This window comes from Melanerpes formicivorus, unplaced genomic scaffold (genome assembly GCF_026170545.1).
Source record: "Melanerpes formicivorus ecotype bairdi unplaced genomic scaffold, bMelFor1.0.p_v2 SCAF_57, whole genome shotgun sequence".
Classification (NCBI taxonomy): Eukaryota; Metazoa; Chordata; class Aves; order Piciformes; family Picidae; genus Melanerpes; species Melanerpes formicivorus.
The window spans coordinates 1,511,093-1,655,271 of NW_027142409.1; the positions used below are offsets into that span (position 1 = coordinate 1,511,093).

Genomic DNA, 144,179 nt, shown 5'->3' on the forward strand with positions numbered 1-144,179 from the left:
CAGATCGCTGCAGCTACTGAACCCACCTTACCTTCGTCATTTCCCCCGACAAAGATGTCATCTATGTACTGGTAGACACTTACATCTCTTGGGACTTCAATGGTGTCTAACAGTGCTGCTAAGGAGTTGTGTGCAATGGTTCCTGAGTGCTTGTACCCCTGGGGAAGACGATTGAAGGTGTATTGGGAACCTTGCCATGTGAAAGCAAACTGTGGTTTATCCTCCTCACGTAGAGGGATCATAAAGTACATGTCCTTAATGTCCAGTGAAGCCATCCAAGTATGTGACACAGCTTGGATTGCTGTCACGATGGATGTCAGGCTTGGGACTGCAGCGGTGAGAGGGGGCGTGTTGCTATTGAGCCTCCTGTAGTCAATGGTGAGTCTCCATCGTCCATCAGGTTTACGCACTGGCCACACTGGTGAGTTATAGGGTGAGTGTGTCCTGGTAATGATTTGTCTCTTTTCCAGGTCTGCAATCACCTCAGTGATGCCTTGTCTGGCTGCTGCTGGTAGGGAATACTGTGCAACACATGTGATACTTGATTTGGGTAAGGGTGGAGCAATTTGGAGAGTGCCTACCCGAGCGGTTTCAGTCCCTTTTGCTCCTACTCCATAGGAGCCAAAGCACCACAGGGTACCGTTAGGGAGATGCCACCGTTTGCCAGCTAAAACATCAAATCCAAGGATGTTCTCGGGGTACGGACTCAGGGCAACTTCTACCAGGGTACTCCGTTTGTCACCAGGAAGCCACAACCTTGTTTTGGCTAAATGGCACGTATGAGGCATTCCTGTAACACCCTGTATCTTAATCCTTTTCCGGGATGGCAGGATCTTCAAGCGTTTAGCTTGTTGCACATTCAAAACACTGATTTGCGCCCCAGTGTCAATAAGGAATTTTACAGCAGTTCGAGTAGGTCCAGTGGGAATCAAAATGAAAGGCTCTGGATCCTCAGACCATTGACAAGTATTAACAAAGCGATGAGTGAGGCCTGGAACAGTCACCGCTGTGCCTAGTTTTTTGGCTTTTTATCTGGGCTCTGGCGGCGAGGTATGAAGGGGTTAGCATCCTTGCTGGGTGAAACAGTTTTAGGACTGCTGCTTCCAGCTTCATTCTTCCCCTTGCCGCGGCGGTCACTTCAGTAGTCGTCCTCTTCCCAGCTACCGGATTTATTTTGTATTCTCAGCACTACTTCTTTTAACATTCCCGTTGATAATGGCGCTATTACAAATTCAGGTACATTCAAAGACAGTGCTAGTCGATACCATTTCTCTCTGGGTGAAAATGATCTATTAGAAGTACGCCGTTTATCTCTCCAGTGGTCGGAATTTCTCCCTCTGGGACTTCCCGAGTGACGGCGATCTGACTCTGGGCTGCTGCTTGAACCCGCAGAAGTCGCAGTAGGGGATGTCTTAGTGTGGCGCACTTCCTGCTTTTTTCCCCGCGGTGTCGCCGCGTGGTTGCCTTTGAAACCAGTATGGGGTCTGTCGCTGGGAGTCTTGGCCATGAGCGTATGATCAGAGTAGCCCAAGTCTCGGCCCTTGTGGGATAATGCCATCAGAAGCTCTTCCCAAGTTAATTGGTGTTCCCGGGAATTAGTAGAGGCCATATTCCTTTCGACTACTCGTTCAATTTCCTCCTTTGTGGCATCACATACATTTTTCAGACCCGGCAGCAGACCACGGATTAGGATTTTGAGTCGCACTGTGTTAATTGGGGCATCTAGTGGGGAAGGATATGCCCCGCGATCGTACATTGCTTGAACGCACGGCAACTTTTTAATCGCGGCAGTGAGTTCGGCCGAACTGGTAACCCTCACTTCTGTGGGTTCATCTCTATCTATAGGATCTAAACTTCCAGCCCAGTGAGCGACACGGGAAGTTAACGAGTGGTATCCCTCTGGACCCATGCCCAAAAATATTTCATGACCCCATGAACAGCCTTTTGCTTCATTACGGTCCAAAATAATTGTATCCCCACCCAATTCCATAACGCGATACAAAAAGTCTGTTACCAACTCGTCCGGTTCTCGTGCAAACGTCTCCTGCAGGTCCCGAAGCTTTGCTCCGCTGTACGGGCGAACAGAGGTAGTTGTTGTCCCTCGGCCACGGCGGCTGTCCGTGTATTGCTCTTTAAGAACGGGACGTAAATGCACGGCTTTCCTCCGTATGGGTTCATCTTCCGAACTGTAATCCATATCGTCCCGGTCAGATGGGTTTCTCTCTGTTCGGTAGCTATGGGATTTTTTCCGGGCTTCGCTTCTCGGAGCACTATTGTCAGGCGAATTTAATTCACGCGCTGCTGCTGACGTGCTGGGCTGAGCGAGTGAATCGGGACTCCTTCACTACAATACTGTCCATCCAATCCAAGATGATATTTACAGTTCGTAAGTAAAGTTCATAGTCCATTCTGGCTATACTCACACGTAGATGATTCAAAAGTCCAAGAAAATCAGGAAATGAGAAAAATGGAAAACAGTTTATTTCTTCGCTGACAAAGCAAGGAAAAGGAAATGGGGATTCTCAGGGTCTCTTAGTTGACTCAGGGCTCTCAGGGATCTCAGGGTTCGTGCACCATAGATTCCTTGCAGATTTTTCCTTTGGACATGATCTAGCTGTACAACAGTCTGAAATCAAACTCTTTCAGCTAAAGTTAAATTTCTTTGTGGAATACACTGAATTTCACCATTCTCTTGCATTACCCAATAAGTGTGACCAGGACCTTCAGCTGAAACCACCCAAACAGTCTGACCTAACAGATTCTTTTCTCTAACAACAGGAACTCTATCACCTTCTACTTTATGTAGCAAATCTGAATGTGCAGATCCAGCTCGATTCGCCGAACCTCTACTATTTACCAGCCAGGTTGCTTGTGCGAAATGTTTTTCCCAGTTTTTCAAAGATCCACCCCCCATGGCTTTAAGAGTGGTCTTCAACAAACCACTGTAGCGTTCAATCTTCCCTGAAGCTGGTGCATAGTAAGGAATATGAAAAATCCACTCAATGCCTTGCTCTTTTGCCCAGTTCTTTACAAGGTTGTTCTTGAAATGAGTTCCGTTGTCTGACTCAGTCCTCTCTGGAGTTTCGTGTCTCCACAGGATCTGTCTCTCCAGACCGAGAATGGTGTTGCGTGCAGTTGCATGTGCAACGGGATACGTTTCCAACCATCCAGTGTTTGCCTCTACCATAGTAAGCACATATTGCTTACCAGAACGAGAACGTGGTAGAGTGATGTAGTCAATCTGCCAAGCTTCACCATACTTGGACTTGGACCATCTGTCACCATACCACAAGGGCTTAAGTCGTTTTGCCTGCTTAATAGCAGCACAAATGTCACAATCAGGGATCACTTGCGTGGTAGCATCCATGGAAATGTCTATGGATCAGTCACGAGCCCATTGGTATGTTGCATCTCTGCCTTGATGTCCTGACGAATCATGAGCCCACCGAGCTAAGAATATCTCACCTCGGTGTTTCCAGTCGAGATCAAGATTAGAGTCCATGTCTACTTGAGAAACCCTTGCAGCTAGGTCTGCCTGATGGTTGTGTTGCTGGTCTTCAGTAGCTTTGCTCTTAGGAATGTGAGCATCAATGTGTCTCACTTTCACTGGAATTCTCTCGACTCGATCAGCAATGTCCTGCCACAGGTCGGCTGCCCAAATGGGTTTCCCTTTCCTCTGCCAACCATTCTTCTTCCAGTTCTTTAGCCAACCCCATAGAGCATTGGCTACCATCCACGAGTCGGTGTAGAAATAAAGCTTTGGCCATCTCTCATGTTCAGCTAAGTCGAGAGCTAGCTGGACAGCTTTTACCTCTGCAAACTGACTGGATTCTCCTTCTCCATCTTTCGCCTCTGCAACTCGACGTGATGGACTCCACACCGCAGACTTCTGCCTTCGCTTGTTTACAACAAGATGACAGGAATTGTCTGTGAATAAAGCACACTTCTTTTCATCATCAGAAAGGTCATTGTAAGGAGGAGCTTCCTCAGCACGAGTTACTTTCTCCTCTGGAGGTTTAGCACAGTTGATACCTTCAGGCGAACTTGAGATCACCTCCACTAGACCAGGCCTTTCAAGATTTCCCATTCGAGCTCTCTGTGTTATCAGAGCCATCCACTTAGACCATGTTCAGTCTGTGGCATGATGTGGTGTGGAGCCTTTGCCTTTGAACATCCAATTCAAGACGGGTAATCTGGGAGCTAAGAGAAGTTGTGATTCAGTTCCAGTTACTTCTGAAGCTGGTTTTACTGCTTCAGAGGCAGCTAAAATCTCTTTTTCTGTTGGAGTATAATTAGCCTCTGAACCTCTGTAACCTCGACTCCAGAAACCAAGAGGTCGTCCACGTGTCTCACCTGGAGCTTTTTGCCACAGGCACCAGATTGGACCATTGTCACTTGCAGCCATGTACAAAATATTCTTAATGCCTGGACCATCCCGGACAGGTCCCAGACCCATTGCTTGAACTACCCCTTGCTTTATCTGATCAAAGGCTGCTTGTTGTTCAGGTCCCCAGTGGAAATGGTTTCTCTTTCGAGTCACATCATACAGAGGTTTCACAATCTGACTGTATCCAGGAATGTGCAGACTCCAAATCCCACTATTCCCAAGAAACATAGGGTCTCTTGCTTGTTTGTGGGATTTGCCATGGTAGAGACGCTGTTTACCACATCCACTGGAATGTGTTGGTGTCCATCCTGCCACCGCACTCCCAGAAACTGAATCTCTGTGGTAGGTCCTTTCACCTTGTCTCGTTTGATGGCAAAACCTGCATTCAGAAGAATGTCAATGATTTTGTTACCTTTCTCGAAGAATTCCTCATCAGTTTTACCCCAGACAATGATAACATTGATTAACTGGATGTGTTCTGGAGCACTGCCTTTCTCCAGAGCATTGTGGATTACTGCATGACAGATGCTTGAGCTGTGGATCCAGCCCATTGGCAGTCTGTTGAAAGTGTACTAGGTTCTTCTCCAGGTGAAAGCAAACTGAGGCCTGCATTCCTCTGCTATGGGAATAGAGAAAAATGCATTAGCAATGTCTATGGTAGCATACCATTTGGCCTCTTTGGATTCCAGCTCATACTGCAGCTCCATCATGTCTGGCACTGCTGCACTCATAGGTGGTGTCTTGTCATTCAGGGCTTGGTAGTCTACCATCAGATGCCAGTCTCCATTCTGCTTCCGCACAGGCCACACTGGACTGTTGAAAGGTGAATGAGTTTTGCTGACGACTTTCTGACTCTCCAACTGACGGATCATATTCTGAATGGGCAACAAAGAGTCACGGTTGGTTCTGTATTGTCTGTGATGCACAGTCTGAGAAGCAACCGGCAATTTAATGTCCTGTATCTTATGTTGTCCCACAACCGCAGATTCATCAGAAAGCTCAGGTCTAACAGATAGCTTCAGTTTTTGTCCATCAATTTCTACTGAAGCTGCTCCAAAAGCCCATTTGTAACCTCTAGGGTCTTTGAAACGCCCTTCTCTCAGAAATTCAATTTCCAAAATACAAGGTGCGTCAGGTCCGGTCACAACTGTATGCTTCCTCCATTGTTTACCAGTTAAACTTATATTAACCTCCACCTTACTTAACTCTTGAGATCCACCAGTGACTCCCAGAATAGTTATAGACTCTGATCCCTGATAATTTGATGGCATTATGGTGCACTGAGCTGCTGTGTCAACCAAGGCCCTGTACTTCCGAAATTGTGAAGTGCCGGGCTACTGGATATACACATCCCAATAGATTCTGTTATCTCTGTTATCCCTCTCCTCCCCCTGGCGGGAGGCAGGGCACCCCTAGTTATGGGGAATACGCCCACATGTGCATTGCGCACAGTGTGTAGTTTTAGAACTGGAGCCACTGTTGGAGCTACTAGAATTGTTCTGGGGAACTGTGGAAGTAACAGCTACCCTTCTGGTATTGCTACCTCGGGTTCTGCCACTTTGCAGTTCCCTCAGTCTCCTGAAAAGATTAGAAGTTGGTTGGCCATCCCATCTGTTCATGTTCTCACCAAACTGATCATGCAGAGTTATCCAAATAATCCTACGTGACTGCCTTGGTGGTCTGTTTTGGATTGATCTGTTTTGGAATGACCTCCTTGGAGGACGTCTATTCCTCACAGATGAAACCTGTATCCACCTGGAGGAAGAATTGGAATTATCCTTTTGTGCCAATTTGATATATGGAATCTTTCAGCTCTTTCATGCAATTCCCAATTTTTCGAGACAGAGTTTCAATGGCTGAAATCAAAGAAACACGTGTCATGCTATCCTCCAATGGCTTCATTTGATCAGTAAATTGGCCAACCGTAGGAGGAGCTCCACCATAATTTCTTGACACAATTCTGCTTGCCAGAATGTTTGCATAATTAGAAGGAGCAAGTTTGATGATCTTTTTAGCAAGACCAATACCCACAGGAATGTCATCAGGATTCAGAGTTTCATGTTCACCATAGAGTAGCTCTCTAACAGCAAATTCTCTCAGGCGCTTAATTCCCTCATCTATAGTCGTCCAGGGCTTAGGATTCCATGGAAGATCATCTCGGGAAGGGTATCTCAGGGCAACTGCAAATAAAAGGCATACCCACAGATTAACCTTGCCGAGAATCTTGGCTAGATGTCTATCTATTCCATTATCCTTTGAGAGAGTTCCTAACTGAGCTGCTGACTTGTCTCCAACTATTAGAGCTGGAGCACCTGTATCATAACATCTACTAAGCCAAGTTAGAATTGGCTCCTTTTGTGCTCTGGTGTAATCTTTACGGACATTTCTCAGCTCTTCGTGTGGCAAAGGACATCCGGAAAGGTCATCTTCTTCTCCATGTCCATCTATCACATCTTCCTGAACATGTTGTCCCCATAATCCTGCTGTCACTCTCTTAAGGATCTCTCTAAGCTGAGAAGCACCCTTAACTGCTGTCCTAACTGCATCTCTTTCTGGTTTTGATCTCAATAATTCAGCTAGATCTTTAAAACAAATCTTCTCTTCCTCCTCAGCAGGATCTTTTCTAGTAGAGGGTCCCTCACCAGGATCAGTCTCCTGCTCTTCTCCTCCATTAGCTCCTGGATCAGCTTTGGCCTTTCCACTTCTAGTCTTTAAAACTGCTACTTGCTTAATTGGAGCTGTGTTTGAATTTGCAGCCACCTTGACAGAAGCTGATTGGTTTTGAGACAGATCAGCTGCTGTGGGAGTGGCTTCCGGTCCTGCCGTGCAAGGAGGCAGAAATGACCTTGCCTCGTTAATGGCCGAAGAAGAAGAAGGAAGGGGAGCCGCCATGTTGGCAGCTGCCACTGCCCCTGGCAGCTTGCCAGAATCAGCAACAGAGCCATTCAAAGCAGCTTTTCCAATAGACTTTTAAACTTTATGTTTAACTAACACGGATCTAGTTTTAATAACAAAACAAGCTCTGGACACCTTTTTCTCCCGACGCCAGGAATACAGAGAATACACATTAGTTATCACCAGCAGCAGAATTATACACACCAAATAAATCACCTTTGGATCCCAGGCATCACCTAAAGTTACTCTCTCCTCAGGCGGAATCTTAAAACCCTTTATCTCAATTGGGAGAGTGGTGGAGGTAACATTCCTGTATCTCACTGGCCATAGGAAATTAATACATTTTCCATACCATAATTTAACTCTATACATAACCCACATATAAATTGTCCACACCAAATATTTACCCAGGTAATCCAAAATCAAACCCAAACAATATCTGTAAACCAGAGCCCCAAAAATTGAAAAGAACAATCGCTCCACAAACCACAATACCTTCATGTTTGCTAATTCAGCTAGAAAACACTAAATCAATCAAATAATAAATTAAACTAATTATCTGCCGCACGTTGGGTACGCCAATAAAAAAAATGTGGTGGGTGGAAGGGCAAGGCCAAGAAACCTCCTCCCCTCCCCCTTGTAAAGTAAAAGGGAAAAAAAATTGAAGGGAAGGGAAAAAAAACTCGCAAGCTGAATTAGCAAAGCAGTGGAGCTATATTTACAAAGCAATGTAGGGAATGCAGGGGGAATATTTACAAATTTACAATATCTACAATATATACAAAGATATACAACAGAGTAACACAGAAATGAGAGTAAACCCCTCGGCAGAGGGGTCCCCCACCTCCGCTCTCCCCTCTCTCCCCCCCTTTCCCCAGAATGGGATAGAAAGAGAAAGAAAAGAAAGGAAAAAAAGTTAGAAGCAGTTTGTGTTAATTGGAAAGGAGTTAATACCGGCTGTTATCTGGTCTTCAAGGCCGAGGCCTTGGCAGAAAGCCCAGCACAGGCAGAGCTGCTGCACAAAGAAAAGGCGGAAGCAAGACTGATAGAAAAGTCGTGCAAATGTCCACTTCACTCCCAGTTCAGAGGGTGCTTCCTCCCACTTTACCAATGAAATAGTTTAGACTATTCCTTCCTTTTACCAACTTCCGTCCACCATATTCCCTTTCTTAAGGGGGCAACGTCAACCGGCCACACCTGGAGAGGAATCCAGTACACTTTCAACAGGCTGCCAATGGGCTGGATCCACAGCTCAAGCATCTGTCATGCAGTAATCCACGATGCTCTGGAGAAAGGCAGTGCTCCAGAACACATCCAGTTCATCGATGATATCATCGTCTGGGGTAAAACTGCTGAGGAAGTCTTCGAGAAAGGTAACAAAATCATTGACATTCTTCTGAATGCAGGTTTTGCCATCAAACGAGACAAAGTGAAAGGACCTACCACAGAGATTCAGTTTCTGGGAGTGCGATGGCAGGATGGACGCCGACACATTCCAGTGGATGTGGTAAATAGAGTCTCTACCATGGCAAGTCCCACACCACTGCATCAGTAGTGACAGATAATAATTCCAACCCGACCGAGGAAATGCCCACAGACAAGATGGAGGTCGTTGCGCGCCAAAAAATGCAGAAAGAAGACGCCACGTCCACCATCTTGGTGCACGCATTGCGTTCAGCAGACGCCACACCTGCCGTCCATCCAAAGCAGCAAAAAAGCAACAAAAAGGCAGTAAAGTCTGTGGCTCGGCGTGCTTGATCCTCATCATCGTCATCTTCCTCCAATGCTGCCAGCAACAGCTCGGATTCAGAAGACGAATGCACCGATAGCAGGAAGCTGAAAAGCGTCAGCGCCATTCTGCAGCTTCTCCTGGACAGGATGGATCGCTTGGAGGCTTGTGGTTGCGGCACTTCTGCGACCGCGCCCGTCCCGTCCCTGGCCTCGGCCCCCGCCGTAGTCCCGGCCTCGGCTTTGGCCCCGGCCCCAGCACCCGCCGCAGTCCCGGCCCCAGCGGTCCCGCCAGTCTCGGCTGCCCCCGCGACCCCAGCGGTCCCACCAGTCTCGGCTGCCCTCGCGGTCCCAGCGGTCCCGACCAACGCGACCTGGACTGACGCACCACCGATACCATCACCGACTGTGGCGGCGGCGGCGGTGGCGATTTCCGCCCCAGCAGCCCTGACGGCCATCCCCGCCCCGGTAGCAGTCACCGCATCAGCAACTTTGGCAGCCCCAGCAGCCCTGGCGGCGCTCCTTCCTGGAACGGCTCCTCCAGCAGCGGCCCCCCAGCGCCTTTGGCCGTTGTACCCTTCTCGCCTCGTTCATCTCAGTCGTTATCGGGGGATGACACCATCACGACCGAAAACCAGCTCGTATTACGACGGGCCGATAATGTATGGGATGGGGAGGTGGGAGGATTGGGAATCGACCCAATATTGGGTCAGTGGAGAGCTATTGTGCAAAATGCAGCTACAGAGGGATTGATTGTAGATTTTCCTGTATGTGCATATCCAGTAGCACTGCAAGGTCAAGACAGAGTATGGCAATCTCTGGATTGGAAATTACTAAAAGAAGCTAGGCAGGCTATAACTACTTATGGTCTGAAGTCAGGCTATACCTCTGCCATAATCGATCAGTTGTTCTCAACACATTTGCTAACGCCCTTCGATACACGTATGTTGGCAAATACCTTATTAACACCACATCAGCGCTTACAATTTCTCGATAAGTGGCAAACTGCCTGCACTGCCGCGGAAGCCACACCCCGGCAGCCAACAGACTCCTTACACGGTGTCACTCTTAATCAACTCATTGGGACAGGAGACTTCATTAGAACAGATCGGCAAATACGACTCCCTGATCAGGTCCTGCAGTTAAGCCAGGATCTAGCGATCAGAGCTTGGTGGAAAATCCAGGACGATAAGTCCGGCTCTACATTTTTCTCCATTCGGCAGGGCCCCACAGAGTCGTTCGGTTCCTTCATAGATAAGTTGCACACAGCAGTAAACTCTAATCCAGACTTGAGTGCCGACATGAAGGCTAAAATGATGGACATTCTGGCATTTGATAATGCTAACGACAAAACTAAGCAGGCTCTAAGCACTGTACCGAGAGGTGCTTCTACCGCACAGTTGCTGGATGCAGCAGAACGAATGATGCACCAGCACACGGCTACCTATTTGGCCACAGCCGTACAGGCAGTCGCAAAATCAGCACCAAAACCACTCAAAAAAGGCAAATACCACGTTGGTAAATGACATAATCCTGGGAAATTTTGGCAGCCTAAATCTAGTTACTCGACTGCTGTGCAGCCTCGAAGGTTCTGTGCTCATTGCCAAAGTCCTACTCGTTCTACCCAAGATTGTCACAGGCAGGGAAACTTCTCTCGCAGTGCGAATGCACCCCGCGCGACGACACCAAATCAGGGTGCTTGGACCACCACCCTGCGGCCACCTCCGGCAGCGGCGGAGTGGACCTGGCAACAGCAGTAGACGTTACCCTTGAGTCCACAGATGTTGCTGTCGTCGAGTCAGATCAACATGGTCCTTTGGGTCATGGACTTTGTGCTCTGTTAATTGGTAGATTGTCTACCTCTAGACAGGGTATCTTTATAGTTCCTGGCCTAATAGATTCTGACTATGAGGGTGTTATAAAAATCATGCTTTACACTATTGCCCCTCCTGTTAGTATTCCTGCTGGAACAAAAATTGCTCAACTAATTCCATTTGAATCTCGAGTGCCTGTAGCTTCAGACAGGGTTCGAGGACAAGGAGGCTTTGGTTCCACTGGCATGCCTAATATCTTATGGGCTTTAGATATCCAAAAGGGTAAACCTGAAGAGGTTGTAACCATCAGACACCCTTATGGGCAAACTGTACAGCTTTCCATGCTTGTGGATACTGGAGCTGATGTTACCATCATACCTCGTCATAGGTGGAATACTCAGTGGCCATTACTCATGGCAAATTCTGAAGTTATGGGTGTAGGAGGTGTGCAAACAACTTGGGTCAGCAAAGAGCCTCTGCAACTTACTTTTCAGGATGGCAAGTCAATCACTTTAAGACCATATGTGCTAACCCTACCAGTCGCTTTATTGGGCAGAGATGCCTTAAGTCAGCTGGGAGCATGACTTGTTACTGATCCTTTTTTGTAGCGGCCACTGGTCAGCAGCCAACCCTCAAATTAAAATGGAAAACAGATGAACCAGTATGGGTGGAGCAGTGGCCGCTCAGACAAGATAGGCTGCAAATTGTCAAGACCCTAGTGCAGGAACAATTGCAATTAGGGCACATAATTCCATCCACTAGTCCATGGAACACCCCAATTTTTACCATTCCAAAAAAATCTGGTAAATGGCATTTACTACATGATCTGAGAGCAATCAATTCGATCATGGAGGAGATGGGTGCCCTACAACCTGGCCTCCCTACTCCTACCATGATCCCCCAAAATTGGGATTTGATCATCATTGATCTAAAGGATTGCTTCTTCACAATTTATTTACATCCGGAGGATTCAGAAAGGTTTGCATTCACTGTTCCATCAGTTAATAAGGCAGAGCCCGCCCAACAATATCAATGGGTAACCTTGCCTCAAGGCATGAAGAATTCTCCCACCCTGTGCCAAATGTATGTGGCCTGGGCCTTGTCCCCATTTAGACAGATCCATCATGACCTTCTCGTTTACCACTACATGGATGACATCCCAATTGCAGGAAAAGAGTTAGATCCTAAGACAATATTGTCTGAGCTTCAACCCATGTTGGAAGCTAGAGGCTTGAAGATAGCACCTGAAAAAATTCAGCAATCAGCCACCTGGAAATATCTGGGGTGGATAATTAATCAAGCCACCATTCGGCCGCAAAAAGTTACACTAACTACTAAAATCTCTAGTCTAGCAGATGTTTAGAAACTGCTAGGCGACATTCAGTGGCTGCAACCTGTCTGTGGTATAACCAATGATGACATAGCACCTTTAATGCCTCTTTTAGGATCTTCAGTGCATGCAAATGACAGCAGACACCTTGATGAGTGTCAGCAAAATGCACTGCAAAAAATACTTGATAAAGTGCTTCATGCTTCTACTTGTCGTATCCTAGAAGACGAGGCATTATCCCTCTTAATAATTAACCGTAGCAATGGACAAAAACATATGGCAGGAGTTATTTGTCAACCCTGCAAGGAATCATTGAACATCATCGAACATCATCGAATGGATATTTTTGTCATATACACCAGACAAAACCGTACTTTCTCAAGATGAAATTTTTGCTCGGTTGGTTATTAAGGGCAGGCGTCGTATTATTGACATCAGTGGAAATGATCCTGATTCAATCTTCCTGCCAGTAGCTCAAGAATACCTTTGTTGGTTGTTGGAAACATCCACTCCCTTTCAAATGGCAATTTCTGATTATTTGGGTCGCATTAGTGTACACCCACCCGCTAGTAAGTTATTACCCTTTTTGCAGAACCAAGAAATTTCTTGCAAACTGCTAATATCTGCAAGACCTGTAGATGGTGATACAGTATTCACAGACGCGGGCCGGAAGTCTCATCGTGCCGCAATCACCAGGAATACATCAGGTCAATGGCATTCACGGCTTATACAAGGCCAGCCAGGAGATTCTCTCCAAACCTTAGAGTTAGCAGCTGTTGTTCAGGTATTTCATGACTGGAAATCACAACCAGTCAACATTGTTTCTGATTCTCTTTATGTGGTAGGGATTGTTACTAGGCTAGAAGGTGGTATGGTGAAATCCTTAAAAAACGAACGCCTGTATCACCTGTTAATACAACTCCTATCACTGTTGAATCATCGTGCGCACTCATATTTCATCATGCATATCCGTAGTCACCAGCAATGTGGTGGCTTAGCCATTGGGAATAATAGAGCGGATATGCTGGTGGCTCCGGCCTGGGCTGGTCCACCCATGAACATTTTTCAACAGGCAGCGTTATCTCATGGATTTTTTCATCAGTCCGCTAAGATGCTAGTGCGTCAATTTGGCATTCCTCATTCTGATGTGCAAGGCATTGTTCAATCTTGTTCGTCTTGCCAACAGGCCACCTGTGTTATGGGCCTTGGAGTGAATCCAAGAGGACTACAAGCCCTCGAATTATGGCAAATGGATGTCACTCATCTTTCAGAATTTGGTCGTCTACGCTTTGTGCATGTGGCTATAGATACCTTTTCTCATGCCATGTGGGCCACAGCACAGTCTGGGGAATCTGCTAAACATGTTATTAAGCATATGCATGCAGCTATTGCAGCCTTGGGGGTACCACAAACCCTTAAGACTGACAATGGTCCTGGCTACACCTCTCACCGCTTCAATCGTTTTTGTGCGAATTGGGGCATCCAGAGAATCGCAGGCATCCCACACTCCCCTACTGGACAGGCCATTGTTGAGCATGTTCATGGAGTGTTGAAATCGCTGTTGCAGAAACAGAAAGGTGGAGAGGAACTTGACAGCCCTCATGAACGCTTAGCAAAAGCAGTATATGTTATGAATTTCTTACGGCTCACACAAAACTGACAAGAGCCCCCCATAGTGATTCATAACAATTCCCTTCATTCAGGCCGTAAACCTTTATCATCAAAGGTTCTGGTTCGATACCGCAATCCAGCGACAGGAACCTGGGTAGGTCCAGTGGAACTCTTAACAATGGGCCGTGGTTATGCTTGTGTTCTGACAGATGCTGGTAGCCAGTGGATCCCCAGCAGGTGGATTCGACCATGGAAGGAGGAATTGCCAGAAGCAGCTCATACCTCTGCCACTTGAGTGCAATTATAGTATTAGCTGGTTCAAATTCATTTTTCCTTTTTATGTTTGTGTGGATTGATGTTTGGCTAATTTAGGCTGATTCATTAGACATTAGGATAATGACCTTAGGTCTTCCAAAGATTTTCCTTTGGTTTATGGTTTTCTTTTCCCTTATAGTCCTTTTCTGCGCGCCATGGCATTTTGGGAGATCTCCATAGAATATAGGACATAGATGAATATTGTGTTAAATGATTTTTTCATGTTAAGGATTTTGTTTTTAGTTAGCCTACCATTCCTTTTATTGTCCTTTTAGGTATTGAAGTTTTAAGGATTTTTGGTAGTAGCATAAGTTAAGAGGTTAATATAGGGATATCATAGAATATAAGTGTTCCTTTGTGTTCATAGTAATTAAAAAATAAGGATTACTAAGTATTATTTAAAAAACAACAAAGAAAAAGAGTTATTAATAGACATGTAAGGATTAGTAATATAAGAAATGTAGTTAACCATAAGGATTATTAGCAAACATAGATAAGATTGTTAAGATAATAAGATTGTTAAGATACGTATGATTAAGTAAAATATAACATAGATAAGGATTGTTAGAATAAGTATGACTAAGTAGAATACAAAAACAAACAAAAAAATTGAAAAAATAAAAGACAAATTAACAAAAATAAAGAAAAAAATAACAAAAAAAATAGATAAAGATAAGTTAACAAAACATGTATATAGTAGAGTTGACAGTAAAATGTATAGTGAAGTTTAGAAATGAACAAATATATGATAAAAAATACAAACAAAACAACAATGACAAAATGAATAATGAGTAACAAATAATATAGAAAATCTAATGAAGAAACATGATACAAATAAGCAGTTACAAAAATTGAAATAACAAGCAATTAAATAATACCAACGGATATAACTAAGTAACAACAAGATTATAATGAAACAAAAATACATGCAGCAAAACAACAAATATGCAACAGACAAACACAAAACCTTAACAGAGCCAATAACAAAATCAACTGCAAACTAAGTCCGAACATGAGAAATTATTAAAAAATAAAAAAAAAAAAAAAAAGGGAAAGGAGAGAATATCCCATAGCAAAAAAAAGATTTTGATGGTAACCCTAGAAATGTTCTAACCCTAGAAATGCTGTAACCCTAGAAACATCAATTCTCTCACCACAAGATAGCACAACCATCATGAAAATGACAAGCAATGACAAGCAGCAAACCTACCTAGCACTGACCTCAACAACTCCTACAATAATCCAAGATGTCAGCAGGAAGCATCTAGCTTAGAATTGAGTGTAACACCTAAGAGATTCATATCATCAGGATGAGTAGAAAGGCATCATTGTGGTTAGTTTAGCTTAAAATAATGAGTACTCAGAATGTCATCTACGACCCACTGATGGAGCCTTTTTCACTCTCACTGCTTGCCTGCAAAGCAGTTTTTCCCCTATCTGTGAAGAAGAAGTCTGGCCAACTTCATCTTCGTGGATTGAGGAGAGTCTTGCTAACCCTAAACAGCTTGTGACTCTCAAGCATCTTGGAAAAGTAAAGATGTGACTTGCCCATAAAGTAGATTGCAGAGGATCGTGCTGAGGATTAACATGCTGTATTTGTGAACCGCTTATGCCTTGATCTTTGTACACAATGTGCTCAGACCTGACTGGGTCTTTACTGCTGATGTTTCTTTTGTTTTCATTGCTTTTGTGCCTTATAGCTGACAATGCTGTTAATGCTGTTTCCTTTAATGTATGAAATGATTGACTTATGCTGTATGGGATGGGAATAGTTCCCGTGACCAGATTGCTCACAAAAACAAAAAGGGGGATTTGTGGTAATGGTTGTGACAGGCAGTGTGAGCAATCCGGCAGTGTAGGCCTAGAGCCTGACATGGTGGTAGGCCGTGCCCAGCATGAGTGCGGAAGTGGCTAGCAGTATAGCAGAACAGTGCTGTGCCCGCACTGTGTAACCAAAGCAGGGCACTGGTAGCCATAAACATAGAGAGTTATCTTTCAATGACAGGACACACACGTATATCAACAATCCCGCGTGTTAACCAATAATCCACAGTAGTACAGTGTGTGGTCACTCGTGAGGGGCCAATGAAGCCATGCCAGCAATGCCCCCCGAGCTTATATAAATTGTAAAGTTTTTCTTAATGCGCACTTCTTCTGCGCACTTCTTACTAGCCTGTCAGCTCTACTGTCTGCTTTGCACTATGCTTGCTTTATAACGGAACAACGATAAAGCAATAAAGGAACAATACTAGATCATATTGATCAGCCGTATTGACTCCAATCTCCGTCGTCCCCAGAACGCAAGACTGAACATTGCCACTCATCTCTCCCTCTAAGACAAAAGGCTGAATGTCATTAGGGGGTTGGGAACATGCAAGCGTAGGACACAACCTAGAAACAACTGCTGGCTTCTGTGCCAACCTACCTCCTCCTACAGCCAACCTGACTCTGTGTGACTTTGACAAGTCCAGGTCTGGATGCCTGACTGCTCCTTCCCTGCCAATCTGTTGCTCAAAGCCATAGACCACTTAATCTGCAGCCAGAAAAGGCCCAAAGTCCTTTAATAATCTCCTTACCAACTAAACCCAGCAGCAGCAAACCTCTGGCACCAGAGATCGTTGAGCTTGACCCCAGCAACAACTACATACAAAGCTTTGAAAAACTTGTGGCAGCAGGCCACCAAAAGGTCATCTCTCATCAGCTCCATCCCTTCCTAAGTATTGTCAGAACACAGCTCTATCTGTGTTTAAACACAATAGATACAAAGTTTCCACCTACCCACGTGTCTTTATTCCTCTAGCAAGACACAAATTGAATGAGGAGAAGCTACAAAGGGAAATCCTTTGAAACAATAAATAGCAAAGGTAGAGAATGGAGACAGGACCCACCAGGAGACAGAAGAGCTCCTGCCTGGGGAATACCCACCTCTAGGCTCTGTGCAGTTTGCCAGGAAAAACTTAGAGCTGAGGGAAGATATGCTGTCACTGAAAGATTTAGGGAGGCAAAGGAAAAACGACAGAAGGGAGGGAACTGCACGTGGAGGAGAGGCTTCTGTGAGGGCTGCAGAGAGCTGATGAGGACAGGAAAGGAAAGCACAGGAAAAGGTGGGTTCTCCCAAACTAGTGAATAAGTATTACCTCAGAAGTTAATTGTGGTTGAAGAACTGTATGAACTGAAAGAGCTGCTTTAACTCACAAAGTAGTCAAGCTGCTTTTGCAAACTTGTTGCAGAGGAGCAGGTTCTGGATCATTTTAATCAGCTGCAGTCTTGGGTTTATTAAACTGAATACAAGTACTGAATTAATTGAACTACAAAGTGAGAGGAGGGAGAGAGAGATGCTAAAGCTCTTGGCTTCAATGTGTGTGGTAGTTTTAGCCTGTGCCTTGAAAATTTTCCACAGACCTTGAACAGAAAGTAGTAGAATGTAAATAAATCATTATTGGATGAAAAAAGGAAAATAATGATAAAGTCTAAATAATCCCATTGGACAGATATCTGACATAAAAGCTACTTTTGTACACTTCTCTCTTTTCAACTCCTTCACTCTAGCAGATACTAGCTTCTGGCTTCTGCTGGCTTTGCTGACCTTGCCTGAATTGCTTTGTTGTGCCTAAGTATTAACAAACAGATCTCTCTGCTTTTCTCCTTTCTTCTCACGTCCCATGTACAAGGGGAGGGAAGGGAGCGGGAAGGAGGAAGCTGTATATTTTGTACATATGCATTGCATTTCATTTCTACATTGTAGTTTTGCTTGTAAATACAGCTTCATTTGCTTTCTAATTGAGCTGGTCTGGCAGTTTTATGTTGGGGGGAATTTTCAACCCACCACAATGTGCAAACAATAAAACTGCATAGTTCATCTACAGAGGGAGAAGACAAAGCCCAATTCTGTTACTGTGATGTGTTTTTAAAATTGTTTTGATTCAGAGCTATAAATGCCTAACTGCACCCTGTTAAGATCAAGTAAAAAAATATCAAACTGGTTGTTTTCTAGGGAATCCTTAGGGCAGACTCAGAGCAAACACAGCAGCAGGCAGGAAAACTAACACCTGTGGGCAGAAGAGCTCAGGGCCATAGTATTTTTTATTTTTTTGTAATTCTTTCATACCCTGGGCCTGAGCATGGGAGCTCAGTTCAATAATTCTGCTATTAGGACAGTCTGTGGTACTCTTCTGCCATGGGACGACCTGCATTCTCCTAAATCATCTTAATCACAGCTCAGGAGGCAGCACAAGCCATTTCCAGTGGGCATTCTGGATGTGACAAACCCAAATTGCAGGAAAGGAGAATATAATGGTATAGACCTGGCTACAAGCTGCCCAGTCAGCCTCAGTCAGCACGCCCTGACACAGCTGACCTGACTACTGCTTCACACAGCCATCTTCACTCCATCCAAATCTCTCAAATCACTGGAAAATGACACCTTCTTCTATTGCAGAATTTTCAGCAAGAATAACTCAGCTGCAACTGAATATCTTCTCCATCTTACTGCTGTATTCCATGCTTTTCCTTTCAGAGGATTAACCTCCAGGATCTCGTGTTCTTGCTTCTGTCATTTCTGAAGGCATTGCAGTTGGAGAAACCTCTCCAATTATGACTAGCCACAGGGTACTCTTTTACAATTTATGAGGAAAATCCTTAAAAAGGCAGACCTGTTAAAAGATACTGCACCTCTAAAACTCCAGATACACTGTCAAAGAACCATGGTATCCTACTAAGCACTTAGAAAAATTGTACCTGTAAATGTTGAGATTGATGGATTTAGAGTAGAGTGGTAAAGAGCAGTACCACACTCACTTTAATGAGAGCAAGAGACAAAGATTAAGTCAATATACCTAATATTGCCTCTACGATGTGGAATGAAATACATAACTGATTTCTCATTTATGAAAGAATGAAAACATTTCAACAAAGGGATATCTAATGCTCATGGCTTATCAGAAAACAACAACAAAACCAACCAATCAAAAAAATGCTATCTTCAAAAAATTAGTTACGCTATTGTGGTGGGATGGAAGGTAAGGCCGAGAAGCCTCCTCCCTTCCCCCTTTGTAAAGTAAAAGGGAAAAAAAAATTGAAGGGAAAGGAAAAAAAAACTCGCAAGCTGAATTAGCAAAGCAGTGGAGCTATATTTACAAAGCGATGTAGGGTTTGCAGGGGATTATTTACAAATTTACAATATCTACAATATATACAAAGATATACAACAGAGTAACACAGAAATGAGAGTGCCCCCCTCGGCAGAGAGGGGTCCCCCACCTCCGCTCTCCCCTCTCTTCCCCCCCTTTCCCCAGAACGGGATAGAAAGAGAAAGAGAGGAAAAAAAAAGTTAGAAAGAGTTTGTGTTAATTGGAAGGGAGTTAGTATACAGGCCTGTTATCTGGTTTTCAAGGCCGAGGCCTTGGCAGAAAGCCCAGCACAGAAAGCTGCTGCACGGAGAAGAGGCGGAAGCAAGACTGACTGAGAAGTGCTGGAAATGTCCAGTATAGTCCCAGCTCAGAAGTGCTTCCTCCCACTCATCCAATGAAATTAGTTTAGACTATTCCTTCCGTTTACCAACTTCCGTCCACCATATTCCCTTTCTTAAGGGGGCAACGTCAACCGGCCACAGCTATGACAGCCTTGTGACTTACAAGTCACTGTATACTTACAATGCCAAGAAAAAAGAAATAGAACTAGAAATGTGCCACTGCTACAAAAGTGGGTACACTATATTAATTCCTTGCTGCACAGTTAATGCCAAAGGATCATCTAACTCCACATTATGAGGAGACTGGAGCACAAGCCCTATGAGGAGAGGCTGAGGGAGCTGGGGTTGCTTAACTTGAAGAGGAAGCTCAGGGGAGACATTATTGCTCTTTACAACTACCTGAAGGGAGGTTGTAGCTGGGTGGGGGTTGGTCTTTTCTCCCAGGCAACCAGCACCAGAACAAGAGGACACAGTCTCAAGCTGTGCCAGGGGAGGTTTAGACTGGATGTTAGGAAGAAATTCTTCATAGAAAGAGTGATTTGCCATTGGAATGGGCTGCCCAGGGAGGTGGTGGAATCGCCGTCACTGGAGGTGTTTAGGAAGAGACTGGATGGGGTGCTAGGTGCCATGGTTTAGTTGATTAGATGGTGTTGGATGATAGGTTGGACTTGATGATCTCAAAGGTCTCTTCCGTTTCAGCGGTAAGCTCCATTGGGAACACACCGAGACCAGGAGCCTCGGAAAAGCACTAACTGCTCCCTTTTCAACCTGCGGGACCCGCGCGGAATCTCGACACTCGGCTAGGATTGGCTCTTGCCATTTCTCCACGTGCTCGGGATCACTTGGGCTTCCTGAGTGCCTCAGCACTTTAAAAAGCCGGTGGCAGCTCGCGGGCGGTTCTGTTTCAGCGGTAAGCTCCATTGGGAACACACCGAGACCAGGAGCCTCGGAAAAGCACTAACTGCTCCCTTTTCAACCTGCGGGACCTGCGCGGAATCTTGACACTCGGATAGGATTGGCTCTTGCCGCTTCTCCACGTGCTCGGGATCGCTTGGGCTCCCTTGCATGCTGCGTCAGTTTAAAAAGCCTGCAGCAGCTCGCAGCAGCTTCCGTCTCAGCGTCACCACACTTTTTCTAAAACTTTCTTCAGTAGGTCCCGTGGGCAGGGCTAGCCATGGTGGTAACTCACCTCAATAACTCCTTTAAAAAGTCAGTCTCAACTCAGACTGAGGGGGAATATAAGCAGGTAGGTAGGTGTCATAAGCAAGAGGTAGGTGCCCAGGCATCTGGCTGCAGACAGTGCTGGAGCCTGGCACTTGAGATGCAGGGTAGTGGAGACAACTCTTGCATAACATGTGAGCAGATAGACTATCTGCTTAGCCTGGTGGCCGGACTGAAGGACGAGGTTGCTAGACTTAGAGATGTAAAGGATTGAAGAAGGGTGACAAACCTGAGTAACCAGGCTCTGCAGGCCCCCCCAGCAGAGGCTGGTTATCCAAAAAGAAGAGGGGAATGGACACAGGTTCCTCTCACAAGATGCAAGGTTAAACCTCCTTGCCTCCCCTCACCTTCCCTACTGCCCTTGGAAAACAAGTACGGGGCATTGGAGGTCGAGGGTGAGGTGATTCTGATGCCGGAGGACACAGCATCTGGGGTTTTCCCTGTGGCAAAACAGCTTAAGGCAAAACAACCTACGGCAAAACAGCCTAAGGTTAAACAGCCTAAGGTTAAACAGCCTTCCCCCGGCATCAGGACTTGCTCCCTTAAAAAAAAAGAGCAGGGTAATTGTTATTGGCGATTCCCTCTTGAGGGGAACAGAGGGCCCTATATGTCGGCCAGACCCTACTCACAGGGAGGTTTGTTGCCTCCTGGGAGCTAGGGTTGGAGATATTACCAGAAGGCTGCCTGGTTTGGTACAGCCCTCTCAATACTATCCCTTAATAGTTATGCAGTTAGGGAATGATGATGTTGCAACCAGAACTCCCAGGGCTATCAAGAATGACTTTAGGGCCTTGGGGGATCTCGTTGAGGGGTCAGGTGCACAAATAATTTTTTCGTCTATACCCTTAGTTGCAGAAAGGAATACCATAAGGAACAGGTCAGCAGCTGTAGTCAACAAGTGGCTTAGAGGCTGGTGCAGTCAAAAGAATTTTGGGTTTTTCGATCTTGAAAAACTTTCTGCTGCACCAGGTCAGCTGGCAAAAGATGGAGTACATCTGTCCCAGAGGAGGGGTAAGATCAGAGTGTACAAGAATGGCCTATCCCTCAAAGGGAAAAAGATTCTAGGAAGGGAATTGGCTTTAAACTAGTTTTGAAGGGGGAAGGGGTTGAAACCAGTCCCCCCAGGCAGGAGTCTGGGGCTGATAAGCTAGAGTCAGAGATGAAACCAGCAGCCCGGCTGAAGTGCATGTACACTAATGCACGAAGCATGGGCAACAAACAAGAGGAGCTGGAAGCCTTGATGCAGCAGGAAAGTTATGATGCAGTTGCCATCACAGAGACATGGTGGGACGACTCACATGACTGGAGCGCTGCAATTGATGGCTACAGGCTCTTCAGGAGAGGCAGGCAAGGAAGAAGGGGTGGAGGGGTGGCCCTGTACATCAGGAAGGCACTAGATGCTATTGAGCCGGAGATCAGGGACCATCAGGTTGAGTGCCTGTGGGTGAGAATTAGAGGGAAGGCCAACAGGGCTGGCATCCTGGTTGGAGTCTGTTATAGATCACCCAACCAGGAGGAAGATGTTGATGAGTCATTCTAAAGGCAGCTTAAGGCTGTCTCAAGATCGCCTGACCTTGTTCTCATGGGCGACTATAACCAGCCTGATATCTGCAGGGATCTTAACATAGCAGAGAGGAGGCAATCTAGGAGGTTCTTAGAATGCATGGAGGACAGCGTCTTATCCCAGGTGCTGCGAGAGCCTACCAGGGGCAAGGCTATGCTTGACCTCCTCTTCACCAACAGGGAAGGGCTGGTGGGTGATGTGGTGGTTGGAGGGTGCTTAGGGGCCAGTGACCACGAGATAATTGAATTTTCAGTATTTGGTCAAGCTAAGAGGGGTAGCAAGAAGACCTGGACTTCCGGAGGGCGGACTTCAGGCTACTCAAGGAACTAATTCAGAGGGTTCCTTGGGATAAAGCCCTTAAAAACAAAGGGGTCCAGGAGAGCTGGGCCTACTTCAAGGAAGAACTGTTGAAGGCTCAGGGACAGGCTGTGCCAATGTGCCGGAAGATGAGCCGCCTGGGCACACAGCCAGCCTGGATAGGTAATGAACTTTTAATGGAACTAAGGGAAAAAAAGAGGGTGTATCACCTTTGAAAGAAGGTGAGGCAACCCATGAAAAGTTTAAGGATGTTGCTAGGTCTTGTAGGAAGAAAATTAGGGTGGCAAAAGCACATTTGGAGCTTAGACTGGCCTCTGCTGTGAAGGACAACAAAAAGTCCTTCTATAAATACATTAATAGCAAGAGGAAGGGCAAGAACAGCCTCCACTCCTTGGTGGACAAGGAGGGGAACGTTGTAACAAAGGATGAGGAAAAGGCAGAGGTACCTAACACCTTCTTTGCCTCAATTTTTACTAGCAGGACAGAATGTCTTCCAGACAGCTGGCCTGCAGAGCTGGCAGAAGGAGCCAGGGAGCAGCATAGTTTTCCACTGTTCCAGAATGGGGTAGTTGGTGATCTGCTCAGCCACTTGGATCCCCACAAGTCCATGGGACCAGATGGGATCCATCCTAGGGTGCTGAGAGAGCTGGCAGATGAGCTGGCCAAGCCGCTATCCATCATTTTCCAGCAGTCCTGGCTCACTGGAGATGTCCCAGAAGACTGGAAGCTGGCCAACGTTGTGCCCATCCACAAGAAGGGCCGGTTGGATGAGCGAGGGAATTATAGGCCCGTCAGCCTGACCTCAGTGCCAGGCAAGATTATGGAACAGGTCATCTTGAGTGCAATCACATAGCACTTACAGGATGGCCAAGGGATCAGGCCCAGCCAGCATGGATTTAGGAAGGGCAGGTCCTGCCTGACCAACCTGATCTCCTTCTATGATCAGGTGACCTGCCTGGTGGATGTGGGGAGGCCTGTGGATGTAGTCTACCTGGACTTCAGCAAGGCCTTTGACACTGTCCCCCACAGCAGACTCCTGGCCAAGCTGTCAGCCCATGGCTTGGACGGGAGCACACTGCACTGGGTTAGGAATTGGCTGGATGGCCGAGCCCAGAGAGTGGTGGTGAATGGTGCCACATCCAGCTGGCGGCCAGTCAGTAGTGGAGTCCCCCGGGGATCAGTGCTGGGCCCTGTGCTCTTTAACATCTTTATTGATGATCTGGATGAGGGAGGGGCATTGAGTCCATCATCAGTAAATTTGTTGAGACACCAAGCTGGGGGCAGGAGTTGATCTGCTGGAGGGTAGAGAGGCTCTGCAGAGTGACCTCGACAGGCTGGACAGATGGGCAGAGTCCAACGGCATGAGATTTAACACATCCAAGTGCCGGGTTCTGCACATTGGCCACGACAACCCCATGCAGTGCTACAGGCTGGGGTCAGAGTGGCTGGAGAGCGGCCAGGCATAGAGGGACCTGGGGGTGCTGGTTGATGGTAGGCTGAAAATGAGCCTGCAGTGTGCCCAGGCAGCCAGGAGGGCCAATGGCATCCTGGCCTGCATCAAGAACAGTGTGGCCAACAGGAGCAGGGAGGTCACTCTGCCCCTGTACTCTGCACTGGTTAGGCCACACCTCGAGTACTGTGTCCAGTTCTGGGCCCCTCAGTTTAGGAAGGATGTTGACTTGCTGGAGCGTGTCCAGAGAAGGGCAACAAAGTTGGTGAGGGGTTTGGAACACAAGCCCTATGAGGAGAGGCTGAGGGAGCTGGGATTGCTTAGCCTGGAGAAGAGGACACTCAGGGGTGACCTTATTGCTGTCTACAACTACTTGAAGGGAGGTTGTTGACAGGCAGAGGTTGGTCTCTTCTCCCAGGCAGCCAGCACCAGAACAAGAGGACACAGTCTCCGGCTGCACCAGGGGAGGTTTAGGCTGGATGTTAGGAAGAAGTTCTATACAGAAAGAGTGATTACCCATTGGAATGGGCTGCCCGGGGAGGTGGTGGAGCTGCCATCACTGGAGGTGTTCAGGAGGAGACTTGGCAGGGTGCTCGGTTGCATAGTTTAGTTGGTTGGGTGGTGTTGGATGATAGGTTGGACACGATGATCTTGAAGGTCTCTTCCAACCTGGTTTATTCTATTCTATTCTATTCCAACCTGTTTTATTCTATTCTATTCTATTAGAAGTGCTTTTCTTACAGGACATACATATTCTGTACAAAGCTGAAACGTTTTCTACAAATGTCAAGGAAAATTTGCAGAGTAACTGGTCATAATACACTGGAATAACAGTACTACTAACTATCAAGAAAGAGAGTAGAAATACAGCATTCTACAACATGTTTCAAAATTAATTCCAACACTGCATCTCAGAAATGAAGCCTAATTTTAAATACCTTTAATTCTAGGAAGAACCAGGCATGATAGTGTTAAAGGATGGAAACTTCATCAGAAATACATATTATGTTTCTTGAAATGTCCCTTATTTGGACAAGAAAAATACAACCATCTTTCTGCTGTTAAGAATCAGAGACAAGGTCCAAGATCACCCTGCCAACAAAGCAAGCAAGTTTTTGGGGATGAGAATCATATAGCAAAGAAACACAAAGTTTGTAGACCATCATTTATATCCACAGAAACTGAAAAGCAGAACTGGCAAGTTGAGTTGCCCACCAGACATGAAAGAACAACTCAGACATAGCCTTGAATGTGAGGAAAAGAATCAGCACAACTGAGATACTTCCTCCAGGGAAAAGGAAAAAGACCATTAGAAGCTTCCACCTGGATGATCACCAGCAGTACCGAACCATAAATATAGATATAGTTTACCAATTTAGCCCTAAAGCAAATATATTTAACTGGATATCTGGTTGTTCAGTAGCACAGCAGCAGTGCTGGGCCAAATCCAAGTCACAGCCTTTTGGCCCAGGAGGAAAAGTTACCAAATGAAGTGTGCTGACAACATATGGAGGCCTGTGCTACTGGAGCAGTTTCATCCCCATCGAGAAGGAAAAAAACATGCCAAACACACGATTTAATGTAGATCAGAGCTCTGCTGCTCAAAGCACCCTGGACACTGATACCTTTTGGAATAGACTGGCTTGTTTTGGTGCTGACTTTACATCTTTTCAAAGTTTTTTTCACAGGGGAAAGGATTGTGGCTTATAGTTTTTTAACCTGTAAGTCATTTGGGAGTCATTTACTACTTAACTCTTTTATCCATTCTGCATTACCTCCTTTGTTATTTATTTCCATTCCAAAGTAACTTCAAACACCTATGAAGGTAAAAAGCAGCAGGGCCTGCAAGAATGCTCTTTAAAGCACGTAACACCCAACATTTTGATGGGCATAGCAGACATCCTAAAATGGTCACCCAAGATATACTCATCTGCTGAGAACAAAGCTCCTGCCTTTGGCCTCTTACCTAGACACCTGTTACTAGCAAGCATAAAGCTGGGATAGAAAGCTTATGTCCAATTTGAGCTTCATTAATGTGAATTGAAAATATCTTCCATAGAAGAAGGGTGAGTTACAGGAGTACAGAGAAAATGTAACATTACCTTCAGGATTCTCATTTCCACTTTTCAATTTCTGCCTCAACACTGTACATGTGAGATTTACAAAAATAATACGTATATAGTCAACAAGACCAAGTACAGGGTCCTGCATCTGGGTCGAGGCAATCCCAGGCACAAATACAGGCTGGGCAGTGACTGGCTGGAAAGCAGCCCTGAGGAGAGAGACTTGGGGGTGCTGGTGGACAAAAAGCTCAACATGAGCTCTCAATGTGCACTTGCAGCCCGCAAAGCCAATCAGATCCTGGGCTGCATCAGGAGAAGTGTGGCCAGCAGGTCAAGGGAGGTGATCCTCCCCCTCTACTCAGCTCTGGTGAGACCCCCTCCACTCTGGAGCCCCTATTACAAGAGGGATATGGATGTGCTGGAACGTGTCCAGAGAAGGGCCACGAGGATGATAAGAGGGCTGGAGCACCTCTCCTATGAGGACAGACTGAAGGAGTTGGGGCTGTTCAGTCTGCAGAAGAGAAGGCTCCGAGGTGACCTACTTGTGGGTTTCCGGTATCTGTGGCCTTCCAGTATCTGAAGGGGGCCTACAGGAAGGCTGGCGAAGGACTTCTCAGTATCTCAGGTAGTGATAGGACTAGGGGGAATGGAATGAAGCTGGAGGTGGGGAGATTCAGGCTGGAGGTGAGGAGGAAGTTCTTTACGGTGAGAGTGGTGAAGCCCTGGAATGGGTTGTCCAGGGAGGTGGTTGAGGCCCCGTCCCTGGAGGTGTTTAAGACCAGGCTGGATGAGTGCTGATCTAGTGTGGGGTGTCCCTTCCCATGGCACGGGGGTTGGAACTATATGATCCTTGTGGTCCCTTCCAACCCTGACTGATACTATGATATATAAGATCTTTTTTTTTCTTAATATAGATAAACAGCCAATGATTTGTGAACATCATGATTGAAATGGTTCTTTTGGTCTTTATGCTACTGTAACTTTACCTCTTTGCAGACACAAGCGTGTTCAAAAGCAGTTCTATACTGTAGGCTCCAGACCAGCACATCCAATGGATTGTGGTGGCTTTATGTCATGTGGTACAGTGTTCAGTAAAGAGCCTGCTGTAGCGGAGACTGTTGTCAAGGCATTCACTATGTCCCTCTGTCACTTGGATTTTCTGAGGAATGCACTAAGGAGGTACTACAAAGTGTGTTCCCTCTATTGAGGCACATCCTTGGTGAACTGCAGTGGCCTCTGCACTGTGAAATGCAGTAGAGGTAGTCAAAAGTTGTAAAATGTTGAGATGAGGGCATAGTGACATAGAACAGCCCTATTTGTTCAGAAACTAGGCTAACAACTAAGTAACAAAGGCACTACCAGCCATACCTGATTATACCAAGTCGGTCTAAATCTTCTTCCTCCTCTTCCTCTTCTTTTTTTTCCCCTTTTCTGGCATTTTTGACTGATGAAAGTTGTGAGATTAAGTCAGATGACTTCTCCTCTTTGAAAAAATCAATTGCCTCATTTTCTTCATCGTTCTCCCTGTCATCAGGAATGTTTTTACCCTTGAAGTCAGTGGCACTAGCAGATTTTGTTCCTGCAAAATACAATAAACCAGAATAACCAGAATAAACCAAACCAGGTTGGAAGAGACCTTCAAGATCATTGCATCCAACCCATCAACCAATCCAACCCACCTAAACAACCAACCCATGGCACCAAGCATCCCTGCTCCTGCTGGCCACACTGTTCCTGATGCAGGCCAGGATGCCATTGGCCCTCCTGGCTGCCTGGGCACACTGCAGGCTCATGTTCAGCCTACCATCAACTAGCACCCCCAGGTCCCTCTCTACCTGGCCGCTCTCCAGCCACTCTGACCCCAGCCTGTAGCACTGCATGGGGTTGTTGTGGCCAATGTGCAGAACCCGGCACTTGGATGCGTTAAATCTCATGCCGTTGGACTCCGCCCATCTGTCCAGCCTGTCGAGGTCACTCTGCAGAGCCTCTCTACCCTCCAGCAGATCAACTCTTGCCCCCAGCTTGGTGTCGTCAACAAATTTACTGATGACGGACTCAATGCCCTCATCCAGATCATCAATAAAGATGTTAAAGAGCACAGGGCCCAGCACTGATCCTTGGGGCACACCACTAGTGACTGGTCACTGGCTGGATGTGGCACCATTCACCGCCACTCTCTGGGCTCGGCCCTCCAGACAGTTCCTAACCCAGTGCAGTGTGCTCCCGTCCAAGCCATGGGCTGACAGCTTGGCCAGGAGTATGCTATGGGGGTGTCACCGGCTGAGGCTGTCCCCTTAAGAAAGGGAATATGGTGGACGGAGGTTGGTAAATGAAAAGAACGATCTAAACTAATTTCATTGGTAGAGTGGGAGGAAGCACCTTCTGAACTGGGAGTGCAGGAGGGTATCCTGGGCATTCCGGCACTTTATCTTCAGTCTTGCTTCTGCTCCTCCGCAGGGCAGCAGCTCTCTGTGCTGGGCTTTCGGCCAAGGCTTTGGCCTTGAAAGCTGATAAGGCCTGTATTAACTGCTTTCCAATTAACACAACTGCTTATAACTTTTTTTCTCTTTCTCTCTCTTTCTAACCCGCTCTGGGGAAAAAGGGGAGAGCGGAGGTGGGGAACCCCCTCAGCAGAGGGGGGACTCTCCTTTCTGTGCTACTCTGTTGTATATCTTTGTATATATTGTAACTATTGTAAATTTGTATATATTCCCCTGCATATCCTACATTGCTTTGTAAATATACAGCTCCACTGCTTTGCTAATTCAGCTGTGAGGTTTTTTTTCCCCTTTCCTTTCAATTTTCCTTCCCTTTACTCTACTGGGGGGAGGGAGAAGGCTTTTTGGCCTTACCCTTCCAACCCTACCACAGGGGGATGGTGTCAAAGGCATTGCTGAGGTCCAGGTAGACCACATCCACAGGCTTCCCCACATCCACCAGGCGGGTCACGTGATCATAGAAGGAGATCAGGTTCGTCAGGCAGGACCTACCGTTCCTAAATCCATGCTGGCTAGGCCTGATCCCTTGGCCATCCTGAAAGTGCTGTGTGGTTGCACTCAAGATGACCTGTTCCATAATCTTGCCTGGCACTGAGGTCAAGCTGACAGGCCTATAATTCACTGGCTCATCCAACTGGCCCTTATTGTGGATGGGCACAACGTTGGCCAGCTTCCAGTCCTCTGGGACATCTCCAGTGAGCCAGGACTGCTGGAAAATCATGGAGAGTGACTTGGCCAGCTCATCTGCCAGCTCTCTCAGCACCCTAGGATGGATCCCATCTGGTCCCATGGACTTGTGGGGATCCAAGCTGCTGAGGAGAGTTCCAACCACCTCCTCATGGAACACAGGGAAACTGTGCAGCTCCCTGGCTCCTTCTGCCAGCTCTGCAGGCCAGCTGTCAGGAAGACGTTCTGTCCTGCTAGTAAAAATTGAGGCAAAGAAGGTGTTAAGTATCTCTGCCTTTTCCTCATCCTTTGATACAACATTTCCCTCCATGTCAACCATGGAGAGGAGGTTGTCCTTGCCCTTCCTCTTGCTATTAATATATTTATAGAAGGACTTTTTGTTGTCCTTCACAGTAGAGGCCAGACTAAGCTCCAAATGTGCTTTTGCCACCCTAATTTTCTTCCTACAAGACCTAGCAACATCCTTAAACTTTTCATGGGTTGCCTCACCTTTCTTCCAAAGGTAATACACCCTCTTTTTTCCCCTTAGTTCTATTAAAGCTCATTAACCTTCCAGGCTGGCCGTCTGCCCCGGTGGCTCATCTTCAGGCACATTGGCACAGCCTGTCCCTGCGCCTTCAACAATTCTTCCTTGAAACAGATCCAGCCCACCTGGACCCCTTTATTTTTAAGGGCTTTATCCCAAGGAACCCTCTGAATTAGTTCCTTGAGTAACCTGAAGTCTGCCCTCCGGAAGTCCAGAGTCGAGGTCTTCTTGCTACCCCTCTTAGCTTGACCAAATAATGAGAATTCAATTATCTCGTGGTCACTGGCCCCTAAACACCCTCCGACCACCACACCACCCACCAGCCCTTCCCTATTGGTGAAGAGGAGGTCAAGCATAGCCTTGCCCCTGGTAGGCTCTCGCAGCACCTGGGATAAGAAGCTGTCCTCCATGCATTCTAAGAACCTCCTAGACTGTCTCCTCTCTGCTGTGTTGAGATCCCAGCAGATGTCAGGCAGGTTGAAGTCGCCCATGAGAACAAGGTCCGGAGATCTTGAGACAGCCCTAAGCTGCCTATAGAATGCTTCGTCAACATCTTCCTCCTGATTGGGTGGTCTATACCAGACTCCAACCAGGGTGTCTGCCCTGCCGGTTTTCCCTCTAATTCTTACCCACAAGCACTCAACCCGATCGTCCCTAATCTCCTTCTCAATGGCATCTAGTGCCTTCCTGATGTACAGGGCCACCCCTCCACCCCTTCTTCCTTGCCTGTCTCTCCTGAAGAGCTTGTAGCCGTCAATTGCAGCGCTCTAGTCGTGTGAGTCGTCCCACCACGTCTCTGTGATGGCAACTACGTCATAACTTTCCTGCTGCATCAAGGCTTCCAGCTCCTCTTGTTTGTTACCCATGCTTCGTGCATTAGTGTACATGCACTTCAGCTGGGCTGCTGGTTTCACCTCCGACTCTAGCTTGTCGCCCCCAGACTCTTGTCTGAGGGGACTAATTTCAGCCCCTTCCCCCTTTGAAACTAGTTTAAAGCCCTGTCGATGAGACCTGCCAATTCCCTTCCCAGGATCTTTTTACCTTTGGGGGACAGGCCGTTCTCATATACAGTGATCTTTCCCCTTCTCTGGGACAGATGTACTCCGTCTGTTGCCAGCTGGCCTGGTGCAGTAGAAAGTTTCCCAATATCAAAAAATCCAAAACTCTTTTGACTACACCAGCCTCTAAGCCACTTGTTAACTATAGCTGCTGACCTGTTCCTTATGGTATTCCCTCCTGCAGTTAAGGGTATTGATGAAAAAATTATTTGTGCCCCTGACCCCTCAACCAGGTCTCCCAGGGCCCTGAAGTCATCTTTGATAGCCCTGGGAGTTCTGGTTGCAACATCATCATTCCCTAACTGCATAACTAGTAAAGGGTAGTAGTCAGAGGGCTGCACCAGTCTAGGCAGCCTACTGGTAACATCATTAACTTGGGCTCCTGGCAGACAACAGAGTTCCCTATGAGATGGGTCAGGCCGACATATAGGGCCCTCCATTCCCCTCAGAAGGGAATCACCAATAACAATTACCCTCCTCTTTTTTTTGAGGGAACAGGCCCTGATGCCAGGGGAAATCTGTTTAACCTTAGGCTGATTTGCCTTAGGCTGTTTAACCTTAGGCTGCTTAGCCTTAGGGAGAACCCCAGATGGTGTGTCCTCCGGCATCAGGACCACCTCACCCTCAATCTCCAGTGCTCCATATCTGTTTTCCAAGAGCAGCGGGGAAGGTGAGGGGAGGCAATGAGGTTTAACTTTGTGTCTTTTGAAAGGAACCTGCGTCCATTCCCCTCTGCTTTTTGAATAACCAGCCTCTGCTGGGGGAGCCTGCAGAGCCTGCTTACTCTGATTCAACTCTTTCCTCCTCTGGTTCATCTCTTTCCTCCTTTGGTCCATCTCTTTCCTCCTTTGGTCCATCTCCTTCCTCCTCTGGTTCATCTCTTTCCTACATTCCCTTACATTTCTAAGGCTAGCAACCTTATCCTTCCGTCTGGCCACCATATTAAGCAGATAGTCAACCTGCTCACACCTTATACAAGAGTTGCCCCCACAACCCTGCTTCTCAAGAGCCAGGCTCCAGCATTCTCTACAGCCAGATACCTGGACAGCTACGTGCTTCTGTTCTACCTCAGTCTGGGTCGACACTGATTTTTTTAGGGAGATTTTGCTGCGAGTTACAACCATGGCTGTCCCTGGCCACAGCACCTACTGCCAATTAAAAAAAAAAAAAAGTGGGGCGGCATGTGAGAGTACAAGAGAATACGGGCTGCCCGACGAAGAGAGCCCGCGTGAGCCGCAGCAGAGCCTTTTAAATTCAGCCGCTCCCGCCGCTAGGATCACGAGTCTGACCACGTGAAAGGACGGCTGCTTCTTCCTCGCGGCAAAACTTGGCAGTGATGGCGATTCCCGCAGCCAGAAAAGGAGAGCAGCGGCTGGTCCCCGGCGGTTGCTGGTCTTGGTGCTGTCCCGAGCAAGCTGCCCGATGAAGAGAGCCTGCGCGAGCCGCAGCTGAGCCTTTTAAACATCTTCCTCCTGGTTGGGTGGTCTATAACAGACTCCAATAACACATGCAAAACTGAGTACACAGGATAAAAACTGTTTTACTTAATACCTTGCACCTGTTCTTATTGGGTTTGCTTGGGGAATGAAGGACAGGATCAGCTTTTGTGAAACTATTTCAACATTCTCGACTGTCCCCAATATCATTACGTGTCATTATGGGCCTGATCTGTTTACCGATTTAAGGTAGTTAGGTAAGGAAATACAGAGGAAATTAACACCTCAGCACATGGCTGATCTACCTATTTATGCTCCTTCTATAATGAATAGAAACAACAGAATCTCCAGTAGTGATTCATCCCATCCAAATAAGCTTGTTTGAGGCAGAGTTTCCCTCTGAAGTGCCTATTTCTCTCCACTAACTTGAGGGTGTAAATGCACTGCTTAGATATAGACAGCTAACTTTCACACAGCTAGTGGAGAGAAGTCCACTTTCATAGAATCATAGAATTGCTAGGGTTGGAAGGGACCTCAAAGATCATCTAGTTGCAACCCCCCTGCCATGGGCAGGGACACCTCGCGCTACATCAGGTTGCTCACAGCCACATCCAGCCTGGCCTTAAAAACCTCCAGGGACAGGGCTTCTACCACCTCCCTGGGCAACCTGTTCCAGTGTCTCACCACACTCATGATGAAGAATTTCTTCCTAACATTCAATCAGAATCTACCCATGTCTATTTTTGTTCCATTCCCCCGAGTCCTGACACCCTAAAAAGTCTCTCACCAGCTTTCTTGTAGGCCCCCTTCAGATACTGTAATACCACAATTAGGTCTCCATGGAGCCTTCTCTTCTCCGGACTGAATTGTCCCAACTCTTTCAGTCTGTCCTCATAGGAGAGGTGCTGCAGCCCTCTGATCATCCTCGTGGCCTAGTTTTCTTTTTACCATTAATATACCTATAAAAAATTTTACTGTTCCCATTGATCTCCATGACTAGATTTAATTCCAACTGAGCTTTAGCTTTTCTAATCAGGTCTCTTTCTGCTCAGACAGCTTCCTTATATGCCCCCCATTCCAGCTGTCCTTTCTTCCACTCCTTGTACAGTTTCTTTTTGTGTGACAGCATGTCCTGGAGCTCCTTGCTCATCCAGGCAGGTCTCCTGGCATAGGTAAGCAGGTTTCAAAGCACTTTCCATTACTAATTTAATTCATTAAGGCTAAAATTAGAGCATTGGATGAAGAAATTTTCTCAACAGGTCTTCAATTTACACTCAGAAATGAAGCCTGAAGTTTTGACTCTCTGCAGTATGCAAGGCCCATCCAACTAAGCAGCAAACTGAAACATCTGCTTTGACCATCATCTCACCATACTTGTTACATGCAAAGCCCTTGAGAATGAAGAGAGAACTATTCCTTGCTGTGGAGTCTCTGGACATTCTGGAAAGCAATTTAAAGTGTTTTTAACTAGCTAAAAAACAGGCTAGTGAAAACCATGATGGATAAAACTCATGGTTTCATCCTTCTGGCTGTTAAAATTACATGTCATAGGAGACTAATCTCATCCAGCTTTTCACACTTGCATCTGCCACCTCATTCAGGGCAGACTTCATTGACTAAATGCAGGTGTCTACACTGAGCAAGTGGTCTTATGCTTCCCTTTTAGGGATGTAATGGGTTGGGGCAAACCCCCTCCCCACCACGCGCAGAAATAACGACTCAAACAAACAGATTGCAAAAGTGATGGAAAGCTTAAATAGAGAACAGTGAGTGCGTGCAGAAAGCTAGAAACACAGTGACAAGAGAGACCCCCAAAACAGACCCAGAAAGATCCCATCCCCACCTGAGGGTGCACCCAAACCCCCCCCTTGCTAGGCTAGTCTCAGCTGGCCAGATCTGAGACTGCCCATCCCCCCCGTGGCCCATGGCCAGGGGATCTCTCCCCCAGTTACCGGGTGTTGGAGAGGAAAGGAAAGAGGAAGTGCCAGACCTCGCCGTAAAATTTATAGTGGTGCAAGGGATTATGGTAGAAATACATAATTTCCTATGTCCACCCACTGGGCTGGACTTCTGGACACAGGAAACACCCCCGTAGCAGAGGGCACCCAGCCCAAACTATGACAAGGGAAAAGAGTGTTGGTCAGGGTAGCCAGTGAATGTTAGGATGGTGATTATCTTATTTCCACAGTAATTTGTGGTTTACCTTGTTGATTCTCCCTAAACACCACTGAGTATGTCTCCAGTATCTACATGAAAAGTGTACACTACTAGCTTGAGGATCTGCAGTGCATGTGCTGACATCCATCAGTTCACCAGGGTGAGACTTCTATTATTCTCAGGCAGATTTCAATGAACAGGTCACATCATTTGAACCCAATTTGTCTACAGTCCAGATGAGCACCATGGATAGGCTAATCAGCATGCAGAGGTTAATCAACATGAACTCTGAATTCCCTGTGAAAGGGGTCTGCTTTCAAGACAACACTGCTAAACAAACACCAACCAACCAACCAAACACAACACCAAAACACCATACATAAAAACCCTCCCAAACAACCCACTACAAAACCTTATTAGCAAAAAGATTTTGTCAAATATCACACAACTTTGCCCCCTTTGACTTTAGGAAGCTGCCTCACAGCTCACAGAACTTATAATGTGGCCACACTTGACACTTTTGTAAAATTGTCTGTTCACCCATGGTGACTTACTTGCACCATGCAGTTTCATATTCTTACAACTAACAATACACTGGGAACGCTGCACAGCACCTCGCTGGAGTATTCCCTGCTCATCAGCTCTTAGCTGAATTAAAAGCAGAGAGCCCATCTGTTCCATTCATGCAGTGACTCCCTGTTATGCCCAAGGAAGATAAGAAAGGAACTACATGAATCACTGTAAGAGGCAGCAAGAGCTGGACATGAGGCAAAGGAAAATTTAAAAAAATAAACCAAACCAAAAAAAACCAAAACCCAAAACAAAAAAACAACCAAAACCAAACCACCACCACCAAACCAAACACAACCAAACCAAAAATTAAAAAAATAAAGGGGCCAGAGAGTGAGTTTAATCAAGAATCTAGTCTTTTATCTAAATCTCTCTCAGGCTCAATAATTTACTTTAGGATACTCTTCAGCAAGGCCTAACAATTTTATTATAGTCAAAACATGGAACAGTTGATCACTGAGACCCTACACCGTCCCTTTAGGGTCCTCCTCTCTACTGACAAGATATAGAATCATAGAATCAGTCAGGGTTGGAAGGGACCACAAGGATCGTCTAGTTCCAACCCCCCTGCCATGGGCAGGGACACCCCACACTAGATCAGGCTGGCCAGAGTCTCATCCAGCCTGGTCTTAAACACCTCCAGGGACGGCGCCCCAACCACGTCCCTGGACAACCCGTCCCAGGGCTTCACCACTCTCATGGTGAAGAACTTCCTCCTCACCTCCAGCCTGAATCTCCCCACCTCCAGCTTCATTCCATTCCCCCTAGTCCTATCACTACCTGATATCCTGAGAAGTCCCTCCCCAGCCTTCTTGTAGGCCCCCTTCAGATACCGGAAACCCACAATTAGGTCACTCACCAGAGCTGAGTAGAGGGGGAGAATCACCTCCCTTGACCTGCTGGCCACATTGCTCTTGATGCAGCCCAGGATCTGACTGGCTTTCTGGGCTGCAAGTGCACATTGAGAGCTCATGTTGAACTTCTCTTCCACCATCACCCCCAAGTCTCTCTCCTCAGGGCTGCTTTCCAGCCAGTCACTGCCCAGCCTGTATTTGTGCCTGGGATTGCCTCAACCCAGATGCAGGACCCTGCACTTGGAATTTTGAACCTCTTATTTAGCCTTCTAAACATTAATGTTCTGAATCACATCTTAGGTATATGCTTAAGGGAAACAAGAGATGGTGAGACAGATACTTTCAGAGCACACATTGTGGTATCACTGCTTCCAAATGTGCTCACTGGGAGAAGCAGACACTAGCAAACACGACTATGCACTGTTAGATGCACAAGAGGGTATTTTCAGTGACAGCCTTCATTCTCATCTTCTCCAGTTTCTGACTACCTGAGTCAAGACCTTGATAACACTTGTATTAAGCACATTCATGGGAGAGGGGACACTCACATCTTTTAGTTACCTAAAAATTCCAGTAACTCAGGACTTCTTACTATATCCTCATCTTTTGAGATGAATTTCATGATATTGTTGGACATAGCTCTTTGTTCACAGATGTCAGATTCCCCCACAAAGAGAACTTTTTTAGGCAAGAGTGGAAGAGAAGCCTGTGGATATCGTGCTGCCAGTCTGTGGTAGAGCTCCTCTAGCTCACTGTACTTCTTGGAAACCTGCAATGACACATGCTCCAAGGTAAGTTTCATTACAGGAGAGATAGGAACAACAAAATAGCCGTTTAAGAGTTGTGAAACATTAACCCTGGAAACTGAAGTGGAAAACCATGAATTACCAAGGAGCTTTACATATAGTCAAATAAAATCCTGTTATCTACATAGTGAAGCCCCAAGCATTGTTGATGGTCTTCTAATAGTTCTGTAATTAAAATCTGCTCCCTAATGGAACTGAAGTTCATTGCCAGATACCTAGCATACAGTTATCTGACTCATCAGCTAAGGAAATACTGGATAGGTCACTGCTCCAGATGCTTTTCTCTGAGAGCAAATATTCTTGTCCACTGAAAATGACCTATAAAATGTGCAGCCCTGAGAAGCAAGAGAAGTCTGGACAGCTAGGTATCTAATGGAGAAAGCAGCCTGCACCTTTTCACCATTGTGACCGTTTGAGCCTGTGCCTTTAAGAAAGGGACAGTGCTGGGACACTCTGGCTGAATATTTTGTAAACAAAGACAGGTCTAAACTAATTTCATTGGTAGGTTGGTAGAACGCAGCTTTAAGTTATAGTGCAGCTAGAATATTTCTCAGTTCGTTCCTTTCCCTCTCCCTTCCAGGTTGCCTGCTTTGGAGCACCTAGCCAGAGCGACCTTCGACAAGATAAGCACTAATCCTGCATGAGGCCTACTAAAATAATTTTTCCTTAATAACTGCCTTTCTCTCTCTCTAACCCTTTTTGGGAAAAAAGGGAGGTAGGGGGAGAGAGTGGGGTACAGGGGGGGGGAACCCTCCTCTGTCCGGAGGAGGGAATTTCGTTCCTGTATTCTTACTTTCCTTGCTGTATATTTCTGTATATATATTGTAAATACTGTATATATTGTATATATATACAACCTGCATTTTTCACATTGCTTGTAAATATAGCATTCCTTTGCTTCTCTGACTGAGTTAGCTGTGGTTTTGTTTTCCTCTTTGTGGGGGAGGGAAAGCTAGGCCTTCCCTCTCAACCCACTACATTTTTAATTGGTGCTCAACGTGGGGCAAAATTAGCTTGATTTATTGCTTGCTTGAGTCGGACTAGCAAACATGAAGGTGTTTTGGATTTTAGAGCGTCTCTTCTTTTCAGTTTTTGAGGTTCTGATTTACAAATATTGTTTGGGCTTACTTATCGATCACATAGGTAAATATTTAATGCAGAAATTATATTTATGGTTCAAGTATAAGATTCAGCTTCTGTATGACCGCTGTCTGGGTTTCCTTTGGCTTACGAGATACAGAAATGTGACCTCTAGAACTCTCCAAATTGAGATAATGGAGTTTAAGATTCCAGTAGGTGAAAGAGTAATTTTAAGTGATGGCTGGGATCCAAAGGTGATTTATTTGATGTATGTGAATCTGCTGCTGATGATAGTGATTGCGTATTTGTTATGTTCTTTGTGCTGGGAGAGAAAAGTATCTAAGGCCTGCTTCATTATCAAGCATAGATCAAAGAAAAGGAGGCACACTTCTGGCTCAGCCCCAGAGACTTCTAGTGATGAGGAGAGTGGAGAATCTGTATCACTTAAAGATAAAGCTAAAAAGTCTATTGGAAAGGCTGCTTTGAACGGTACTGTTGCTGATTCTGGCAGGATGTCAGGGGCGGCGGCAGCTTCCAATATGGCGGCTCCCCTGTCTTCAGCAGCCATTACTGAGGCAAAGTCATTTCCGCCCTCCTTCTCAGCAGGACCGGAAGCATCCTCCAAAGCAGCTGATCTGTCTCAGAACCTGTCAGCTTCTGTTAAGGCGGCTGTAAATTCAAACACAGCTCCAATGAAGCAAGTAGCAGTTTTAAGAGCAAGAAGAGGAAAAGCCAAAGGTGATCCAGGAGCTGATGGGGGAGAGGAGCAAGATGCTGATGCGGGGGAGGGACCTTCTACTAGAAAAGACCCTGCTGAGAAGGAAGAGAAGGTTTGTTTTAAAGACCTAGCGGAGTTATTGAGATCAACACAGGATGGAGATGCAGCTAGGACAGCAGCTAGCAGGGGTGGTTCTCAGCTTAAAGAGATCCTTAGGAGAGTGACAGCAGGATTATGGGGACAGCATGTTCAGGAAGAGGGGGCAAAGGAGGAAGAATATGATAATTCTGAATGTTCTTCACCTCACGAAGAACTTAGAAATGTCCGCAAAGATTACACCAGAGCAGATAAGGAGACAGTTCTAGCTTGGCTTAGAAGATGTTATGAAATGGGTGCTCCAGCCCTAATGGTCAGAGACAAATCAGCAGCTCAGCTAGGAACTCTCTCGAAGGATAATGGAATAGATAGACATCTAGGAAGGGCTCTCGGTAAGGTTAATCTGTGGATATGCCTTTTAATGGCGGTTGCCCTGAGATATCCTTCCCAAGATGATCTTCCATGGAATCCTAAACCCTGGACTACCATAGATGAGGGAATTAAGCGCCTGAGAGAATTTGCTGTTAGAGAGATACTACATGGTGAACATGAAACTCTGAATCCTGATGACATTCCTGTAGGGACTGGTCTTGCTAAAAAGCTCATCAAGCTTGCTCCTTCTAATTATGCAAACACTCTGGCAAGCAGAATTGTGTCAAGAAATTATGGTGGAGCTCCTCCTACGGTTGGCCAATTCTCTGATCAAATGAGACAATTGGAGGATAGCATGACATGTGAGCCTGCAGTGTGCCCAGGCAGCCAAGAGGGCCAATGGCATCCTGGCCTGCATCAAGAACAGTGTGGCCAGCAGGAGCAGGGAGGTCATTCTGCCCCTGTATACTGCACTGGTTAGGCCGCACCTCGAGTACTGTGCCTAGTTCTGGGGCCCTCAGTTTAGGAAGGATGTTGACTTGCTGGAACGAGTCCAGAGAAGAGCAACAAAGTTGGTGAGGGGTTTGGAACACAAGCCCTATGAGGAGAGGCTGAGGGAGCTGGGGTTGCTCAGCCTGGAGAAGAGGAGACTCAGGGGTGACCTTATCACTCTCTACAACTACCTGAAGGGAGGTTGTAGACAGGCGGATGATGGTCTCTTCTCCCAGGCAGCCAGTACCAGAACAAGAGGACACAGTCTCAGGCTGCGCCAGGGGAGGTTCAGGTTGGATGTTAGGAAGAAGTTCTATACAGAAAGAGTGATTGCGCTATGGAATGGGCTGCCCAGGGAGGTGGTGGAGTCGCCGTCACTGGAGGTGTTCAGAAGGAGACTTGATGGGATGCTTGGTGCCATGGGTTAGCTGTTTGGGTGGGTTGGATTGGTTGATGGGTTGGACACGATGATCTTGAAGGTCTCTTCCAACCTGGTTTGGTTTATTCTAATAAAGGTTTATTCTAATAAAGGTTTCTTTGGTTTCAGCCATTGAAACTCTGTCTGGAAAAATTGAGAATTGCATGAAAGAGCTGAAAGGTTCCATATACCAATTGGCACAGAGAGATGATTCTAATTCTTCCTCCAGGTGGATACGAGTTTCATCTGTGAGGAATTAACGTCCTCCAAGGAGGTCATTCCAAAACAGATCAAATCAAAACAGACCACCAAGGCAATCACGTAGGACTATTTGGATAACTCTGCGTGATCAGTTTGGTAGAGAACATGAACAGATGGGATGGCCAACCAACTTCTAATCTTTTCTGGCAATTGAGAGAACTGCAAAGTGGCAGAACCCAAGGTAGCAATACCAGAAGGGTAGCTGTTACTTCCACAGTTCCCCAGAACAACTCTAGTAGCTTCAACAGTGGCTCCAGTTCTAACACTGCACACTGCGTTCAATGCACATGTGGGCATGTTCCCCATAACTAGGGGTGCCCTGACTCCTGCCAGGGGGAGGAGAGGGATTACAGAGATAATAGAATCTATTGCGATGTATACATCCAGTGGCCTGACACTTCATAATTTCAGAAGTACAGGGCCTTGGTTGACACAGGAGCTCAGTGCACCATAATACCATCAAATTATCAGGGATCAGAGTCTATAACTATTCTGGGAGTCACTGGTGGATCTCAAGCGTTAAGTAAGATGGAGGTTAATATAAGTTTAACTGGAAAACAATGGAGGAAGCATACAGTTGTGACCGGACCTGACGCACCATGTATTTCGGGAATTGATTTTCTGAGAGAAGGGTGTTTCAAAGACCCTAGAGGTTACAAAGGGGATTTTGGAGTAGCTTCTATAGAAATTGATGGACAAAAACTGAAGCTGTCTGCTAGACCTGAGCTTTCTGATGAATCTGCAGTTATGGGACAACACAAGATACAAGATATAAAATTGCCAGTTGCTTCTCAGACTGTGCATCACAGACAATACAGAACCAACCGTGACTCTTCGTTGCCCATTCAGAATCTGATTCTTCAGTTGGAGAGTCAGAAAGTCGTCAGCAAAACTCATTCACCTTTCAACAGTCCAGTGTGGCCTGTGTGAAAGCAGAATCGAGACTGGCGTCTGACAGTCGACTACCAAGCCCTGAATGAAGTAACACCACCTATGAGCGCAGCAGTACCAGACATGATGGAACTACAGTATGAGCTGGAATGCAAAGAGGCCAAATGGTATGCTACCATAGACATTGCTAATGCATTTTTCTCTATTCCCATAGCAGAGGAATGCAGGCCTCAGTTTGCTTTCACCTGGAGAGGAATCCAGTACACTTTCAACAGATTGCCAATGGGCTGGATCCACAGCTCAAGCATCTGTCATGCAGTGATCCATGATGCTCTGGGGAAAGCTGGCGCTCCACAACACATCCAGTTCATCGATGATATCATCGTCTGGGGTAAAATGGCTGAGGAAGTCTTCGAGAAAGGTAACAAAATCATTGACATTCCTCTGAATGCAGGTTTTGCCATCAAGCGAGACAAGGTGAAAGGACCTAGCACAGAGATTCAGTTTCTGGGAGTGCGGTGGCAGGATGGACGCCGACACGTTCCAGTGGATGTGGTAAACAGAGTCTCTACCATGGCAAATCCCACCAACAAGCAAGAAACTCTACGTTTCTTGGGGATTGTGGGATTTTGGAGACTGCACATTCCTGGATACAATCAGATTGTGAAACCTCTGTAGGATGTGACTCAAAAGAGAAACAGTTTCCACTGGGGACCTGAACAACAAGCAGCCTTTGACCAGATAAAGCAAGAGGTGATTCAAGCAATGGGTCTGGGACCTGTCCGAGATGGTCCAGACATTAAGAACATTTTGTACACGGCTGCAAGTGACAATGGTCCAAACTGGTGCTTGTGGCATAAAGCTCCAGGTGAGACACTGTGGTGGGTTAACACCTTTTTCTGAAAACAAAAGAAGAAAGCAGGGTGGAGGGCTTGCGGGTACTTTACACTCCCTGAAGGGCGTCTCCCCCTAGGAAAGCTGAGTCTGTTCCACTTCCCCCTCCCTGCCCAGCAAGGGTATAAAAAAGCAGGACCTCATAGCTGTTGGATCTCCTTTTTGGCTCCTGCCTCTGCTGGATGAGAGCTACTGCAGCTGCTCTCCTGATCCTCAGCCACGTGGCCGGACCTGATCCTTCTCCCTGCTGCCTCTGCGCCTTCTCAGAGACAGACTGGTTTTGTATTATTCTTTTTCTATCCCCCTCCCATCAATTTTTGTTCCTTGCCCTTGTGAACCTTTTTTCCCTGTTATTGCTATATATATATATATTTTGAAGGAAAAAAAAAATTACTTGCCTCTCTACTTCCAAGCTGACTCCAGATTGTTGCTTAGTGGGTTTGCTCCTTACCTTTTTTTTTCCCTCCTCTCCCTGTTTGGAGGGAGGAGGTGGGGGGGAAGTGGGGAAGAGATTCTCAGCCTTTTCCCCATTTGAGCTTTTAACTTTCAGTTAAGGCTCAAACCACTACAGACACGTGGACGACCTCTTGGTTTCTGGAGTTGAGGTTACAGAGGTTCAGAGGCTAATTATACACCAACAGAGAAAGAAATTTTAGCTGCCTATGAAGGAGTAAAAGCAGCTTCTGAAGGAATTGGAACTGAATCCCAACTTCTCTTAGCTCCCAGATTACCAGTTTTGAATTGGATGTTCAAAGGCAAAGGTTCCACACCACATCATGCCACAGATTCCACCTGGTCCAAGTGGATGGCTCTGATAACACAGAGAGCTCGAATGGGAAATCTTGAAAGACCTGGTCTAGTGGAGGTGATCTCAAGTTGGCCTGAAGGTACCAACTGTGCTAAACCTCCAGAGGAGAGAGTAACTCGTGCTGAGGAAGCTCCTTCTTACAATGACCTTTCTGATGATGAAAAGAAATATGCTTTGTTCACAGACGGTTCCTGTCATCTTGTTGGAAACAAGCAAAGGTGGAAGTCTGCAGTGTGGAGTCCAACAGGCCACTTGCAGAGGCAAAGGATGGAGAAGGAGAATCCAGTCAGTTCGCAGAGGTAAACGTTATCCAGTTAGCTCTCGACGTAGCTGAACGTGAGAGATGGCCAAAGATTTATCTCTACACCGACTCATGGATGGTAGCCAATGCTCTATGGGGTTGGCTAAAGAATTGGAAGAAGAGTGGTTGGCAGAGGAAAGGAAAACCCATTTGGGCAGCCGACTGAAGACGAGGTGACTGAAGACGAGGAGAAGGCTGATGTCCTGAACACCTTCTTTGCCTCAATTTTTAACAGCAAGGCAGGAGTTCAGGACGAGTGGCCTCCGGAGCTGGGCGATGGGGTCGGGGAGCAGTGTAATGCCCCGGAAATCCATGAGGAATTATTTCGGGACCTGCTGAGCCACTTGGATATTCACAAGTCCATGGGACTGGATGGGATCCATCCTAGGGTGCTGAGAGATCTGGCAGATGTGCTAGCTAGGCCACTCTCCATCATTTTCCTCCAGTCCTGGCTCACAGGTGAGGTCCCAGATGACTGGAAACTGGCCAACGTGGTCCCCATCCACAAGAAGGGTCGGATGGAGGAACCTGGAAACTACAGGCCGGTCAGCCTGACCTCAGTGCCAGGGAAAGTGATGGAGCAGATTATCCTGGCGGCAATAACTGCGCACCTGAAGGATGGCCAAGGGCTCAGGTCCAGCCAATATGGATTTAGGAAGGGCAGATCCTGCCTCTCCAACCTGATCTTTTTCTATGATCAGGTGACCCGTCTGGTGGATGTGGGGAGGCCTGTGGATGTGGTCTACCTGGACTTCAGCAAGGCCTTTGACACCGTCCCCCACAGAAAACTGCTGGCTAAGCTATCAGCTCGTGGCTTGGACCACTACACTCTGTGCTGGGTTAGGACCTGGCTGAATGGCCGGGCCCAGAGAGTGGTAGTGAACGGTGCCACATCCAGCTGGCGGCCAGTCACCAGTGGTGTCCCCCAGGGATCAGTGCTGGGCCCTGTCCTCTTCAACATATTCATTGATGATCTGGATGAAGGGGTAGAGTCAATCATCAGCAAGTTTGCAGATGACACAAAGTTAGGGGCAGATGTTAGTCAGTTAGAGGGTAGAAAGGCTCTGCAGAGGGACCTCGACTGACTGGACAGATGGGCAGAGTCCAATGGGATGGCATTCAACAAGTCCAAGTGCCGAGTGCTGCACTTTGGCTATGGCAATCCCATGCAGAGCTATAGGCTGGGGTCGGAGTGGCTGGAGAGCTCCCAAACAGAGAGGGACCTGGGGGTGCTGATCGACAGCCACCTGAATATGAGCCGGAAGCATCCTCCAAAGCAGCTGATCTGTCTCAGAACCTGTCAGCTTCTGTTAAGGCGGCTGTAAATTCAAACACATTGCTTGTAAATATATCATTCCTTTGCTTCTCTGACTGAGTTAGCTGTGGGGTTTTCTCCTCTTTGTGGGGGTGGGAAATCTAGGCCTTCTCTCTCAACCCACTACAACCATTGAGCCAGAAGACTCATTTATCAGCCCTGGTGGGCTTCAGTGCCCTCCTGGTTCTTAAGACCTAAAAAAAAGGCACATTGGCTGCCCTGCAGAGCACTTAATAAAGAAACTAAAGGGTAAAAACCTCATCTGACCCCTGACTATTTAGTTTATCCATGAGGAAATAGAACTCAACAGCTTGGCCATGTCCTACAGGGACAGGGAGAAGATGCCAACAGTAAACGAAGTCATTCCTTCTGCAAAGACAGGAAGCCTGAGGAGAATAAGACTCAAGACATTAAAAGGAAAGCAGTAACCATGGGAATGCTGGCTAGAAACAGTGAGGCTTCTATGTCACAATAAGTTTTCCATTCAGTACCTTAAAAAACAATACACAAAGTCCACACACAAACAAAACACTGACAATACAGGCACAATGGAGTGACTGTCATGCTCTGGAACTGTAGCATCTATACATCATGGCCCTCCATGGCCCCATAATCTATGAATGTGGTTCAATGAATACAGAGTTAGATTAAGAAAAAAAAAATAATCAAAAAACTAGTGACAGTGGAGTACATATGGCACAGATCCTCTACTATAGAGTCCAACGCTTACTCTCCTGTAACACACTGGTGAACTCTAGTGGAGTGAATTCTAATTAATATCGCAACATGAAAGACGGAAAGACTCAAGCACCACCTCTTGGGATGGAAGAAGGGAGAGTTCTTCCACCAACACAATGATAAAAGAAAGTCAACAAAAAACTCAGAATAAAAGGGAAATGACTTAGAGATTACCCCAGAATCCATAACTCACATCTCTACTGGCAAACTAAGCAGTATCAGATGTATTCCCAGGATCTGGAACCTCAAAGTGTCTGTCTGTTAGGAACTTTACAGCATCTACTGGAACCTGACACTGTCCATGACAGTTTTGTTTGGGCAGCTATCACTTCCTAGATTATTTTTCATCCCAAGATTTAGCCTGTAGCAGAGACCACACAGTAGCCAGTTTGGGTACTGACGCACACTGCAGACGGTAAGAAATTTTTGTGCAGCCAGCCTGTGCTAGCTGCCCTCCAGGCCAGAGAACAGGCCCTGATATTAACAGACACATCTTGACTAGTTTACTAAATTACATGCAGGCATAAAGAGCAATAACTACCTTATGCTTCATGTTTCCCTGCCTTTTGCAGTAATTACGAACAAGTTAAGTGATTTGAAAAATAGCTGCATTTCAGCTGTACAATGTTCACTAGGTGTTCAGCATCCAGTCACAAAAGGCAAGCAGCTCTGTAAAAAGTATCTGAAGCAAAAACCCAAGCCTGAGTAGACAGGGAAATAAAACCCAAGAATTTTAGATTTGTCTCCTGTAAATAATGCAGGTAAGTGTGAGCAACACTGTCCTCCACATGTTGGATCCAGCATGTAATTCAGCAGCCAAGCACTAAAGCGATGGTAATAAAAAGATGCACCCAGAATAAGACCATCCTCCCTTAGAAAGATACCCCAAAAACAGAGGAAAGCAATTCTGGAATTCCTGAATTGTTATATATTACTAGTTTGCTAGGTCCCAGTACTCTGAACTGGGTAAAATACTAGAGCCCCTCCCAAAAATATTGTGTAAGAGCAAACATAAAGGCAGTGAAAAATTCACTGGCACTTTTGCAAAAGAATAAACAATATTATCTTTCATTCAGAAAAAAAGAATCAAGTCTGATTTGTGAAAAATGTTCAACATCTCATTAATGCCAATAATAAATAACAAATTAATGTTTCAAAATATTACCAGACAGCAGTTAATCAACAAGACTATGTCAAAAACGGCTTTAAAATATTCAAAAACTGAGGCTGAAATAAGAATACATAAACTTACTACTTTCCCTACTTAATTTAAATTCCTCCTCTATCAAACTCTGTAAATTATTCATAAATCTCCATTTATGTCTAATTACACCACTGAACCCAAAGCAAATGCACACCCTCACAGCCTATGGCTAATTGAGCCTTTGTGAATCTGCATGAGTGTGGCGGGTTTGAGAGAAGGGCTCAGCCTTCCCCCCCCCCACAAAGAGGAAGGAAAAAAAAACACAGCTAGCCAGCCGGAGAAGCAAAAGGGAAAATGCTATATTTACAAGCAATTTTGGGGAATGCAGGATATATATACACAATTTACAGTATTTACAATATATACACAGAAATATACAGCAAAGTAAAAAGAAAAACAATAATACAGGAGCGAAATTCCCTCCTCTGGAGGAGGGTTCCCCCCTGTACCCCCTTCTCTCCCCTTTTTCCCCAAAGAGGGTTAGAAAGAGAGAAAAAGAGCAGTTATTAATTAAAGCAAAGTATATTAGTAGGCCTTAGTTGCTTATCTGTCCAAGGTCAGTCTGGCAGGGAGCCCAGAAGCAGACGAGCTGGGAAGGGAAAAGAAAAGGAGCGAACTGAGGAAAGTCCCAGCTGCACCTAAGCTTAAAACTGCATTTTTACTAATCCAGCAATGAAATTACTTTAGAATATCTGATTGTTTTCATTAATATTCCAAAACATTCAGCCATAGTGTCCCAGCACTGTCCCTTTCTTAAAGGGACAGCCTCAAACGGTCACAGTCCACACCTTCTAAATAATTTCATTGGCTGTTCAAATTATCCATCCAATCCAAAACAATATTTACAGTTCGTAAGTAAAGTTCATAGTCCATTCCGGCTATACACAGGTGTACATGATTCAGAAGTCCAAGAAAATCAGGAAATGAGAAAAATGGAAAACAGTTTATCTCTTCGCAGACGAAGGGAAGAAAAGAATAACAGGGATTCTCAGGGTCTCTTAGTTGACTCACGGATCTCAGGGTTCTCAGGGTTTGTGCACCGCAGATTCCTCGTAGATTATTCCTTTGGATGCGATATAGTTGCACAACAGTTTGAAATTAAACTCTTTCAGCTAAAGTTAAATTTCTTTGTGGAATACACTGAATTTCACCATTCTCTTGCATTACCCAATAAGCGTGACCCGGACCTTCAGCTGAAACCACCCCTCGGACAGGTTTAGCCTCTCCTGAGGGAGAAAATACCCAAACAGTTTTACCTAACAGATTCTTTTCTCTTACCACAGGAACTCTATCACCCTCTACTTTCTGTAGCAGATCTGAATGTGCAGGTCCAGCTCGGTTCACTGAACCTCTACTATTTACCATCCAGGTTGCTTGTGCTAAATGTTTCTCCCAGTTTTTCAAAGATCCACCTCCGATGGCTTTAACAGTGGTCTTCAACAAACCGTTGTAGCATTCAATCTTCCTGTCGAGGGTTGGAAGGGTAAGGCAAAACAGCCTCCTCCCTCCCCCCTGTAAAGTAAAGGGAAAGAAAGTTGGAAAGGAAAAAAAAACTCACAGCCGAATTAGCAAAGGAGGGTTGCTATATATTTACAAAGCAGTTTAGGGAATGCAGGTTTATGTACAGAATTTACAATATTTACAATATATACAAAGATATACAACAAAGTAGCACAGAAATGAGAGTTCCCCCCCTCTGCTGAGGGGGTTCCCTACCTCTGCTCCCCCTCCTCTCTCCCCCTTTCCCCAGAGAGGGATAGAAAGAGAGAAAAGAGAAAAAAGTTAGAAGCAGATATGTGTTAATTGGAAAGCAGTTAATACAGGCCTTGCAGCTTATCAGTTTCAAGGTCAAGCCTTGGCCGAAAGCCCAGAAAAAGCGAGCTGCTACCACCGAAGGAGGGGAAAGACAGACTGACCAGAAAAGTGCAGGAATGCCCAGGATACCCTCCTGCACTCCCAGTTCAGAAGGTGCTTCCTCGCAATCTACCAATGAAATTAGTTTAGACCTGTCTTTTCGTTTACAAACATCCGACTACAATATTCCCTTTCTTAAGGGGACAGCCTCAAACGGTCACAGTCCACCCCTTCTAAACAATTTCAATGGCTGTTCACACTGTCTATCCAATCCAAAACGATATTTACATTTTGTGAGTAAAGTTCATAGTCCATTTGGGCTATGCTCAGATGTAGATGACTCAAAAGTCCAAGAAAAACAGAATATGGGAAAAATGGAAAACAGTTCATATCTTCGCCGACGAAGCAAAGAAAAGGGAAACAGGGATTCTCAGGGTCTCTTAGTTTAAAATAAACCCCTTTCAGCTAAAGTTAAATTTCGTTGTGGTATACACTGAATTTCACCATTCTCTTGCATTACCCAATAAGTGTGACCAGGACCTTCAGCTGATACCACCCCTAGGACAGGTTTAGCCTCTCCTGAGGGAGAAAATACCCAAACAGTTTTACCTAACAGATTCTTTTCTCTAACAACAGGAACTCTATCACCTTCCACTTTCTGTAGCAGATCTGAATGTGCAGGTCCAGCTTGGTTCACTGAACCTCTACTATTTACCAGCCAGGTTGCTTGTGCTAAATGTTTTTCCCAGTTTTTCAAAGATCCACCTCCCATGGCTTTGAGAGTGGTCTTCAACAAACCATTATAGCGTTCAATCTTCCCTGAGGCTGGTGCATAGTAGGGAATGTGAAATATCCACTCAATACCGTGCTCTTTTGCCCAGTTCTTTACAAGGTTGTTCTTGAAATGAGTTCCGTTGTCTGACTCAATCCTCTCTGGAGTTCCGTGTCTCCACAGGATTTGTCTCTCCAGACCGAGAATGGTGTTGCGTGCAGTTGCATGTGGAACTGGATAAGTTTCCAACCATCCAGTGTTTGCCTCTACCATAGTAAGCACATATTGCTTACCAGAACGAGAACGTGGTAGAGTGATGTAGTCAATCTGCCAAGCTTCACCATACTTGTACTTGGACCATCTGTCACCATACCACAAGGGCTTAAGTCGTTTTGCCTGCTTAATAGCAGCACAAATGTCACAGTCATGGATGACTTGCGTGATAGCATCCATGGAAATGTCTATGGATCTGTCACGAGCCCATTGGTATGTTGCATCTCTGCCTTGATGTCCTGACGAATCGTGAGCCCACCGAGCTAAGAACATCTCACCTCGGTGTTTCCAGTCGAGATCAAGATTAGAGTCCATGTCTACTTGAGAAACTCTTGCAGCTAGATCTGCCTGATGGTTGTGTTGCTGTTCCTCAGTAGCTTTGCTCTTAGGAATGTGAGCATCGATGTGTCTCACTTTCACTGGAATTCTCTCGATTCGATCAGCAATGTCCTGCCATAGGTTGGCTGCCCAAATGGGTTTTCCTTTTCTCTGCCAACCACTCTTCTTCCAGTTCTTTAGCCAACCCCATAGAGCATTGGCTACCATCCATGAGTCGGTGTAGAGATAAAGCTTTGCCCATCTCTCACGTTCAGCCACGTCGAGAGCTAGCTGGACAGCTTTTACCTCTGCGAACTGACTGGATTCTCCTTCTCCATCTTTCGCCTCTGCAACTCGGCGTGTTGGACTCCACACTGCAGACTTCCACCTTCGCTTGTTTCCAACAAGACGACAGGAACCGTCTGTGAATAAAGCATATTTCTTTTCATCATCAGAAAGGTCACTGTAAGGAGGAGCTTGCTCAGCACGAGTTACTTTCTCCTCTGGAGGTTTGGCACAGTTGGTACCTTCAGGCCAACTTGAGATCACCTCCACTAGACCAGGTCTTTCAAGATTTCCCATTCGAGCTCTCTGTGTTATCAGAGCCATCCACTTAGACCACGTTGAGTCTGTGGCATGATGTGGTGTGGATCCCTTGCCTTTGAACATCCAATTCAAAACTGGTAATCTGGGAGCTAGAAGAAGTTGAGATTCAGTTCCAATCACTTCAGAAGATGCTTTCACTCCTTCATAGGCAGCTAAAATTTCTTTCTCTGTTGGAGTATAATTAGCCTCTGAACCTCTGTAACCTCGACTCCAGAAACCAAGAGGTCGTCCACGTGTCTCACCTGGAGCTTTTTGCCACAAGCACCAGGTTGGACCATTGTCACTTGCATCTGTGTACAAAATGTTCTTAATGTCTGGACCATCTCGGACAGGTCCCAGACCCATTGCTTGAATCACCTCTTGTTTTATCTGGTCAAAGGCTGCTTGTTGTTCAGGTCCCCAGTGGAAATGGTTTCTCTTTCGAGTCACATCATACAGAGGTTTCACAATCTGACTGTATCCAGGAATGTGCAGTCTCCAAAATCCCACTATCCCTAAGAAACGTAGGGTCTCTTGCTTGTTTGTGGGACTTGCCATGGTAGAGACTCTATTTACCACATCCACTGGAATGTGTCGGCGTCCATCCTGCCACCGCACTCCCAGAAACTGAATTTCTGTGGTAGGTCCTCTCACCTTGTCTCGTTTGATGGCAAAACCTGCATTCAGAAGAATGTCAATGATTTTGTTACCTTTCTCGAAGACTTCCTCAGCAGTTTTACCCCAGACGATGATGTCATCGATGAACTGGATGTGTTCTGGAGCACCGCCTTTCTCCAGAGCATCGTGGATCACTGCATGACAGATGCTTGAGCTGTGGATCCAGCCCATTGGCAGCCTGTTGAAAGTGTACTGGATTCCGCTCCAGGTGAAAGCAAACTGAGGCCTGCATTCCTCTGCTATGGGAATAGAGAAAAATGCATTAGCAATGTCTATGGTAGCATACCATTTGGCCTCTTTGGATTCCAGCTCATACTGTAGCTCCATCATGTCTGGCACTGCTGCACTCATAGGTGGTGTCACTTCATTTAGGGCTCGGTAGTCTACTGTCAGACGCCAGTCTCCATTCTGCTTCTGTACAGGCTACACTGGACTGTTGAAAGGTGAATGAGTTTTGCTGACGACTTTCTGACTCTCCAACTGACGAATCAGATTCTGAATGGGCAACAAAGAGTCACGGTTGGTTCTGTATTGTCTGTGATGCACAGTCTGAGAAGCAACCGGCAATTGAATGTCCTGTATCTTATGTTGTCCCACAACTGCAGATTCATCAGAAAGCTCAGGTCTAGCAGACAGCTTCAATTTTTGTCCATCAATTTCTATAGAAGCTACTCCAAAAGCCCATTTGTAACCTCTAGGGTCTTTGAAACGCCCTTCTCTCAGAAAATCAATTCCCAAAATACAAGGTGCGTCAGGTCCGGTCACAACTGTATGCTTCCTCCATTGTTTACCAGTTAGACTTATATTAACCTCTACCTTACTTAACTCTTGAGATTCACCAGTGACTCCCAGAATAGTTATAGACTCTGATCCCTGATAATTTGATGGTATTATGGTGCACTGAGCTCCTGTGTCAACCAAGGCCCTGTACTTCCGAAACTGTGAAGTGCCAGGCCACTGGATGTACACATCCCAATAGATTCTATTATCTCTGTTATCCCTCTCCTCCCTCTGGCGGGAGGCAGGGCACCCCTAGTTATGGGGAACATGCGCACATGTGCATTGCACATAGTTTGCAGGGTTATAACTTTGCATGTTATAACTGGAGCCACTGTTGGAGCCATAAGAGTCATACTGGGGAACTGTGGAAGTAACAGCTACCCTTCTGGTACTGCTACCTCGGGTTCTGCCACTTTGCAATTCCCTCAGTCTCCTGAAAAGATTAGAAGTTGGTTGGCCATCCCAGCGGTTCATGTTCTCACCAAACTGATCACACAGAGTTATCCAAATAGTTCTACGTGATTGCCTTGGTGATCTGTTTTGGAATGACCTGTTTTGGAATGACCTCCTTTGGAATGACCTCCTTGGAGGACGTGTATTCCTCACAGATGAGACTTGTACCCACCTGGAGGAAGAATTGAAATTATCCCTTTGTGCCAATTGGGATATGGAATTTCTAAATTCATCTTTTAACTTTATCATGCAATTCTCAATTTTTCCAGACAGAGTTTCAATGGCTGAAACCAAAGAACCACGTGTCATGCTATCCTCCAATTGTCTCATTTGATCACTGAATTGGCCAACCGTAGGAGAAGCTCCACCATAACTTCTTGACACAATTCTGCTTGCCAGAATGTTTGCATAATTAGAAGGAGCAAGTTTGATGATCTTTTTAGCAAGACCAATACCCACAGGAATGTCATCAGGATTCAGAGTTTCATGTTCACCATAGAGTAGCTCTCTAACAGCAAATTCTCGCAAGCGCTTAATTCCCTCATCTATGGTAGTCCAGGGTTTAGGATTCCATGGAAGATCATCTCGGGAAGGGTATCTCAGGGCAACCGCCATTAAAAGGCGTATCCACAGATTAACCTTACCGAGAGCTTCACCTAGATGTCTATCTATTCCATTGTCCCTTGAGAGAGTTCCTAACTGAGCTGCTGACTTGTCTCCAACTGTTAGAGCTGAAGCACCTGTATCATAACACCTACTAAGCCAAGCTAGAACTGGCTCCTTATCTGCCCTGGTGAAATCTTTACGGACATTTCGCAATTCCTCGCGGGGCAAAGAACATTCTGAAATATCATCTTCATCTTCATCTCCCTGAATTCTTTGCCCATAAAATCCTGCTGTCACTCTCCTAAGGATCTCTTTAAGCTGAGAACCACCTTTGCCAGCTGCCTTCCTAACCTCATCTCTATCCTGCTTTGATCTCACTAGGTTAGCTAGATCTTTAAAACAAACCTTCTCTTCCTCCTGAGCAGGATCTTTTAGAGTAGAGGGCCCCTCACCAGGATCAGTCTCCAACTCCTCTTCTTCTCCATCTTTGCCCTTTGCACCTCTAGTCTTTAAAGGAGCCACCTTAACAGGAGCTGTGTTTGAATTTACAGCCACCTTAATGGAAGCTGACAGGTCCTGAGATAAATCAGCTGCTGGGGCAGTGGCTTCCAGTCCCACTGAGGGAGTGGGTGGAAGTGACATTGCTCCATTACTGCCCGACGGAGAGGAAGAAGAAGAAGAAGGAGAAGGAGTAGGCGCCATGTTGATACCAGCCGATGCCCTTGGCTGCTTGCTAGAATCAGCAAAGTCATTTAGAGCTGCCTTACCAATTAACTTTTTAGCCTTCTTTTTAACTGACACGGGTTCTCCACAGTCCTCGTCACTAGATGACTCTGGGACTGATCGAGAGCCACGGCGTTTTCTTTTTGATCTAGTTTTAATAACAAAACAAGCTCTGGACACCTTTCTCTCTCGCCGCAAAGAAATCAGGAGATACACCTTAATTATCACCATCAGCAGAATTATAGACACCAAATAAATCACCTTTGGATCCCAGGTATCACCTAAAGTTACTGTCTCCTCAGGCGGAATCTTAAAACCTTTTATCTCAATTGGGAGAGTGGTGGAGGTAACATTCCTGTATCTCACTGGCCATAATAAATTAATACATTTTCCATACCATAATTTAACTCTATACATAACCCACATATAAATTGACCGCACCAAATATTTACCCAGGTAATCCAAAATCAAACCCAAACAATATCTGTAAACCAGAGCCCCAAAAATTGAAAAGAATAATCGCTCCACAAACCACAATACCTTCATGTTTGCTAATTCAGCTAGAAAACACTAAATCAATCAAATAATAAGTTGAACTAATTATCTGCCCCACGTTGGGCGCCAATAAAAAAAAATGTGGTGGGTTTGGAAGGGTAAGGCCGAGAAGCCTCCTCCCTTCTCCCTTGTAAGGTAAAAGGGAAAAATAATTGAAGGGAAAGGAAAAAAACTCACAAGCTGAATTAGCAAAGCAGTGGAGCTATATTTACAAAGCAATGTAGGGAATGCAGGGGAATATTTATAAATTTACAATATCTACAATATATACAAAGATATACAACAGAGCAACACAGAAATGAGAGTGACCCCCCTCGGCAGAGGGGTCCCCCACCTCCGCTCTCCCCTCTCTTCCCCCCCCCTTCCCCAGAGTGGGATAGAAAGAGAAAAAGAGGAAAAAAAATTAGAAGCAGTTTGTGTTAATTGGAAAGGAGTTAATACAGGCCTTATCAAGTTTGTCAGTTTGAAGGCCGGATCCTTGGCAGAAAGCCCAGCACAGAAAGCTGCTGCACGAAGAAGAGGCGGAAGCAAGACTGAAGATAGGGTGCTGGAAAAACCCAGTATAGTCCCAGCTCAGAAGGTGCTTCCTCCCACTTCACCAATGAAATTAGTTTAGACTATTCCTTCCGTTTACCAACTTCCGTCCACCATATTCCCTTTCTTAAGGGGGCAACGTCAACCGGACACAGCTGCCCAAATGGGTTTTCCTTTCCTCTGCCAACCACTCTTCTTCCAGTTCTTTAGCCACCCCACAGAGCATTGGCTACCATCCATGAGTTGGTGTAGAGATAAAGCTTTGACCATCTCTCACGTTAAGCTACGTCGAGAGCTAGCTGAACAGCTTTTACCTCTGCAAACTGACTGGATTCAGTTTTTGTCCATCAATTTCTACAGAAGCTACTCCAAAAGCTCATTTGTAACCTCTAGGGTCTTTGAAAGGCTCTTCTCTCAGAAAATCAATTCCCAAAATACAAGGCGCGTCAGGTCCGGTCACAACTGTATGCTTCCTCCATTGTTTACCAGTTAGACTTATATTAACCTCCACCTTACTTGACTCTTGGGATCCACCAGTGACTCCCAGAATAGTTATAGACTCTGATCCCTGATAATTTGATGGCATTATGGTGCACTGAGTTCCAGTGTTAACCAAGGCCCTGTACTTCCGAAATTGTGAAGTGCCAGGCCACTGGATGTACACATCCCAATAGATTCTGTTATCTCTATTATCCCTCTCCTCCCCCTGGCGGGAGGCAGGGCACCCCTAGTTATGGGGAACATGCCCACATGTGCATTGAACACAGTGTGCAGTGTTATAACTGGAGCCACTGTTGAAGCTACTAGAGTTGTTCTGGGGAACTGTGGAAGTAACAGCTACCCTTCTGGTATTGCTACCTCGGGTTCTGCCACTTTGCAGTTCCCTCAGTCTCCTGAGTTATCCAAATAGTCCTACGTGATTGCCTTGGTGGTCTGTTTTGATTTGATCTGTTTTGGAATGACCTCTTTGGAGGACGTGTATTCCTCACAGATGAAACCTGTATCCACCTGGAGGAAGAATTAGAATTATCTCTCTGTCCCAATTCGGATATGGAATTTCTAAATTCATCCTTTAACTCTCTCATGCAATTCTCAATTTTTCCAGACAGAGTTTCAATGGCTGAAACCAAAGAAACATGTGTCATGCTATCCTCCAATTGTCTCATTTGATCAGTGAATTGGCCAACCGTAGGAGGAGCTCCACCATAATTTCTTGACACAATTCTGCTTGCCAGAATGTTTGCATAATTAGAAGGAGCAAGCTTGATGAGCTTTTTAGCAAGACCAGTCCCTACAGGAATATCATCAGGATTCAGAGTTTCATGTTCACCATAGAGTATCTCTCTAACAGCAAATTCTCTCAGGCGCTTAATTCCTTCATCTATGGTAGTCCCGGGCTTAGGATTCCATGGAAGATCATCTCGGGAAGGGTATCTCAGGAAAACTGCAAATAAAAGGCGTGTCCACAGATTAACCTTACCGAGAATCTTGCCTAGATACCTATCTATTCCATTATCCCTCGAGAGAGTTCCTAACAGAGCTGTTGACTTGTCTCCAACCATTAGAGGTGGAGCACCTGTATCATAACATCTACCTAGCCAAGCTAGAATTGGCTCCTTATCTGCTCTGGTGTAATCTTTACGGACATTTCTTAACTCTTCCTGGGGTGAAGAACACCCAGAAAGGTCATCTTCCTCTCCATCTATCACATCTTCCTGAACATGTTGTCCCCATAATCCTGCTGTCACTCTCTTAAGGATCTCTCTAAGCTGAGAAGCACCACTAGCTGCTGTCCTAGCTGTATCTCTTTCTGGTGTTGATCTCAATATTTCAGCTAGATCTTTAAAACAAATCTTCTCTTCCTCCTCAGCAGGATCTTTTCTAGAAGAGGGTCCCTCACCTGGATCAGTCTCCTGCTCTTCTCCACCACTAGCTCCTGGATCATCTTTGGTCTTTCCACTTCTGGTCTTTAAAACTGCTACTTGCTTAATTGGAGCTGTGTTTGAATTTACAGCCACCTTGACAGAAGCTGACAGGTTTCAAGACAGATCAGCTGCTGCTGAAGTGGCATCCGGTCCTGCCGAGAGGGTGGGCGGAAATGACCTTGCCTGAAGAAGAAGAAGGGGGAGCCGCCATGTTGGAAGCTGCCGCCGCCCCTGGTATCTTGCCAGAATCAGCAACAGAACTGTTCAAAGCAGCTTTTCCAATAGACTTTTGTAGTGGTTTGAGCCTTAACTGAGAGTTAAAAGCTCAAATGGGGAAAAGGCTGAGAATTGATTCCCCACTCCCCCCCTCCTCCTTCCAAACAGGGAGAGGGAAAAAAAAAGGGTAAGGAGCAAATCCACTAAACAGCAATCTGGAGTCAGCTTAGAAGTAGAGAGCCTAATAATTTTTTTCTTCAAATTATATATATAACAGTAACAGGGAAAAAAAAGGTTCACAAGGGCAAGGAACAAGAATGGATGGGAGTGGGACAGGAAAAAAAAATAATACAAAACCAGTCTTTCTCTGAGGAGGTGCAGAGGCAGCAGGGAGAAGGATCAGGTCCGGCCACATGGCTGAGGAGCAGGAGGGCAGCTGCAGTAGCTCTCATCCAGCAGAGGCAGGAGCCAAAAAGGAGACCCCACAGCTATGATGTCCTGTTTTCTATACCCTAGCTGGGCAGGGAGGGGAAGGTGGAACAGACTCAGCTTTCCCAGGGGAAACGCCCTTCAGGGAGTGTAAAGTACCCACAAGCCCTCCACCCTGCTTTCTTCTTTTGTTTTCAGAAAAAGGCGTTAACCCACCACAATCCACCCCTCTGTTCCACTTCTTCTTTCCTGCCACAGCCCCTCCATGCGATTTTGACATGTGGTATTTGAATCCTTGGTGCAAGTCTCTTGCTATCCCGGCTCGCTCTTTCCCAGGGCAGTCTCTCTCTCTCTCTGGTGATGGTCACTGTAGGTGGTGCTTGAACTGGGCAGGCATGTGGAGAAGAATCAGGAATCAGTCTGTCTTTGAAAGGGAAAGAAAAAAATCAGGAACAGTCCGTTGCTGTAGGGGCATCAGGAACGGGTGCAGGTGAGATGATGCAGGAGCTCTTTGGGTTGGTGTGCAGTGGGTATGTTGAGTCCTGGATGCCAGGCTGGTATTAAGCTAGGATGGAGAAACTTAGAACAACTTATAACTATTCACATAATTACATTGATGAGGGTTGCCTCCTCTGAGTTCATCCTCTTTCAGTCAGAGTCACATTCTGCTGTGGGATACACTGAATGTCCCCAGTTTCTAACATAACCCAGTACGTGTGACCAGGCCCCTCAGCCGAGACCACCCCTCGGGTTGGTTTGCCCTCACCAGCAGCAGGGAAAACCCACACTGACTTCCCCAGCAGGTTCTTCTCAGCAATCACAGGAACTCCATCTCCATCCACTGTTTGCAGCAGGTCGGACTGGGCAGGACCAGCTGGGTTCACAGATCCTCTGCTGTTCACTAACCAAGTGGCTTGAGCTAGGTGCTTTTCCCAGTTCCTGAAGGTTCCACCCCCCATGGCTTTTAGGGTGGTCTTTAGCAAGCCATTGTAGCGCTCGACCTTCCCTGCAGCTGGTGCATGGTATGGGATGTGGTAAATCCACTCAATCCCATGTTCCTTTGCCCAATCCCTTATGAGATGGTTCCTGAAGTGGGTTCCATTGTCTGATTCAATCCTCCCGGGGGTGCCGTGTCTCCACAGGATATGTCTCTCTAGGCCCAGGATGGTGTTGCGAGCAGTGGCATGAGGTACTGGGTAGGTCTCCAGCCACCCTGTACTTGCCTCCACCATGGTCAGTACGTACTGCTTGCCACTGTGAGACCGAGGAAGGGTGATGTAGTCGATCTGCCAGGCCTCTCCATATTTATATTTCGACCATCTCCCCCCATACCACAGAGGCTTCATGCGCTTGGCCTGCTTGATGGCAGCACAGATGTCACACTCATGGATGACCTGTGAGATGGCCTCCATAGAGATGTCCACGGATCTGTCCCGAGCCCACCGGTATGTGGCGTCTCTCCCTTGGTGGCCAGAAGTGTCATGGGCCCAGCGAGCTAAGAACAGCTCACCCTTGTGTTCCCAGTCCAAGTCTATTTGGGAGATCTTAGCAGCCAGGTCTGCTTGGTGGTTGTGCTTGTGCTCCTCTGTGGCTCTGCTCTTGGGGATGTGTGCATCGATGTGCCGTACCTTGGTTGGCAGCCTGTCCAGGCGGGCAGCGATGTCTTGCCACAGGTCAGCGGCCCAAACAGGCTTCCCTTTTCTCTGCCACCCATTCCTCCTCCATTCCTTCAGCCACCCCCACAAGGTGTTGGCTACCATCCAGGAGTCAGTGTAGAGGTACAGCACTGGCCAGTTCTCTCGTTCGGCTATATCCAGGGCCAGCTGGACAGCTTTCACCTCTGCGTACTGACTGGATTCACCTTCTCCATCCCTTGCTTCTGCCACTTGCCTTGTTGGGCTCCAGACAGCTGCCTTCCATCTCTGCTTGCTTCCTACAAGCCGTCAGGACCCATCTGTAAATAGAGCATAGCTCTTCTCGTTGTCAGGGAGATCGTTATATGGGGGAGCCTCCTCAGCACGGGTCACTGTCTGCTCTGGTGGCATTCCAAAGTCAGCACCCTCTGGCCAGTTGGTGATCACTTCCACTATGCCAGGGCGTTCGAAATTCCCCATCCGAGCTCACTGAGTTATCAGGGCCATCCACTTACTCCAGGTAGCATCTGTGGCATGATGTGGGGTTGAGCCTCTCCCTTTGAACATCCAGGTCAGGACTGGAAGCCTTGGAGCTAGAAATAGAGGTGACTCAGTCCCAATTACCTCAGAGGCAGCCCAGACACCCTCATAGGCAGCTAGGATTTCCTTCTCTGTCGCGGTGTAGTTGGCCTCAGAGCCTTTGTACCCCTTACTCCAGAAACCTAGGGGCCTGCCCCTGGTTTCACCAGGAGCCTTCTGCCACAAGCTCCATGTAGGACCATTCTCACCAGCCGCAGTGTACAGCACATTCTTGATCTCTGGCCCAGTTCGAACAGGTCCCAGAGCCATAGCATGGACCACCTCTCGTTTGATCTGGTCAAACGCCACCTGCTGCTCAGGTCCCCACACATAATCATTTTTCTTCCTTGTTACATGGAAGAGAGGCTTCACAATTTGACTGTACCCGGGAATGTGCAATTTCCAGAAGCCCACAAGCCCCAAAAAGGACTGTGTCTCTTTCTTGTTCGTGGGCTGCACCATAGTGGCTACCCTGTTCACCACCTCCTGAGGGATGTGGCGACGGCCATCCTGCCATTGAACACCCAGGAACTGGATCTCCCTGGCAGGCCCTTTCACCTTGCTTCTCTTGATGGCAAAGCCAGCCTCCAGCAGGATGTCAATTATCCTCTTACCCTTCTGGTAAACTTCCTCTGCTGTCTCACCCCATATGATGATGTCATCGATGAACTGCAGATGCTCAGGGGCTCCACCTTTCTCCAAGGCAGTCTGGATCACCTCATGGCAGATGGTTGAGCTATGGACCCAGCCCTGAGGCAACCAATTCCATTGATACTGTACTCCCCTCCAGGTGAAAGCAAACTGTGGCCTGCATTCTTCTGCAATGGGAATGGAGAAAAAGGCATTAGCAATGTCAATTGTGGCATACCACTTGGCCGCCTTCGATTCCAGCTCGTACTCCAGCATGTCCGGCACCGCAGCGCTGATTGGAGGAGTCACTTCATTCAGGCCACGGTAGTCCATGGTCAGTCTCCATTCCCCATTTGCCTTCCGCACTGGCCATATCGGGCTGTTGAAGGGGGAGTGAGCCTTGCTGATCACCCTCTGGCTCTCCAGTCGTTGAATCAGTTGGTGTATGGGGTGCAGAGAGTCTCTGTTGGTCCTGTATTGCCTGCGATGTACTATGCGAGAGGCAATAGGTAACTTCAAATCCTGCACCTTATGGCTGCCCACTACGGAGGGGTCATCCAACAGCTCGGGCATGGTGGACAGCTGTTCTTTGCCTACAGTCTCCACAGCTGCCACCCCAAACGCCCACTTGTGCCCCCTAGGGTCCTTGAAGCATCCCTCCCACAGAAAGTCAATGCCAAGAATGCAAGGTGCATCTGGACCAGTCACTATGTCGTGCTTTCCCCATTCATTCCCGGTCAGGCTTATCTCAGCTTGCAGTACAGTCAAGTCTTGTGAGCCTCCTGTGACTCCTTGAATGCTTATGGACTCAGCCCCTTTGTACCCTGATGGTATCAGGGTGCATTGGGCCCCTGTGTCCACCAGAGCTCGGTACTTCAGGGCTTCTGAAGTGCCAGGCCATTTCACGTACACATCCCAGTATACTCTGTTGTCCCTGGCCTCCACCTGGCTGGAGGTAGGGCACCTCTAATGCTGGCGGCAATGTCCACACTTGTCACACGGTCCTGTGTTACTAGGGGAAAGGTCTCTTGAGCAAGAGGGACCACTCCGGGAAACTGGGGCAGCTCTTCTCCTGGATGAGTTATCCCCGTGGTGCCCATCTTGCAGTTCCTGCACCCTGTTCCAGAGGGCAGAGGTGGGTTGGCCATGCCAGGTGTCCATGTCCTCTCCATGGTCACAGAGGAACCTCCACAGAGACCCCCTTGACATTCCCCGATTGTCTTGGGGTGATCTCCTAGGGGAAGGTCGCCTGTTCCGGATTGCTGACACCTGGACCCATTCTGAAGGAGAAAGGGAAAAGGAAGCATTGCTTCCCTTTTTCAGTTCAGACATGGAGGTCTTGATCTCTTTGACAATGTCTTTAGCCATAGTTTCTATGGCTGAGATCAGGGGTTTCTGATTCACGCTGTCCTCATATTTCCTTAAATCATTGGCAAACTCACAAACAGTTTTAGGACTTCCATCCTGTCCAGTCAAGAGTATCCCTCCTAATGTGTGAGCATATTTCTGAGGAGCACCCTGGGTGAGTTTCTTTACGAAGGGCCGTCTCATGGGCACCTCATCTGGGTCCAAAGGGAGCTGGCCATCCCCATAAATTATTTCCATCACGGCCATCTGCCTCAGATACCGAATGCCCTGTTCCATAGTTGTCCATCTAACTGGGGCCCAGGGCAGGTCATCTCTTGAGCGGTACCGGCTCTTGATGGCGTTCAGAATCCGGGCCCAGAGAGTGTGTATTCCATCAAGTTTGGCTAACTCTTTGTCCAGACCAGCATCACGAGTCAGGGAGCCTAAAAGCTTCGCCTCCTTCTTATCCAGGTCCACTGTGTCCACCCCCTCATCCCAGCATCTCAGGGCCCAGCTTAGTATTGGCTCACCCTCTTTCCTTGCGTAGTCCAGACGAGTTTGCCTTAGTTCCTTTCTGGGCAGCGATGTAACAGTTATTTCCTGATCTGAATCATCTTCATCCACCGATGGGTTCTGTGAGGTGCTGGGGCCTGCTGAGGTTCCTTCCTCACCATCTGTGCTTGGCGATGATTTTTGACTTCTTTTCCTGCGTGTGGTGACCGGTGCTAGAGAGACTGCATTGGCAGGAGCATCAGGGGTCAACTGTGGAACTGCTGGTGGTGGGGCAAACCCTTGTGCCTGGGGCTCAGGCTGAGAACTGGCACAGTCATTACAACCCGACCCCTCCCTCTTTGTGTCTACAGAGTGCTTACAATGCCCACAGCAGACACGCCCCCAGTCATTAAAGAGCACAAAGGAGTGTGTTATCACCCTCCAAAGAGCTCTTAATGGGTTAGCTAGTCCTCCACCCAACACGGTCCCAGCAAATGCCACTATAAGGATTACATTTAGGCATATGGAGCATGTTGCAACGTAGAGCAATTTTCCATCACAGGCACTTTTATCTACACCATTGGTTTCATAACTTGCTTCAGGAAAGTTTCCTATGTTAGAAAAGTTACCACTGACAGTGAAATTCAATGAATTCAAGAGATACATGCCTAACTTAATTGGTAAAGTTTTTATCCACTTGATCAGCATCTCTATCATTAACCACACCAAGTGGTAAGTTATTAATTTGTAGATGTGGGTCCAAAAGATCCAGCCAAAAGCCCATGCAAAGGCTTGGACCATCAGGTTCTTTAAAATTGCCATTTCTACTTCTAGCTCCTTTTTCAGAAAAAAGTATTGCTTTCCCAATACAAGATTAATTTCCAAGCCCCACGTTGGAGGTGCCAAAAATTGTAGTGGTTTGAGCCTTAACTGAGAGTTAAAAGCTCAAATGGGGAAAAGGCTGAGAATCGATTCCCCACTCCCCCCCCCTCCTTCCAAACAGGGAGAGGGAAAAAAAAAGGGTAAGGAGCAAATCCACTAAACAGCAATCTGGAGTCAGCTTAGAAGTAGAGAGGCTAATAATTTTTTTCTTCAAATTATATATATAACAGTAACAGGGAAAAAAAAGGTTCACAAGGGCAAGGAACAGGAATGGATGGAAGTGGGACAGGAAAAAAAAAATAATACAAAACCAGTCTTTCTCTGAGGAGGTGCAGAGGCAGCAGGGAGAAGGATCAGGTCCGGCCACGTGGCTGAGGAGCAGGAGGGCAGCTGCAGTAGCTCTCATCCAGCAGAGGCAGGAGCCAAAAAGGAGACCCCACAGCTATGATGTCCTGTTTTTTATACCCTAGCTGGGCAGGGAGAGGAAGGTGGAACAGACTCAGCTTTCCCAGGGGAAACGCCCTTCAGGGAGTGTAAAGTACCCGCAAGCCCTCCACCCTGCTTTCTTCTTTTGTTTTCAGAAAAAGGCGTTAACCCACCACAACTTTTTAACTTTATCTTTAGCTGACACAGATTCTCCATTCTCCTCATCGCTGGACGTCTCTGGGGCTGACCCAGAGGTACGCCGCCTTCTCTTTGATCTATGCTTAATAATGAAACATGCCCTGGACACCTTTTTCTCCCGACGCAAGGAAAACAGCAGATTCACATTAGTTATCACCAGCAGCAGGATTACACACATAAAATAAATTACCTTTGGATCCCAGCCATCACTTAAAGTTACTCTTTCCCCTCCTGGGATCTTAAACTCTTTTATCTCAATCGGGAGAGTGCTAGAGGTCACATTCCTGTATCTGGCAGGCCAGAAGAATCCGAGACAGTGGACATATAAAAGCCGGATTTTATGCATAAACCACAATTATAACTTCTGCATCAAATATTTACCTAGGTGATCGATAAGGAGGCCCAGATAATACTTGTAGATCAGAACCCCAAAAATTGAGAAAAACAGATGCTCCAAAATCCAAAACACCTTCATGTTTGCTAGTCCAGCTCGAGCAAGCAATAAATCAAGCTAATTATCCTCAAGCCCCGAGCTGGGTGGCCAAAAAAGAAATGTGGTGGGTTTGTGTTAGAAGGTGTGACCGTTTGAGGCTGTCCCCTTAAGAAAGGGAATATTGTAGTCGGATGTTTGTAAACGAAAAAACGGATCTAAACTAATTTCATTGGTAGATTGGGAGGAAGCACCTTCTGAACTGGGAGTGCAGGAGGGTATCCTGGGCATTCCTGCACTTTTCTAGTCAGTTCTATCTTCCCCTCCTTCGGCAGCAGCAGCTCGCTGTTTCTGGGCTTTCGGCCAAGGCTTGACCTTGAAACTGATAAGCTGCAAGGCCTGTATTAACTGCTTTCCAATTAACACATAACTGCTGCTAACTGTTTCCTCTTTTCTCTCTTTTCTAACCCTCTCTGGGGAAAGGGGGAGAGAGAAGGAGGAGCAGAGGTGGGGAACCCCCTCAGCAGAGGGGGGAACTCTCATTTCTGTGCTACTTTGTTGTATATTTATGTATATACTGTAAATATTGTAAATTTTGTATATATTTCCCTGTGTTTCCCTGCTTTGTAAATATACAGCACCCATTGCTTTGCTAATTCAGCTGTGAGGTTTTTTTTTCCTTTCCCTTAAATTTTCTTTACTTTACAGGGGGGAGGGAGGAGGCTTTTCGGCCTTACCCTTCCAACCCTATGACAGAAGGGACCCGCTCCGCTTGAACTGTGAGTTTCTCTCGGGGTTTTTTTGCCTTCCTTTCAGGGTTTCGCGGGTTGGGAGGACTCCTGGTAAGGGGGAGCCAGCAGGATTGTGCTCTTGCGAGCCTGCACGGGAACGGGAGCCTGACGTCAGCCGCGGCACTTTTAAATACCCCCCGGGCTGTGCGCGCAGCACCATTTTGGTTCAATAGCTAGCCTATCGGCTGGTTGCAAAAAAAAAAAAAAAAACCCCACAAAAAAACACCCAAAAAAACCCTAAAACGCTCCAGCATGGTTGTCACTCGAATGAAGGGTAGAAAAGCAGCATCTGCCCAGACAGAGCTGTTTTACCAGCATGCTGGAGTCCAGGCTGCCAGCTGCAGAGAGTGCTTCAGCTTGGCACTTGGAATAGACGGGGAGGGAGAGGACACCTGTGTCAGGTGTGACCAGGTGAATTTTCTCCTCAGCCTGGTGGCAGAGCTAAAGGACGAAGTGGCCGAGCTGAAGGAGGAGGTAGCTAGGCTAAGGACAATAAGGGAAAGTGAAAGGGAGTTAGATTTGTGGGAGAAGGCTCTGCAGATCTCCCCTGCTGAGGGAAGGGTCCCTGGAAACGAAGAGGGATGGATACAGGTCCCTGCCAGGGGTGGCAAGAGAAATCCACCCCGACCCTCTCCTCCTCCTCCGCTGCCCTTGCATAATAAGTATGAGGCCCATCAGGCTGAGGGCAGTGGGAATGAGAGGGCTAAGGCTGAGAAGCAGCCATCCAGAGGGGAGCCTATGGCCAAGCGGTCCCCACCAGCTGTAACGACCAGCTCCAGGAAGGAGCCTAAGCCCAAGCGGTCCCCATCAGCTATAATGACCAGCTCCACAAAGAAAAGGAGAAGGGTTATAGTTGTTGGGGACTCTCTCCTGGGGGGTACTGTGGGACCCATATGTCGTCCCGACCCATCCCACAGGGAGGTCTCCGCCCTACCAGGGGCACGGGTTAGGGACATTGCAAAGAGACTCCCTAAATTAATCCAGCCCACTGACTATTACCCTCTGCTGGTAATACAGGCTGGGAGTGATGAGATTAACAAGAAGGGCACCAGGGCGATTAAGAAGGAATTCAGGGCCCTCGGACAATTGATTGATGGGGCAGGAGCTCAAGTGGTGTTCTGCTCAGTTCCCTCAGTGGCAGGGGTGTACACTGAGAGGACTGGGAGAACCCACACCATCAACAATTGGCTCAGGGGATGGTGCCAGCGGCAGAACTTTGGGTTCTTTGATCATGGGACAACTTTCGCTGCACCTGACCTGCTGGGTCCTGATGGGGTGCATTTATCTAGAAGGGGTAAGAGAGTCCTGCCACTGGAGTTGGCAGGGCTCATTAGGAGGGCTTTAAACTAGGTCTGAATGAGGTGGGTGAGGCAATCGGTCCCTCTGCAGAGGAAAGAGTAGGGCACAAGGTAGGGTCAATTGAGAAGTCAGGAACCCAGCTGTGATGCATGTACACCAATGCACACAGCCTGGGCAATAAGCAAGAGGAGCTGGAGGTCCTGATCCATCAGGGCGACTATGATATAGTCGCCATCTCAGAAACTTGGTGGGACAACACCCACGATTGGAGTGCTACAATGGGGGGTTACAGGCTCCTTAGGAGAGACAGGTGAGGGAGAAGAGGAGGAGGGGTGGCTCTGTATATTAGGCAGTCACTCTCTGCCACACAACTTGAGGTGGAAGATGAGGTAGTTGAGAGCCTGTGGGTTAAAATCAGAGGGCAGCCTAACAAATCTGACATCCTGGTTGGAATCTGTTACAGACCACGCAACCAAGATGAGGCGGCTGATGAACTGTTCTACAAGCAACTGGAGGCTGTCTCAAGATCATCAGATCTTGTCCTTGTTGGCGACTTCAACCTCCCAGATATCTGCCGGGAACTTAATTCAGCAGAGAGGAGGCAGTCCAGAAGATTCCTGGAGCGAATGGAGGACTGCTTCCTGACATAGCTGTTAAGCGAGCCTACCAGGGGACAGGCTCTGCTTGACCTGCTGTCCTCCAATAGGGAAGGGCTGGTGGGAGACGTGATCGTGGGAGGCTGCCTAGGGTGCAGTGACCACGAGATAGTGAAGTTTTCAATATGCAGGGAGATAGGGAGGAGCACCAACAGAACCTTCACCTTGGACTTCCAAAGGGCGAACTTCAGCCTATTTAAAAAACTTGTCTGAAAAGTCCCCTGGGTACCAGCCCTCATGAACCAAGGGGTCCAGGAGGGTTGGACCTACTTCAAACAGGAGCTCTTGAAGGCACAGGAACTGGCAGTTCCCATGTGCAGAAAGGTGAGTTTGTGGGGAAGGCAACCAGCCTAGATGAGCAAGCAGCTCCTGGAGGATTTAAGGGGAGAAAAGAGGCTGTATCACCTTTGGAAGGAGGGGAAGGCTTCTCGAGGTATGTTCAAGGAAGCTGTTAGATTATGTAGGAATAAAATTTGGGAGGCAAAGGCCCAGCTGGAACTGAAGCTGGCCACCTCTGTCAAAGACAATAAAAAGCATTTTTATAAATATATTAACAATAAGAAGAAGGGCAGGAAGAACCTCCACTCCTTATTGGACCTGGAGGGGAACACGGTGACTGAAGACGAGGAAAAGGCTGAGGTCCTGAACTCCTTCTCCGCCTCAATTTTTAACAGCAAGGCAGGAGTTCAGGACGAGTGGCCTCCTGAGCTGGGTGATGGGGTCGGGGAGCAGTGTAGTGCCCCGGTAATCCATGAGGAATTAGTTCAGGACCTGCTGAGCCACTTGGACACTCACAAGTCCATGGGACCGGATGGGATCCATCCTAGGGTGCTGAGAGAGCTGGCAGATGAGCTGGCCAAGCCGCTCTCCATCATTTTCCTCCAGTCCTGGCTCACCAGTGAGGTCCCAGACGACTGGAAACTGGCCAATGTGGTCCCCATCCATAAGAAAGGTCGGATGGAGGAACCTGGAAAATACAGGCCAGTCAACCTGACCTCAGTGCCAGGGAAAGTGATGGAGCAGATTATCCTGGCGGCAATAACCTGAAGAATGGCCAAGGGCTCAGGTCCAGCCAACATGGATTTAGGAAGGGCAGGTCCTGCCTCTCCAACCTGATCTCCTTCTATGATCAGGTGACCCATCTGGTGGACGTGGGGAGGCCTGTGGATGCAGTCTACCTGGACTTCAGCAAGGCCTTTGACACCGTCCCCCAGAGCAAACTGCTGGCTAAGCTGTCAGCTCGTGGCTTGGACCACTACACTTTGTGCTGGGTTAGGAACTGGCTGGAGGGCCATGCAGAGAGAGTGGTGGTGAATGGTGCCACATCCAGCTGGCGGCCAGTCAGTAGTGGAGTCCCCCAGGGATCAGTGCTGGGCCCCGTCCTCTTTAACATCTTCACTGATGATCTGGATGAGGGGGTCGAGTGTGGTGAAGGCATATTACGCCCAGATACTGAATCTTGTCCCAGCATGTGGACAAGTTCCCCCTCCTCCACGAGGAAGACAAAAGCCAAGGCATTAGCCAGGCTTGCACGCACCCAGCGCATGCAGTGCTCGTGCTGACACCAAGTATGGGCATAATTCTAGCTTCACGCTTTCTATAGGCTGAAGCCAGTTGTTTATGAGAGTGCCCATTGGTCAAGCCCAGCCTCGAGGAATCTATAAGTATCACCCCAGTTGGTAAATAAGTTGCCCCCTCATTCACTTTGTCTCTGTGCTTGCTCGAGAGAGCAACTCTCGAGCTGCAGCTTTTGCCATTGAGCTTATTGTTGTTAGCTTCTGTTATACATGCACGCATACTGAAAGTCTCTGCATCGTTAGAAGCACAGAGGGAGGACCTTAGCATTGCTACAGCCAGCCGTACCGTCCGGGAGAGCCCACTGCGCCACTGGAGGACTGGACTGACCCCCGAGGGTAAGATCTGCCCAGTTACCGGGGAGAAGGGACTTGATCGATACCGAGTCCACATATGCCTAGCCCCCCGTAGCGGGAGAGGAGCTGGCGAATGCTGCTCTGAGCCCTGTGAATCTCAGGGAAGACTAAGGCATTGTTCGTGCCTATACTGCACCGAACCCGGGACCACACCGAGAGTCCCGCTGCTCCTTTAAGCTCAGTAAATGAGAATCTGCCGCCTAACGCAGCCGCATTCTCTCCCCGAGGCTGTTCGCATCAGCCCCGAGAATCGCCGTGGTTGGGCCTACCCCCGTAGCTTTGCCTGCTGCCACGTCATCCGAGCCCACCTACCGGCCACCGTCATCCCGCCCTGCCGCGCGAGCCGACTTTGAGGGCCGATCCCACGGGCCGACCCCGACCAGGACCGATCCCTGTTGTCTGGAGGGAATCGAATATCTTCCACGCGTTTTCCATACACTAGCACTCAGTTCAAAGTATCCGCGTCCAGCAGAGTAAGCACTGACGCATAGAAAGATTGTAATATTGCTGTGTATAGCCAGAAGCCGCCCGTGTCCCGCCGAGTCGCCATCTAGTGGCCAAGCCGCGGAACCACACCCTTCGTTATATAAATATAGAAATAGTCTGTGACTAGTTCAATTAAGTTCTAATCATAACACTAAGCCGCTTGTGGAATGTATTTCATGAACGTGCACTAGAACATGTATATAAGTTGGTGATTCATCAGTTATTAATAGCTTGATAATTAATAAAAATAATATTTTCATAATTCATGTTTCATATTCATAATTTTAATAACCTCTTCACCACATCAAGTCAGTCATCAGCAGGTTTGCAGATGACACCAAGTTAGGAGCAGATGTTAGTCAGTTAGAGAGTAGAAAGGCTCTGCAGAGGGACCTCGACCGACTGGACTGATGGGCAGAGCCCAATGGGATGGCATTCAACAAGTCCAAGTGCCGAGTGCTGCACTTTGGCTACGGCAATCCCATGCAGAGCTACAGGCTGGGGTCGGAGTGGCTGGAGAGCTCCCAAACAGAGAGGGACCTGGGGGTGCTGATCGACAGCTGCCTAAACATGAGCCAGCAGTGTGCTCAGTGGCCAGGAGGGCCAATGGCATCCTGGCCTGCATTAGGAATAGTGTGGCCAGCAGGAGCAGGGAAGTCATTGTGCCCCTGTACACTGCTTTGGTTAGGCCACACCTTGAGTACTGTGTCCAGTTCTGGGCCCCTCAGTTTAAGAAGAACATCGAGACACTTGAATGTGTCCAGAGAAGGGCAACAAGGCTGGTGAGAGGCCTTGAGCACAAGCCCTATGAGGAGAGGCTGAGGGAGCTGGGATTGTTTAGCCTGGAGAAGAGGAGGCTCAGGGGTGACCTCATTGCCCTCTACAACTACCTGAAAGGTGGTTGTAGCCAGGAAGGGGTTGGCCTCTTCTCCCAGGCAACCAGCACCAGAACAAGGGAACACAGTCTCAAGCTGCGCCAGGGGAGGTTTAGACTCGAGGTGAGGAGGAAGTTCTTCACTGAGCGAGTCATTCGTCATTGGAATGGGCTGGCAAGGAAGGTGGTGGAGTCGCCGTCCCTGGAGGCGTTCAAGAGGAGATTGAACGTGGCACTTGGTGCCATGGTCTAGTCATGGGGTCTGTGTTGATAGGTTGGACTCGATGATCCTCGAGGTCCTTTCCAACCTAAGTTATACTGTGATACTGTGATCTTTAAAGGTCCAACCCCACTACCATGGTGAGTGACATCTTCCACTATAACAGGCTGCTCAAAGCCCCATTCAACCTGGTCTTGAACACTTCCAGGGATGGTGCATCCATAACTTCTCTGGGCAACCTGTTCCAGTATCTCATCACCCTTATGGTAAAAGATTTCTTTATCGTATCTAATCTAAATTTACCTTTTTTCAGTTATAAATGGTTGCCCCTTGTTCTGTCACTACAGGTCCTGGTAAAAACTCTCTCTCCACCATTTTTATAGGCCCTATATTGAAAAGCCACAATAAGGTTTCCCTGGAGCTTTCTCTTCTCCCGGCTGAACAACTCCAACACTCTCAGCTCTTCTTTATAAAAGAGTTTTTCCAGTCCTATCACCATTTTCATGCCCCTCCTCTGGACCCACTCCAGTAGGTCCACGTATTTCTTGTACCCCAGGTGTAGGTGCATCAGCACAGAGGAAAATCTGGGTCCTTACAAAACACCATCCAGACCCCATAGAGTGTATTATCTCCAGTCAAGCCCCATGCATCACACAGAGCACTCTCACACCTTTCCAGCCAGGAAGTGCTGCTCTGCCATGACAATTTTGGACCCCTTTAATTTAGTGTCCTCTGACAATTTTGCAAGTGTACCAGCATGTAACAAAATTAAATCTTGCTTTTCCTAGTTGCCACTCACAACACTCTGAAAACAGTTGATGTATCCTACAGCCCAAAATGTCAAGATAAAAATTACATGTGGTTCTAAACCCCATTTATCAATCCTATTAAGTGAACAAAGTCCCATTTGATTAATATTCAAGTATTTTCCCTCTGTTGCCCCTAATTCTTCTAGGTCTGGATCCTGCAATTAAACCTTTCCCCCTCCATGCCTCTAATTGAAATCTGTGAATACTGTGAAGCTGAACCTCTGCCACCTGTAAGTCAGCCTGAGTGCATGCACTTCAAGGAGTTCTGTCAAGTCACAATATCAAAGGCTTAATCTACTTCACTTCAAAAGAGTTAATCATGCAAATACAGCAAAGCATGTGCGTATCTGCCAGGTCAAGACTCTATTTTTTCCTGTAACAATTAACATCCAACACAGAACGTAAAATGAGACACAAATGGGATGAATATTTTTTGCACCAGGAACAAGTAAGTTGAATATGAGCAAATATAGCTAGAAGGTTAAGAAAACCACCAGGAAGTTCAAATTGAAAGTTTGCTGCTAATCCCTTCAATCTCATTCATGTGTCTTGCCCCCTTCATGAGAACCTCATGCATGAAAGTACACACCAGAATGCCTGTAGGATATGAGCCTGGGACTCTCAGATGTGCGTAGGAGAAATTGATCCCACTCGGTATTAATGGGATTTAACGACTCCTTTCCCTTTCATACTCCTTTTAATGCCCCATTTCTGACCTCAAGCTTGTCTTCATATGCTTTATATCTACTGCAAGGTTCTCAGTGAAATGGAAGTCTCAGAGTCAACTCAAGTCCTTTGACCAGCCAATGCACACTAGTGAAGAGCACGCTTGATTTTATAGTATTTCATGAAAAAATCATGGCTACTGTGACTTTCTTCTAACAAAGCTCACTTCTTAACACTGTAAGAAAATGGAGATACAGCAGCACTGTCCTTTAAAACAACCACCAACTTTAGACATAGGAAGCAAAAGCATTCCCTCTAGCAGATGGCACAAACTAAACTATCACTTGTATGCTCCCAATTCAAGCTACACTAGAACTAATGTTGCTTGGTGACCTCGTGGGTATGCATTATGGTAGATTTTAATTACATGACTACATGCTGCTCTCCCCATCTGTTTTGCCCAATAGAAAAGCAAGCACTCTTAATATTTCTTTTTAATCAACATGAATTCTTAACAGCTCCTGAACCTATTGCTGCACTGAGCAGGGATTTTCCCCCCTCCCTCTCACATCACAAGAGGTTATAATGTGAAGGAATTTATCTTTACAACACACCTGTGTGGTCAGGAAATAACAACTCCAATGCACAGATTTTGAGGCCCACAGGAAGAAAGACAACATATGCAAACAGGCAATGATGAAAACATAGATGAATACACACCCACATACTTATACTCCCTCATTTTATGAGAGGAAGACAGTTCTACAGCAAATTCCTGCCAAAAATGTGCTGTGCCTGTCAAACACCAGTAGGTATTTGTTCAGCTCTGAAAAAGAAAGAACCTGACTAATAAATATACTTCTGAAAGAGGAGCAATTAAACTGGGGCAGACAGAAAGAGAAGGCACTATAGGCTGGGTGGATTTTTCCTAATGCCAGGAAGAGAGTAGTTGATAAAAAAGGTAAGGGGAAATGCATTTAAGCAAAACCAAGTTTTTCTTTTTCTCACAGAAAATGGCAGATCTACAGGCAATAATTAAGCATCACCTGTGAAGCAGTACCTCTGATGCAGCACCAAAGATATAACCAATTTCACCTTTCAAGAGAAGAAGAGCATTCTGAGACTCTTTTATCAAATACAACCTCAAGGTTAAGCAGCTCTATAACCCATTTGCCAAATTTACAAATGGCATTTAATAACAATTTTTAAATCCCTCCAGTTTCTAAGAATTTTGATCTGAAAGTCATCACAGAAGTTTAATCCTTCTGCTAATGCCTCACAAATGTTTCAATTCAAAATGTTATGATACTGATTTTGGGTAGTCCCATTAAGGCTTGGAAATGGGAAACTCTGGATTGTTTACATTCAGTACAGGCTAGTAACTCCACAGGTCAGATCTGAAATACCTTTTTGATGTTCATATGGTTTTGGTCAAAGGCCCTCACCATCTCTCAACCCAGTGTGGTCTAAATCACAGCTAGCTTAGGAAATGCTTTTGTCCTACTCACCATCTTCTTCCAAAAGACACAGAGAAGCTATTTGAACAACAAATGCTGCACATTCATGTTGCTGCCTGCAGTTGTTCACAGTCTAACACACAGAAAGCGAGTTTTATTGCTGCCACCTAGGGCACCAGAGTGTGGGGGCAGTCACTTCAACTGGAAGCAGGTGGAGGAACAGCTAATATTTCAGGGAAAGAGGGAAGAGAGGAGGAAGAAAAAGAAAGGCAAAGTGCCTAAAAAAACACAGACCTGGCTTCTGAGGCAGCCAAAATTGGATTATGATATTCAGAGCCAATGGAAATCCTACCATGTCTACCTGCCTTCTTTAACCTACCTGTTACCTCAACAAAGTGACATTGCGTCTTCCCTCCAGCCTCTCAGATTTGAACACTTCAATGCCAGCAAAAAAAATGTTCCTTCTCCTATCCCATTCCCATACTAGGGAAGGCAGAACAGGCACAAAGCTACTTCTTTATCCTCTTTCCGATGTCTCATCTTACTCTACCTTGTGATACAAATTTGTATCTGCTGCCCAATGCAACCTCATTCTTCTCTGCTTTTCCCAGCCACCTGGTTCTCTTACATTTCACTTGTAAACTCTCTGGGGAAGAGTTGTGGTACTTATTTGTGCTGATACATGACACTTACTTGTGCTGATACATCATCCAGCAAAACTGGATGATGTACCAGCAAAACTAGGGTACTACACAGATGCTACAGGTGCAACCTAGCTCACCTGTCAGCAACAGAATTGGGACTTGCCTCTGGGTTAAGACAACTGCCTACAACATTTATGTGCAGGTGTCTTATTTCTCATGACAGTCAGATATAGTCACAAAATTCTGGCAAGATGTGGCTGAAACTTGACACACATGACTGCCAGTGGCACCTTGAGTGGTGTGCTGCATCTCACCTCACTGTGTTCCAGGGCAGTGCCAATGTCACACCTGACAGCCCGTGTAGACATCTAGGATAACTTTATAAAAAATGCCATTTGTAAAATATGGCAAATGGGTTGTAGAGCTGCCTAACCCTGAGGTTATATTTGGTAACTGAAGGAAGAGTCTCAAGATGCTTATGTCCTTTTGAAAGGTGAAATTGGCACCAGCTGTGTGTGTTGTACAAAGTGGATTCCCCAAAACCATAGATGCCCAGCTATATTTTCCTCAACACTACTGCACTGACTGGGATGGGAGCTTAGAAGTTCACAGCATCTAGTCCAATCCCCCCGCTAATGCCAGTACACCCAGATCAGGTTGAACAGGAATGTGTCCAGGTGGGTTTTAAAAGTCTCCAGAGAAGGAGACTCCACTACCTGTCCAGGCAGCCTATTCCAGTGCTCCATCACCCTCAAAGAAAAGAATCATTTCCTTAAGTTCAAGCGAAAACTCCTATGTTCTAGTTTGCACCTGTTGTCCCTTGTCCTAATCATGGAGAGGACATCGGTCTGCCTAAAGAGAGGCATCTTATATCATCCGACATGCTCTGGGGTAACAAAGGGCCCTAGGGCACCTCTGGTGGTATAGACAATGAATTACATGCAACTCATTGGGCCTTAGGCATTTTAGCCTGAAGTTAAAACCCTCTGCAGACTAAAATGTAGACTGCTTTCCCTTTAAGGAGAGGCATCTCCAAAGGATGAGTCACCTCATTCCCCTTCTACTCACTGACCACAAAAGCAAAGACAAGCTCAGATTAAAATATCCAATTTACAGAGAGATAAATTAGGACAGGTGAATCCCTGTGTTCTTTCCAGTAATACATACAGAAAAAACTCACTGGAATGAACTGATGCAAAACCTCTCATCATGGTTTTAAATTACTCTAACACACCAACTATTTTATATACCAGACTTAGCTGAAGAAAATGTGTCTGATGTTATTCCCATGAGAGTACAGCAGTTTTCTCCTTCAAGAATGAAATTTCAGGAGCTCTGACCCAAGGAGAAACCAGAAAGGTTCATTTCACTTAAGAAGAGCAACTAGGTGCTGAAAATGAGAGAGCAGACATGGTGACAGACAACTTTGGTAAGCAGGGGGACCACAGTAGGAAGTCTGTTTCTCATATTTATAGATAAGCTGATTTTACCTACTTTTTCTTAAATGAAGCAAAGTGTTAGATGACAATAGCCCAGTTCAACACCTCAGGTTTAGTCAGATTCTTTCTTGCACAGAGTGATATGGAAGTATTACATAATACAAGCAGGCATTGCTACTGAAAAAAAAGAAACTCCTTATCTCTTATCTGCCCATGCTGGACTTTTCTCCTAAACAAACTTTAATGGGTCTGTGCCACTTACAAGCTCAATAAACAGGTGTAAATTAGTACTAAATAACAAACCCCTAAATATTAATTTTTAGACAGAACCAGTTTCTCAGCTGATGTTACAATACAGCCACATGACACTGCCACGCAGAAGGAAACAACACAAGAGCAGGAACAAGGAAGGAAACACTGCAGGGACATGGAGGGAGAACACAACAAATTCTAACACTAGCATTGCTGCTTTCACCTTAAATTTATATATAGTATAAGTGTGCAGTAAATGTATGACATCCCTTCACTATGCACCTCTTGAAAACAATGACAGATGTGCCTTTATCTAAAGATGAGACTGTGTAAATATGGATTTATCAGCTATCTTCTGGGATTCATAAGTTATACTAGGGCTAATGGTCTACCAGGTAACTAGGCACTCACATCACTTTGACACTACAGTTACCCTCAGAACAGAGCAGATGTTCATGGCATGCCACAGAGTGCATCCCCTTACAGTCCCTTTAACAAATATATATTTTCCCATCAACCCTATATGTATCTGTGCTGAGTTAACATAGCCTGCTCTCACCCACCCCCCTCTGCACACACAGACAGGGGGGGAATTAACACAAAAAACTTCTGGGTTGAGACAAAGAGTTTAATGACATGATGATGACAATTACCTTAGCCTACTTGTAGGAAAGGGCAGCACAATGCAGAAGCAGCAGCACAAGCCAGAGACCTCCCTGACCCTGCAACCCACAATCTACCCAGAGGAAAAGGACCAACACTCAACCCAGAAACCAAAAGCAGCAATCAGAACACAAAGCCTCTCATGTTGCCATCTGAACTTCAAGCCTGATGACACTTTGTTTCAGCCAGTTCTTTCACTTTGAAGTTGGCTTGACAGCAGCATGGTATCAGCAGCAGATTCAACTCAACCCATGACAGTACCTCAACTGTACCCCAAACCTGTTTTTTTTCCCATTGACTGAGTAGATAGTCCCAGGTGAAATAGCTCAAGTGGATGTGATATATGTCTATAAATATCTGAGAGGTGGGAGTCAAGATGAAGGTGACAGTCTCTTTTTTGTAATGTCCAGTGATAGGACAAGGAACAGCAGGTATAAGCTGGAACACAGGAGGTTCCACCTCAACATGACTAAAAAGTTCTTTACAGTGAGGGTGGTGGAGCACTGGAACAGGCTGCCCTGAGAGCTTGTGAAATCTCCTTCCCTGAAGCATTTCAAAACCCACCTGGACACATTCCTGTGCAACCTGATATGATGTACCTGCATTAGCAGGGGGGTTGAACTAAATGTTTTCTAGAGGTCCCTTCCAACCCCTAATATTCTGTGATTTTGTGATCTGCACATGCTATAGATGATTTTAAACAGGTAAAATCTCATGTGTTATGTTTTGAAACATAACCTGCCCTTCCTAAATCCATGCTGGCTGGGCCTGATCCCTTGGCCATCCTGTAAGTTCTGTGTGATTGCACTCAGGATGACCTGTTCCATAATCTTGCCTGGCACTGAGGTCAGGCTGACAGGCCTATAATTCCCTGGCTCATCCAACCGGCCCTTCTTGTGGATGGGCACCACGTTGGCCAGCTTCCAGTCCTCTGGGACATCTCCAGTGAGGCAGGACTGCTGAAAAATGATGGAGAGCGGCTTGGCCAGCTCCTCTGACAGCTCTCTCAGCACCCTAGGATGAATCCCATCTGGTCCCATGGACTTGTGGGGATCCAAGCGGCTGAGCAGATCACCAACTACCCCATTCTGGAACAGTGGAAAACTATGCTGCTCCCTGGCTCCTTCTGCCAGCTCTGGAGGCCAGCTGTCTGGAAGACATTCTGTCCTGCTAGTAAAAATTGAGGCAAAGGCGGCTCTTGCATCTTTCTGCAGGGCCACAATTCTATCAGCCACACTCTGGAAATTATGCCAATTTTCACGGGCCCAGTCAGGTACCTGTACAGATGGGTGGGCACCATGTGCTTCTAAAAGGTTAAAAAGCCTCTCACTCCGGGCCATCTCTTTTGTTTCACAAAGCATTTCTTAATAGGGCACTAAGTTTCATGGGGAATTCAGATCAAAACACTGTTTGTACCAACAAAATCTTGCCCGAAAAAACATACACTTTTAAAAGGCTTACTCCAAAATAATCTTCTCCAGGAAAAATACACAATAGATTTTTCAGGAGAGGTCACACACAAGAAAAAACAACCAACCTGGGCTTCTCAAGGAAGTCACACTATTTCCCTGAGAGAACCCACACTTGCAAAAGCTTCTCAGCTTTTGTTCCTTGAATTTTCTGTTACAACAGGACAAGAACCCTGTGTTTCTTAGGGAAGAGTCACTCTGTTTCCCTGAGAGAACACACACCTGCAAAAGTTACTCAACTTTTGTTTCAATACTGGGCTTCTCAGGAAAGCCACACTTTCCCCGAGAGAATACACGCTTTACAAATATCACCAAAACTAGGTTTCCCAAAACAGGGTACTGAGAATTCTCGGGGAGGTCACACTATAAAATCAATGTTTGTACCCCAGATAATCTTCCCCAGGAAAGCACACACATTTAAAGCAGGGTACAGAGGATTCTCGAGGAGGTCACACTATAAAGTCAACATTTGTACCCCAGATAATCTCCCCCAAGAAAGCACACATATTTAAAGCTTTTGAGAACTCCCACACAGTCTCTCTGAACATTTCGCTTCATCTTTCTCCGGCCACTTCCTTCTCAGGAGACTGAAAACACGAATCTGGACTCGGCACTCACTTCGTACTCAGAGTACGTCTCAGACACACACACACATTTCGGGATTCTCAGAAATGCAATAGTCTTGCTGTGATACTTTCACTGCACGGGAATCCTGCCGATTACGCCAAATTAATGTCTTGGTCCGGAGAGGGAAAGAGACTCAGTTCTTTTGAATATTCCCGTGTTGTGAAATTAGAGGCATAAACGAGGCCAAAATATCAACAGCTAGACTATTTATTACATAAACAAAGTGGAAATAAGAAGGGGAGAGGGAGAAAATAGAGAGGGGGGGAGAGAGAGAGAAGAGGGAAGGAATTAGAGAGTGAGAGAGAGAGGGAATAGGGAGAAGAAGGAGAAAGTAGGAAAGAGATTATATTACCAACAGTCAGAGGTGGAGAGAGAGTTTCAGAGTCCAAGATCCATTGTGTTGCCCCGTGACATTTCCAGCGTGTGGTGCCGTTTTCTTTCTTCAACTTTGACAGTGTCGCTCAGGTCTTTTTATACAGTTTTTTAGTCCTCAGGCAAGTGCCCAGGTGTTGGTTCCCAGGACATCGTCCTGGGAAATCATCCTTAGGTAAGTATCCAGGTATTGTCCCCCATGAAATCTTTCCAGGAAATCATAAGTATCCAGGTATCGTTTCCCAGGAAGTTTTTGTGTAGTTTGGGCAGTGGTCTGGATGATGGGGGGGGGCCTCCGCCTCCTCCCACTCCATCTACCTGCCCACACCCTCATTACACATCAGGAAACAGGTGGTGAGTCTATTGTGTCACCATCCTCCATTCCTGGGGGCTATCTGATAGCTGGAGATGATTTTGTCCTGAAGGCGTGATGGCTGGGTCCTTTAGGCCATTGTGGTAGGCCAGCTGCAGTCCAGTTATCCTTTGTTGGGGCACATCTTGATTCATGATGTAATCACAAGGTGATTTGCATCCAGGATTGGTAAACAGGATTCCTACCCAGCCCCACATGGTTCCCTCTCTATTTAAGTAAACAATGACATATTTATTTTGTGTTTACACACCAAGTCCCAGTACTGATACATGTATCAGAGAAACTAATTCTGTAGCAGGACTTGCAAAAGGCTGAATTAACTGCTTTCTATTTTTGACCCATAATGCAAAAAGCCTTAAATCCAACAATAAATAGTTGTTGCTTTGAGCTTCTGGAATGCAAAGGTCAATCAACATATGTATAACACTCCTAGTGCATAAATGGTACAGACTGTGTTGCTCTAACCAAGGACCTTGACCCAGGGAGATGACGATGATGATAAAGTATCTGCTACATCAGGACCAAAATAATCACAGTTGGTTAAGAAAGTGATCACTAACAAGCACTGATCATGCATTTACCATAAATTGAACTACATCTTCAGGCTTGTGTTTTGCTCATTTGAAGGCAGCCAGTCAAGTAACAACGACAATGTGATATTCCACATGGCCAGACATCATCTTCCCCCAGATTTCCTGGTACTCCAGCACGGACAAATCCAGCCCCATGTGCGTATTCTGAATTTGCCTAGGAAAGAAAGTGTGCAGAGATCAGGCATTTTGTTCAAAGCTCCAGAAAACTGGTGCAAAATTTCCCATTTCAACAGGACACCAGAGAGATGCTACCCCAACATCATTCCTACTCTGCAGCAATACCGTTTCAGCGGTAAGCTCCATCGGGAACACACATCGAGACCAGGAGCCTCGGAAAGGCACGGACTGCTGCTGTTTTTGACCTGAAGGACCTGCACAGAGTCTCTGCGCTTGGCAGGAATCGGCTTTCACCGATTCTCCATGTGTTCGGGATCGTTCGGGCTCCCCTGCGTGCCGCGGCAGTTTCAAAGCCCGCGGCAGCTCACAGCAGCTTCCGTTTCAGCCCGGGTTCTCGTTCGGATGCGCGCGCCGCCACACTTTTTTAAAAAAAAACATTCTCCAGTAGGTTCCGTGGGCAGGGCTAGCCATGGTGGTAACTCGCCACAATAACTCCTTTAAAAAGTCAGTCTCGACTCAGACTGAGGGGGAATATAAGCAGATAGGTAGGTGTCATAAGCAAGAGGTAGGTGTCCAGGCATCTAGCTGCAGACAGTGCTGGAGCCTGGCACTTGAGATGCAGGGTAGAGGGGACGGCTCCTGCTTTAGGTGTGAGCAGATCGACTGTCTGCTTAGCCTGGTGGCTGGACTGAAGGACGAGGTTGCTAGATTTAGAGATGTATGCAATTGCAGAAGGGTGACGAACCTGAGTAACCAGGCTCTGCAGGCCCCCCCAGCAGAGGCCAGTTATCCAAAAAGAAGAGGGGAATGGATGCAGGTTCCTATCAAAAGATGCAAGGTTAAACCTCCTTGCCCCCACTCACCCCCCCCCACTGCCCTTGGAAAACAAGTACGGGGCATTGGAGGTTGAGGGTGAGGTGATTCTGATCTCGGAGGGCACGCCATCTGGGGTTTTCCCTGTGGCAAAAAAGCCTAAGGTGAAACGACCTAAGGTGAAACAGCCTAAGCTTAAACAGCCTTCCCCCGGCATCAGGACTTGCTCCCTTAAAAAAAAGAGGAGGGTAATTGTTATTGGCGATTCCCTCCTGAGGGGAACAGAGGGCCCCATATGTCGGCCAGACCCTACTCTCAGGGAGGTTTGTTGCCTTCCAGGAGCCATGGTTGGAGATGTTACCAGAAGACTGCCTGGTATGGTGCAGCCCTCTGACTATTATCCCTTGACAGTTATGCAGTTAGGGAATGATGATGTTGCAACCAGAACTCCCAGGGCTATCAAAGATGACTTCAGGGCCCTGGGAGATCTGGTTGAGGGACCAGGGGCACAAATAATTTTTTTGTCTATACCCTTAGTTGCAGGTGGGAATACCATAAGGAACAGGTCAGCAGCTGAAGTCAACAAGTGGCTTAGAGGCTGGTGCAGGCAAAAGAATTTTGGGTTTTTTGATCTTGAAAAACTTTCTGCTGCACCAGGCCAGCTGGCAACAGATGGAGCACATCTGTCCCAGAGGAGGGGTAAGATCAGAGTGTACAAGAATGGCCTATCCATCAAAGGGAAAAAGATTTTGGGGAGGGAATTGGCAGGTCTCATCGACAGGGCTTTAAACTAGTTTCGAAGGGGGAAGGGGTTGAAACCAGTCCCCCCAGGATGGGGTCTGGGGGTGATAAGCCAGAGCCAGAGGTGAAACCAGCAACCCGGCTGAAGTGCATGTACACTAATGCACGAAGCATGGGCAACAAACAAGAGGAGCTGGAAGCCTTGCTGCGGCAGGAAAGTTATGATGTAGTTGCCATCACAGAGATGTGGTGGGACGACTCACATAACTGGAGTGCTGCAATTGATGGCTACAGGCTCTTCAGGAGAGACAGGCAAGGAAGAAGGGGTGGAGGGGTGGCCCTGTACATCAGGGAGGCACTAGATGCCATTGAGACGGAGATTAGGGACGATAGGGTTGAGTTCCTGTGGGTAAGAATTAGAGGGAAGGCCAACAGGGCTGACATCCTGGTTGGAGCCTGTTATAGACCACCCAACCAGGAGGAGGATGTTGATGAGTCATTCTATAGGCAGCTTAAGGCTGTCTCAAGATCGCCTGACCTTGTTCTCATGGGTGACTTCAACTTGCCTGATATCTGCTGGGATCTTAACATAGCAGAGAAGTGGCAATCTAGGAGGTTCTTAGAATGCATGGAGGACAGCTTCTTATCCCAGGTGCTGCGAGAGCCTACCAGGGGCAAGGCTATGCTTGATCTCCTCTTCACCAATAGGGAAGGGTTGGTGGGTGATGTGGTGGTTGGAGGGTGCTTAGGGGCCAGTGACCACGAGATAATTGAATTCTCATTATTTGGTCAAGCTAAGAGGGGTAGCAAGAAGACCTCCACTCTGGATTTCCGGAGGGCGGACTTCAGGCTACTCAAGGAACTAATTCAGAGGGTTCCTTGGGATAAAGCCCTTAAAAACAAAGGGGTCCAGGAGAGCTGGGCCTACTTCAAGGAAGAACTGTTGAAGGCTCAGGGACAGGCTGTGCCAATGTGCCGGAAGATGAGCCGCCGGGGCAGACGGCCAGCCTGGATGGTTAAAGAACTTTTAATGGAACTAAGGGAAAAAAAGAGGGTGTATCACCTTTGGAAGAGAGGGGAGGCAACCCGTGAAAAATTTAAGGATGTTGCTAGGTCTTGCAGGAAGAAAATTAGGGAGGCAAAAGCGCATTTGGAGCTTAGTCTGGCCACTGCTGTGAAGGACAACAAAAAGTCCTTCTATAAATACATTAATAGCAAGAGGAAGGGCAGAGACAACCTCCACTCCTTGGTGGACACGGAGGGGAACGTTGTGATAAGGGATGAGGAAAAGGCAGAGATACTTAACACCTTCTTTGCCTCAATTTTTACTAGCAGGACAGAATGTCTTCCAGACAGCTGGCCTGCAGAGCTAGCAGAAGGAGCCAGGGAGCAGCATAGTTTTCCACTGTTCCAAAATGGGGTAGTTGGTGATCTGCTCAGGCGCCTGGATCCCCACAAGTCCATGGGACCAGATGGGATCCATCCTAGGGTGCTGAGGGAGCTGTCAGAGGAGCTGACCAAGCCGCTCTCCATCATTTTTCAGCAGTCCTGGCTCACTGGAGATGTCCCAGAGGACTGGAAGCTGGCCAACGTGGTGCCCATCCACAAGAAGGGCCGGTTGGATGAGCCAGGGAATTATAGGCCTGTCAGCCTGACCTCAGTGCCAGGCAAGATCATGGAACAGGTCATCCTGAGTGCATTAACACAGCACTTAGAGGATGGCCAAGGGATCAGGCTCAGCCAACATGGATTTAGGAAGGGCAGGTCCTGCCTGACCAACCTGATCTCCTTCTATGATCAGGTGACCCGCCTGGTGGATGTGGGGAGGCCTGTGGATGTAGTTTACCTGGACCTCAGCAAGGCCTTTGACACCGTCCCCCATAGCAAACTCCTGGCCAAGCTGTCAGCCCATGGCTTGGACAGCAGCACTCTGAGCTGGGTTAGGAACTGGCTGGATGGCCGAACCCAGAGAGTGGTGGTGAATGGTGTCACATCTAGCTGGCGGCCAGTCAGTAGTCCCCCTGGGATCATTGCTGGGCCCCATCCTCTTTAACATCTTTATTGATGATCTGGATGAGGGCATTGAGTCTATCATCAGTAAATTTGCTGATGACACCAAGCTGGGGACAGGAGTTGACCTGCTAGAGGGTAGAGAGGCTTTGCAGAGAGACCTCGACAGGCTGGACAGATGGGCAGAGTCCAACGGCCTTGATCTCGACTGCAAACATCGAGGTGAGATATTCTTAGCTCGGTGGGCTCATGATTCGTCAGGACATCAAGGCAGAGATGCAACATACCAATGGGCTCGTGACAGATCCATAGACATTTCCATGGATGCTATCACACAAGTCATCCATGACTGTGACATTTGTGCTGCTATTAAGCAGGCAAAACGACTTAAGCCCTTGTGGTATGGTGACAGATGGTCCAAGTACAAGTATGGTGAAGCTTGGCAGATTGACTACATCACTCTACCACGTTCTCGTTCTGGTAAGCAATACGTGCTTACTATGGTAGAGGCAAACACTGGATGGTTGGAAACTTATCCAGTTCCACATGCAACTGCCCGCAACACCATTCTCGGTCTGGAGAGACAGATCCTGTGGAGACACGGAACTCCAGATAGGATTGAGTCAGACAACGGAACTCATTTCAAGAACAACCTTGTAAAGAACTGGGCAAAAGAGCACGGTATTGAGTGGATATTCCATATTCCCTACTATGCACCAGCTTCAGGGAAGATTGAACGCTACAACGGTTTGTTGAAGACCACTCTCAAAACCATGGGAGGTGGATCTTTGAAAAACTGGGAAAAGCATTTAGCACAAGCAACCTGGCTGGTATATAGTAGAGGTTCAGTGAGCAGAGCTGGACCTGCACATTCAGATTTGCTACGGAAAGTTGAAGGTGATAGAGTTCCTGTTGTTAGAGAAAAGAATCTGTTAGGTAAAACTGTTTGGGTATTTTCACCCTCAGGAGAGGCTAAACCTGTCCGAGGGGTGGTTTCAGCTGAAGGTCTGGGTCACACTTATTGGGTAATGCAAGAGAATGGTGAAATTCAGTGTATTCCACAAAGAAATTTAACTTTAGCTGAAAGAGGTTAATTTCGAACTGTTGTACAGCTACATCGCGTCCAAAGGAAGAATCAACGAGACATCTACGGTGCACGAACCCTGAGATCCCTGAGAGCCCTGAGTCAACTAAGAGACCCTGAGATTCCCTGTTTCCCTTTTCTTCGCTTCGTCGGTGAAGAAATGAACTGGTTTCCATTTTTCTCATTTTCTGATTTTCTTGGACTTTTGAATCATCTACATCTGAGCATAGCCGGAATGGACTATGAACTTTGCTCACGAACTGTAAATATCGTTTTGGATTGGATGGACAGTATGAACAGCCAATGAAATTGTTTAGAAGGGGTGGACTGTGGCCGGTTGACGCTGTCCCCTTTAAGAAAGGGAATATGGTGGACGGAAGTTGGTAAACGGAAAAGAATAATCTAAACTATTTCATTGGTAAAGTGGGAGGAAGCACCTTCTGAACTGGGAGTGAGCTGGGACTATCCTGGGCACTCCGGCACCCTATCTTCAGTCTTGCTTCCGCCTCTCCACAGTGCAGCAGCTTTCTGTGCTGGGCTTTCTGCCAAGGCTCTGGCCTTCAAACTGACAAACTTGATAAGGCCTGTATTAACTGCTTTTCCAATTAACACGAACTGCTTCTAACATTTTTTTTTCCTCTCTTTTCTCTCTCTTTCTATCCCACTCTGGGAAAAGGGGGGGGGGTTCAGAGGGGAGAGCGGAGGTGGGGAACCCCCTCTCTGCCGAGGGGGGTTACTCTCATTTCTGTGTTACTCTGTTGTATATCTTTGTATATATTATAGATATTGTAAATTTGTAAATATTCCCCTGCATACCCTACATTGCTTTGTAAATATAGCTCCACTGCCTTGCTAATTCAGCTTGTGAGTTTTTTTTCCTTTCCCTTCAATTTTTTTTTTCCCTTTTACTTCACAGGGGGGAGAGAAGAGGCTTCCTGGCCTTACCCTTTCCATCCCACGACATTGAGTATTGTTCCTTTATTGTTCCAGTGTTGCAGGCCTATGGTGCAGGCCTGTAGTGGAAGTATAGCACAGTAAAGTGTAGAAGAAGAAGAGACAGGAAAGGCGGAAGTGCGTAGCAAGGGAACTTCTACAATTTATATAAACTCGGAGTGCCTTGTTGGCATGGCGCCATTGGTTCCCTATGAGTGACCAAACATCTCACTATTATAGATTATTGGTCCAACTACTAACGACACGCAAGGTTTTTTGATGCAGCTGCATGTCCTGTTGTCCCAAGATAACTGTCCATGTTTATAGCTACCAGTGCCTTGTTTTAGTTACATGCTGCAGGCACAGCACTGTTTTGCTCCACTGCTAGCTGGCTCTGCACTTATGCTGAGCATGGCCTACCACCATGTCAGGCTCTAGGCTTGCACTGCCAGATTGCTCACACTGCTTGTCGCTGGCATTGCCACAAATCCCCCTTTTTGTTTTTGTGAGCAATCTGGTCATGGGAGTTGTTCTCATCCCATACAAGATGCTACTGCAAACACAGAAGCAAGCAAGGTAAAGCTAAGCTGTGTAGCAAAAGCAAAAGTTCTGTAGCATAGCACGTCTAACAGACTGATGTAACCCATACAAGGCACGAGGCTTAAGTTGAACTAGTTACAATGCTTTAACAGAGTTGGCATAATACATGGTCAAAGATAACAAACATTGTAAATAAGAACTTAGATCTTAACAGTTCCTATCTTTACATTTCACTCCTCTTACTGGCAGAGAAGACTTGATTATGCCTGAACGCATTGCACACAGAGATTGGGGCACAAATGCAATCCTTAGTACTGTCTCTTACAATCTGCTTTAGGATTATGTTGCATCTCTGTTTTCTCTAGGATGGTCCAAAATCATGAATTGTTTAATGGTAGCAAGATTTCTTTAATCTGTAAAGGTACATGTGGCCAGGCTCTAGCTTCACAGACAGAAAACTTGCAGGCAAACAGCAAGAGCAAAAAGAGCTTCACTGCTTTGCCCAATATAAAATTACACAGAATAATGTGGTTTTGCTCATCCTAGCAATTCTAATCTCTTAATGTTCACACAACAGTTAAGCAGTCACGACACTCAGTTATAAGTTAGATGCTTTCTGTTGACATCTTGGTTTATCGTGACCGTTGTTGAGGTCAGTGCTAAGCAGGTTTGCTGATTGTCATTTTCATGACAGTTGTGCCGTGTTCATGCTGTCTTGTGATGAGAGGGTTCAAATCCCTTCAGACAACAGGGATCGGTCCTGGTCGGGTTCGGCCCGTGGCTCGCACGGCAGGGCGGGACGATGGTGGCCGGTAGGCGGGCTCGAACGACGGGCAGCGGGCAAAGCTACGGGGGTCGGCCCAATCACGGCGGTTCTCAGGGCTGATGCAAACAGCCTCGGGGAGAGAATGCGGCTGCGTTAGGCGGCGGATTCTCATTTACTGAGCTTAAAGGAGCAGCGGGACTCTCGAAGTGGTCCCGGGTTCGGTGCAGTATAGGCACGAACAATGCTTTAGTCTTCCCTGAGGTTCACAGGGCTCAGAGCGGCACTCGACGGCTCCTCTCCCGCTACGGGGGGCTAGGCATACGTGGACTCGGTATTGATTAAGTCCCTTCTCCCCGGTAACTGGGCAGATCTTACCCTCGGATGTCAGTCCAGTCCTCCGGTGGCAGGGTGGGCTCTCCCAGTCGGCACGACTAGCTGTAGCAACGCTGGATTCCTCAGAAACAGCAAAGGTCCTCCCTCTGGGCTTCTTAACGATGCAGACGTTTCTAGTATGCTGATACTGAATCTTGTCCCAGCATGTGGGCAAGTTCCCCCTCCTCCACGAGGAAGACAAAAGCCAAGGCATTAGCCAGGCTTGCACGCACCCAGCGCATGCAGTGCTCGTGCTGACACCAAGTATGGGCATAATTCTAGCTTCATGCTTTCTATAGGCTGAAGCCAGTTGTTTATGAGAGTGCCCATTGGTCAAGCCCAGCCTCGAGGAATCTATAAATATCACCCCAGTTGGTAAACAAGTGGCCCCCTCATTCACTTTGTCTCTGTGCTTGCTCGAGAGAGTAACTCTCGAGCTGCAGCCTTTGCCATTGAGCTTATTGTTGTTAGCTTCTGTTATACCTGCACGCATACTAGAAGCGTCTGCATCGTTAAGAAGCCCAGAGGGAGGACCTTCGCTGTTTCTGAGGAATCCAGTGTTGCTACAGCTAGTCGTGCCGACCGGGAGAGCCCACCGTGCCACCGGAGGACTGGACCAACCCCCGAGGGTAAGATCTGCCCAGTTACCGGGGAGAAGGGACTTGATCAATACCGAGTCCACGTATGCCTAGCCCCGCCATAGCGGGAGAGGAGCCGCCGAGTGCCGCTCTGAGGAGCTGCCGAGTGCCGCTCTGAGCCCTGTGAATCTCAGGGAAGACTAAAGCATTGTTCGTGCCTATACTGCACCGAACCCAGGACCACTCTGAGAGTCCCGCTGCTCCTTTAAGCTCGGTAAATGAGAATCCGCCGCCTAACGCAGCCGCATTCTCTCCCCGAGGCTGTTTGCATCAGCCCCGAGAACCGACACCACGGGCCGACCCCGACCAGGACCGATCCTTGTTGTCTGCAGGGATTTGAATATTTTCCACGTGCTTTTCATCCACTAGCACTCAGTTCAAAGTATCCACGTCTAGCAGAGTAAGCGCTGACGCATAGAAAGATTGTAATATTGCTGTGTATAGCCAGAAGCCGCCCGTGTCCCGCCGATTCGCCATCTAGTGGCCAAGCGGCAGAACTGCACCCTTCATTATATAAATATAGTGATAGTCTGTAACTAGTTCAATTAAGTTATAATCATAACACTAAGCCACTTGTGGAATGTATTTCACGAACGTGCACTAGAACACGTATATAAGTTGGTGATTTATCCGTTATTAATAATTTGATAATTAATAAAAATAATTTTTTCATAATTCATATTTCATATTCATAAATAAGAACCCAGTGCGTGGCTGAAGAGAGAGGAGGCAGCTTGAGGAGCGCAGCTCTGGAAGTTTGGCTTTTGGCTTTACTTCCCTCACTTTTCAGGCAGTAAGGGGCTGGTGGCTCGGGACTTCCCGAAGAGAGGAGGAGGGCAGGGGGCTCGGATTGCCTACCTGCCGGAGGCAGTGACATAGCTGGGGGAGGGGTTGCCGCGGAGACCGCGTGCAAACCAAACAGAACCCAGTGCGTGGCTGAAGAGAGAGGAGGCAGCTTGAGGAGCGCAGCTCGCCTTCTTACTGACAGGGCAAAAAAAAAAAAAAAAAAAAAAGGAAAAAGAAGAAAAAACACCACAGGTGGAGAGGGTGGTTACTGCAAGATGGTCACTACTAGAGCAAAGGCTAACAGAAGGACAGTGGGCACCCAAACAGAGACCACTCACAAGCATGCAGATGTTCAGGTAGGTGGCTGCAGTGAGTGCTGGAACCTGGCACTCGATACGGAAGATGGAGGGAGCAGCTCCTGTGTCAGGTGTGAGCAGGTCAGTGATCTGATGAGCATGGTAGTCAAACTAAAAGAAGAGGTGGAAAGGCTAAAAGCTAGAAGAGATGGCGAGCAGAAAATTGACGATTCCCATAATGTAATCTCTTCTAAACCAGAACATGGGGTAACACTTAGTGGAACAGGGAGTTTGATACCTTCCCAGCAGCAAGCCTCTCAACCTCCCTGTAGTAACCCACATGAGCAGGGCCAATGGGAACAGGTCTCTGCCTGACGGAAGAAATGCAAACGAAGGAAGTCTGCTACTTTAAGCAGCACGCTGCCTCCAGTGCAGTTACAGAACAGGTATGAGGCTCTGCAGGAGGAACAGGTCATTGGTAAGGTCGAGGACTCAAGAAGGTCAGAAGCTGCACCAATGACAGGTTGCCTCAGGCCAGCCATCAAAACTTACCCAGAAAAGAAACCTCGTAGGGTCATCGTCATAGGAGACTCCCTACTGAGGGGAACAGAGGGCCCAATATGCAGACCAGACCCATTTCATAGAGCAGTCAGCTGCCTCCCTGGTGCCCAAGTAAAAGACATTGTAGATAAAATTCCCAACCTCGTGAGTCCTTCGGACTACTACCCACTGCTGGTCTTTCAGGTGGGCAGTGACGATGTAACAATGAGAGGCTCACAATCTATTAAAAAAGACTTCAGAACCTTAGGGCAACTGCTAAAGGCATCAGGGGCTCAAGTCGTGTTCTCTGCCATCCCTCTAACGTCAGCAATGGATGAGAAAACACTGAGGAAGGGCCGACAGATCAATTCATGGCTCAGGAGCTGGTACCATCGACAGGGCTTTGGGTTCCACAATCATGGATTGGTTTTCAAGGCACCAGAGCTGAAAACAACCTATGGGACACACTTGTCCCAGAGGGGGATAAGAGTCCTGGGGCAGGAATTGGCAGGGCTCATTGATAGGGCTTTAAACTAGATTTGAAGGGGGAAGGGGTTAATAATCTCTTGCTGGCTGGTGACAAACAGAGGGGCAGCTCACCAGCAGTAGAGAGAAGGAGAGCTGGTAAGGGCTCTCAACTTGCTGCCCTGAGGCAAGCCACGAATGATACACCAGGACATTCTGTGGAAACCGAGGGGAATTGGCACAAGAGGAGGACAGGGCCAGCCCAGATGAAGTGCTTCTATGCGAATGCACGCAGCTTGGGTGTGGTGGGTTAACGCCTCTTTCTGAAAACAAAAGAAGAAAGCAGGGTGGAGGGCTGGCGGGTACTTTACACTCCCTGAAGGGCGTTTCCCCCCTGGGAAAGCTGAGTCTGTTCCACTTCCCCCTCCCTGCCCAACTAGGGTATAAAAAGCAGGACATCATAGCAGTTGGATCTCCTTTTTGGCTCCTGCCTCTGCTGGATGAGAGCTACTGCAGCTGCCCTCCTGCTCCTCAGCCATGTGGCCGGACCTGATCCTTTTGCCTGCTGCCTCTGCACCTCCTCAGAGAAAGACTGGTTTTGTATTATTTTTTTTCTGTCCTACTCCCATCCATTCGTGTTCCTTGCCCTTGTGAACCTTGTTTTTCCCTGTTATTGTTATATATATATATAATTTGAAGGAAAAAAATTATTTGCCTTTCTACTTCCAAGCTGACTCCAGATTGTTGCTTAGTGGATTTGCTCCTTACCCCTTTTTTTTCCCTCCTCTCCCTGTTTGGAGGGAGGAGGTGGGAGGGGAGTGGGGAAGAGATTCTCAGCCTTTTCCCATTTAAGCTTTTAACTCTCAGCTAAGGCTCAAACCACTACATTGGGCAACAAACAGGATGAGTTAAGGGCTACTGTGCTGCTGGGATGCCACGACATAGTGGCTGTTACTGAAACTTGGTGGGATGAATCCCAGGACTGGAATGTAGGGATAGATGGGTATAAACTCTTTAGGAAGGATAGGCAGGGAAGGAGAGGAGGAGGTGTTGCCCTCTATGTCAATAGCCAGTTGGAATCAGTGGAGCTCCAACTGGGGAGGGATGATGAGCTAGTTGAGAGCGTATGGGTTAAAATTAAAGGCAGGACAGGGGAAGGAGATATTACTGTGGGGGTCTCCTACAGGCCACCTGACCAGCAGATCCAAGCAGATAAGGCCTTCCATAGGCAAATAGAAGCAGCTTCCAGGTCACAAGCCCTGATCCTCATGGGTGATTTCAACCACCTGGACATCTGCTGGAGGGACAACACAGCAAGGCACCAGCAATCCAGGATGTTCCTGGACTGCATAGAAGACAACTTCCTCCTCCAAATAGTAGAGGAACCAACAAGAAATGGTGCTATGCTGGACCTTGTTCTCACCAACAGGGAAGGGCTGGTAAACAATGTGAGGCTCAGATACGGCCTTGGCTGCAGTGACCATGAAGCAGTTGAATTTAATATCCTCAGGGCAATCAGGAGGAAGTATTCCAAGCTTACGACCCTAGACTTTAGGCGTGCAGATTTTGATCGCTTCAGGGATCTGCTAGCCAAAGTGTCGTGGGACAAAGCCCTGGAGGGAAGAGGGACCCAGGACAGCTGGTCAGTATTCAAGGACCACCTCCTCTGTGTCCAGGAGCTCTGTATACCAACAAAGAGAAAAGCAGGTAAGAATGCTAGGAGGCCTGCCTGGATGGGCAAGGAGCTACTGGACACACTATTACTTAAAAGGAAACTCTACAGGAAGTGGAGAGAAGGACAGGTAGAACAGGGGGTATATAAGGAAGCTGCCCGAGCAGCAAGAGTCCTGGTTAGGAATGCCAAAGCAGAGTTTGAATTGAATCTAGCCAGGGAGATTAAAGGGAACACTAAGAACTTCTACAGGTATATTAATGGGAAGAAGAAGACTAGGGAAGGAGTGGGCCCCCTCAGAAAGGAAAATGGTGACATGGTCACAAGTGATGAGGAAAAGGCTGAGGTACTTAATAACTTCTTTACCTCAGTCTTCACTGCAAGGGCCTCTAGCCACACTCCTGATGTTATGCAAGACAATGCCAGGGACGGGGAGGAAGAACTGCCCATGGTAAGTGAAGATCAGGTTCGTGATCACCTGAAGAACCTGAAAGTGTTCAAGTCCATGGGACCCGACGGGATACACCCACGGGTGCTGAGAGAACTGGCAGATGAGGTTGCTGAACCCCTCTCTCTGGTGAAGTCCCCACGGACTGGAAAAGGGAAACATTACCCCCATCTTCAAAAAGGGTAAGAAGGAGGAACCAGGGAACTACAGGCCAGTCAGTCTCACCTCTGTGCCTGGAAAGATCATGGAGCAGATCCTCCTGGAGTCACTACTCGCTCAAAAGAATAGTGAAGAGGTGATTGGGAACAGTCAGCATGGCTTGGCCAAGGGCAAATCCTGCCTGACCAACCCGGTGGCCTTCTATGAGCAGGTGACAAAATTAATAGATGAGGGGCAAGCAACTGATGTCGTTTACCTGGACCTGAGCAAAGCCTTCAACACTGTCCCGCACCACATCCTGGTCTCCAAACTGGTGACACATGGGTTTGATGGGTGGACCACTAGATGGATAAGGAACTGGCTTGATGGCTGCACCCAAAGAGTGGCTGTCAATGGGTCCATGTCCCAGTGGAGGCCAGTGACAAGCGGAGTCCCTCAGGGATCAGTCCTGGGACCTGTCTTGTTCAACATCTTTGTGGGTGACATGGACAGTGGCATTGAGTGCACCCTCAGCAAGTTTGCTGATGACACCAAGCTGTGTGGTGCAGCAGACACGCTGGAGGGAAGGGAGGCCATCCAGAGGGACCTTGACAGGTTGGAGAGATGGGCACAAGCCAACCTCATGAAGTTCAATAAGAGCAAGTGCAGGGTCCTGCATCTGGGTCGAGGCAATCCTAGGCACAAATACAGGCTGGGCAGTGACTGGCTGGAAAGTAGCCCTGAGGAGAGAGACTTGGGGGTGCTGGTGGACAAAGAGCTCAACATGAGCTCTCAATGTGCACTTGCAGCCTGCAAAGCCAATGAGATCCTGGGCTGCATCAGGAGAAGTGTGGCTAGCAGGTCGAGGGAGGTGACCCTCCCCCTCTACTCCACCTGGAGTACTGTGTCCAGTTCTGGAGCCCCTATTACAAGAGGGATGTGGAGGTGCTGGAACGTGTCCAGAGAAGGGCCACGAGGATGATCAGAGGGCTGGAGCACCTCTCCTATGAGGACAGACTGAAGGAGTTGGGGCTGTTCAGTCTGCAGAAGAGAAGGCTCCGAGGTGACCTAATTGTGGCCTTCCAGTATCTGAAGGGGGCCTACAGGAAGGCTGGGGAAGGACTTCTCAGGATCTCAGGTAGTGATAGGACTAGGGGGAATGGAATGAAGCTGGAGGTGGGGAGATTCAGGGTAGATGTGAGGAGGAGGTTCTTCACCATGAGAGTGGTGAGACCCTGGAATGTGTTGTCCAGGGAGGTGGTCGAGGCCCTGTCCCTGGGGGTGTTTAAGAGCAGGCTGGATGAGGCTCTGGCCAGCCTGATCTAGTGTAGGGTGTACCTGCCCATGGCAGGGGCGTTGGAACTAGATGATCCTTGTGGTCCCTTCCAACCCTGAATGAAACTATGAAACTATGAAATGTAATAACCTCTTCACCACAGAGTGGTAACGAGTTTTGCTCCTAGCTGACTTAAGGCATCTCAGCCCATTAGAGCAACTGGAAGGGTTAACACGTATGGTCTTAGAGTGATTGATTTGCCGTAGTTAAAAGCTAATTGCACTGGCTCTTTGCTAACCCAGGTTGTTTGGATACCTTTTAAACACATGACTTCAGCATTTGCCATGAGCAATGGCTAGTGACCATTCCATTTATGACTAGGTATAATGATGACATTGTCTCCAGTATCCACAATCATTGAAGATTGCACAATTTGTCCACAAGGGTGTCTGACAGTTACAATCTGTTCCAGTTTTCCCTTTTGGATTTCTAGGGCTAATAAGGTATTAGGCATATCGGTGGAACCCGAGCCTTCTTGCCCTTGGATCCTGTTAGAAGTTTTAGGCACTCGGGACTCAGATGGTATTAGGTGAGCAATTTCTGTCCCAACAGGAGTGCTAACAGGAGGGGCAATGGTATAGACCATAATTTTCATAGCCCAGTCATAATCAGAATGTATTGAACCAGGAATTATAAGGATGCCCTGTCTAGAGGTAAGACAATCTGCCAATTAACAGAGCACAGGGTCTGTGACCCAAAGGACCATGCCAATTGAACACGACAACGCTTTGTGGATTCAAAAGTGATATGCGGCTGTTGTCAGGTCCGCTGTGCACTGCCAGAGGGGGCTGCGGGGGGGACGGACGGGGGATGCGGTCCAAGCATCCTGGTTTGGTGTCGTCACGCGGGCCGTACTTGTGGTGCGGGAGCAACTTCTGCGACACTCTGGAGTAAAATGATTAGGTCTGTGACACTTTCGAGTCTGTCCAGCAGTCTGGCACTTTGATTTAATGTACTTAGGTTGCACAGAAGCACGATAATTTCCACCAAGGTTTGTTCCTTTGTGCAGTGGTCATACTGGTGGTTTCAGGATTGCGTCTATGGCCATGGCTAGATACATTGCTGTTTGTCGATGCTTCATTCGTTGTTGCATCCAGCAGTCATGAGACAGTGGCACCTGTTGATAAAATGCTGAGAACCTGTTTAGTTTTATTAGCATTTTCAAATGCCAAAATATCCAGCATTTCTACCTTCATACCGTGAGTCAGGTCTGAATTTACTAATTGATGCCATATGTAAGTTGTGGTATTGACAAAGGAACCAAGTGGCCCTGTTAGACCCTGCTGAGTAATGAGAAACACAGGATCAGAGTTATTGTCCTGGATTCTGGACCACTCTTTGATCACTAAATCCTGACTTAATTGCAAAGCCTTATCAGGAAGCTGCAATTGCTGATATGATCTGGAAAAGGTCTTGCCCCAACAAGATGGTTAGCAGTGACACCTTGTAAAGAGTCTGCTGGCTGCCGGGGCGTGGCTTCCGAGGCATTTGCAAGTGAATTGCCACTTAATTGAGAAGTTGCAAGGTCTGAGGCGGTGTGACTTTCAAGTCTCTGCTTGCTGACAGGGGCTGAAACTCAGAGAGCACTGTCTTAGGATGTAACTTTTTGTTGCAATCAGAATATCATCCATAGACTTACAGATGAGAAAGTCACAATGAGTCTATCTAAGTGGGAAGAGAATGCCAGAGAATTCTGGCATGCCTTGAGGCTACCCATTGATATTGGTGGGTGGAGTCTGCCTTAATCGATGACTCAGTAGATGCAGACTTTGTTGAATCCTCCGGGTGTGAGCAAATTGTAAAGAAAACAATCCTTCAAATGAATAAAAATCAGGTCCCAATTTGTGGGGACTGGGAGTTGGGAGGCCAGGTTGTAAGGCACCCATCTCCTCCATGATCGATTGCTCTCAGACCATGTAATAAACACCATTTGCTAACATGTGTGTGTCAAAAGGGATTAACAAATGTGTTGAAAACAACTCATTGATTACAGCAGTTGTATATCCTGACTGTAGCCCATAGGTAGCTATGGCTTGTCTAGCTTCCCTTAACATTTTCAGTCCAGAGATTACCATAGTAATTTTTAACCTTCTACAGATTCTCCATCTGTGTCTACATTTCCTACAATACCTTTCCACCAGTGCAGCGGGACAGTTCCCTGTCCCTCCCACCTGCCGATCGCCCTATCGGGCCTCGATTGGAACCTCCTTCGGAGTGCTATACTCTGCTGATAATGTCTGGAATGTAGGAGGCGGGGGGGGGCGTATAGCGCAGCTGAAACCGCTGGGGGGAAGGGGACGTTTCTACCGCCGCCATGGGGGCAGCGGCTGCTGGTGTCAGTGCTGGTATCGGCAGTGCGTCAGTCGATGCCGCTGGTACTCGTGGGGGCCATGGGGGCTCATGGGAGGCGCCGCCAGGAGAGCTGCCGGGGTGTGGGGCGCTGCTGGCGTGGGTGTCGCCGGGCTGAGGGTTGCCGGGATGAGCGCTGCTGGGAGGGGAACCACGGGAGGGGTGCAGTTGCAAGAATGCCACAATCGCGAGCATGCAAGCGCTCCATTTTTTTTTTTCTAAGAGGAGTTATAGGGCAGAGTCGGCACTGTCCAGCCTCCCAGCATCGGTCCTCTCCTCTTCTAAGTCCAAGCCGTCGCTGGCGGTATCAGAGGAAGATGCTGATGAGGGGATCGAAAACGCCGAGCCACAGGTTTCGCCGCTTTTTTATGGGTTTCTCTGCTGGGTGCAGACAGCTGTGGTGGTGTCTAATAAACACGGTGTTCTCGCCAAGATGGCGGACATGGTGTGTTCTTTGTGCAATTCTTAATGCGTAGCAGCCTCCATTTGGATTTTGCGTGCCTTATCAGTTTGATCGGGATTCGCTTCTGCCGCTATTGATGTGGCAGGAGCAGATTTTTCCGCGCAAAAGGACGGTAATAAGAGAGCCGCGATTTGTGTAGAAGGAGTAGCAGGCAAGTGAAATTGTGAGGAGGATGCTGACGGAGCGGCAGACAATGTGCAGGGAGAGAGGAGGGGGGCGGAGGGCGGGGCGTGCCTTCCGAGTCTCCCTTTTTCATCTCGGTTAGAACCAAACGCTGCAGCAGCTGAATCGGGAGTAGACTGCTCTGCTTTTTTTGATTGCAATGTCCGTGACAATCCGTCACACGGTGCTATAGCGAAAAGCTTCTTTTTTAAGTATGTAGCACCTCATCCCACAGCTGGGCTGTAATTTCGTCCCGTGCTTCGGAATTAAAAGCTTATTTGCCGTGGGGATGACTCCGGGCCCAGGCTAGTAGCCTTTTTAAGATCCCAGAATCACCAGTAATACCTCTCATGGAGAGGATAGGTGGAGGGCGTTTAGAACAGCCTCTTCTATTTCGTGGCGTGCTTCCCCTTGCCCGTCCCCGGTCGCTCACCGGGCCAAGGTGAGAATCACTTCCTTTTTGAGCATGCGCTGATAATTTTTTCAGCACCAGGGCAGTGCTATTCTGACCGGCTTTCCGTATCGCTCGGACGTACCTCTTTATGCTGAGCTGATCAGTATCGTAGTCCGAGGATCCCTTGTCCACGAGTTCAGGTGTATTCGGGCACCAGATATGGTCGACGGAGATTGGAATCAGTATGGCTGACCAATATGATCGAGTATTGTTCCTTTATTGTTCCAGTGTTGCAGGCCTATGGTGCAGGCCTGTAGTGCGAGTATAGCACAGTAAAGTGTAGAAGAAGAAGAGACAGGAAAGGCAGAAGTGCGTAGCAAGGGAACTTCTACAACTTATATAAACTCGGAGTGCCTTGTTGGCATGGCTTCATTGGTTCCCTATGAGTGACCACACATCGCACTATTATAGATTATTGGTCCAACTACTAACGACACCCAAGGTTTGTTGATGCAGCTGCATGTCCTGTTGCCCCAAGATAACTGTCCATGTTTATAGCTACCAGTGCCTTGTTTTAGTTACATGCTGCAGGCACAGCACTGTTTTGCTCCACTGCTAGCTGGCTCTGCACTTATGCTGAGCATGGCCTACCACCATGTCAGGCTCTAGGCCTGCACTGCTAGATTGCTCACACTGCTCATCACTGGCATTGCCACATTCCTGTGGATTGCAGGCATGTCTTGTGGAATTCTTGTCTCTTTATTTTCAGAGTTTAGATTCATTAACACAGGTGCCTTTTCACCTAAGGATATGTATCTTAGTATCTTAATATCAGTCAGGGTTGAAAGGGACCACAAGGATCATCTAGTTCCAACCCCCCTGCCATGGGCAGGGATACCCCATACTAGACCAGGCTGGACAGACCCTCAGCCAGCCTGGTCTTAAACACCTCCAGGGATGGGGCCTCAACCACCTCCCTGGACAACCCATTCCAGGGTTTCACCACTCTCATGGTGAAGAACCTCCTCCTCACATCCAGCCTGAATCTCCCTACCTCCAGCTTCATTCCATTCCCCCTAGTCCTACATCACTTAAATCACACTTTAAGGAGGTTTAAACAATCGAATTTCAAGTAAATATTCAAAAGACTCCTCTCATCATGTCAAAACTTGACAAGTCCTTTTGATAGTTGAGTTTTATCAAGAAAGCAACCTCTAAATATCTGAATGCAAAATGGAATAAAAAGCTTTTTAAAGACAGGATCTTGAGCATTCTTTTCAAATCAGATAAACAAGGGCACAGGCCCACCTTCATACCCAATTTTATTTGCAAGCCATGTTTAAAACATTAGGGCTATGATGTTATACTAGGTACCTAAATGCCGTTCTATTTGCTCTGATTCTGTTCTCAGTCAAGGACCTGACTTTACACTATCACACAAAATGTTCTCAGTTATACGCTGTTGGGCTTTAAACACAAAATCAATAGTGTTTATGTATAAATACATAGGTGCCTTGCTTTCCACAGCAGTCTGTCAAATCTGTTAAGTTACAGTCATTATCTGGAGTATTGTCTCTATCAGTGGCAGACAAAATACTGACTCAAAGTACACCTGCCAGTAACCTGAGTTTTTTAGAATGTACCAATAGCAGAGGAAATGCTTTTCAGATATGCAGTCACTCAAAAGCTGTGACTGCAGCTACAACTGTGAACAGTTCTGTCAGACGGTAGTCAGGAGTGACTTACTTCTAGCTGTTAACATGGTCACAGATAGAATAAATCACAATTGGCCTGGTTTTCACCTCTGATGCAGATAAAAGGAAAAATACAGTAAGCCTTTCCTCCTGAACAGCCTTATTTAGCTTACAGCATCATCCACCTACAGATGTGCTGAGATGACACAACTACACTGTAAGAGCTGGATATATCACAGTATCACACAGTATCACAGTATCACTTAGGTTGGAAAGGACCTCGAGGATCATTGAGTCCAACCTATCAACACAGACCCCATGACTAGACCATGGCACCAAGTGCCACATCCAATCTCCCCTTGAACGCCTCCAGGGTCGATGACTCAACCACCTCCCTGGGCAACCCGTTCCAATGACGAATGACTCGCTCGGTGAAGAACTTCCTCCTCACCTCGAGTCTAAACCTCCCCTGGGGCAGCTTGAGACTGTGTCCCCTTGTTCTGGTGCTGGTTGCCTGGGAGAAGAGGCCAACCCCTTCCTGGCTACAACCACCTTTCAGGTAGTTGTAGAGGGCAATCAGAGTTCAGAGTTCTGAAAATGTCATGAAGTTACTAAGCACCTTACCTAAACCACAGGTTTTTCTTTTGAAGTTGTTAAAAGTCTGAGCTAAAATGACTGTAATAGAAAGCAATTAGAGGGAAGGGAAATTGCTACATTTTTGTTTGTTTGTTTTAGGCTTTGTGATCACTTTCATTGTCATCTTTTACAATAGGTCTACCCCTATTATCTCTTCCATAACCACAGGATTATGTGGATTTTTAAATATACAAATTATTCTAAAGGAGCAGAAATCAATGGGGAGGCTGAGACTGACAGAGTGTAATAGCCAAAGTGCACACTAGTTTTTGTAACACCTTCATTTCAAAATAAGCAGCCTCCTGTGTTTTAGTTCATTTAATATTGTTACTGTTGTTATTCAAGCAGAAGCAGCGCCTACAAACCCCAAGAAAGAATATAGTTTCATTGCATTTTCCACAAGAAACAATTGCTTTTACATTAGTAGCTTTAAAAAGGAAACTAAAGCAGAAAGTTGGTTGTTTAAATCAGACGCATGGGTTTAATGCTTCTATTCTATATTTAAATCTAGCTTGAGTATCTGTAAGCTACACTTCTTCCTACAACACAGATAGTTCCAGGGAGACTTGGGCACATGGTTAACTTTCCTAACATGAATCACTCCACCTGAATACAGTGAGACCATTCATAACAGTTAACACTGTGGTTGCACAATCAGATTATGCAGGACTGACATGGGACAGAGGAATGGCAGCCCATATAAAGGTCAGCTGAACAAAACAGTTTCCACAGTTCATGGAAGAGCTGCAGTGTTTTGATTTGCTATAATATAGAGGATTTGTATTTTAATTAATCTGCTTTCTGTGCTGAAAGACCAAGATGGGAAAGAAGATAAAGTAGCCATGATAAGCAGGTAAGCAAAGTAAGGGATCTAAGTGCTGTGACCAGAGAAACTTTATTCCAGTTTCTGTGTGGTCAATAGAATGGACTCTGCACCTTCTGCACACAATCAGCAGCACCCAGCTCCAACCTCTGCCCAAAGGTAACTAAATTGTGACAACCCAGGTGTGACAGTTTTAGGCTGTGCCTTTAAGAAAAGACAAGCTACAGAATTCTCTAGCTGAAATGTTTAGGTGTAAAAAACAAAGATAATTCTAAACTAATTTCATTGGCAGATCAGTAGAATGTAGCTTTAAGAACTTACAGTCTGAGTTCAGTCTCTTCTTTCTGTTCTTGGCCAGAGTGCATACTGCTGACCTTGGACTGATGAGATAAGAACCTAACTTCTCTAACAAAGCTTTACACTAATGAAATTTCCCTTAATATCCATTTCTCTTTTAATCCTTTTCCCGTCCAATTAGACTTGAACAAGAAAAGGGCAAGAGAGGGGTTTTGGGGGAACCTGGGGGGGATTCTCCTTGGGAGGGTGTTTCTGTGTTACGTTCTTTCTTGTATATTTTGTATATACTGTAAATACTGTATATTTTGTATGTATTCATTGCATTTCATTCTGCTTGTAAAATACAGCTTTTCATTTGCTTCTCCAACTGAGTCTAGCTGTGCTTTATGTGGTGGGAGGATTAAATTTTCACACTACCACACCAGGTCACAGTAAGAAAAACAACTTGTACAACTAGTTTATTCACAGAATCTAATCATAGAATCATACAGTTGTTTGGGTTGAAGGGACCTTAAAGGTCATCTACATCCAACCCACTGCCACAGGCAGGAATACCTTCCATTAGTCCAGGTTGCTCAAAGCCCCATACAACCTGGCCTCGCACAATTCCAGGAAGGAAGAGTTTTGTTAAGTGAAAGCAAAATATCAGACACAAATTAGTCAGCAAACATTTTTAATTCTCTATATAATCTAACTACAGGTATGCAGATTATTATGTTTGTATTACTATAACAACTAAGAATGCTGTTGCCCATTCCAGTATGCATAGAATGAAAAAGCTCACAACTCTACAGCTACCTTATCTCACAAACTAGAAAATAAATTCACTTGGTAAAGCCTTAACCCCACATATACACATATAACCAATTTTGTCGCTGAGTGTATTCCTCTATCAGTGGGACAACTTGCAAGTGGAAGTCCATTGACTGCAAAATAACTCCATGTGTTCAGATTTCCATTTCCAAGGCTAACCCTAATATAAAGTCAGTCCTAAAAAACACGTATGCAAGTTCAGTCTAATACATTTGAAGCTTCAAGGCCACTCCTCCAAGGGAAGTCAAGCACTGATACAACCAAATATTTAAGGATTAAAAGTCTTTGAAGTTAATGTGACTAAAATAGTTGTTATTTGTGTCCTGGGAGGTAGGTGTGAGAGTCAGGATCTTGCTGAATCAACACTTCTATTTCTCCTGTCACATCTGGGGGAAGGGGAAGGGGGAGGGGGAGGGGGAGGGGAGGAGAGGAGACAAAAAAGAACGATATCACTATAATTTCTCTATAAAGATTGCCACAAGCAATCTTGAGGCATTTTCTCTTGAAGTTTCATTCGCCTCATCTAAGAAAATACAGATTAAAAAACGTTAATGCAACTAAAACCAGTGCCTCTGCACCTGCCTAGGGCAATATTTTCAAGAGGGTGGGAACAGAAAATAGATTTTTTTGCCTGGCCCAACTTCATTGCTGGCCTAACTTCAATGCAGACAAGCTCCCTGCGGCCCGATGGACATCAGAGACCCAGAGAATAGTGGTGAGGAATTAGAGTCAACCAAAAGCATTGACACCATGCATCAAAAAAGCCGTTGTACACTCCAGAACGAGTTTTAATTCCTTCTGACCCACTTCAAAATATTGACAAAGAAACAACGTTTCCGGAGGGTGGGAGGACACACTGCCTGCCCGGTAGCGTCAATGTGGACGAGAAACGACTCTAAGTTACTACAGGAGGGCTGGACCAAACAGCCGGTCTTTAACAGCCTCGACCAGACAACAGTGATCTCCCCAGGCTGAGAAATGCCAAAGAACTCAAGTCACTGCACATATCCGAAGTGTCCCGGGAGCAAATCTACAACAGCAACAGCAACGTCCTGCCCACCTCGGCCTCGCCTCAGCCTCTGCGCTCACTGCTGCTCGGCCTCCCCTCAGCCCCGCGGCCTCCGTGAGGCGTCGCTCATCCCCTTCCCGTCCCTCGCCTTCCCGGGCGGGTGCGCGGGCCCTGCCCCGTCATGGAGTCTCCGCGGCGGCAGCGCCCGCCCATCGCGCCTGGCAAAGTTGAGGCGGGCGGCAGGGCCCTCGCTCTCGGTCCCTCCACCCCGGTACCTGGTGGTGACCAGCACGGCGGGCGCTGGGTTGTGCTGCATAGCGGGGGGAAGAGGCGTCGCCCTGGATCGGCGCCCGCCCCGGCAGAGAGGCCGCGTCCGGATGCCACAGGATCCCGCCTCCCTTCCCTTGGGTTGGCCTTCGGCCACCCTGCCGGATGTTTGCCGGCGGGCGCCTTTGGTGCAAAATGGTCGGTGGGAAAAATGGATGAGGTTTTTCAGTCCGGGGGCGAAAATAATATCCCGGCTCGTAGTCGGCAGGATTCGAACCTGCGCGGGGAGACCCCAATGGATTTCTAGTCCATCGCCTTAACCACTCGGCCACGACTACACCGACAGGCAGCAGTTTTGGCACGGTAGCTTCACTAATTCATCTTCCACTGTTTTCTGTTCCATGGACCTAAAATATTTACCCCAAGCCTCGGTGGCATCTGTGCACCCTCGGTCTACAAGTACAAACATTTCGCACGCATCCATCGGCATTGAAACGATGGGCACCACGCTGCTGGTTTTGAAATACAGCCGCCGGTGGGGCTGGGAGCTTCCTCCGCGGCCGGCTGGCGCTGCAAACCCACACGGGCCTAGCCTCAGAATTGTTCGGAGGTGCTGTTCACTCCAGCCTTTATTTTGCACAGAAAGCAGCCATCAGCTGCTTATTCTATTCTATTCTATTCTATTCTATTCTATTCTATTCTATTCTATTCTATTCTATTCTATTCTATTCTATTCTATTCTATTCCCCCTCACCGGCACCCACAGCAGACTGGCACAGCCCAGCTTTGTTTTCTCGCTTCTGATTGCACCTAGGTGCCTTTTTTTTAACCCCTCAGTGGTTCTCTGCAGAAGCTCTGCCCACCCGTGCACAGAAGCTCTGAGAAAACAATGCTTCGCACTGGGCACAGCTTTTTGCCTTCTGCTGCTCACCCCTCAGTGACACTGCAGTCACCCCCTGAACAGGTTCTTCACCCCAACTGGGTATGCAGAAGGGTCTGGGAGTGTTCCCAGAGAGAAGCAGCTCTTGAAAGAGGACTTGATGAGCAAATTAGGACTTTTCGTCCTATAAAGAAATAGCTGGAAGAATGGTGGATGTGATGGAAGTCTGTAAAAATTAAGAGATCCAAAGGTGGCAGGTACAGAATGAGCTTTTGATGCTTCTGGTAAAAGTCTGGAATGTGAAACTTGTGAGACAAAACAGACAAAAAAGACAGACTTCATAAGTAGAGTTCCTTCTTAAATGCTGTTTTCTCTTCTTGGCTATTGCCACTGGGAGCCTTTTGTTAAGTAGAGTGTAAAAGCAACCACGAGGCTGCAGGTTTCCTGGCACAGGAATTGTATTTGCCAGAAGTTCTGTAAGCCACTGGAAAATGCCCTTGAAACGTGAATTGTTCTCATGTAGCCTCCGAAGGGTTAAAAAGCTGTGGGCTAGAGTTCCTGAAAGCGTAAGTATATCCTAAATGGTTATATGTCTGAACGAATTACTTCTCTAATGGCATTTTTATCCCTGATTGACTTCCTGGGTAATCAAATTTGTTCAGATAGTAACAAGGAGTAAGCAGCTGACAGTGTGCCACCTGAGACAGCAAAACCAGAGCAGGATCTGAGCTGTGAGCCCCTCTGAGGTACTGCTTGTCTCACTCACTGAGTTGTGTCTGTCCAAATGCCACTGAGTGCCTGTGAAGATGCTTCAAAAGCTGAGGGTTTTCTCCCCAGACCTAAGTGTCAGTTCAGCCCCAGTATGCCGTTGGGCTCTGCCCTGGAGAGGTTGTGTGCACTGTATCAGTATGCCCATGAAGAAGTCCAATCTGATTTCTTAGCAAGTCCCATCATACGTGGCATTTTTATAACTCCACAGCCCATAACATCAAAATCAGGAAAATAAAAGAAATGCTTCAGTGTTGCTGTGGGAAGAATCTGCTGACTAACCTGTGCATTTAGGGTATCATGGTGGTTTAAAACCCATCTAGGAACCCAACACTCCCTCTCCTCTGCCCTGGGAAATGATGGAGAGAATTGGAAGAGTAAAGGTAAAGATACTCATAGATTGAGAGAAAACCAAGTTAATAATTAAAATAAAATAAAATTAATAATTATAGTAATAGTAATAATAGGCTATACAAATGGGTAATGTGCAATGCAATTGCTCACCACCTCCAGGCCAAGGCCCAGCCTGTTCCCAGCTAGTGACCTCAGAGGAGAAAATCCTGAAACCACGATCCCAGAAGTGAGAGACACAGCTTCCCAGATAATGTTTATCTATATACCGAGCATGACGTTGTGTAATATGGAATATTCCACTGCCCAGCTGGGGCCTTTGATCTGGCTGTATTCCCTCCCAGCTTCTGATGTGCCTGCACACTAGCAAGCCACAGGAAGGTGAGAAGTCCTTGATTTCTTAGCAACAACTGAAAACACAGTGTATTATCAGCATTCTTCTCATACCAAATCCCATACTGAATGCAAAACATTGCACTATTCTAGCTACTAAGATGAAAAATCAGCTCTGTGCCAGCTGAAACCAGGACAGATAGGGTCTTTCATCAAGTAATGACTGTGAATCTCGGAATAAAAGGAGCACAAAAGTCAAACCTGCCAGGAGAAAACTGTAATACACCAAAAGAGCTGGCTGCCAGAGCTGAGCAGCGATCTTCCCTTTATGGAAATAATCTCACAGAATGTTCAAAATTTGATGCCCATAGTGTTTTGGATGCTAAATAGAAAATTTGTTCCACTGGACTTTTTTTGTTGTTGTTTGTTTGTTTGTTTTTTTCTTTTTCCTGACAGAAAAAACAGTGCTTTGGTGAGTGTTGCTCAGATCTCACACCCAAGCCATCAGGCGCAGTGGCACTGGGACTCATTAGTGTAGGCGATGGTTAACTGGAAACCTGCATGAGATGGCCTATGGGAAAAAGTGCAGTGAATCTGAGAACCAATACCAGCAATAATCATCAATAATAAAGTTATGATTTCCCACAAATATTTGGGTTACCCTCAGCTGATATGCTTACTTCTGTGGGACTCCCTTGCCTCAGTTCAGTTGTGTTTAAGTGAAGGAAAGAGGAAGAACCTCTCTTGAAAGAACCTCTCCTTTTTGGGGGGCTACTGACCTTTTTTATGCCTCTTAACTCTCTAGTGCTGACTTGTTTGTTAGGTTGCTTGATTTATTTTTATCCTTCCCCCCCCCCCCTTACTTTCCAGTCCATCAAGAAACTGAATAAAAATATTTATGTAGCCAGTGTTCAGTAGCCTAAAATATGCATAGCTGCAGCACCTCTGTAGCAAAACTGTTCAAGAATTTGCATAGAATAACTGCCCAGGCACAAGCCCATTTTGATACTACAGGTATGCATGGTACTGTATTAGAACTTCAGCGGTTTCTGACTAGGTAAGGCAAGGTCAAAAATGGTTGCTGCAAGTGGAAGAAGATGCTCAAAGAAAAGGAAACTAGTCTAGTTTCAATTAACAGCCTCTGGAAATTGAAGGAAAAGAATGAATGGGAGGCAAGTAATCAAGCTCAGTAAGAGGCTGAAGGAGTTCCATTTGTGTTCAAGTTGTCTGAGTATTGGGAGGTGTCCATATGAGGGACTCTTGCTAACAGATGTTGTTATCCTGAAAAACCTAAAATACTATCCCTGTAACACAGGGATAATGGAGAATCCAGGTTTAAAACAAAGAATGTAAGGAGTGGTGCATGTAACCGCTATAGAAATAAAAGGAAAATGTGATGAGTTGTTCTCATTTAGATAACTAAATCCTGACTGCAATATTGTGTCCTTATAAAGCTCTTGATATGGGGACACATTTTGAACATTTGGGTTCAGTAATATGGTTCTGCTGATCCAAGAGCACTGATTACATAATGACTTTATGACCTGCATCTGAATCTGACTTCCATAAAAACCTTTTTGTCACACTGAAGTAGTATAAGTGAGCTATCACTTTGTACTAGGGAACAAGAACTATCCCCCCTCAGAGCAACTATGTCCAGCACTGGAAGGCATCTCAGATCAGAGGGCTCCTGGAGGCTCAGCAATGGCTGATAAATGAATATCATAATTTTTCCCCACCTCTTCATGAAATACCTTTTATGACCAAAAAGTGTTTCTACTCTCCTTCCACAATACCAGTCTTCTTTTCTACCTTTTGACTGCACACACAGGAGCAAGTCTTGCAGGTGTTTCCTTCAACAAAAGCAGTAGCATGAAAAGTCTGGAGAATGGAGATGGGGTGGAATTTTATCTTGTGCTCCTTTCATAAACCTTTATCTGATGAGTTGTGCATCCCCTATGACCCTGCGCTGCTCCTGCATCAAACTTCTGCCCTTCAAGGTCATACATCAAGAAGAAATCTGCTTTGAACTTCCCTCCCAGACCCTGCTTGCAGACACTCAACACAGGCCTATGTTGTGTAGGTATTACAGACCCAGTCCCTCAGACACGCTGGTGAGAATGACCAGCCCAAGCAGAGAGCAGAGTGTGAGCATCTGCTGTATTTGCCTCTGCACTTTCGTCTTCTCTTTTTTTTTTTTTTCTTTCCACTAGAGGGCAATCAAACACAACCTATGATCCAGGGACGGGTTGCTGGTGCTAACTGCAGTCCCCATCCATGTCTCAACCCTGGGAAGCCAACTGCCCGTCTTCTGTCTGGCACAGTTATCTTGAACAGTCAATCCTGCTGATACCAGGCGAACCCACAGCTCATGATCAAAAATCTAACTCTGGTACCAGTTACACCGGCATTTTCTACAGCACTGAAACCAGTCACTGGTATGACCACATTTGCAGTTAGGGATGAAGTTTGTATTTACTTTTCATACACAGTTTTATTCCCAATAGCGAAACTAAGACCCTTTCATCAACTCATAAGTCAGAGGAGTTTTCTTAGCCACCTACCTGAACACAGAGGGTTGTGGGGAACCAAATGTTAGGTTTACACTTTGACTCCATATTTTTAAAGGCCTTTTCCTACCTAAATGATTCTGATTCTATGATTCTGTTCTTAGTAGGAGTGGGATTAAATAGAACAGAGGAATGCTTAAAGTTAGAAACCATCAGCCTACAGCTCCCATTCTCCTTATGATCTCCCCCTGTACTAGCATAGGGCTTTTTTGGCAGAGATTAGATCATTCACCATACACCAGACTAGAACAGGGCAGGCAAGGAAATACAGAGAAATTATAGAGAGGCACTCAAAAAGGGACACAAAGATGTTTGCCATCTGTTGCCAGACATGACTCAGAAGCTCTCGCCTTGGGCCTCACTGTGGCTACCTAAAGAATACATGAAAGGTTTTTCCAAGAACTTGGGCAAACTCAGATGGCTTAGGGGCTGGCAGGCATCTGCAGAACATACAGTCTAACACCTGTAAAATAGCCTGGTCCTTTTCAAAGCTTATCATCTGATGCCTGTGAGATAACTGACAGCAAGGTCCTGGTCTCCTTGGTGAACAGTTTGGTGCTGAATCAGGGACCCATCTGATGCGCAGCAAATGGAAACCCTGGGCAGCAAGGACTACACTGGAAGACAACCACTGGCCATCTTCTGCAGGTCCTGAGTTCCCAAAAAAGGTTAAAGTGAGTAAGAAAAACCTCCCAAAGCCTGTTAAACATTGGATGATTTGTGGCTGGGGTCTGTTAATTCAGTTTGATGCAGACAAACTGCAGCCCTACAGTTTAATCTCTCTCTGTTCCTCATAAAGGCACAAGGTAATAGGGTCTCCATCAGGGCCAAGCTGTGACCCCATGAACTCATCCTGTCTGTCTTCTGGCTGCTAATTAGGGACCAGCTCCCACAGTACTGCATACCTGCCTGGGTGTGATTCTTGGCCACTCGTTGATTTGCTTTTCATCTCCCCCAGGACAGCAGGCAGACAACAGTGAGTTTATAAGCCCGGGGAGAACTGTTCACTAATTTTCTAATCCCTTGTAGAGGACTCTGTCTATAAGCATGGCAGGATGAGGAGAAATCAGAACTCTGCATAGGGTATAGTAAATAAAATGGGGAGGAAGGTAGGAAGCAAGAGTAGAGGAACATGTTTTAACTAGCTATATAAACAAAGGGGCAGAGGGGTGGCCCTGTACGTCAGGGAGGCACTAGATGCCATTGAGACGGAGATTAGGGACGATCGGGTTGAGTGCCTGTGGGTAAGAATTAGAGGGAAGGCCAACAGGGCTGACATCCTGGTTGGAGCCTGTTATAGACCACCCAACCAGGAGGAGGATGTTGATGAGTCATTCTATAGGCAGCTTAAGGCTGTCTCAAGATCGCCTGACCTTGTTCTCATGGGTGACTTCAACTTGCCTGATATCTGCTGGGATCTTAACATAGCAGAGAAGTGGCAATCTAGGAGGTTCTTAGAATGCATGGAGGACAGCTTCTTATCCCAGGTGCTGCGAGAGCCTACCAGGGGCAAGGCTATGCTTGACCTCCTCTTCACCAATAGGGAAGGGTTGGTGGGTGATGTGGTGGTCGGAGGGTGCTTAGGGGCCAGTGACCACGAGATAAACAACCCCATGCAGTGCTACAGGCTGGGGTCAGAGTGGCTAGAGAGCAGCCAGGCAGAGAGGGATCTGGGGGTGCTGGTTGATGGTAGGCTTAACATGAGCCTGCAGTGTGCCCAGGCAGCCAAGAGGGCCAATGGCATCCTGGCCTGCATCAAGAACAGTGTGGCCAGCAGGAGCAGGGAGGTCATTCTGCCCCTGTACACTGCACTGGTTAGGCCACACCTCGAGTACTGTGTCCAGTTCTGGGCCCCTCAGTTTAGGAAGGATGTTGACTTGCTGGAACGAGTCCAGAGAAGAGCAACAAAGTTGGTGAGGGGTTTGGAACACAAGCCCTATGAGGAGAGGCTGAGGGAGCTGGGGCTGCTTAGCCTGGAGAAGAGGAGACTTAGGGGTGACCTTATCACTCTCTACAACTACCTGAAGGGAGGTTGTAGACAGGCGGATGATGGTCTCTTCTCCCAGGCACCCAGTACCAGAACAAGAGGACACAGTCTCAAGCTGCGCCAGGGGAGGTTCAGGTTGGATGTTAGGAAGAAGTTCTATACAGAAAGAGTGATTGCGCTATGGAACGGGTTGCCCGGGGAGGTGGTGGAGTCGCCGTCATTGAAGGTGTTCAGAAGGAGACTTGACGGGGTGCTTGGTGCCATGGGTTAGCTGTTTGGGTGGGTTGGATTGGTTGATGGGTTGGACACGATGATCTTGAAGGTCTCTTCCAACCTGGTTTGGTTTATTCTAATAAAGTTTTTATTCTATTCTAATAATTGAATTCTCATTATTTGGTCAAGCTAAGAGGGGTAGCAAGAAGACCTCCACTCTGGATTTCCGGAGGGCAGACTTCAGGCTACTCAAGGAACTAATTCAGAGGGTTCCTTGGGATAAAGCCCTTAAAAACAAAGGGGTCCAGGAGAGCTGGGCCTACTTCAAGGAAGAACTGTTGAAGGCTCAGGGACAGGCTGTGCCAATGTGCCGGAAGATGAGCCGCCGGGGCAGACGGCCAGCCTGGATGGTTAAAGAACTTTTAATGGAACTAAGGGAAAAAAAGAGGGTGTATCACCTTTGGAAGAGAGGGGAGGCAACCCGTGAAAAATTTAAGGATGTTGCTAGGTCTTGCAGGAAGAAAATTAGGGAGGCAAAAGCGCATTTGGAGCTTAGTCTGGCCTCTGCTGTGAAGGACAACAAAAAGTCCTTCTATAAATACATTAATAGTAAGAGGAAGGGCAGAGACAACCTCCACTCCTTGGTGGACACAGAGGGGAACGTTGTGATAAGGGATGAGGAAAAGGCAGAGATACTTAACACCTTCTTTGCCTCAATTTTTACTAGCAGGACAGAATGTCTTCCAGACAGCTGGCCTGCAGAGCTGGCAGAAGGAGCCAGGGAGCAGCATAGTTTTCCACTGTTCCAAAATGGGGTAGTTGGTGATCTGCTCAGGCGCCTGGATCCCCACAAGTCCATGGGACCAGATGGGATCCATCCTAGGGTGTTGAGGGAGCTGTCAGAGGAGCTGACCAAGCCGCTCTCCATCATTTTTCAGCAGTCCTGGCTCACTGGAGATGTCCCAGAGGACTGGAAGCTGGCCAACGTGGTGCCCATCCACAAGAAGGGCCGGTTGGATGAGCCAGGGAATTATAGGCCTGTCAGCCTGACCTCAGTGCCAGGCAAGATCATGGAACAGGTCATCCTGAGTGCATTAACACAGCACTTAGAGGATGGCCAAGGGATCAGGCTCAGCCAACATGGATTTAGGAAGGGCAGGTCCTGCCTGACCAACCTGATCTCCTTCTATGATCAGGTGACCCGCCTGGTGGATGTGGGGAGGCCTGTGGATGTAGTTTACCTGGACTTCAACAAGGCCTTTGACACCGTCCCCCATAGCAAACTCCTGGCCAAGCTGTCAGCCCATGGCTTGGACAGCAGCACTCTGAGCTGGGTTAGGAACTGGCTGGATGGCCGAACCCAGAGAGTGGTGGTGAATGGTGTCACATCCAGCTGGCAGCCAGTGAGTAGTGGAGTCCCCCAGGGATCAGTGCTGGGCCCCATTCTCTTTAACATCTTTATTGATGATCTGGATGAGGGCATTGAGTCTATCATCAGTAAATTTGCTGATGACACCAAGCTGGGGACAGGAGTTGATCTGCTAGAGGGTAGAGAGACTTTGCAGAGAGACCTCGACAGGCTGGACAGATGGGCAGAGTCCAACGGCATGAGATTTAACGCATCCAAGTGCCAGGTTCTGCACATTGGCCACAACAACCCCATGCAGTGCTACAGGCTGGGGTCAGAGTGGCTGGAAAGCAGCCAGGCAGAGAGGGACCTGGGGGTGCTGGTTGATGGTAGGATGAACATGAGCCTGCAGTGTGCCCAGGCAGCCAAGAGGGCCCATGGCATCCTGGCCTGCATCAAGAACAGTGTGGCCAGCAGGAGCAGGGAGGTCATTCTGCCCCTGTACACTGCACTGGTTAGGCCACACCTCGAGTACTGTGTCCAGTTCTGGGCCCCTCAGTTTAGGAAGGATGTTGACTTGCTCAAACGAGTCCAGAGAAGGGCAACGAAGTTAGTGAGGGGCTTGGAACACAAGCCCTATGAGGAGAGGCTGAGGGAGCTGGGGCTGCTTAGCCTGGAGAGGAGGAGACTTAGGGGTGACCTTATTGCTCTCTACAACTACCTGAAGGGGGGTTGTAAACAGGCAGAGATTGGTCTCTTCTCCCAGGCAGCCAGCACCAGAACAAGAGGACACAGTCTCAGGCTGCGCCAGGGGAAGTTCAAGCTGGAGGTCAGGAGGAAGTTTTACACAGAGTGATTGCCCATTGGAATGGACTGCCTGGGGAGGTGGTGGAGTCGCCGTCACTGGAGGTGTTCAGGAGGAGACTTGACAGGGTGCTTGGTTAGATGGGTTAGTTGATTAGGTGGTGTTGGGTGATAGGTTGGACGTGATGATCTTGAAGGTCTCTTCCAACCTGGTTTATTCTATTCTATTCTATTCTATTCTATTCTATTCTATTCTATTCTATTCTATTCTATTCTATTCTACTCTACTCTACTCTACTCTACTCTACTCGATTCTAATTTTACAAAGTTGGGAAATTGCCCATTTGGAACACAAGCCCTATGAGGAGAGGCTGAGGGAGCTGGGGTTGCTCAGCCTGGAGAAGAGGAGACTCAGGGGTGACCTTATCACTCTCTACAACTACCTGAAGGGAGGTTGTAGACAGGCAGAGGTTGGTCTCTTCTCCCAGGCACCCAGTACCAGAACAAGAGGACACAGTCTCAGGCTGCGCCAGGGGAGGTTCAGGTTGGATGTTAGGAAGAAGTTCTATACAGAAAGAGTGATTGCGCTATAGAATGGGTTGCCCGGGGAGGTGGTGGAGTCACCGTCATTGAAGGTGTTCAGAAGGAGACTTGATGGGGTGCTTGGTGCCATGGGTTAGCTGTTTGGGTGGGTTGGATTGTTTGATGGGTTGGACACGATGATCTTGAAGGTCTCTTCCAACCTGGTTTGGTTTATTCTAATAAAGTTTGAAAGCTGAGCATGAAACATTTTTTCAGCCTTGATTTGTATTGGGAGAAATACAATAATATTTAATTCCTGGAAAAGGCTGAACTAGAGTAATAGGATTCCAGCGAGATGACCAATCACTTATCACTTCTACCACTATTTGGTTTCAGATGACAATTACAAAACCCAGATGTGAACCACTAGGAGATTTTATGTTAGGACTGGGTTTCTCTGTGAGTTTCAAAGGTAACCAAAATGGTAGATTTAAAGTTCACTCTTATTATATGATGTGGTAAGGTTGTTGATAGCCTGTCAAGGCAGTCTTTTAATCTGCACACCTCTTAAACCTGAATTTATTCTGGGGAGAAGGGAAGAGAGTAATATAGCTGTTCTTCATTATACCTTATGCTTTCTCCCACCTTTAAACAGTTTACCTGTAATACGATGAGCCACATATCAGTAATAATCTAGTAGAAACCATAGGTAATCCCTGCTGAAAGATAAACCTGGTTCTTGATTTGCTGTGGCCCTGGAAATAAAATTCCACTTCTCTTAAGTTTTGAGAGTCCTAGGTAAATCATGCCTTAATTTCTTGGTACCTAGTAAGGAAGAAATGGTGAGATTTCCTGATTTGGCCCAGTTTAATAAAATAAAGCCTTGAAATACAGAAAGTTGTCTATATTATTTAAAAAAACCCAAACACCTACAGTAAGTAGATAGACACTTTAGTTTTTTTCCAAAAGATAGTTTTTGCATAGTTGATTCTTTTTACATAGGTGTAATGGAAAATGCATTTTCCCAGATCAAGGAATGGTGAAGGACCACTTAGTAACTGCACAAGTTTCCAGGTAGAATCCCAAATATGTTGCCATTTTTTCCAAATGTAGCTTCACCATGCATAATCTGTTGCCCAAGGACTTTAAGTTGATTTCCCCTTACTCCCACCACATAAGCTCTGGAAATGTTTATGTCCATGCTAATTTATCTGGTTGGAGATAAACAAGATGCCAAGGTCTGCTTTGCTTAGGTGCTGACTCCTATATGCTCATTACCTGCGTGAAATGTGGAGACAATTCCTTTTATGAAGATCCTGCCTGCAAGAGTAAGAAAAGAGGCTCCTGAGGGAGTTCTGCAGTTCATGGAGATGCATATTCATCTGCTGAACTATCTGTTGCAGCACAGTTCAAGCCAGTCAGGTTAGACTGACCAAAGCCTCCGGAGCTAAAAAAAAACTAATTGGGATGATACATGTGTAGCAGATCTCACATTTACATTGTAGATGAAATAAAATTAATTATTCCTATATGATTTCTTATCTCACTCTTCCAAAACAGTAGCTACCAAAATGATGTTACATGGCTATCAGAAATTTTATAAAAATGGATGATTGCCTTTCTGAAAGACAGAGGAAAATACATCTTTAGACATAAATGTAGCCATTTATGGTACAATGCCTTAGCACACAGTTTGGACATTTTTCTCATGAGTCAAGTTTTCAGCTTTCTGTGATGCAAGGAGAAGCGACCACCACCTGATGAGAGAAACAATCTGACCGAGGAGTAAAAATGACATCTCCTTGAGAGATCACATTGTTCTAGCTGGTCCTACAACAAGCTGCATCTGTTCCTTCCTCGTGAGTGGAGGCTTTGCTGAAATCAGTCACTCAGGTATTCACAGCTACAATTACAAAACCAGTCTGAAAAGTCTACCCAACCATTATGCTGCCAGATGAATTATTGGTCTGGGCTGTGCTGAGCTAGGGAGTAGAAAGGAAGACCCACGAATCGTGGGAAAACTGATTGCATGGAAGGTGCTTTTCCTTTCTGAGACTTCAGCAGGAACATCTATATCAATCCTGTGAAAGGCTGGAAACACACCTATAGTATTTCCTTAATCCTCTGCAAGAGCAGACAGGGACTCAGGGACTACTACAGAGAGGGAAAAATTAAGATGTGAGGGAGTGTGGCTGTCCCAGGGTCCCAGCCAGCACTGTCTGAGATCTATCTTGAGGGTAGTGCTCTTTGTTGTTGCCAAGTTCACAGTATCACAGTATCACAGTATAACTTAGGTTGGAAAGGACCTCGAGGATCATCGAGTCCAACCTATCAACACAGACCCCATGACTAGACCATGGCACCAAGTGCCACGTCCAATCTCCTCTTGAACGCCTCCAGGGACGATGACTCAACCACCTCCCTGGGCAACCCGTTCCAATGACGAATGACTCGCTCAGTGAAGAATTTCCTCCTCACCTCGAGTCTAAACATCCCCTGGGGCAGCTTGAGACTGTGTCCCCTTGTTCTGGTGCTGGTTGCCTGGGAGAAGAGGCCAACCCCTTCCTGGCTACAACCACCTTTCAGGTAGTTGTAGAGGGCAATGAGGTCACCCCTGAGCCTCCTCTTCTCCAGGCTAAACAATCCCAGCTCCCTCAGCCTCTCCTCATAGGCCTTGTGTTCAAGGCCTCTCACCAGCCTTGTTGCCCTTCTCTGGACACGTTCAAGTGTTTCGATGTCCTTCTTAAACTGAGGGGCCCAGAACCGGACACAGTACTCAAGGTGCGGCCTAACCAAAGCAGAGTACAGGGGCACTATGACCTCCCTGCTCCTGCTGGCCACACTATTCCTAATGCAGGCCAGGATGCCATTGGCCCTCCTGGCCACCTGGGCACACTGCTGGCTCATATTCAGGTGGCTGTCGATCAGCACACCCAGGTCCCTCTCTGTTTGGGAGCTCTCCAGCCACTCTGACCCCAGCCTGTAGCTCTGCATGGGATTGCCGTAGCCAAAGTGCAGCACTTGGACTTGTTGAATGCCATCCCATTGGACTCTGCCCATCTGTCCAGTCGGTCGAGGTCCCTCTGCAGAGCCTTTCTACTCTCTAACTGACTAACATCTGCTCCTAACTTGGTGTCATCTGCAAACTTGCTGATGACTGACTCAACCCCCTCATCCAGATCATCAATGAAGATGTTAAAGAGGACAGGGCCCAGCACTGATCCCTGGGGGACGCCACTGGTGACTGGCCGCCAGCTGGATGTGGCACCATTCTCCACCACTCTCTGGGCTCGGCCCTCCAGCCAATTCCTAACCCAGCACAGAGTGTAGTGGTCCAAGCCACGAGCTGACAGCTTAGACAGCAGTTTGCTTTGGGGGACGGTGTCAAAGGCCTTGCTGAAGTCCAGGTAGACCACATCCACAGGCCTCCCCACATCCACCAGACGGGTCACCTGATCATAGAAGGAGATCAGGTTGGAGAGGCAGGACCTGCCCTTCCTAAATCCATGCTGGCTGGACCTGAGCCCTTGGCTGTCCTTCAGGTTATTGCCGCCAGGATAATCTGCTCCATCACTTTCCCTGGCACTGAGGTCAGGCTGACTGGCCTGTAGTTTCCAGGTTCCTCCATCCGACCCTTCTTGTGGATGGGGACCACATTGGCCAGTTTCCAGTCATCTGGGACCTCACCGGTGAGCCAGGACTGGAGGAAAATGATGGAGAGCGGCTTGGCCAGCTCATCTGCCAGCTCTCTCAGCACCCTAGGATGGATCCCATCCGGTCCCATGGACTTGTGAGTGTCCAAGTGGCTCAGCAGGTCCCGAACTAATTCCTCATGGATTACCGGGGCACTACACTATATGAGGACAAAACAGGACTAGGGGGAGTGGGTTTAGAAATTGTCAGAGTAGGTTTAGACTAGATTTTAGGAAGAAGTTCTTCAGTACAAGAATGGTGAGACTCTGGAATAGGTTGCCTAGAGTGGTTGTAGCTGCCCCCTCCCTGGAGGTGTATAAGGTCAGAATGGATGAGGCCTTGGGCAACCAAATTAAGGTGAGAGGTGTCCCTGCCCATGACAGGGTGGTTGGAGTAGATGATCTCTGAGGTCGCTTCAAACATAAACCATTCTATGATTCTATCACAGTATCATAGTATCAACAAGGTTGGAAGGGACCTCAAAGATCATCAAGTCCAACCTGTCACCACAGACCTCATGACTAGACCATGGCACCAAGTGCCACGTTCTGTGACCCTTAAGCAAGATCTGGTTTGCTCATTTTATTAACTTGAGGTCTCTTTGGGACAGAGATGGAGCAATGTGTAATAAAGATGGAGCTTCACTTAACATACTTATAGTAAACATTCTGTAACAGCTGATCCTGTGACACACCCTGAGCTCCCTCTGACAGAATGACATGGGGAAAAAAGGATGCGCCCACACAATATATTCCTGTTCACAACTAGTTTTCCCTCTCCCTCTCTTTTATATATATGGTGCATACTTTTATTGCCCTGCTTTACATATGTTCCGCTGCCTATGAACAGAGAAACCGTAGTGTCTTCCAGACCACTAGTGCTCTTCACATCTAAGTGCATCGGAAACGTTTCTCCCGGGGACTTGCTGCTACAAATCTTTCTACCGGCAGATGGTGCTCCTGTCCCGGGAGTGATCCTTTCCTGCAAGCCTGGGCACCCCTCGATACTCCACTTCTGCTGATGCTCTATCCCACTGCAGCCCGGGCAATCCCTCAGCTGAGGTGGGTCTGGATGGTCCTGTGGGATGGTTTCTCCAAGCTGCCTCTTCTATCTTGCACGTCCTTTCTGTTGTGCAAAGACATACTTCCCAGGTAAGGTCATAAAGACCTTGGAGATAAGTGATCCAGGTCACACATAATTGCCATAAAACAGGTCTTTGGACCACATCCTTTTCCTGAACCAGACATCCACCTCCTCCACACCTCCTCCTCCCTGCAGCATAGCAGCAGACACAGAGGAGTGAAGAGAGGAGGACTGGGCTGAAGCAGAGAGGGTGATGGGTCTGCTTTGGCTCTTTGCACACCTCAGCTGACCCCTGTGGTCTCAAGGTAACTGCCAAGGAAATCAAAGTTGATACTTCCAACTAGGTACCTTGTGTTGTTAACTGCATTTAGGTAGGATGGATCTACCTGTTGATTCCTGCTCAAGGTGATGTTTCTAAAAGGGAATAAAATCCATTCTTGGGGACAGGACTTTCTTTGCCAGTCCCCTGTCACTGTGGAGAACTATTGGGTTGACTTAAGGACTTCTGACTTTAGCTCATTTGGCTGGTCTACAGCAAAAAATGAAAACATGGGAATTAAAGCATTGATGTGAATAAGAGAGTAAAAACAGCTTTCTGACAAGGAATAAATAAAACCAAAGGATGGGAAGATAACCTAAAGGGGAAAAAATACCCTCCATCTTCCTCCCAAGTTCACAGCAGTGAACACCTGTGTCTGTAAAGTTATGAATGAGACGAAACTGAGGTTATTGGTCAGACTTCACATTGGGATATAGAGCAAAGGGCTTGTCATTATGTGGTGGTTTAGGCTGGGTGCTGGCCTGGATGCCACCGCACAGAACACACCTGGGAGGTCCCTACGGGTGGACCCAGCCCAGGGGGTGGTCACAGGCAGGTATTCCATTTCCCATAATGCCCTGCTCCCCTATAAAATGCCCATGCGGGGTCTTCACTTCCTCTTTCGTCCCCTGCTGCAGCCTAGGTAAAATGGCGTGAGCCGCCTCCCTTGGGCCTGCCCAGGCCCAAGGCTGGGTTGGGGGGGAGGAAAGAGCCCTGGGGGGGGGGACAGAAAAGAATAATACAAAACCAGTCTTTCTCTGAGGAGGTGCAGAGCCAGCAGGGAGGAGGACCATGTGGCTCAGTTGGTAGGGCATGAGACTCTGAGTGTTGAGATTGTGGGTTCGAGCCTGCAATGGGCAGTGATGTCCTTTTTTATACCCTAGCTGGGCAGGGAGGGGGGAGTGGAACAGACTCAGCTTTCCCAGGGGGGAAACGCCCTTCAGGGAGTGTAAAGTACCCACAAGCCCTCCACCCTGCTTTCTTCTTTTGTTTTCAGAAAAAGGCGTTAACCCACCATACATCAGTATGGAGAAAATTTGTCTCAGGTGGCAGAAAAGTGAGAATGACAAAACAGCCATGAGTAGTGCTGGCTGTGGGGAGGGCAGAGAAGTCTCCTGGGAATATCTGGGAACTGGAAAAATCAAGATGAAGTACTGTGTGTTATCTTCCCTTTCTGATGCTCCATTGAATGTCCACTGGGACACACTCTCCCAGGCAAGTCTACACTTCAGGAGTGATTGATCCCTCAAAGTATGAGGAGCCTTTGCAAAGGGGCTGCGAGCTGGAGGACAAGAAGCTGGGGAGAATCATCTGGAAGGTAGATGAGGGAAAAATGGACCAAGTGGAAGTAGAAGGGTGAAATACATAAAAATAAGCAAGCATGGAGCAGAGTTTGAGGAGAGCTGTAGGAGAGCACTTTCCTCAGTGAGATCTCACATGGAGGCAGCTGATGCCTTTCTGCATGGGCAGACCAAAACTGCAGTAACATCTGTCTGAGCTGGGCTTTTTGGTTAACACTGTCAGAATCACTTTCTGGAGGTACAGCTCTCCTTCCAGTAACTGTTAATGAGAGGAAGGTGATTAGATAGACTGAGAAAGAAACCAGAATGAAACAAGATGAGTCCCACCCCTTCTGTCCAGATGCTAGCCTAGACTACTATCATAAGGACACTTGGGTTGAGTCATCTTCCTTATTCAATGTTTGTGGCTTGGTGCATTGACAAATCACCTGCTGACTCTGCACTTTTCAAAAAGAAAACATGCTTTATTTTAAATTGACTGAGCATTTAAGTGTGTTTTGACTTTCTATCTTCATGTGGCTTATGCCAGATCCTGTCGACCACATGCTGAATAGGACAATTTTCTCTGACAGGAATAGAAAATCTAATCCAAAAAAACTTTAATGTTTCCAGAAGGACTGAACTATCAGCAAAGCATTTCCATAAGTCTCCAGTCCCCTGGCTAGAGTATAGTGTTCAAATAGAAAGTGATATGAGACAAGCATAGCTTTAGACATCCAGATTGTGGTGATGTAAGGTCTCTGGGCCTGAAAGAAAGCAGCCCTACAGGGTCTTTGAATCCATCTGATGTTTCATGCACAGATTTTGTACCTGATTTGTCTTATCTTCCCTGGCTATCCCTGTGCAGACAATCAGGAAGAATTCATCTTGGCTTCAGTTTAAGTAAGTTTTGGAAGTTGCTGGAAGATTTGGAATGAAAATTATGCTGTTGCTTGGTTGCTTGCTGAGCTGGCCTTGCTGTCATTTGTATCTGTCTTGCTAAAAGACATATATGAAGTGAAGCCATAAAAGTCTTCTTGTGTGGTCACTACATGAAAACATTCTTTCAAATAACCACTAGCATCAGTCCTCTGACCACTCTGAACTTGCTCAAGACTTGTAAATTTAGTTGAGCCCCACTGCTTAGGTAATGGAAACAGCCATGAACACCTCCAGTTCTGAAGCCTGAAGGGCATTTGTCACTGCACGTGCTGATGACATGAATGGTGAACATCTGTGGAGGTACAGGGCTGTGGGAACATGTCTATGACACCAGGTACATGGTTATTGCTTGAAGATTTCCTATCCACCTTAGTTTTCTCCTTTGAGAAGTGGTCTTCCACAGCTGATAGGCTTCTGGTTAAATCAAATACCCACTTATTTTCTTTGCTGAAGAGCATCAATAGAGCAACCCCACTCTGGTAGCAAGATTCCCAGTCTGAGACCTTGCCCACACTTGCTAAAGTGGATGAAGCCATGGTAGGAGAGTTCATCCTGCCTGGGACTCGACCTTATGCATAGAGATGAATCAGTGTTCCATACATAAATGTCCCAAATTTCTGCAGATGATGTAGAACGGCAAGGAGGGCAGTGCTGAAAAGCAGGAGAGGGAGTGGAAGGAGTGAGACTGTAACAGAGTCCAAGTGTCATCCAGGCAGGAATTGTTCCTTCTTGATCCTGAAGGAAGCAGCATCTTCAGAATGTTCCTAGTGAAAAACAAAACCAAAAAACAGGCTTAATGAGCTGACTTTCCAAAAACTGTACTGGAAGGGCCTATTGGAGAACAGAGAGACTGTGGTTGGACATGGTGCAAGCTGTTGAGGCACAGGAGTGAGAATCCCCTGTGGCATATAGCCATTGGCTTCATGTTATTCATAAAAGGTCCCTAGGAGCAAATGTGGCCCTCTATCTTCATTTTAACTTTTGGCAATCTTCTGATTCATTTAGTTGGCTGAGGCCCACCATGGGCAGGAGCACATAACTGTACCCACAGCAATGGGGAGTGCCCTCAAGAGGAACAAGTCTATTTGCTAATGAAGCCAACAGATATAAAACCTCCCTTGGCTATATGGGTGTTTTTTTTCTATATAAACTTGCTAATTGAGTTGTAAAATAAAACTACAGCCTTTCCTCTCCAATTTCTGCTGCTGCAGCAGCATGCTAATTTGGTTTTGGAAGGGGGCTGGTAGAAAGTGGCTCTTTGCCAGTGCGAAATTATAAACAAAAGATTTGCACTGGGAGAGATGGGAGCCCATCCTCAGACCTGAGAAGGGCTGGGGGCAGGAGGTGCTCTGCTGCTGCGTGGGGTTGGAGCAGCTTGGGAAGGTCCTGCAGCTGGGCTGGGCTAATGGAAATTCAAGAAAGCCCAAAAGGGTTTAGAAGAAGCTGCAATGGAGAACAGATGGGAAACTCAGTGTTTGTGCACCTCAGTGGATGCTGTGTGATTGAAAGGATGGGCTGTGAGATTCCACATCTCCCCTCCAGCATGGTCAGGCAGGATTTGTCCCTTGGGTCCACCTGTGTGCCACCTGGCATGGGCATGTATGCTTGGTGTGTGCAGATGTGTACAAGTCACTTGGGCTTGTGTGGGTATGTGCACACCTGGGTTTAGGTCTCCATATAAACAATGAGGACAGGGATCTGGCTGTCATTGCCCAGCAGCAAATAGTTCCACCATGCAGATGGCTGTCCACAGGAACATGGATGGTGCAGGGCAAACTGCCACAGAGGAACCTGTTACTCAGCCATATCAGCTTACACCAAGAAGAGATTTGGCCCTGCTGTCCACACTGGGGGCTGAGAACAGTAATGATCTGGGGGTAAAGAAGTTTGGGGAAAGAAAACCAGAGCAGAGGGCACAGCCTCTCTGTCTTGTTGTCGTAGTTTGGGCTGGGTGCCCTCTGCTACAGGGGTGTTTCCTGTGTCCAGAAGTCCAGCCCAGTGGGTGGACACAGGAAATTAGGTTATTTCCTACCATGATCCCTTGCACCACTATGAGTTTCACGGCGGGGTCTGGCACTTCCTCTTTCCTTCCTCTTCGCCACCCAGTAACTGGGGGAGAGATCTCCCGGCCATGGGCCTGGTTAGGCCCCAGGCCACGGGGGGATGGACAGTCTCAGATCTGGCCAGCTGAGACTAGCCTAGCAGTGGGGGGGGGGGGGGGAAGGAGGAGCCCTGGGGGTTTTGGGTGCACCCTCAGGTGGGGATGGGATCTCTCTGGGTCTGTTTTGGGGTTCTTCTTGTCACTGTGTTTCTAGTTCTCTGCACGCACTCACTATTTTCTATTTAAATTTTCCATCACTTTTGCAATCTGTTTGTTTGAGTCGTTATTTCTGTGCGTGGTGGGGAGGGGGGTTGCCCCAACCCATTACATTTTGGCGCACCAACGTGGGGCTGGCTGTTGTGCCCACTCTGCAGATTGATTGCAAAGGATGGAGAGTTTAAATTTAGTTCTGGACGTTGGTTTGGGTTTGGCAGTTGGGGGCTCAAGTGATGTTGCCGGGGCGATCGTGTGAGTTCTTGTGGATCGCGGGGGGATAACTGGTGCGCGGCTGATGTCACGGAGCCTCTCCTATTCCAAACAGGGGTGGTTCTCAACCATCGGCATCGGGGGTACCGCTTGAGAACGCGGAACCTGCCCTTCCTCCAAGGCGGGGAGCGAAGTGGGGGAGGGGCAGCGGCGAGCAGATCAAAGTCAGGTCCGTTCTCACTGCAGGGATAGAGCCAGCCTCTGCGAGCGTGCGAGCCAGCTCCTGAAACCCTGGGGGGCTGACGGGGACTCCAGCTGGAAAGCTGTCGTGGGGTGGAAGGGTAAGGCCAAGAAGCCTCCTCCCTTCCCCCTTGTAAGGTAAAAGGGAAAAAAAATTGAAGGGAAAGGGAAAAAAAAACTCACAAGCTGAATTAGCAAGGCAGTGGAGCTATATTTACAAAGCAATGTAGGGTATGCAGGGGAATATTTACAAATTTACAATATCTACAATATATACAAAGATATACAACAGAGTAACACAGAAATGAGAGTGACCCCCCTCGGCAGAGAGGTGGTTCCCCACCTCCGCTCTCCCCTCTCTCCCCCCCCTTTCCCAGAATGGGATAGAAAGAGAAAGAAAAGAGAGGAATAAAAGTTAGAAGCAGTTTGTGTTAATTGGAAAGGAGTTAATACAGGCCTTTATCTGGTTTTTCCAGGCCGAGGCCTTGGCAGAAAGCCCAGCATAGACAGAGAGCTGCTGCACCGTGGAGAGGCGGAAGCAAGACTGAAAATAAAGTGCTGGAAAAACCCAGTATACCCTCCTGCTGTCCCAGTTCAGAAGGTGCTTCCTCCCACTCTTCCAATGAAATTAGTTTAGATTATTCCTTCCGTTTACCAACTTCCGTCCACCATATTCCCTTTCTTAAGGGGGCAACGTCAACCGGTCACAAAAGCCGTTTTCAAGGGCTCTGAGAACGCGTGTATGGCTTTCGCTGGAGAAGCCGTTTGAGTGTCCGAGGGGTGGAGGTGATTTTGATTCTGTGCTGCGGCGGTAGAGGTGGGCGGAGCCCTTCTGTGCGCCGAGCGGCGGCGGCAGCGGGCCCAGCCGTGCGCTCGGAGGAGCGGCGGCGGTGTCCCCGGCCGTGCACTCGGGCTGCAGTAGGGCCGGCTCCAATCTCTTTCCCCGATCTTCGGATGAGTTCCGAAAGTGGCGCCGAGCGCCTGGTTCCACCTCCCTTCTTCTCAGTGAGCTGTGGTGCAGCCCTTCCCTTTTCGGGGGGGGGGGGGGGGGGTGTGCATCCGGATACTGTCATGCCTCGGTACGCCTAGTGGGAAGGTGGAGTGCCTCAGACATGCATCCGTCTAGTTTTGGACCGCGGATGGAAGCGGTTGGTTGCGGCACCCTGGATGGATTGAAAAAGGCAGTCGTGGAGTTGGATTGTTTCGACTGGCCAGCCCCAGGGGTGGAGAATATGCCGCTGAGTGAACATAGGTGAGAATAAAGGCTTGGCTGAGAAGTTGTGAGGCTTTTGCAGGTGACCAGGATGTCCAACGAATCCATGGAGAACTTGCACTGCAAGAGAATGAGCTCCGCATCACTGGGAGGTTCCATTGGATGAAGGAAGAAGAACTGGAATGGATAGACACTTGAGCCTGAATGAGATACTGTTTGGGTGGACGCCCAGATGAAGACACGGACTTCGCCGGACATGTCATCAGAAGTTTTCTGATTTGATGATGTGTTTGGGTGCAGGGATTATGGTATGAAATAAGGGGTGGCTCCTGTCGTAGTTTGGGCTGGGTGCCCTCTGCTACAGGGGTGTTTCCTGTGTCCAGAAGTCCAGCCCAGTGGGTGGACACAGGAAATTAGGTTATTTCCTACCATGATCCCTTGCACCACTATAAGTTTCACGGCGGGGTCTGGCACTTCCTCTTTCCTTCCTCTCCGCCACCCAGTAACTGGGGGAGAGATCTCCCGGCCATGGGCCTGGTTAGGCCCCAGGCCACGGGGGGATGGACAGTCTCAGATCTGGCCAGCTGAGACTAGCCTAGCAGTGGGGGGGGGGGGGGGAAGGAGGAGCCCTGGGGGTTTTGGGTGCACCCTCAGGTGGGGATGGGATCTCTCTGGGTCTGTTTTGGGGTTCTTCTTGTCACTGTGTTTCTAGTTTTCTGCACGCACTCACTATTTTCTATTTAAACTTTCCATCACTTTTGCAATCTGTTTGAGTCGTTATTTCTGCGCGTGGTGGGGAGGGGGTTTGCCCCAACCCATTACACTTGTGTATCAGTCTAATTTTAATTTTTAGAAGATATATAGAAAGGATGTTCCAGTCCCTAGGAATTTGTCAAAACCTGGGGTCCTTCATGTGTGGCAGGTACACACACTGCAGCACATGGGAACATGTACAGGCTCAGGTGGCCCAGAGTACGGCCTACACTCACCATTTTTGTACCTTTCACTATTTCCCATTAAACTGGCTGCATGAAAGGATTCCAGACAGGAGGTTCCAGAAACCATTGCAAGAAGCCCAGGAGTTTAAGGACAGAATTTTCTGACCATTTTCTAAAGCTCATCAGTCCTTCTTGTCACATCATCCTTCCATCCTTCTGTTGTCCTTTCCAGTCTCTTCCCTGGGCAGCACTGGGAAGGGAGTGCTGCCATACACTGAGGGAGGGGCATCAGGAACACAGTCTGTGGGTCTGGGGCTGCTGGTGGAGGTGGGATAGAGAGGTGCAGGACACAACAGGACAGTGTTTTTCAGCCTTCCTGTCTTCAGGAAGGGCTGCCCTGAGCACTTGTCCCCACTACCACCTGCTACAGTGCTGTGAGGGCACCCAACCAGGGTCCTAGTACCCTGTCAAGGGGGTACTGAGGCATCAGCAGGTAGAAGGTCTTATCGGATGCTTTTTGAAGTGACCTTTAGTGTCTGAACAGCATCAGACTGCATTTAATAAGGGGCTGACGGAAGAAAAAAAGAGTTATCAAAGCCTTCCTCTGCTTCCTGCCCCAGCTGGATTGGAGCTTCTGGTGGTCATTAACTACTGGGCACCATGCAAGATCCCACACAAACCTCCAAAGTGCAAGACATGCACAAACGCTACATGAACGGCCGTTTGAGGTGTGTAAATGGCTTCAGGCCAGGTCATCCCACACTGTGCAAGATACAAAGATTGCTCAGGATGTTGTCACAGAAGCTGCCTCATGCTGTGTATCAGTACTGAGCCAATCCACTGGCCAGCATTAGAAACTGGCTCGTGTTGATGTGACATGGCACCTGTAAAATCACAGACAGAAGAAATCTGGGAGGCTGTGGTGACAAACGTTCATGAGAAGCAATTGTTTTGGGGGGGAGAGGAAAAAAAAAAAGAAAAAAAAGCCATGTTTGTTTTGGCAAAACACCTACATTCCTTCCAATAAATCATGGCAGCACTTGTTTTTGTATTTGCAGAGAAATCGCAACAGACATAACCAGGGACTTAAGAGACTTGAAATAACATCCTAGTAAATACCCCAGTTTGTTATTTTAATCGAGACCCAAGGAAACATCTGAATTTTACCAAGGAAACCCTCCGTGCGAGGAAAAACATTAGCCCGCAGCCTGACCGGGATTGTTTTGCTCCGGTGTCAGTCTCCCGAGGCGGAATTAGCGGGGTTGGTGGAGAAGGTACGGGACAGAACGGAGCCCGAGTCCCCGGGGCCGCCCCGCAGCAGGTCGCTCCTCTCTCCCCCGGCTGCTAGTCCAGGCCCACCACCCAACACCGGGGTGAGAGGGTGCCCCGTCGTAAATGGCGCTGAGCTGTCCCTGTGCAATCGTGGGGAGGGGGGCGGGGGTTTCCCATCCAAAATCTGGGGTGGCGTTTCTGTGTCCAGAAGCAGAGCCGGGGCTGCCCGGTCTGCGGTGAAGAGCCAGGGTTTCTCGGCCCAGCACGGAGTGATGACTGGGTGACTATGACTCCACGGGGGTGGCGAGTGAAAACTCCCCAAATACAGGGTGAAGGCTCCCCCCCTCCAGTATGAAGATTCCCTCGCGGAAATATGCCCTCGCCCCTTCCAAGAGAGGTGGCGGTGTTTCCCTTCCAACTCTGAATCGAGGGACGCCTTCCAAAGTATGGATCGCCTGCCAAAATCAAGCGGAGGTGACCTCTGCAGCACAGGCGGATGCCCTGCACCGGCGCTGCAGGTGCTCCCTGCGAGGCGGGGCGGGGGTAAGCCTGGGAGGGGAGTCTCACCTGCAAGCGGAGGCGGAGGCTCGGGCGGCGCCTCGGCGGGGCGGGGCGGATGGCCGGCAGGGGGCGCTTCCGCAGCGGCGGGCGGCGGCGGCGGCGGGCGAAGACGATGTTCAAAAACGGGCGGGAAGTGGCGGCGGCGGCGGCGGCACCACAGCGCCGAGCAGCGGGCCGCCGCCATGCGCCTCCGCGTCGCCGCTGCTGCCCTCTGCCTCTGCCTGCTGGGTGCCTGCCGCCTCCGCCGAGGGCTGGAGGCTGCCGCCGTGCGAAGCCCGTCGGCGGCCGCTCCCCAGGGACCCTCGGCAGCCGCGCCTTCCTCCGCCTCCTCCTCCACCTCCCCCTTCTCTACCCCGACGCGGAGGGATAGGGCTCTTCGCAACGGCACCGTGGTGCCGCACCACTACATGGTGGCCCTCTACCAGCGCTTGGCCGCCCGCCGCACCCCCGGCCGCCACGCCGACACGGTGACGGGCTTCGCGGAGCGGGCGCGCAGCGGTGAGTGCGGGGCGCGCATCCCTCTGTGCAGCGCAGAGCACCGCGACGCCCGCAGTAGGGCGGCAGGGCTGGGGTGGGCTGTCCCGCCAGGACCCCGCCGTCGGGCAGGAAGATGGAGCTTGGGAATTTGGGGATATGGATGGATCTTGTGGATGGGCTTGAGGATGAAGATACGATTGTGCGTGGGTGCGGGCATCGGGCTTCTGCATGAGCGTGGGGACGGGTTGGGATGATTATGGGGTTTTGATGGGATGGAAACAGGGCTGTGCATTACTTTAAGCGTGGATTTGGGGACGTGGTTGCATACGGAGATAGAGCTTGCACATTGGTTTGAGCGCGAGGTCGTTCTTGGAATGGAAACGTGCGTTGGTCGAGAATAGGTTGTGAGTTGGTTTGAGCACAGGAACGCCTGGAGATGCAGATGGAGCTGAACGGCGTAGGGACTGTGCATTAGTTCTTTAATGGGAATGGAGCTATGCGTGAGTTTGAGGGTGGGAATGGAGATGAGGAGAGGGGTGGGAATGGGGCTGTGTGAGGGCATAGGAATAGCAATTGCTTGTGCCTGCAGTTGGGGAAGAAGGCTGCCGATGGATGTGAGGTACGAGGCTGTGCATGAGCGTGGGTTCGGGGATGGCGATGGGGTTGCACATGCAGTTGGGGATCAAGGATGATTCTCGGTGTTGGAGATGCGGTTAGGGATAGGGTGAGAAGTGCCGGGAGAGGTTGAGTAGGGGTAAGGGCATCTCTCGAGACCTCCCGACAGCCGAAATTCAGCCTGGCAGCGGGGCCGGGGCGTGCGGCGCAGTTTGGGGCCAGCTTCTCCGCACAGCATCCCCAGGACCGGGAGGGAGAAAAAGACCCTTTGCAGCCCGAAGCTTACTCTCTGCGCGCTCCCGAGCTGGCTGAGCTCAGCAGTGTTGGCGCATTCTGCCTCTTCGCCCTCTTTTCCCCTCTACAAATCCGTGGATCTAATGACAATAATCAAATAAACACATACACGCATTTCACGATATGTATTTTTTATATATGTATGTGTATAATACGTTGCGCCTTGCCAGCGAAGTTCGCTCAAACGGGGAAAAGATTAAAATCGCTATCGAATAAAATCAAAAGGCAAACTCAAAAGCTGCCTTAGCATTCCCCTGCTCATGCCGCCAGCTGTCCCTGGGTAAGAGAGCTGCGGCTGGTGATGCCGGGCTCCCCGCAGCCCTCCAAACCCAGCCGCAAACCCGTCCTCAAACACAGGGGCCGTATCCTGCCGGCAACCTTTGCAGGGAGATTTTTGCTGGAAGCTGTTGAGGAGACCGCGGGGAAGTGAGGCGGGAGGCAGGGCTTGATGCTCCCATTGGAAGATGGCAGTGCCAGGTTAGGAAGAGCCGGGGGAAAACTGCGCACAGGTCCTGGGAAGTTTCAGCGCAAAACGAAACCAGATGAACTCTTCAAAGGGGTCTCCTTATCTGCTTCTCCCAGGAATTTTAGATCTGCTTTTAAATTAATAATAATGAAGGTAATTATAATAATGGTGATAATAATAATAACAAACGACAGGGAGAAGACTCGTTCCCACCCGGAGGGCGGTGCAGGATGCAGCACCGAAGTGATGCCCACGGGAGGAGGCTGCTCCTCCGGTAGTGGGGCGGGGGGCTCGAGCAGAACAGCAACGTGTGAAGCGTGTCCAGCTCAGGTTCCTAGATAGAAAGGGAGAAATAAGAGGCAACCCTCCCAGAACTCATGTATCTCGTCTCCCGAACCTCATAGTTTGATTTTTGTTTGTTTGTGGTTTTTGCTTGTTTTGTTGTGGTGTTTTTTTTTTCTTTTTGGTTTAGGGGTTTTGTTGTGTTGTTTTGTTTGTTTTTTGCGGTTTCAGTTGGGATTTGTTTGTATGTTGTTTTGTGTTTTTTTTTTTTTTTATGTGTGTGTGGTTGTTTTGTGTGTTTGGGGGGTTTTTTTGTGTGTTTTTTTTTTCTTTTTGTTTTTTAATTCACATTGAGTATGTTTAATCAGTGCCAGAAACTGCAAAATTCATGCTGGACTATCTTTCACCTTTTGATACAAGAGAAAATGAAATTTTCATACAGCATTTTACTTGGCATTGCTGTGGCTGGGGTGTGTGGGCATGTGACACTTAGGGCAGAAGGAGTGGGTGACAATGTGCTGATTTGGGATGGGACTGGGTTGTACAGGTTCAGATGGAGCTTCTGAGCCAAACCTGGGTCGTAAGGCAGGTGGAGGCACTGAAACACCCAGGAGGAGGCAGAGATGCCATCTCGGGGTGTGAAGACTCCTGATAAGAAGCCACTTGTTTAAAGTGATTCCTCCCTCCCTCTCTGCCTTCTCCCTTTCCCTGCTTCCAATCAGGGTGATGCTCCCAGATGTAGGGCACAGGCTATGCACAGCATTCCACTTGGATGCTCAGCAAGCCTTGCTGCAAGGCAATGATCTCCTTCAGTAACTCTGTGTCCCGTATGCCTCTACAACGAGAGTTTGGCTTCAGCTTGCTGGGATTTAGGCTCTTTAGGAGAGACAGGCGAGGGAGAAGAGGAGGAGGGGTGGCTCTGTATATTAGAGAGTCAATCTCTGCCACACAACTTGAGGTGGAAGATGAGGTAGTTGAGAGCCTGTGGGTCAAAATCAGAGGACAGCCTAACAAGTCTGACATCCTGATTGGAATCTGTTACAGACCACCCAACCAGGATGAGGCGGCTGATGAGTTGTTCTACAAGCAACTGGAGGCTGTCTCAAGATCATCAGATCTTGTCCTTGTTGGTGACTTCAACCTCCCAGATATCTGCTGGGAACTTAATTCAGCAGGGAGGAGGCAGTCCAGAAGATTCCTGGAGCGAATGGAGGACTGCTTCCTGACACAGCTGTTAAGCGAGCCTACCAGGGGACAGGCTCTGCTTGACCTGCTGTCTTCCAATAGGGAAGGGCTGGTGGGAGGCGTGATCGTGGGAGGCTGCCTAGGGTGCAGTGACCACGAGATAGTGAAGTTTTCAATATGCAGGGAGATAGGGAGGAGCACCAACAGAACCTTCACCTTGGACTTCCGAAGGGCGAACTTCAGCCTATTTAAAAAACTTGTCTGCAAAGTCCCCTGGGTACCAGCCAAGGGGTTCAGGAGGGTTGGACCTACTTCAAACAGGAGCTCTTGAAGGCACAGGAATTGGCGGTTCCCACGTGGCGGAAGGCAAGCCGGCGGGGAAGGCGACCAGCCTGGATGAGCAAGCAGCTCCTGGAGGATTTAAGGGGGAAGAGGAGGCTGTATCACCTTTGGAAGGAGGGGAAGGCTTCTCGAGGTATGTTCAAGGAAGCTGTTAGATTATGTAGGAATAAAATTAGGGAGGCTAAGGCCCAGCTGGAACTGAAGCTGGCCACCTCAGTCAAAGACAATAAAAAGCATTTTTATAAATATATTAACAATAAGAAGAAGGGCAGGAAGAACCTGCACTCCCTAGTGGACCTGGAGGGGAACGCGGTGACTGAGGATGAGGAGAAAGCTGAGGTCCTGAACACCTTCTTTGCCTCAATTTTTAACAGCAAGGCAGGAGTTCAGGACGAGTGGCCTCTGGAGCTGGGTGATGGGGTCGGGGAGCAGTGTAATACCCTGGAAATCCATGAGGAATTAGTTCGGGACCTGCTGAGCCACTTGGATATTCACAAGTCCATGGGACCGGATGGGATCCATCCTAGGGTGCTGAGAGAGTTGGCAGATGTGCTAGCTAGGTCACTCTCCATCATTTTCCTCCAGTCCTGGCTCACCGGTGAGGTCCCAGATGACTGGAAACTGGCCAACGTGGTTCCCATCCACAAGAAGGGTTGGATGGAGGAACCTGGAAACTACAGGCCGGTCAGCCAGACCTCAGTGCCAGGGAAAGTGATGGAGCAGATTATCCTGGCGGCAATAACTGCGCACCTGAAGGATGGCCAAGGGCTCAGGTCCAGCCAACATGCATTTAGGAAGGGCAGGTCCTGCCTCTCCAACCTGATCTCCTTCTATGATCAGGTGACCCGCCTGGTGGATGTGGGGAGGCCTGTGGATGTGGTCTACCTGGACTTCAGCAAGGCCTTTGACACCGTCCCCCACAGCAAACTGCTGACTAAGCTGTCAGCCCGTGGATTGGACCATTACACTCTGTGCTGGGTTAGGAACTGGCTGGAGGGCCGGGCCCAGAGAGTGGTAGTGAACGGTGCCACATCCAGCTGGAGGCCAGTCACTGGTGGTGTCCCCCAGGGATCAGTGCTGGGCCCTGTCCTCTTCAACATATTCATCGATGATCTGGATGAAGGGGTAGAGTCAGTCATCAGCAAGTTTGCAGATGACACAAAGTTAGGGGCAGATGTTAGTCAGTTAGAGGGTAGAAAGGCTCTGCAGAGGGACCTCGACCGACTGGACAGATGGGCAGAGTCCAATGGGATGGCTTTCAACAAGTCCAAGTGCCGAGTGCTGCACTTTGGCTACGGCAATCCCATGCAGAGCTATAGGCTGGGGTTGGAGTGGCTGGAGAGCTCCTAAACAGAGAGGGACCTGGGTGTGCTGATCGACAGCCACCTGAATATGAGCCAGCAGTGTGCCCAGGTGGCCAGGAGGGCCAATAGCATCCTGGCCTGCATTAGGAATAGTGTGGCCAGCAGGAGCAGGGAGGTCATAGTGCCCCTGTACTCTGCTCTGGTTAGGCCGCACCTTGAGTACTGTGTCCAGTTCTGGGCCCCTCAGTTTAAGAAGGACATCGAAACACTTGAGCGTGTCCAGAGAAGGGCAACAAGGCTGGTGAGAGGCCTTGAACACAAGGCCTATGGGGAGAGGCTGAGGGAGCTGGGATTGTTTAGCCTGGAGAAGAGGAGGCTCAGGGGTGACCTCATTGCCCTCTACAACTACCTGAAGGGTGGTTGTAGCCAGGAGGGGGTTGGCCTCTTCTCCCAGGCAACCAGCACCAGAACGAGGGGACACAGTCTCAAGCTGCCCCAGGGGATGTTTAGACTCGAGGTGAGGAGGAAGTTCTTCACCGAGCGAGTCATTGGGCATTGGAACGGGTTGCCCAGGGAGGTGGTTGAGTCATCGACCCTGGAGGCGTTCAAGGGGAGATTGGATGTGGCACTTGGTGCCATGGTCTAGTCATGGGGTCTGTGTTGATAGGTTGGACTCGATGATCCCTGAGGTCCTTTCCAACGTAAGTGATACTGTGATACTGTGATTTTACAATTTTTTCCTTTTTCTTCTTCTTTTTTTTTTTTTTTTTCTTCTTTTTAATTTATGTCATCCAGATGCCTCTGCATCCGCCCCCGAGCAGCAATACCTCTTTGACATCTCCAGCCTGCCCAAGGTGGAGGAGGTGACGGGTGCAGAGCTAAGGATCCTGCATGCCCTCCCTGAAAATCGGAGCTTGGCCTTCTCCCATGAAAGCACCTTCCACCACCTCCTCCTCTCAACCTGCCCAAGTCAGGATGGCGAGGAGCCCCAGCTGCTGGAATCCAGGGCTGCAGGCATTTTGGATGCAAGCTCCTCCAGATGGGAGGTGTTTGATGTCTGGGAAGCACTTCGGGACTGGAGGGAGAGATCTCTCTCGGGTAAGCTGCTGTGCTTCCTGCTAAGGATTGTCTCAGATCAGTTGGGGTGGCTCCTCCCCCCCCCGGCAGCTGGGGTTCAGCAAGCCTCGGCCACAGCCCCATGAGCGAGCTCTGCTTGTGGCCTTTTCCTGCACACAGAGGAAGGAGAACCTGTTCAAGGAGATCCGGGATAAGATCAAGTCTCTGGGCAGCCCCCACTTCCTGGAGCCCCCTGATCCTGCCCAGGAGGTGTACTCCAAGCGGAGGAAGAAATGGACCACTATTGCTGCCCGGTCTGGCAGCAGAGGCCATGGGAAGAAGGCGAAGACTTGCTGCAGCAGGAAGCCCCTGCATGTGAGCTTCAAGGAGCTGGGCTGGGATGACTGGATAATCGCCCCCCTGGATTATGAGGCATATCATTGTGAGGGGGTCTGATTTCCCTTTGCATTCCCACTTAGAGCCCACCAACCATGCCATTATCCAGACCCTGATGAACTCCATGGACCCAGAGTCCACACCCCCCATCTGCTGCGTGCCCTCCAAGCTTAGCCCCATCAGCATCCTCTACATAGACTCTGGGAACAATGTAGTTTACAAACAGTATGAGGACATGGTTGTGGAGACTTGTGGCTGCAGGTAGCAGTTTCTGCAGCCCTCGCCCTTCCCACTCCACTCAGCAGCCCTGTCCCATTTTATATATATATATATAAAAAATATTTTTAATACACATACCCACACATATACACATTTTAGTGTGTGCCTTTCCAAAAAAACAAGCTCACAGCAGGTGTCCCCATGCCTTCATGGGACTGATCTGACCATGAATCTGAGAAGGATAGGGGATGCCTCCAAAGACAGCAATGCGGTAGATGTTTCCCTCCACCCCTTCTCCTGACCCTTTCAAAGAAAGACTGACCCCCACCACCCACTGTAAGTTTTCTGGGGCTCAGCCAGGGGTGATGCACTGTGACAGATGGCCAGGCTCCTGCTTAGAGCTGCCCCCATCTCTATGCCTTGTCTGCTCCCCTCCAGGGAAGGGCAGTATGCAGCCTGGAAGAGTCCTTGAGGGATGCCTACTCAGCCTCCAAGCTTTGTCTGATCCATTTGGTTTGCCCAAGCTGAGCTGACACCTTCTTTCCAAAGGGCTTTAGAATATGTCTAGCCAAAATTGTCTTGGTGATGCGGACAGCCTAGTGGGGACAGAATGGTGTCTGCAGCAGAGACATCAGGCCAGTCACTTCTTCAGCTGCAGTGGTGGGGTGGAGGGGAGTTGGGAATGCTCTTTTCTTTGAGTTAAAGGAGTTTTTCTGGCTGACTTCAAATCGCTGCTCTGGGTTTGACAGAGGAAAACTGAGGGATCCCTGACAGAAGGCAGGGGGTGGAGAACCTGTGGCCATGGGAGGCTGAAAACATTTAGTCCAGGTGTGTTTGCAGTGTGGAGAGATTTGTGAGTCTGTTGTTGGTTACAGGAAAGATAGTCTCCATAACTGGAGGCTAAAGCGAGAGTCAGGTCTGAAGCAGAGCTCATGCTCTCAACAGAGATGGGAAGGCATTAATTTCCCTGACAGGTGTGTTAGCTGGGGATGCTCTGGCTCCCAGTGGTCCCTGTTGCTGATGTCCTTCTTGCAGGAGGTGCTAACTGGCCAGTCCCTTCCCTTTCCTGCACCAAACCTCATTTTCAAGGTACACTGGACATCTTGCAACAGGCACATGAGTCACACAGCTGGCCTCCGTATGTCTGGAGAGAAGCAAAGGTCTGAAGTTCCTGGAGGAGAAGCCATCTCATTCTTCCAAATGATCTTTCTAGAAGGGCTAAGCTCCACCCTGCCTTCCTTTGGCATCAGTTTCCCAGTGGGCTCTGTCCCTCCCAGGAGTGCATGCCTCTTCCTGCTCCATTAAGGGCACCTGGATCCTCCAGGAACAGATATTTCCCATGGAAACAGCTGAACACGACCCTCAGACACTGCTGTGAGGTGCTACATGCGTACTACAGCATGTTAGTAACTCAGGAGCTGAGTATAAATTATGCCTTTAAATCACAAAAGCCTTGCATCCACGGCTAGGTGTGCTTTGGATGCTGGGAAGCATTTCTGCTGCACCTTAGTGGCTCTTGGTACAGACTTTGGCTTTATGACTGGGTTGGCTTAAAACAAAGATGTATTTGCACAGATTTTGCTTTTGGTGGTTTATGTTTTACTGACAGTCAAGGTGGTGGCATGTTAATGTCAGTTCTTGTTAGCAATGGTAGTTTGCTCTTAGGAAAGATGGAAAATGTGGGGTTTTTTTTTGCTTTTTTTTTCTATATAAAGCCAGATGTCCTCCATTACAGGGGTGTTCTGCTAGGGAGGGCTGAGTCAAACCAGGGCAAAGATGGGGTCACTTCAAAGGACTCTACCAAGATCTGAATGGTTTCAAAGGTCAGAAGAGCCTAGGTGAGGGTCCAACAGCCCCTCCCCCCCAAGAAAATAAATAGTATACATCAATAATGTTGACATACCTGCTGGGCTAAACCTACACCCCAGCCTCCCTCCTTGCCCCAGTAAGATCTGCACTGCATTCTCAGGCTATGGCTGGTGACATGTGGCAGGTCCATGTGGCAGGTTTTCTCAGTGTTGGCATTTGGGGAGGCAAAGTGCAGTAAGTGGGTGAGGAGGGGTCAGCAGAAGGGCGCATGGCTTTCCTCTGGCCTTTGGCTTAACATAGATAGAAATGGGAGCAGGGGGTTGAGGGAAGGAGGCTGACAGGAGCGGTACAAGATCGGTTTGGTCTGGAAACAGCTTGTCACTTACAGAGTTGCCAGGCATTTAAAGTTCCTAATTTCTCAACCACTGTGGGTTGCTTGATAGTTTTTCTCAATGCTGAAACAATTAATTTCTACCTCCCCCCCCCCCGGTTTCTTTTACTCCCTTCCCTTCCTCCAAGTGATTGTGGTGGAAGTTTGTGGGCAGTTCAAATTCAAGCAAGACATATATAGCTCCTGGCAGGGCTGGCTTTTGTGAGCCTTGGTCAGATGGGTGGCCTGAGACCTGCTCCTTTGAGATTATGTCTGAGGGGGTGCTGATGCCAGTGACCCTTGGTCCTTTTGGCTCTTGTTCGGCCATGGCTACCAGGAATAGACAGACAGATAGATGTCATCCACCTTGTGTCTGGAGGTGGCTGATGGAGAACAGGGCGACAGGTTGGATCCCACAATGCTTTACCCTAACCCCCATGCTGGGACACTGTGCTGCTGAATGTCTGTCCTGAACTCCACAATAGCTTCTGTGGCCCTGGTGAGAAGAGCAGTGACTCAGTCATTGTAGTTGTGGCCTGGTTCACTATGATAAATCCTCAGGAGGATTTGGGGAGAGCACAGAGGCCACTGCTGGCAGTGATGCTGTCCGTGTGGGAACCAGTCCTGGCTCTCCTGGCTGCAGGTACCTCTCCCTAAATAGGCATGTTTGATGGGAGAACAAACATGAGCCACCTGGGATGAGCCCAGTAGTGATGTGGCCCCTTGTGTTCATGCCCACGGTGGCACTGCCATGCCAGCTGCTCTTTTAAGAAACCATCTGCTCCTTTCCTGTGCAAACAACCTCTGGAGCACAACAGAAGGGTGAAGGATGGCATCAGACCCTCTTTCTCGCATGTCTGAGCAGAAAGAGGAGGGCAGCTCCTGCCTGGGGTTATTCCACAGAACTGGAGAGGAGCAAGGCTAGGGTTCTAGCAAGTGTATTGGCTGCAGCACTTAACTCACAAAAGCCACCAGTCCTCCTTTATAAGGAAGGACTCGCAACCTCATGTACTGGCAGCAACAACTGCCTCTCCATTCCCCTGTGCCCAAATAGTGGGATGAGGCTTGAGATGCAGTTATTGGAGCCATTGCAAATGGAGGTTCTGAGCCTCTGGAGAGGTGTGAAAGCATTTTACAGGCAGGAAGGTTCTCATAGTCGAGAAGCTGCAGCCCTGCTGTGTTGAGGACCGATGCAGGGATGTGTCTGCGAAAGGCAGAGGAGTAAACCCTGCCTTTGGAGGCACATAAGTGGAGCATGGGTTGCAGGATGGTGGTTGCCCAGCTCAGCACCCCAACCCTGGAGCTGATCCTCTGCAGAGCATCAACCTCCAATGCTACAGGAAAAATGTATTTCTGATCAATCCTTGCCTGAGCTGAGTTTTGTGCATATGTAAACATTATAAATGGGAGACTTGAGGCTGAACATGGACAAATACTAATTCAGTAGACAGAGTGATTTTAATGGATAATTATAGGTTCTCAGTCTGCAGTATTTATACAACCTTTCCAGTTAAATATCCCATAGTTTCCATGTAGAATATGTTCTCCTGGAGGATTTGTTTGACCTTCAGCACCATATTTATCTGCAGGATATAGTTACAATTAAGCTGGAAATATTAAGCATTGGGAAAGGACTATGTATCTGTGCATAAATGGCTCTCCTTCCTCTTACATGGGAACATAATCATGCAGGAGCAGGGAAACTTGCAGAGCAATCCCATGTGACTTGAAAGTGCTGGGGCTGCAGTCCAGGGAAGCACATGTAACTGGGACAGGAGTGGTGCATGTACCTTGCCTTGGGGCTCCTTGAACTCTATAACTAGGGCCTGTGCTTAAGTCGCTGCCTGCACTGTCCTGAATCCTGCCTTGTCCAGTGTGATCCCATAGGAGGGAGAGTCAGGAGCAAATGGCTTTATGCCCAGTTCAACTGCCTGATGACCATGAGCACTTCTGGCCTAGAAATAATTCCCAGGAAACACAGATTTCCCCCTTTTTATTTCCTTTTTTTTTTTTTTTTTTTTTTTTTTCCTAGTAATAATTTAATTCTTAGGAGAATTGGACAACATATCTTGTGGGTTTTTTGTTTGTTTGGTTGGTTTTTTAAATAATAGTTTGAACCAATGCTAGTAGGGAAATGAGTAGGCTCTGCAGGGAGAAGGATGCTCATATGGAAAAACACTTGATTCGGGGTTGCATGTCCTCCATGCAAACACATCAAGGAGAGGCAATCCCAGGCACAAATACAGGCTGGGCAGTGACTGGCTGGAAAGTAGCCCTGAAGAGAGAGACTTGGGGGTGCTGGTGGACAAAAAGCTCAACATGAGCTCTCAGTGTGCACTTGCAGCCCGCAAAGCCAATCAGATCCTGGGCTGCATCAGGAGAAGTGTGGCTAGCAGGTCGAGGGAGGTGATCCTCCCCTTCTACTCAGCCCTGGTGAGACCCCACCTGGAGTACTGTGTCCAGTTCTGGAGCCCCTATTACAAGAGGGATGTGGAGGTGCTGGAACGTGTCCAGAGGAGGGCCACAAGGATGATCAGAGGGCTGGAGCACCTCTCCTATGAGGACAGACTGAAGGAGTTGGGGCTGTTCAGTCTGCAGAAGAGAAGGCTCCGAGGTGACCTAATTGTCGCCTTCCAGTATCTGAAGGGGGCCTACAGGAAGGCTGGGGAAGGACTTCTCAGGATCTCAGGTAGTGATAGGACTAGGGGGAATGGAATGAAGCTGGAGGTGGGGAGATTCAGGCTAGATGTGAGGAGGAGGTTCTTCACCATGAGAGTGGTGAGACCCTGGAATGGGTTGTCCAGGGAGGTGGTCGAGGCCCCGTCCCTGGGGGTGTTTAAGAGCAGGCTGGATGAGGCTCTGTCCAGCCTGATCTAGTGTGGGGTGTCCCTGCCCATGGCAGGGGGGTTGGAACTAGATGATCCTTGTGGTCCCTTCCAACCCTGAATGAAACTATGAAACTAGGAGATGGGGAGTAACTGTCCCATGGATATAGTGTTGCTGCTGGTCAGGAGCCTGTGATTTTGTGTGATGGGGGAAGAGCATTTCTGCCTCTCCTGTCTTTAAATGACTGACCAGTAAAAGAGAGAAATGTTCCATCAGGCTGGTGTATGTGACACCTTGAATTTTGTTATATCTTCCATGGAAAAATCAGCTGCATTCAGTCTTTTAAGGCTCTTTTTTTCCTAGTACAGTGTGTTGTGGGGTACACAGAGTTGCAAAGACTCATCGGTCATGCCCTGTCAGCAAGTGTCCTGGACCTTTGAAAAGTTACCAAAATTGAAAACTTCTGCTGATGTAAGCCACTGACCAAGGACCTTACTCTGCATCTTAAGGGATGTGTTGCAGCCTTGCACCTCAAGACATGTAGCTGCTTTTTCCTTTTACTGGCACCAGTATCCTGAATTTACTTTGTTAGAGGACCGTTATTTAGATGTTGGTGGGAAGGAGCACACCAGCAGGCTGGCTGATGCACTCTGTTTAGCTTTTTGCTCTGCAGACTAGGGTAGGAAGCATGGGGCAGCAGAGCATTTTTCATGTGGATTGGTATTAAACAATCTTAAACTGAACCTTGATTCTTTCCCAGAAATGGCTGAAAGCAAAACCCAGCCATTCTTCAGTGGCTTTTCAGCAGGTTTTGCTCCTCATTTTTCTGTCACCACCACTTCTGAGTTCATTCGCACAGTCTGTGCCTTCGAGCAGGAGATGGTGAGGAGACAGATCTGGCTGGGTTGAAGCCAGTAGGAAGAGAGGACCCATGCATGATGGGTCACATGCTCAAGTGTTTTCCTGATGGAAGGTGGGAGTGCTTGAGTGTCTCCTTTGCTTTGCCATGGCATCAGCCTACACTAGTGCCACCCAGGTTCTCCACCATCAGATGTGTAATGAGATTGAGAGGCTGGATCAAGCCCAGCCTTCTTATAAGCTGTGGCATTGGTTTTGTTCTTGTTTTTTGAGGAGACCATAGCATTCCCCACTCTTTCACTCATTTTCTCCATTCTGTCTTGATGAAGAGAGAGGAGAGGAGCAGGAGGGAAAAAAACAAGAGGCAAAGTTTAGGGCTCTCTTGTTCCCTAGCTCATCATGCCAAGTAGCTGCATGCCAGCCAGGCACTGCTGAGTGCCAAGGGTCTCACAGGAGCCCAGCCATCAGTATCAGCCTCAAATAATATCCACAGGCCAGGAAAAGGGATGGTTGCACATGGAGAGATTGGGATTTAGGCTTGAAGGGGTGCCAAAGTTAAGTGCTCATGTAGGCAGAGATCACCTGGATTTGGGGCACTTTGTGAGGGCAACTTATCCCCTCCTTGGCCAGAGTGAGGGGTGATCATATTGACTATATTCACCTCATGTGCTGTGAATAATTAAGCTTTTAAACAGTGCCAGAATGAAGGGTCTGAGTTTCTGAGGTGCTGAGCATCTAGTGTTCCCACATCTTTCAGTCAAAGCCACGTTTGTGCAGTACCTTTACAAACCAATCTCTTACAGCCTGAGGAGTAGTTAGGGGCTTTGCCCACGTAGAATCAGTGGAACCATTTCACACTGTGGCTGTTTGCTGGAAAAATTGGTGGAGATGCTGCTCCCAAGACTTCAACACATTTGCACCCGAAAGACCTGCTCCACTCCAGGTGCTCCCTACTTTAGATGCTGGCAGGAGCAACGTCAGCCTTTCTTGTTGATCCAGTTTGCTAGGTCACTTCTTATCCCATCACTGTGTGCTCCTGTTCTGAAGTCAAGTTCACACTATCTGGAGCTCCTTTGATAAAATGAGCCTCTCTGCTGGTCAGTTGTGGTTTCATTTATATATTCTTTTCTTTGAATAGAAAGGAAAATATAAAAAACAAACAAACAACAACAACAAAAAAGAAGACAAAAGAACTCATGTTTCCAGTAGCCAGATTTGTAGTAGTTGTACTTTTTGAAGCAATACTCATATCATTGTGTGTGCCTTTAAACTATCCATGTATTTATTCTGCTTTTTTCAGGTCTGAGTGTGTGAAATATCTCTGAAGAAGAGATCTCTGTAAGTGATGGTGTAAATGCATTGTTTGTATGTATTCTAAAGTTTAAATAGATTGCACATATGGGATTGTAAATGAACTGTAAACAGCAATCTATATTTTTTTGAATGTAATATATAGCAGTATATATTTGTTAAATAAGTATTCTTGTATACTCTTCAATAACCTTTTTAATATTTTGTACAGATAAGTTTATTAAATATTTTATTGATAAACAGATCTCTGCCAAGATTTTTTTCTTTTTTCTTAGGCTGGAGGTTAGGAAGAAGTTCTACACAGAGAGAGTGATTGCCCATTGGAATGGGCTGCCCGGGGAGGTGGTGGTGTCACCATCATTAGAGGTGTTCAGGAGGAGACTTGATAGGGTGCTTGGTTGCATGGTTTAGTTGATTAGGTGGTGTTGGATGATAGGTTGGATGCGATGATCTTGAAGGTCTCTTCCAACCTGGTCTATTTCTATTCTATTCTATTCTATTCTATTCTATTCTATTCTATTCTATTCTATTCTATTCTTTTGAGAATTTCTGTCTGCATCCCCAAACCAGGCAACTCATTTCACAGAAGCCTTTGTAAGTGACCTTTAATTCCTGGGCTAGTTAAGATGTTAAAACAAAAAATTACAATGCCATTAATTTTGCAATGCCTTCCTTGGCAATGTCGAGGGTTGAGGGGAAGGCCTCAAGTATTCTTCCCCTCCCCGTAAATGAAGGGAAAGAAAAATGAAAGAAAGGAAAAAGAAACCACAGCCGGATTAGCAAAGGATTTGTGCTGTATTTACAAGCGGTTTAGGAAATGCAGGTTTATATACAGAATTTACACTATTTACAATATATATACAGGAAAATACAACAAAGTAACACAGGAATGAGATTCCCCTCTCCCGCCAGGAGGAAGGGTTTCCCCCTGTACCCCCTCCTCTCCCCTTGTGACCGGTTGAGCCTGTCCCCTTAAGAAAGGGAATATGGTGGACGGAAGTTGGCAAACGAAAAGAAGGATCTAAACTAATTTCATTGGTAGAGTGGGAGGAAGCACCTTCTGAACTGGGAGTGCAGGAGGGTATCCTGGGCACTCCGGCACTTTTATCTTTAGTCTTTCTTCCGCTTCTCCTTCGGGCAGCAGCTTGCAGCTCCTGGGCTTTCAGCCAAGGCTTTGGCCTTGAAAATTGAAACTGATAAGGCCTGTATTAACTGCTTTCCAATTAACACAACTGCTTCTAACCTTTTTTCTCTTTCTCTCTCTTTCTAACCCGCTCTGGGGAAAAGGGGGAGAGAGGGGGAGAGCGGAGGTGGGGAGCCCCCTCAGCAGAGGGGGGAACTCTCATTTCTGTGCTACTTTATTGTATATCTTTGTATATATTGTAAATATTGTAAATTTGTATATATTTCCCTGCATATCCTATATTGCTTTGTAAATATACAGCTCCACTGCTTTGCTAATTCAGCTGTGAGTTTTTTTTTCCCTTTCCCTTCAATTTTCTTTCCCTTTACTTTACAGGGGGGAGGGAGGAGGCTTCTTGGCCTTACCCTTCCAACCCTCGACACCCCTTTTTCCCCAAAGAGGGTTAGAAAGAGAGAAAAGGAATAATTGTTAATTAAAAGCAGTTATATGTTAGTAGAGGCCTTATCTGCTCAAGGTCAGTCTGGCCGAAAGCCCAGAAGCTGTGAGCTGCAGAACGAGAAAGTGCAAGACTGAGTGAGACCAGTCTCACTGGGAATCAAAACTTAAGGCAGTGCTCTGCTTCTCCACCAATGAAATTAGTTTAGACCTGTCTTGTTTATAAAATATTTGGCCATGGTGTCCCTTTGTTAAAGGCACCGCCTCAAACGGTCACAGTCCACCCCTTCTAAACAATTTCATTGGCTGTTCATACTGGGCGTCATTTTGGTTTTTTGGCAGTTGGGGGCTCAAGTGGCATTGTTGGGGCAATTGTGTGAGTTCTTGTGGATTGCAGGGGGACACCTGGTGCGTGGCCGGTGGCACAGAGGCCCTCCTGCTGTTTCAAGCAGGGGCGGTTCTTAACCATCGGAATTGGGACACCGCTTGAGAATGCAGGACCTGCCCTTCCTCCACCTTTATTCTCTGTGGAGCGGCAGAAGCAGCAGGGAGTGAAGTGGGGGAGGCGCAGCAGCGAGCAGATCAAAGTCAGGTCCGTTCTCGCTGCGTGGTAGGGCCAGCTACGGCGGAGCGGGCGAGCCCGGCTCCCTATGGGCGAACGGGGACTCCAGCTGGAAAGCAGCTGTCCCCAGTTCCATAGTAAAAAATCAGCTAGAAATCAAAGCATACCAAATCATTAAACCGAAAGTTACCGATGAAGCAACCCATATCCAAACAAAAAGCACTAAAGTATTTGGAAACAAGCGATGCCTCATGACCCAAGATATACTGAGAGGAATAGCAAGTTGGTAGTTCTTGGTTGTTTCCAAGTCTGCAATTATAATGAAGCCAATTAAATGCTCTGTGACTCAGTTTGCTCATCTGTAAAACTACAGAACATAATACAGGCTTAACTCTGAAAACAGATCTGCTGATGAAAGTCTGGCTGTCTTAAGAAATGCGTTGTTATCAATCAAAACATCTAGTTGTTCATGGAGTCCACCTCTAACCAGGCAAGATACTGTGTTTTCCCTATTAGATATATTCTGTGGCAGCTTTTTAGCTATTGAATTAAATAACGAAATTACCACTAAACTTGATGCTGTGTCCTAGCTGAAAGGACTAACCATTACAGATTTATTCATGACATAAGAGAATGCAGGAGGTTACTCCACATTTGGGAGTAGCTCAGTCTTACTGGTATCTGTTAGGTGTGATAGACTCGAGCTGAGGAGAAAGCTCTTCACAGAGGGAGTTGTTAGGCATTGGAATGGGCTGCCAAGAGAGGTGGTGGAGTCACTGTCCCTGGAGGTGTTCAAGAGGGGATTGGATGTAGCACTTGGTGCCATGGTCTAGTAGGCATGAGGCCTTGGGTGACAGGTTGGATTTGATGATCTTTGAGGTCTTTTCAACCTTATTGATTCTATGATCCAAACACTCTGCCCAGCTGGGGCCTTAGGTAGAGAAGTACTTGTTTTTCTTAACCCCAGTGCTAGATGTGAACTAGAGGTGATTCACTCAGCCATGTCTGAGTAAGAGCAATTACAGTCATTCACAGAAGTAAAACTTTTATTTACTTGGAGAATTTTATAATCACAGAATCTTAGAATCATAGACCTGTAGAACAGTTTGGGTTGGAAGGGACCTTTAAAGGTTATCTAGTCCAATGCCCCAACAATGAATACAGACATCTTCAACGAGATCAGAGCCCTCAAATATTTCCAGAGATGGGGCATCTACCACCTCTCTGGGTAACTGATTCCAGTGTTTTGAATGACTCTGTTGTAAAACTTTTTGTTTGGTTGGTTTTTTGTATCTAGTCTGAATCTACCCTCTTTATTTTAAAACCATTACCCATTCAGCAAGACCTGCTGAAAAAAGTCTATCCCCTCCTTTCTTATAGATCCCTATTAAGTACTGAAAGGCAGCAGTAAGGTCTCCCTGGAGCCTTCTTTTCTTCAGGCTGATTAATCCCAGCTTGTTATCCTATCTTTGTTAAGTGCTTTCTATATAGAGAAGCAGGCATGTCCCAGAGACCCATAAACAACTTTCATAGTTTCATAGTTTCATTCAGGGTTGGAAGGGACGACAAGGATCATCTAGTTCCAACCCCCCTGCCATGGGCAGGGACACCCCACACTAGATCAGGCTGGCCAGAGCCTCATCCAGCCTGCTCTTAAACACCCCCAGGGACGGGGCCTCGACCACCTCCCTGGACAACACATTCCAGGGTTTCACCACTCTCATGGTGAAGAACCTCCTCCTCACATCTAGCCTGAATCTCCCCACCTCCAGCTTCATTCCATTCCCCCTAGTCCTATCACTACCTGAGATCTTGAGAAGTCCTTCCCCAGCCTTCCTGTAGGCCCCCTTCAGATACTGGAAAGCCACAATTAGGTCACCTCGGAGCCTTCTCTTCTGCAGACTGAACAGCCCCAACTCCTTCAGTCTGTCCTCATAGGAGAGGTGCTCCAGCCCTCTGATCATCCTTGTGGCCCTTCTCTGGACACGTTCCAGCACCTCCACATCCCTCTTGTAATAGGGGCTCCAGAACTGGACACAGTACTCCAGGTGGGGTCTCACCAGGGCTGAGTAGAGGGGGAGGATCACCTCCCTCGACCTGCTAGCCACACTTCTCCTGATGCAGCCCAGGATCTGATTGGCTTTGCGGGCTGCAAGTGCACATTGAGAGCTCATGTTGAGCTCTTTGTCCACCAGCACCCCCAAGTCTCTCTCCTCAGGGCTACTTTCCAGCCAGTCACTGCCCAGCCTGTATTTGTGCCTGGGATTGCCTCGACCCAGATGCAGGACCCTGCACTTGCTCTTATTGAACTTCATGAGGTTGGCTTGTGCCCACCTCTCCAGCCTGTCAAGGTCCCTCTGGATGGCCTCCCTTCCCTCCAGCGTGTCTGCTGCACCACACAGCTTGGTGTCATCAGCAAACTTGCTGAGGGTGCACTCAATGCCACTGTCCATGTCACTGACAAAGATGTTGAATAAGACAGGTCCCAGGAATGAT

At 47.5% G+C, this 144,179-nt stretch overlaps 1 protein-coding gene, 1 long non-coding RNA gene and 1 other non-coding gene across 4 annotated transcripts; 1 reads left to right on the forward strand and 2 right to left on the reverse strand.

Moving 5' to 3' along the window:
• Nucleotides 1-27,538: 27,538 nt before the first annotated feature.
• On the reverse strand, nucleotides 27,539-102,056 carry LOC137452686 (uncharacterized). 2 transcript variants are annotated; one of them, XR_010990140.1, is made up of 3 exons: nucleotides 101,897-102,056; nucleotides 79,275-79,440; nucleotides 27,539-27,745 (listed from the first exon to the last, which is right to left on the reverse strand). It is a non-coding gene; the product is annotated as an uncharacterized lncRNA (long non-coding RNA). The 2 variants fall into 2 exon arrangements; XR_010990141.1 differs by lacking the exon at nucleotides 27,539-27,745 and adding an exon at nucleotides 47,623-47,858.
• Nucleotides 102,057-102,144: 88 nt separating this feature from the next.
• On the reverse strand, nucleotides 102,145-102,226 carry TRNAS-AGA (transfer RNA serine (anticodon AGA)). Its single transcript has one exon. It is a non-coding gene; the product is annotated as a tRNA-Ser (tRNA).
• A 23,688-nt stretch (nucleotides 102,227-125,914) lies between these two features.
• Nucleotides 125,915-132,414, forward strand: GDF7 (growth differentiation factor 7). Its single transcript, XM_068161295.1, is given in 4 exon segments — nucleotides 125,915-126,230; nucleotides 131,493-131,851; nucleotides 131,853-132,205; nucleotides 132,207-132,414. Coding segments are annotated over 4 exon segments (1,236 nt in total).
• The last annotated feature ends 11,765 nt before the right edge of the window (nucleotides 132,415-144,179 follow it).